The following is a 144,179-nucleotide window of genomic DNA, read 5'->3' on the forward strand; positions in this document are numbered from 1 at the left end:
CAACCCTTGGTAGCTTGACCTACGAGCATTCATCCTTATCTTAGGAGACAGGTATGTGTAAAGCATTTATTATTACCAAAATAGTAAATGTGTAAAAGAGATAATATAATAAAATTCCAACACCAATTTATAAACATAGAGAACATTTTTATCTTCAAAACAACACAAAACAACAAATATCAAAGGAAGGGAACTGGAGATTTGATTTTTTTAAAGATTATATAAAATATTATACATTGTAGTGTCAAAAAGCTTAAAATGCCCCTCGCGGCTATCTGGACGCACTAGACAGGGATAAAGTCAAACTTTTAGGCTAACCACAATGGAGCGCGGGTTGGAGAAGATGAGGGTAAGGTCCCAGTAAAACGTTTACCTCTGACTTAGGGCCTCATTACAATGTCAGTCGGAAAGCCTGCCGATCGACTCCTTGTCTGAATCGTTTCTGACTGACACAGGTTCAGAGAGTCCGACCGACAGATTACAATGATTCTAAAACACCGTTCTGTCGGACTCCCATTGACTTCAATGGAAGCTTGTGTTCCAAACAACAACACAGGCTCACATTTAAAAACGGGGTGGTTGCGTAACACTTGCACCCTGTGGCGGGCACGCCATTGTGCCTGCCACACTGTGCATGGTTGTAAAGAGGGGTCACATGGGTACCCCCATGGGCCCCAACCGGAGGCAACCGGGTGAAGGGGAGGCTTGCTACGGGCCCCCAAGTTCAGTTTCCGACAGCCAATTCGTGTTGGACAGACCTATTCGGAATGGATGTCGGAATCTGACATCGTAATCGGTTGGTTGGAAACGTGGTCTGTAGACCTGTACGATTCGGCTCAGATCACCTAGGAGTCTCCGAATGCCGGTCGGAACCGAGTAAGACAGACCGAATGGTTACCTACCATTGTAATCAGTTGGTCGGAAATGTTTCCGAGTCGGTCGGAAACATGACTTCCGACTCAGATTGGGAAAACCTGAATGCTGTTCAGAGCCTTTCCGACTGACATCGTAATGAGGCCCTTACGCTGTTTCATGGAGCCTTTCTCTCATCGACAGGCTCATTGGTGGGTCCTCGGACTACTCTGATCCAAAGTTTGATTTAAAGCTGCAGCGCGATGCCTCAGTAAGCATCTGGAAGTATTTGTCCTCAAGGGCGAGGAGCTCCAGAGCTTTCAGCAGGACAAGCCAGTGCGGTCATACCAATTTGTGAGTCAATGAAGGTGGCTTGACTCTTGATGTTGAGTTGGTCTCTTCCTGGAGTTTTCTGCAAAACTTTGCAGAAAGTTTTCAAACTTTTAAAGCTTGAGGTTTCTCGCTTCCTTTGGGAAAAATAAGTGTCCACTAGCTCAGTTGAAGGGTTCTGAGACTCTGGATTGCCTCGTGGGGGCTCAATTTCCCACAATGTACCTGCATGGTCCACGAAAAATCCAGATGCCTCTGATCAGCTAGGCTGATCCTCTCTTTGGCTGGGCATTTGACTTCTTCTTGCTTTTTGGTACCTGTTGCTGATCAGGGAGCCCACTCCTTTTCAGGCACAGTCCGGCACAGTCCTTTCTTTGTGGAGCCTTGTGAGTGCAGCAGATGCAGTCTTTTTTAGTGCAAACCTTCTGTGGTGTAGTCCAAGTGTCCGGCGGGTATTCCTTCTTCTTCTGATGTTTCAGCCAGTGTTCTGAGGAGGTCCTGCAGCTCTCCCATATTTATACTTCATTTTGGGCTGGCAGGGGTGGGAACACCCTACCAATAGGGGTGAAGTTACATTCTCCACTATAACCACTTCCTGTGGAGTACGGGATATTTTTGATCCAGAATGAACTCTTCTCACTAAAATCAAAATGGGGAAAATCTCTCCTTGGTGTATGTGTCTGTGTACCCCAACTCAAAGGTGCAATTTGAAAGTGGTGGGCATACAACCAATTAACCAATTTTTGCATGCAAGTGAGCTAAACATTTCGAGGATGAGCTTGGGGAGATCTCCACCTGAGAATATTTTCTAAAATGCTTCATTTATCACAACAATTGCACAAAAGCACAGATTATGCACATATTTTTAAAGGTAAAATTAAAATATTTAATAGAATTTGTGGTTTACCAAGCAAGGCTCATCTCCTCAGTGGTATGGATTTTTGAAGGATGAAACCAAAAAAGGCATGTTATGTACAGAATAGTTCAATTCACTTAACGTATCACCCTAACCATCTTTGTTGTTGTGATCTTTAGATGCTTAGGCGCTCATTTGTGGGATTTTGGCATAGGGCATCGCAGCAAAGCACCTTGCTGCGCTGCCCAACACCAAAGTAAAAGGGCAGGAAGGAACTGTACTTAAGCAATGCGATGTATTCCTGTCATTTCTCCATATGCTTGTGCCATCCATCAGCCTAGTGCTAACGATTCGTTACATGTAGGATTGTTTTTGCGCTGGAAGGGGCACCTTCCTGCACAAAAACAATCCTAAGAGGTGTTTTACTATGTGAGCCGAAAAAACAAGGAGAAATAAACTTGTTTCTCCTCGTTACACCTCACCTTGGGCCGGTGTACAGATTAGGAGCTTCCCCAGGTTTACATGATTTTGTAACTCTGGGGCAGCATCAAATTCCATGGGTGTTGCCTGGGAAAACCCACCGCAAGGCCCATGGAATGCCTCCTGGTCACAGAGTAAGGTGATGCAGAGATTTGTGCTGCGTTGCCTTACTCAATCAATCAACCAATCAATCATAAACTTATAAAGTGTGACTACTCACCAGTGAGGGTCTCAAGGTGCTGGGGGGGCTGAGTCTGAGGTTCAGCTGAAGAGTCAGGTCTTGAGGTTCTTCCTGAATTATAGCAGTGATGGTGATTGCCTGAGGTGCAGAGACAGGAGGGTTCCAGGTCTCCAGCCATGGTCTTGCAGATCTGTGGGACAGTGGCCGGGGCCTGTTGGATGGACCGATGATGTCTGGTGGGGGTGTGGAAGGAGAGGTCGTGGTTTGAGGTATCAATCAATAAATCAATCATAGCATTTGTAAAGCGCACTACTTACCCGTGAGGGTCTCAAGGTGCTGGGGGGTGGGGAATGCTGCTACTGCTCGATAAGCCAGGTCTTGAGGAGTCTTCTGAAGGTCAGCAGGTCTTGGGTGTGCCATAGGTGGATGGGGAGGGTGTTCCAGGTCTTGGCGGCGAGGTGGGAGAACGATCTGCCGCCGGCAGTTGCTCTTCGTATGCAGGGGACTGTGGCGAGGGCGAGGTCGGTGGAGCAGAGCTGGCAGGTCGGGGTATAGAGGCTGAGTTGTCTGTTGAGGTACGCTGGTCCGGTGTTGTGGAGTGCCTTGTGTGCGTGGTGAGGAGCTTGTTGATGGGGAGTCAGTGCAGGTCTCTCAGGTGGGGTGTGATGGGGCTGCGGTTAGGGATGTCGAAGATCAGGCATGCAGAGGCCTTCTGGATGCGTTGAAGCCATTTCAGGAGTTTGACCGAGGCTCCTGCGTAGAGGACGTTTCTGTAGTCCAACATGCTGCTGACGAGGGCCTGGGTGACCGTTCTTCTCATTTCGGTGGGGATCCACTTGTAGATCTTGCAGAGCATACGGAGGATGTTGAAGCAGGAGGAAGAGACGGCGTTGACCTGCTTAGTCATGGAGAGGGTGGAGTCGAAAATTACTCCTAGGTTGTGTGCGTGGTCGGTCGGTGTTGGAGCTGTTCCCAGTGCGGTCGGCCACCAGGAGTCGTCTCATGCCGAAGAGTGGATCCGAGGATGAGGACCTTCGTCTTGTCCGAGTTCAGCTTCAGTCAGCTGTTCCTCATCCATTCGGCGATGGCCTTCATTCCTTCGTGGAGGTTGGTTTTGGCGGTGTGGGGGTCTTTGGTGAGGGAGAGGATCAGCTGGGTGTCATCGGGGTAAGAGATGATGTTGAGGTCGTGCAATCGGGCGATGTGGGCGAGCGGTGACATGTAGATTTTAAACAGCGTTGGGCTGAGGGATGAGCCCTGGGGTACGCCGCAGATGATCTTGGTGGCTTCAGAGCAGAAGGGGGGGAGGCGGATGCTCTGTGTTCTGCCGGAGAGGAAGGAGGTGGTCCAGTCCAGGGCCTTCTCTTGGATCCCGGCATTGTGGAAGCGTGTACGTAGTGTGCGGTGGCAGACTGTGTCGAAGGTGGCTGACAGGTCCAGGAGGATGAGGGCCGTGGTTTCTCCGTTGTCTAGCAGGGTCCTGATGTCATCGGTGGCAGCGATGAAGGCAGTTTTGGTGCTGTGGTTGCTGCGGAACCCAGACTGGGATGGGTCTAGGATGCTGTTCTCCTTGAGGTAGCAGGTCAGTTGTTTGTTTATGGTCTTCTCAATGACCTTCGCCGGGAACGGGAGCAGGGAGATGGGCCGGAAGTTCTTGAGGTCCTTGGGGTCTGCCTTGGGTTTCTTGAGTAAGGTGTTGATCTCGGCGTGCTTCCAGCTCTCCGGCAGGTTGCTGTCTCAAATGGAATTGTTGATGGCTTTCCGGAGATGGGGTGCGATGGCGGTGCTGGCTTTGTTGAAGATGTGGTGTGGGCATGGGTCTGACAGAGATCTGGAGTGGATGGTGTAAATGATCTTGATGCTGTCGTCGTCGTTAATGTTGGTCCAGGAGAGCAGGCGGTTGGTGCGGATGGTGGTCGTGGGGGCGGAGGTCTCAGTGGTTGTCAGGGTGGTCGTGGCGTTGAAGCTGTCGTGGATGTCTGCGATCTTGCCATGGAAGAAGATGGCCAGCGAGTCGCACAGGTCTTGCGAAGGTGGGATGTCGTTGATGTTGGAGCTGGGGTTGGAGAGTTCCTTCACGATGTTGAAGAGCTCTTTGCTATTGTGTGCGTTGTTGTCTAGGCAGTCTTTGAAGGAGGCCCTTTTGGCGGATCTGTTGAGGTGATGGTGTCTGCAGGTGGAGTTCTTGTGGGCTGCGTAGCTGTCTGGTGTTCGTTCACCGAGCCAGTGCTTCTCTAGCTTTTGGCAGGTTTGCTCGGAGGCCTGGAGGTCTTCAGTGAACCAGCTGGCTTTCTTGCTGGTGTGGCTGTTGGAGGGTTCATTGAGTCGGGCGAGGATGTTGGCGCAGTCGTCGATCCACTGTTTGAGGTTGCGGGCGGCGGTGTCAGGGTCGGTGGGGTTGGCAGGTGGGCTCTGGGCAAGGGTGGTTGTTAGCTGGGCTTCGGTAACTTTGCTCCAGCAGCGGCGAGGCATCTATTGGGTGCGGTGGTGCGTTTCCGGAAGGTGAAGTGGATGCAGCGATGGTCAGTCCAGTGGAGTACAGTGGTGTGGTTGAAGGAGACGTGGGGGCTTGCGGAGAAGATGGGGTCAAGCGTGTGGCCGGCAGAGTGGGTGGATGTTGTGACGAGTTGTCTGAGTCCGAGTTTGGCTAGGTTGTCAATCAGGGTGGTGGAGTTGGTGTCGTTTTTGTTCTTGAGGTGGAGGTTCAGGTCCCCAAGGAGGATGTAGTCTGTGGAGGCCAGGGTGTGCGTGCTGACAACGTCTGTGATGGAGTCGATGAACTGTGCTTGGGGGGGTCTGTACACGAGGGCGTGCTGACAGCGTCTGTGATGGAGTCGATGAACTGTGCCCGGGGGGGTCTGTACACGAGGGTACCTCTGAGGGTGATGTTGGGGTCGGTGTGGATCTGGAAGTGCAGGTGTTCGGCGGTGCTGAGGGAGTCATCGGAGTTGGTTGAGACCTTGAGGGTGGACTTGTGGATGATAGCGATTCCCCCTCTGTTAGACCTGTCAGCCCTTTGGGTGGTCCCTCCTCATCATTATTTATTTTGTCCCACTTTTGCCTCAAACCCTGTTTGAATTTTTCCTTTTTGGGAACCACCAGACTTTTTAGTGTTGCTACAGATTCAGGGAGCCATTTTAGCTACCCCTGAAACTTCTGTCTGAGGGCCTGAAGCACAAAATGGTGGCCTCCTGTGACATCACCAGCATCCACTGGAACCTACCAGCACCTTCCAGAACCTTCCAGGAGATTCCAGAACTGTGTGACAGTTGGAAACCGTTTAGAATGTTGGGAGGATAAGAGAGGCAGTTGGCAGTTGGAGCTGGCAGTTGGCACCTGACTGGTGAAGAGAGAGCAGCACAACAGTGAAGGAGGAAGGAGTGAAGCAGCAGGGGTGGAAACTTGTGCCTGGAGTGGGGTCCATAAACCCACCCTTGATACTTGTCCCTACTGATGGATCCCAGCCTATAGCCCTGTGTGGGAAGAAGACAGAAAAACCCATCCTAAGGACCTGGACAGCAGGAACAGGCCTTAGAACCAAGAAAACAGCAAGATTCTGACCTGAGAACTGGTTTCCCTGGAGTCTGGCGTCGAGTAGCCGAAGACCTGGAGCCCGAGGTGGAGAAGCGGCGCTGACTGAGGTAGCAGACGTCGTACCCGGAGCCGCCTGAGGTCGTGAGAGGGCGCCGACGGAGGTCGTGAGGAATACCAGAGGTCGAGGAGGAAGTGAACCGAGGTCGAGCGAGCGGCGTCATCGGAGGAGTGAAGTCCGCCCTCCGGAGTCGTCGGAGACCGAGGTAGAGGAGCACCGGAGGTCGGGAGTGAGGATCGCACTCCGGAGTCGCCCGGAGCCTGTGAGGAGGAGCACCGGAGGTCGGGGGTGAGGATCGCACCCCGGAGTCGCCGGAAGTCGACAGCGAGGCCAGGCCGGCCGACGTCATCGGAGCCGAGAGCGCCATCGGACCGGAGCCGCCCGAAGTCGACATCGTGAAGAGACTGCCCGAGGCCACCGACATCGGACCGGAACCGCCTACCGGCGTCGACAAAGAACTGACACTGTGCCGAGGCCGCCGAGACCGAACCGGAACCGCCTCACGGCGTCGACACGACTCCAGCGGCGTCGGAACATCAGAAAAAGGGCAGTAAGTGGAGTAGAGGGCGCCTAAGGCCCTGTGGAGACCTGAGAGACTACTCTAAGGGGCTAGGGAGGTGCTGAAACCCACCTGACTGTGCCTGGGGTGAACTGGGACTAACCTAGAGAGGTTGTGTGGAGAGGAAAGCCAGGGCATTGGAATTCCCCCCTTTGATCTACCTCAGTTTAGGCCTCAGCCTTTGCCTCAGTCAGGGAGTAGAACCCCCCCCCAAGCCTTCCACAACCCTACAAGCTGTGCCTGGGCCAAATCAGCCCTTAAGAATTGAAGTGTCATCTGATTCACGAAGTGTACTGTATACTTCTAATTATTTATTGGGGATACTGTATTTATTAAGTTCTTATCTATTTATTGCTGCACTGAATTTATAGGTCCACAGGACTTGTTGGTGTACAGTATTTATTGGTACAGTATTTATTGGTACAGTATTTATTACCTCAAAGTATTTAATTGTCTGTATATATTGCACTTGTATTTATGCCCTGTTATTTATGATCACCCCTATTTATTTCATCAAACAGCAAATATTTATTTGACCTGCTCTATTTAAGAATTTGTATATTGTGATTGTTATTTATTTTCCCAATCAGCAACTAAGAGAAAAAGATAAAGAAGAATATTTTCATAATTTTTACGGTGTAGAGTCGTTTTTGGAACGGATGCACGCATGGTTATTGTATGGGTATATTGTATGCTTAGCACTGCGCCTGTTTCCTGACCACTCCAGCCAAGCTACCACAGTGTGTCGGGAAGGTCCACCACCACCCTGCGGAGTGGGAGTGGGCAGTTTCCAACATAAATTGGTGTTCAGTGGTGGGATAGAGCTGTGCCTACATATACTTAACAATAACTGTGGGTAGTCCATAGGCCTACACCGGGAGTTTTCTCACAGCGGCCTTCCTAATTGTGGGTTTTTGTTTTTTCCAAATTTACTCTGGTGGTGGGAGGAGGTATTACTAAAGGTACCCCCCTGCATTGTTACTGCACAAAACCTGTCCTCTAACCTGAGTGGGCAAGATGGAGTTTGTTCTTGAAAATCTAGACACGTACACTGTGGCCCAACTCAGGGAGTTTTGCCAGCGAGAGGGGGTGTACTGTCCCCCAGGAGCAAAGAAGGGTGCACTTCAAACCAGCTTAAGGGCTTGGGGGGAGGCACGCAGGGAAAGCAAGGCTGAGGAAGAGGACAGGGATGGAGAGCCTGACCCCGAGGGGGCTGAGATGTACCAACCTGAGGTGGGGAACCTGTCAGCAGGGCCCAGGACACTTTCTAGGAAGGGCAGCACTGTCTCTAGTGGGGGCTTATCCGAAGTGGAGTTAGCAGACCGGAGAGAGAAGAGACAGCTCACATGGGACTTAGCAAGGCTGGAAAAGGAGAAAGAGGAGCAGAGGATGGCCCATGAATTGCGACTGAAAGAAATAGATCTTCAGATTTTGAGAATCGGGGCACAACCTGTTCCTAATGGTGGCAGCCAAAACCAAGAGTCCACCAGGGAATCCAAACCTTACCTGCCAAAGGACATTGTAGCGAGCTATGGGGCGGGTGACGACATCGCCAAGTGGCTAGCAGCCTATGAGGTCTCATTGAGGGCCCATGGGGTTCCAGCGAAGTATTGGGGAGGGGGATTGTATAAGTACATGCCTCCAGCTGGTAGGGATGCTTTATTGGCCCTCGAAGAGGAAGAGCAAACCCACTACCCCACCATGAAACTGGCGCTCATCAGGAAGTTTGGACTAACTCCGGAAAAGTACAGACAGAAGTTCAGGGGTAGTCACAAACTGGGCACACAGAATTGGGTGGACTTCCTGGACTATGCAAAGAAGGCACTGGAAGGTTGGATTCAGGGCAGTGAAGTAAGGAACTACGAGGAGCTGTTTGACCTGGTACTGAAGGAACACCTACTCGAGAAATGTTTCCCTGAACTGCGGCAACACCTGGTGGATAGCAAGCTGACCAGTCCCCGGAAGCTTGCTGAGGAGGCGGACATTTGGGCTAGTACCCGGGTGTCCACAAGGGGGACTGGAGGGGATACTCAAAAGGCCGGACAGGGCGCCCCCCAGAAGAAAGAGGGAGGGGAAAAGAAAAAGGAGTTCTCCAAAGGCCCCCAAAATAACTTCCAAGGGAAGGGAACAGGATTCACCTCTAAGGCTAACCCACCCAGAAACCCTAATCCTGGCCAGAGTCAGCAGCCAAGGGTTGTCCATTGCTACGAGTGCGGTGGCGTTGGACACTATAAAGGAGATCCGAAGTGTCAGAAACGATCACCCCCTCCCACTGGAGGAAAGCCCCCCGGAGTAGCTAGTGTAGTGCTCGGGGAGGAGATGCCCTTAACTAAGGGAAGGGAGTGGGCGGGTGTCACTTTAGTGTCCCTGGGAGAACGGGAGATGGTTCCTAAGATCCAGGTGCCCGCAAATACTGCAAAGTATGGGCAGTGGATCACCATCAATGGCCAAAGAGGGGAGGCTCTGAGAGACACAGGAGCCAGTATGACTATGGTACGTAGCCAACTGGTGTCTCCAGAGCAAGTCATTCCCGATGTACTCCACCCAGCCGCGATGGCTGACGGCAGAACCGGCCACTATCCCGTGGCTGAGGTTCCCTTTGAATGGGGGGGGGTTGCAGGTTCACTTCGAGTTGCCGTAAGCCCTGCCGTGCCAGTTGATTGTCTGCTGGGCAATGACATGGAGCACAACGCTTGGAAGGAGGTGGAATACCGGACTCATACCGAGATGCTGGGTACACCTGACTGGGCCTGTGTTAGCACAAGGTCCGGGATTACCCGAAGAGGGAGTTCATTCCGGCTGGAGCCTGGAACAAAGGCCCAGCCAGCTGCCAGTCAAGGGAAGAACCGAGGACAGGAGGAGCCTGCCTCGGCGTCTCCACCCCGTAGGACGGATAGGCCACCGGAGGTGGTGGACCAGGAGTCTGCGGAGGGGGACGTTACCAACCTGGAGGACCTACCCATCCCGGCCGAGTGGCACGTGGAGGGAGGCCCGTCCAGGGAGGAATTCTGCCAGGGCCAGAGGGAGTGCCCTACCCTTGAGGGGCTGAGGCGACAGGCCGAAGCCCAGGCAGCAGGGAACGTTGAAGGGAACTACAGTGTTTACTGGGAGGATGGCCTCCTCTACAGTGAACCCAAGGCACCCCTACATGGATCGTCACGAGCCTTGGTAGTCCCTCAACGTTATCGAGCCTTCCTTTTAGAGTTGGCTCACGAGATACCATTGGCAGGACACCTGGGGCAAGACAAGACCTTCGCCCGTCTTGTCCCACACTTTTATTGGCCTCAGATGAAAGTGTCGTCCGATACCTACTGCCGGACATGTGTGTCTTGCCAAGCCAGTGGGAAAACAGGGGTGAAGCTGAAAGCTCCCCTGGAACCACTTCCTGTCGTTAGCACCCCCTTTGAAAGGGTGGGCATCGACATTGTGGGTCCGTTAGATCCACCAACTACAGCTGGTCACAGGTTTATCCTGGTTCTGGTGGATCATGCCACACGGTACCCAGAGGCAATACCTCTGAGGACCATAACAGCACCTGTTGTGGCTAGGGCCCTGATGGGAATCTTTACCCGAGTGGGTTTTCCCAAGGAAGTTGTGTCCGACAGGGGGACCAACTTCATGTCAGCGTATATGCGGGCAATGTGGAAGGAGTGTGGAGTGACCTACCGGTTCACCACTCCTTACCACCCCCAGACCAATGGTCTGGTGGAGAGGTTTAACAAAACCTTGAAAGGCATGATCAGAAGTCTGCCTGAAAGCCTGCGGAGGAAATGGGACGTCCTCCTACCCTGTTTACTTTTTTCCTACAGGGAAGTGCCACAGAAGGGAGTGGGCTTCAGCCCCTTCGAGCTTCTGTATGGGCACCCTGTACGTGGACCTCTTAACCTGGTGAGAGACGGATGGGAAAGAACTCCCAGAAAGCTCCCCCAGGATGTGGTGAGCTACATGCTGGCCTTCCGGAGCCAAATGGCTAAGTTGTGGAAGCAAGCTTCTGACAACTTGGAAGCCAGCCAAGCAGTGATGAAGGCGTGGTATGACCACAATGCTCACCCGGTGGAGTTGGAGCCTGGCCAGAAAGTGTGGGTGATCGAACCGGGAGAGCTTAGTGCCCTCCAGGATCGCTGGTCAGGACCCTTTGAGGTGTTGGAGAAGAAGGGTAAGGCTACCTACTTGGTGGACCTGAAGACCCCTCGTCAGCCCCTGCGGGTGCTGCATGCCAACCGCCTCAAACCCCACCACGAGAGGCCCGAAGTCATCTTGATGATGGTGACTGACGGAGGAGAGGACGTGGAAAGCGAGCCTCTCCCTGATCTGTTTGCGTCTCAAGAGAAGGATGGGTCGGTGGAGGGAGTGATTCTCTCCCCATCTCTAACTCCTGAACAGCAGGAGGACTGTCGCCAGGTCCTGGGGCAGTACTCTTCGTTGTTCTCCCTTGTCCCGGGTAGGACTCACCTGTGCGTCCATGACGTGGACACAGGAGACAGCCCACCTGTGAAGTCCAAGATCTACCGGATGTCAGACAAGGTGAAGGCCAGCATTCATAGTGAAGTCACTAAGATGCTGGAGCTAGGAGTGATTGAACCTTCTAGCAGCCCCTGGTCCAGTCCGGTGGTGTTAGTACCAAAAGCTGCACCACCGGGTGCCCAACCAGAACTGAGGTTCTGTGTGGACTACCGGGGACTGAATTCAGTGACAAAGACTGATGCTCATCCGATCCCTAGGGCGGATGAATTGATTGACCGGCTGGGAGCTGCCCAATATCTAAGTACCTTTGACCTTACTTCGGGGTACTGGCAGATCTCTTTGACTGATGGAGCAAGGGAAAGGTCAGCCTTCTCCACGCCCAATGGCCACTACCAGTTCTGTGTGATGCCCTTTGGGCTCAAGAACGCACCTGCCACGTTTCAGCGCCTGGTAAACCAGATCCTCACCGGAATGGAGAGTTTCTCTGCTGCTTATCTGGATGACATAGCCGTCTTCAGTAACAGCTGGGAGGATCACTTGCGTCACCTGCAAGCTGTTCTCCAGGCCCTGAGACAAGCTGGATTGACGATCAAGGCCAGCAAGTGCCAGATCGGGCAGGGGTCGGTAGTGTACCTTGGACACTTGGTGGGTAGGGGAGCGGTACAACCCCTCCAGGCGAAGATCGAGGCCATCATGGCCTGGGAACCCCCCAAGACACAGACTGAGGTCCGAGCATTTTTGGGCCTCACGGGATACTATCGCCGCTTCGTGAAGGGGTACGGTACCATCGTAACCCCCCTCACGGAGCTCACGTCCAAGAAACAACCTCGACGGGTAGTCTGGACGGAGGCTTGTCAGCAAGCCTTTGAGAGATTGAAGAAAGCCATGTGCGAGGCCCCGGTCTTAAGGGCCCCAGACTTTTCCAAGAAGTTCATTGTCCAGACAGATGCATCAGAACATGGCATTGGGGCAGTGTTATCGCAACTCAACGAAGAGGGTCTGGATCAACCCGTGGTCTTCCTATCCCGGAGACTACTTCCCAGGGAACAGAAGTGGAGTGCAATAGAGCGTGAAGCCTTTGCAGTGGTATGGGCTCTGAAGAAGTTGCGGCCATACCTGTTTGGCTCGCACTTCCTGGTTCAGACCGACCACAGACCCCTTCGTTGGCTGATGCAAATGAAGGGGGAGAATCCCAAGTTGTTGAGGTGGTCTATTTCCCTACAGGGGATGGACTTTCAGGTGGAACATCGGCCTGGAGTGGACCACGCCAATGCAGACGGTCTCTCAAGGTATTTCCGCCTTAGTGATGAGAACTCCCAAGGGGTTGGGTAGCTCTCCCCACTTTCAGCTGGGGGGGACGCGTGTTAGACCTGTCAGCCCTTTGGGTGGTCCCTCCTCATCATTATTTATTTTGTCCCACTTTTGCCTCAAACCCTGTTTGAATTTTTCCTTTTTGGGAACCACCAGACTTTTTAGTGTTGCTACAGATTCAGGGAGCCATTTTAGCTACCCCTGAAACTTCTGTCTGAGGGCCTGAAGCACAAAATGGTGGCCTCCTGTGACATCACCAGCATCCACTGGAACCTACCAGCACCTTCCAGAACCTTCCAGGAGATTCCAGAACTGTGTGACAGTTGGAAACCGTTTAGAATGTTGGGAGGATAAGAGAGGCAGTTGGCAGTTGGAGCTGGCAGTTGGCACCTGACTGGTGAAGAGAGAGCAGCACAACAGTGAAGGAGGAAGGAGTGAAGCAGCAGGGGTGGAAACTTGTGCCTGGAGTGGGGTCCATAAACCCACCCTTGATACTTGTCCCTACTGATGGATCCCAGCCTATAGCCCTGTGTGGGAAGAAGACAGAAAAACCCATCCTAAGGACCTGGACAGCAGGAACAGGCCTTAGAACCAAGAAAACAGCAAGATTCTGACCTGAGAACTGGTTTCCCTGGAGTCTGGCGTCGAGTAGCCGAAGACCTGGAGCCCGAGGTGGAGAAGCGGCGCTGACTGAGGTAGCAGACGTCGTACCCGGAGCCGCCTGAGGTCGTGAGAGGGCGCCGACGGAGGTCGTGAGGAATACCAGAGGTCGAGGAGGAAGTGAACCGAGGTCGAGCGAGCGGCGTCATCGGAGGAGTGAAGTCCGCCCTCCAGAGTCGTCGGAGACCGAGGTAGAGGAGCACCGGAGGTCGGGAGTGAGGATCGCACTCCGGAGTCGCCCGGAGCCTGTGAGGAGGAGCACCGGAGGTCGGGGGTGAGGATCGCACCCCGGAGTCGCCGGAAGTCGACAGCGAGGCCAGGCCGGCCGACGTCATCGGAGCCGAGAGCGCCATCGGACCGGAGCCGCCCGAAGTCGACATCGTGAAGAGACTGCCCGAGGCCACCGACATCGGACCGGAACCGCCTACCGGCGTCGACAAAGAACTGACACTGTGCCGAGGCCGCCGAGACCGAACCGGAACCGCCTCACGGCGTCGACACGACTCCAGCGGCGTCGGAACATCAGAAAAAGGGCAGTAAGTGGAGTAGAGGGCGCCTAAGGCCCTGTGGAGACCTGAGAGACTACTCTAAGGGGCTAGGGAGGTGCTGAAACCCACCTGACTGTGCCTGGGGTGAACTGGGACTAACCTAGAGAGGTTGTGTGGAGAGGAAAGCCAGGGCATTGGAATTCCCCCCTTTGATCTACCTCAGTTTAGGCCTCAGCCTTTGCCTCAGTCAGGGAGTAGAACCCCCCCCCAAGCCTTCCACAACCCTACAAGCTGTGCCTGGGCCAAATCAGCCCTTAAGAATTGAAGTGTCATCTGATTCACGAAGTGTACTGTATACTTCTAATTATTTATTGGGGATACTGTATTTATTAAGTTCTTATCTATTTATTGCTGCACTGAATTTATAGGTCCACAGGACTTGTTGGTGTACAGTATTTATTGGTACAGTATTTATTGGTACAGTATTTATTACCTCAAAGTATTTAATTGTCTGTATATATTGCACTTGTATTTATGCCCTGTTATTTATGATCACCCCTATTTATTTCATCAAACAGCAAATATTTATTTGACCTGCTCTATTTAAGAATTTGTATATTGTGATTGTTATTTATTTTCCCAATCAGCAACTAAGAGAAAAAGATAAAGAAGAATATTTTCATAATTTTTACGGTGTAGAGTCGTTTTTGGAACGGATGCACGCATGGTTATTGTATGGGTATATTGTATGCTTAGCACTGCGCCTGTTTCCTGACCACTCGAGCCAAGCTACCACAGTGTGTCGGGAAGGTCCACCACCACCCTGCGGAGTGGGAGTGGGCAGTTTCCAACACCCTCCTATTCCGTTGGTGCGGTCTCTGCGGGTGATCTTGTAGCCTTCTGGGATGGCTATGGCGATGTCGGGTGCCGAGGAGGGGTTCGACCAGGTCTCCGTCAGGAAGGCGATGTCTGGGGTGGTTGAGTCGAGTAGGTCCCAGAGTTCAACAGCGTGTTTGCGGGCGGAGCGGGTGTTGAGAAGAATGCATCTGAGGTAGTTGGCTTCTTTCCTGGTCGATGGGTTGGTGGGCCGGATGCTGGTGAAGCTGCAGTTCCGGCAGGAGAAGGGTCCTTGGGTACGCTTTCGGGCGGCCAGGCAGTAGGTGCGTGATCATCTGGCGTTGAGTGCGTGGAGGGTGTTGGAGTCATAGCGCAGATGGGCGTTGTGGCGTTTGCAGGGGCCAGGGGATCTGGCGCTGGGTGCGGTCCTGGCGCAGACGGGCGCAGATGGGCTTGCCTTCGGCGCGCCAGCAGCGCGGCCGCACAGAGGGTGCCATAAGAAAGAGAGGTGGGAGGGAGGAGCAGCTGGGAGGAGGGAGCGGATAATTGGGCGAGCGGGGGGCATGGCCGCAGGGGTCGCAGTGACGGGAAAACGGCGGCAGGAACGGTGGGGGAACAGAAGGCAAACAGGGGCACAGGGCACAGAATACAAAGTGAAAAGGAGGAAAAACGAATCAATTAAGCAGTGCAAAAACAGGAGCAATACAGTACAAAGCAGGGGGGGTGGGCCGCAAGGGACGCAGCGGCGGGAAAAATCAACAGAAGTAATACAGTGCAAGCAAAGCAAACCTACGGTCAACCACTGGCCACCAGGGATGAGGAGCAGGTGGAAGCCTGCGTGTGGAGGAGGGCCTCGAACTAGCGGCAGTGGCAGCAGCAGTGGACATCGAGCACGGGCACAACAGGTGGTGCTATTGTGGCGTGGGGAGCGACCTGCCTGAAGCAGGGTCAAGGGTCACTCAAAGCCATGCAGGGTGGCTTTGCATAGATTCATAAATTGAAATGAGTGCCCTGCGTCATTAAGGGCTCTCATAAGTAAGCTCCTGTGTGACTTAGTGGCCTTTGTCCCATAACGCACAGGTGTTTCATCGTACATGATGTCCTGTGCAAGAATTTTTCAATGAGCCTCGTGAACGTTTCTTGTGTTATAGTGAGTACTCCACAATCTTGGCCATCGCCTTCCCTTGACAGATGGAATTGTAAAAGAATCCTGCACTAAAGATTCTTCTATGGGCGCTCCTCTTGTCCTTCTTCCTCATCTATGATGCTCCCTCTCCTCACCAGAAGCTATTTGGATGTTAGTTGTTGAACAGCAACAACATTTACCACACATATTTGTGAGCCTTCGGGCACAACTGTACTCAGATCAGCACACCCAAATGAGTAAGCTAGGGTGGGGGCTTCCTGCAAAAGGAGGTAGAAACTCCGTTCAACCAATCTGACGTGTTCTTTGGGTGCATTTTCAAATTCATGGCTGATTGGCGGTACAACCGCAAAGGCTCCACCGATCCGGGAATAGTTGCAAAAGCATGGATAAAACCACTTTTTAGACATTATATTGCAGTTTGGCGTGCTTAATTCTAAACCTCTTGGCTCAATGCCCAGTAATAAAACCACACATATATATATGAACATAGTGTTGAAGACACCACCCTAGATTCGCAGATCCACCGCGGTGCCTGGAACACGGAGTTTAAGACCGCGGGGGCTGCATGGGTCAAGCATTTTGACAGTATGATGGAATCATTGATCAAAAACTGTAGCCAAAAAAACAAATATCATTTTCTAGTTCATAAATGAACTGTTAATGTTATTTTGAAAAGAAATCAAAAATCTAAATCATTTTTTGTGTGTTTGTATTTGAAAATAAAAAGAAAATATTAGCACTCATCTAGTGTATAGTTGATAATATATTACAATCAAATGGAAAAAATACTTAGAAATTTGCTGAAAAAACGTAGAGGTTGAAGGGACGTTATAGTTAGGTAACATATGTGAGTGAAAGTTTCATGTTTTACACATGAAAAACCACTGAAATGTGGCAGTTATAGTTCACTGATCCAATACTTGTGCCCCCACCATGCACTGCTTAGGACCTAATGTATTATAGCACTTATGACATGTTTAATGACATCACTAATGTCATCACTGATGACATCTCAAATGATAAATTGAACAAGTGAGATAATGAAATGAAAAGCTTATTGCTCAGTTTTGTGCAAGAAAACAAACATTTATAATCAGTCTTTCCCTGGCTATCAACAGCAGAGATACTCCCATGTTCCACAACTTCATTCAACAGTTTTTTTTGGAGAGTAATAGGAAGCCAATACCATTTTATACTTGTGCAGTTTTTGTCTGGAAACCAATGGAATAAAGTCTAAAAGTGACTGTTAGAAATGGGGATCTCTAGTTGGCAGTGACTTGCACACTGTCAAAGTAGGGACCCTTATTCTAGCCAGGGTAAAGGAGATTCACACCCAAGATTTCCCATGCTTACCCCGTTGGTAGCTTGGCATCAGCAATTAGGCCTATCTCAGAGGCAATGTTTAAAGCATTTGTACCCACACACACAGTACCACAGTGAAAACACTACAAAAGTACACCACACCAGTTTAGAAAAACAAGCAATATTTATCTGAATTAAACAAGCCAACATACACAAGTAAAGATATCACTTTCAAAAGGTTCAAAATAGTTCAGTCCATAGGAAACTAAGGATGCATCACTTTTATCACAAAGTACCTGTGATCCATGAAAATCAAAGATGAAAACAAGCACAGGGGAGGTGCAGTGCCGGAAAAGCAAAGCGATGCGTGGGTTCTTACTTCCATGAGAGGTGATGTGTCGGTTGCTTACTACAAGGGGATGTGATGAGTTGGGGGCATATGTATCAACCGATTTTTTAATCGCAAACGCTGCGATTCGCAAAAAACAGCGTTTGCGATTAAAAATACGCAAAACGGGATGTATGAGGCAAAATCTCATCGCAAAATTAAGGAATCGCTAATTTAGCAATTTCTTAATTTTGCGTAAGCATTTAAGAAATCGCAAATTGCGATTTCTTAAATGATATGTAACACGCACCACAGCGTTGCGAATTATCCTTAAGAAATTGCAAATTACCACCAACTTCTAGATTTTTTAAATACATCCCGTTTTGCAATTCTCAAATAGCGATTCTTTAAAAATCGCTACTTGAGAATCGCAAATGGTGATGTTGATACATATGCCCCTTGGTTCCTTACGGCCAGGGTAGGTGATGCTTCGGTTCCTTACTGCAGCGCAGGAAAAGTGATGCATCGGTTACTTTTTTTGAAAATGTAATTTAACAATTATTTTCATTGAATTTCAAATTAAATATAAAAACAGACTGCAGTATTGATAGAAACCTTATAGTGCTACATGAGCCAAACAAATGTAGAGAGTATTAGCTGCTGCAATTACAGACAAAACCAAAAATGGATGTTATGGATAATGGAAGTGGAAAATACCCGGAAGGAGAAATAGGAAAGCAAGTGGGAGAAAAGAGGAGGAAAAGTAACACAGAAATAGAGGAGCAAGTCGGTCAACGTAGTGGCAGTTCAAGGCAGCACCCCAATTGGAGGCTGCTGAGAGTCAACAACCACCCTCATTCAGCTAGCGGCACAGAAAGGCATGTGGATAGGGGAATGCGGCCACTCACAGTCAGCTAATCCCCATCATGGGAGGTGGGCTCCTCCTCTACAGCATTTCGGAATTGCAGGTGCGCCTCAAAAGGGGCCCAGATGTCTTTGGGGTGTGATCGGGTAGACATTAGTTCCTAATAGGTCATTAATTGGTCTTGGCAGTAAATAGCATCTTTAAGCCAGTTTTTTAGTTGAGGGACTGGGTGTCAGCCCCTGCCGATTGTCACTCTTCTCTTACCCAGCAGTAGCAGAAGAGCCATTAGATTTCATAGTTCCGATGGAACATCCTTAACTTAGCCTAATAAGGTGACTAAAGGGGTGAGCCCAACCCACAGGCCTGTGATCTCATCAATGGCATCAAATACAGACTGCTAATTACAGGGCAAGCCCAAACTAAATGAATGAAGTCAGCACAGGGCTCTGCGCATCTAGCACAGTGTCTTCTGACAGCCCCATTTTGAACATTAGCTTTGGGGTTCCATAGAGCATAAGTAGGAATTTAGGGCCAGATGTACGACCCGTTTTTGCATGCGCAAATGGGTTTGCGAACCCTTTTGCACATGCAAAAACATATTGGGCCATGTACATAGCCTATTTAGCGAGTCGCAATTTGTTTGCGACACGCTAAATAGGTTTTGCGACTTGCTATTTAAAAGGAGCGTTCCCTTCCAAATAGCGAATCTCAAAACAATGTACTAATGTTTTGCAACCGCAATTGCGGTTGCAAAACACTCCCAATTACCACCTACTACCAGGGACGACTGCCTGCCCTTAAAAAATTAAACAAAAACATTTCATTTTTTTTAAAAAAGCATCCCATTTTCCTTTAAGGAAAACGGGCTGCATTTTTTTTTTAAAAGCTGCTTTATTGAAAAGCTGTCCCAGACATGGTGGTCTGCTGAGCTCAGCAGGCCACCAGCCCTGGGAGCGCTGGGATTCACAATGGGCTTGCGAATTGCGAGAGGCTCATTAATGTTAATGAGCCTTGCAATTTGCGACCCCATTGGCAATGACAAAACAGTGTGAACCCACTGTTGTACATTTCATTTAGCGCCTCGCAATTTGCGAGTCGCAATGTGTCGCAAATTGCGAGGTGCTAAATGAAAGGGTCGTATATCTGGCCCTTAAAGTGCACTAGTTGAAATCCATAATTGGGCGAAAATACTCTCACCTGGGCACAGAAAAAGGTCCATTTGCCTCAGAGATTCTCCCATGTCTGACGTACTGCAGGAGTCCGGACAGGCGCAGTGTGCTGCATGCCTGCATATAATCTAGTAATACGTTTTCACGGGGAGGGGCTCCCAAGGATTTCTTCAAGTACATGAAGAGTAGGGGGCGCTGTGGGAAGTGAATCATGAATTGCACACATTGCTGCCATCAATTAGTAGTAGGCAAACCTGTCTTGTGTAGTAAAGTCTCGATCTGGCAGTGCTTGCAGCTGTGTGATAAAAGAGTACTCTGGGTTCACATTCCCCGTGGCGATAAGTTGCAGCCGACTTTTTTCTTTCTGACTAGAAGGCATATAATGGTGATTTTTAATAAAAGAGATAAGTTAGTGAAGGGGGGCTGATATAGTGCCCTGCAGAGTGGCCAAGGCAGCAACATGATCATGTTCAGGTGACGTATTTGCCATGAACTGTGTAGGGAATAGCCAATAGAACACAAATTGGGCCTCCACATTATTATAATAGAGTTCCATGTCTGGAGCACCCACGCCACCCAGCTCAAATGGGAGAGAGAGACCCTCCCAGGCAAGCCTTGGCTATTTCCCAGACCATGCAAGTGCGACCATATGCTATCGAAGTTATCGTAGAAAGCAGCCAGGCAATGGAAGAGGGAGAATAATAAGCAGATACAGGAATTTGGGTAACACAATCATCTTTGCAATTGCTAGTCTTCCAGCCATAATTAGAGGGAATCTCGACTATTGAGCCACTCTGCTGTCAAGCCAGTCCATCAGGCAACCATAGTTAGACCTCCAAAGTTCATCCATGTTGCGGCGGCTCAGCCAAATCCCAGGTATTTTATTGGGCCGCTCGTCCACTGCAACAGAAACTCTGAGGAGAATTCCCCAGTAACCTCCATGAGCTGGAAAATCACTGATTTTGCCCAGTTTATGGTGATCCCAGATTGCCCCCCCAAATCTAGTGAGTTCCCTAAATAGGGGCATCTAACTAGGATATTTACATATAAAGTAACATCATCAGCCAACATGAATATCAGTACAACCCGAGAGGTAAAAGACAGACCACGAGAATAGTGTTGCCTAAGCCAAGCTACCAAAGGTTCCATTGCTATAGCAAAGGGGATGGGCAAAAGGGGGCATCCCTGCCACTTTCCTCTGAAGACCGTAAACGTGGGGGAGACCGCTCCATTAATCCTGATACACGCCAATTATTTGGAATATAAAAGGCCAATTAATATGAGGAACTTGGGACTAATTCCCAGATGGGACAGCAAGGCAAAGAGGAACGACCACTCAAGGGAATCAAACACCTTGGTGGTATCAAGAAAGATTTCAGCTGCACCAATGGAGGGTTCTATGACCTGAAGTATGGCAAAGAAAGTGCGGATATTATGTGCAGTGGACCTGCCAGAGACAAAACCTCATTGGTCCCACGAACTATAATAGTGAGCAAAGGAAGCAGTTAAGATGCAATCAGCTTGCCTAGAATTTTATTATCCGCATTAATCATGGATAATTATCTATACGATTTTCAACGCTATGGGTCTTTATCCAGTTTTAAAATAGTGACTGTAAGTGACTCTCGAAGGGGTTGAAGCAGCTCGCCGTTCTCCAGGGATTCACTGTACATATTGATAAGGTGGGGGGCCAACAGGGGTGCAAATTCCATGTAGAAAGCAGTTGTGAGACCATTTAGGCCTGGAGCTTTATCTCCAGGGTAGGCACCAATGACCTGTATAACCTATATAACCTCTTCTACCGATAAAGGCTCATCCCTCTTCCAGGCAGAGTAGCTGTACAGATTCAAAGAAGGAATCAAGGTCCGCCGGCACATGCTGCTGAGTCATGGTATATAATGAGTAGAATCTAGTCATCTGTACCCAAACTTCTCTTGGGCCAACAACTAAGAGAGCCTCATCTGTGCGAAGGTCAGCAATATAGTCACAGGCCCAGGGTTTATGCAAAATACCGCCCGGTCTCCCTCCCCAAATCACTTAGCAAGCACCTCCCTGTCCAGACAGTGTGTCTCACGAGTTGCTGCTTTCATGAATTTGTCGATCTTTTTGCAAATGCTGGCAAGGGTACCTCGGTCAGTACAGTAGGAGAGTTCCAGTTCTCGGATCGCTTCTTTGAGTCGAGCTATGTCCCCACAATGCATCCTCAGGATATCAGCCTGTTTAGCAATGCATTCCCCTCTAATGACAGTTTTCAACACCCCCTACAGTATCGAGCAAGAGTTTACTGTACTCACATTGTTTACAAAATACTCCACTATGGCTGTATGGATGCTGATCTTTAAGTGCCATTTGAATGCCCGAGACCAGATCCCAGGTGAATAAAGCCTGAGGAACACAGGGGAGTGATCTGAGAGGGGTCGCAGTAAATGGCAGGCGCGCAACACCCATTGAACTCACAGGGCTTCAGCTCCCCCGTCGTGTGTGGCAGCCCGGGATGAGACAGCTTCCCGGCGCACACACAGCCGCACCCGAGCACTTCACAGGTCTTTAAAAGACAATTTGCATGTTAATGAGGCCTCGCTGTTGTTTCACCCCTTCTAAGAGCCCCTGCAGCTCCACTCTGCCTATGGCTTAAAAGATTCAGCCCCCCCCCGAAATTTTTTCTTAGCCCCCCCCCCCCGAAATTTGGCTCTAGTTGCGCCTCTGGTAAATGGTGTATCTCAGTGGTCCAACTATCAGCTTCGCGGGAAACCAGCCAATAGTCGAAGCACGACTGGGATGTACTTGCGGAGGCAAAACATGTGCCCTCCACGCTATCACCATGCATTCCCCTCTATAGATCGGTCAGGCCGTTATCAGCAATTACAGCATGTACGTGGGCAGCTGCTCACAGTTGAGGATGACGGGAGTCGCTGGATCTATCCAGCAGTGGATTTAAAATCATGTTAAAGTCTCCTCCCCAAATAATGGCATCTAGGCCAAGAGTATTTACCAGCCTCCAAGACTCAGCGGAGAAACCAGGGTCATCTGCATTGGGAAAGTAAATAGAGAGCAACCGAAGAGGAACACCCCGTACAGTACCAGCAAGCGTCCTATAACACCCTTGTTTGTCACATAGAACCTGACGCATGTGCCAGGGCAGGCCCTTCCTAACGAGTATAGCTACGCCACGTGCATAGACAGGCAACGTGTCTTTGCCCAATCCAGGCCGCACTCAGACACGGCAATGTATGATCTGTTAAATGCAACTTTTGTAAAAACAGATCTACACCATGTCGCTGTAGGTGTGGCATGACCAGTCTCGCCTTGCACCTATCATTTAAGCAGCATACATTCCAGGTGATACATTTTAATTGTGCCATACTAAAGATTCAGGGGTGTGCTGACGTATTGATCAGGAGCACTGTGTGGCCCTGGGACGCAGTAACATAGTGACGCAGTGCCGCAGTGTGTGAAAGAGGGGGAAAAGGAAGAGCAGAGGGAGAAAGAAGAGGAGGAATGAAGCAAAGACAATCAGCCATTACCAACAAATCCCAACCTACACTCCCTTCAGCCCCCCAAATGGACTGAATGCAACTTTCCCACCCCAACAGTGGCCACAAGGGGCCAACCATGTAGACCTGGAAGGGAATCATCCTGAAGGGAGATTGACAGTGGCCCAGCACTATTCCAGGGGAAAAGTTGGGAGGCCAGAGGAACGGTGAGGCCGGCGGTCAGCGTCAGCCAAATGGCAAGGGATCTAGGCGTATCATAATGTAGTGCTCATACACCTGGGACCCTGAGTTCAAAAGCCATATTCTAGAATCCCACAATCAAGACAGTTCCACTCAAGTGCTACTGGTGATCACACAATGATGACCTAATCTCGGGTGTCCTTATGATCAGTCATTACCACTGATGCGGCAAGAGTCTCAGGGCCCGGGGTCAAATCTTGAGCTGGTTGCCGCTAGCAAGAGGCCCCTAACAAATTTAGTGGCTGCTTTAGGATCAGTAAAGTATGTGGTTCTGCTGGTATGGAATATGCACAGCGTGGCCGGATAAAGAAGTTAATATTTAGCTTTGGTTTTCAGAAGGTATTGCTTTACTGGACAGAAGTCTCTTCTAGCCATTGTGATGTCTGGACAGAAGGATATATTGTTACCTTGTTAAGTAAGTGTCTGTCTCTGGCCAGCTGAATCACCATATCTCTATCTTTTGTTACAAGTTGCTTTTCTTGGCACGTGGAGAGCACCCCGAAGAAGTTCTCACCTCAGGTGTGAGCATTTGTAACCTTTAACAAGCATTGGCATAGCCAATAGGTCTCGCCTTTGGGACCTTATAAGTGTAATTGAGGAGACGTGCAATTATAGGGCGAGCTGCTGATCCAGGCAGAGGTCTCGGGCCTAGCGATCTATGTGTCTTCTCTACGATACATGTGTCAGCTCCTTACTGTCAGGGGAGGAGATGCGCCAATACTTACTGCTGGCTGGGCAACATCGATGAAGAACTTGGCACACAGGTGCGATGCTTTGAAAATCCGCAAGCGCTGGGTCGACGCGGTGGTGGCAAAACAGGGTCTGCATCGATTTTCCTGCCGCAAAGCAGATGATGCATTAATTTCTTCAGCTGCACAGCAGGACCTGCGTCAGAGTCGGAGCTGGTGGCCCAGACGTTGAAGACACAGTGCTCAGGACTTGGGCTGCGGCAATCTTCCATCCACATGGCAGGCGCTACATCGATTCTTCGGCCGCACCATGACAATGCTTTTTTTTTTCAACCGTGCGGGTGAGGCAGTGCTGTGTCAGGTAAAATTGGCACTGGAGGTCGATGTGTGGATTTTCTTGGTTCTTTGCAGCAAAAGTCACCTCCATGGGCTCAGAACTGGATTTTGCACCACAGATCAGAACTCCCAGCAGAGGAGTTAAGGGACTGCAGATGAATGTCCTCTTAGTCCAGAAGTGTTCTGAAGGTATGATGTCACAATACCAATACTTATACCAGTTTCTGCCTTTGAAGTAGGCAAACTTCAAAGGGAAGTCTTTGCATCCACAATACCCTGCCGTTCCCGGGCCTGGCTTTAGACACAATACAGGTGGGTTGAGACAGCTTTGTGTGAGGACAGGCACAGGCCTATTCAGGTGTCAGTGACAACTCCTCCTCCACACTAGCTAAGGAAGACCAATCAGCCTGGTGATGGGCCATCAGGATATGCAGGGCACACCTCAGTTCACGTTGTGTGACTGTCTAGAGTAAATGCACAAACAGCCCAACTGTCACCCTTCCTCAGATGTGGATTCCACAGGCAGGCAGAAGCACAGAATGGTAAAGCAAGAAAATGCCCACTTTCTAAAAGTGGCATTTTCAAACACACAATTTAAAAAATAACTTCACTAAAAGATTTGTTTTTAAATTGTGAGTTTAGGGACCCCCAAACTTCAAATCTCTATCTCTTCTCAATCGGAAGTTCCCACTTGTAAGAGGTTATAAGGCAGCTCCAATGATAATCTATGTGAGAGATAGACATTCCAATAGTGAAAAACGGAATTAGCAGTATTTCAGGACATGTCAAACACACCAGCCATGTCCTACTTTTAAATACACTGCACCCTGCCCATGGGGCTACCTTGAGCATATCTTAGGGGTGCCTTAAATGTAGTAAAAGGGAAGGTTTGGGTCCGGCATGTGGGTGCATTTGCCAGGCCGACATTGCAGTAAATAACTGCACTCACAGACACTACAGTGGCAGGCCTGAGACATGTTTGTAAGGATACACATGTGGGGGGCACAATCAGTGCTGCAGGCCCACTAGTAGCATTTGATGTACAGGCCCTGGGCACACACATTGCACTTTACTAGGGACTTACAAGTAAATCAAAAATGCCAATCGTGGATAACCAATCATAAGCACAATGTACATAGGGAGCACTTGCACTTCAGCACTGATCAGTAATGGTAGAGTGCCCAGAGTTTTAAAACTAGCAAAAACGAAATGCAGCACATAGTCAAAAACAGGAGGTCAAAAGCAAACAAGCATTGGCATAGCCAATAGGTCTTGCTTTTGGGACCTTATAAGTATTTAGTTATGCAGCACAGTATCCTTGGTGCAACAATAACTGTTGCATGGCAAAACACTTATAAGGTCCCAAAGGCGAGACCTCTTGGCTATGCCAATGCTTGTTAAAGGTTACGAATGCTCACACCTGAGGTGAGAACTTCTTCGGGGTGCTCTCCACGTGCCAACAAAAGCAACTTGTAACAAAAATACTAATGAGTCATATAATAAATGGAATATATGCAATTGAAAAAATAACAGCGAAAAAGTATACCAGTGCATGTAATATGGCAATGGGGGGCCCTACAGTCGCAGTGGACGCGGCTTTACCGGTGGATGCACCGCTGTAAAAGTATGAATGCCAACAGCTAAGCGCGTTTGGAAAGCACACATGATGTAATCGGTCGCAAACCAATGCCATCAGCTATGCACGTTTTGTACTGAAAAACAGCATTAATAAACAAGCCTCCTTTAGTGAACACTGATATTTCAATGACTGACCCTAGCTCACGCTGTCATCTCCCCTGAATGATATACACCATCTACTAAATACATATAGCTTGCAGGGACCACTCTGACAGCACAGTGACGTACTTTAGAATTTGGGACCGCGTAGGAGGCAGGGCCCTACCCCTGTCTATCTCGGTAATAGTGAACCGCGAATGGTTAATGCGGTATGTACAAGTGCTTTTTGTAACGTTTTAGCTATGAATGCACTGTGTATACGCTATTTTACATCACTGCGTGGGTTCCATTTTGTATCGGTGGCCATCTTATGGTTGCCCTCACATAGGCTATATAGTATGAAGCGAAAACGGGCCTTTCAGAGCACATGTGTCTTCCTTTGACTTTTCTGTGACCTGGGCAGCTTGGCTCCGCTGCCCCAGGTGAAACTGGTCTCACGAGTTCCCCGTCCTCTGGCCACCTGTGATTAACATCAGGGCTTGACACACCATAAAGTCTTTTCATCCTACACAAGCCTCCAGCTAATCTCTTTCACACCTGACTGTTCCTGCTTTATGGCTTGTTTCCCAAAACAGGAGATGCTCATGTTTATTGGGGCCTATCGATATCTGATGTGGGATCTGAGCCTTGCTGGGTAAATAATTACGGGCATGTTTAACTGGAATGTGGGATGGTCATCATGACTCTGCCTTTTCGTTTTGTAATGTATACTTCGAATGACCATACCATAAACTTAAGAATGTATGCCTGAAGCAGGAAATTTTGTATTTAAGGAGAAGCCCGTTTCTGTGATTTTCAGCAGTCTCCTGAGAACATACACGCTGTTGTACTTCTAGGATACCTGTAATTGGTCTGCAGCCAATAAACTGATCTTTGACTTCACCCAGAAGACTCTGTGTTTCTGTAGGTCTGAAACAGGAAGAACCCCGAAGTCATAGGGTGTGTTCCCCTGCACCGCTGGGCTTAAAATACCCAGTACTTCAGTTGGCGCCCAACTCGGCGCGATTTCAGCGGTACCAGTCCAAGCCAGAGGTTCGTGAGGAGCTTCGTGTGGAAATTCTGGAGGAAGGCCGCCACTTCATCGACCCCTGCATGTCGACGTGGTCCGAAAGTCTTTTCTGCGAGGTTCTCCGCATCCCGACGGCTACGAAGGACTGCTGCCCTGATTAATCGCCCTGTTTTGGACCCTTGACGATTTTGGTAGAGCGAAACAATCGAGAGAGTCTTCTGGTGACGCCATCGATCATCAATATTCAGTTAAGTATAAGTGGAGCGTCTCCCAGTTTGAATTTGGTATCCTTCGGGATCATTTCGATTTGGTGCTTGCAAGTCCCAAAGCCAGAGGACTCGTGTATTCACGAGACTATCGTATTCGATAATCCTTTGACGTTTGAAACTAGACTAGTGTGCGAAGAGGCCTGGTTCCTCCAATTGGAACTCCAACTTATGAGCTTTATGTTAAACATGGCGTGGGCCCCATTGCATATAATGAAATATGGATCCGATACACCAGAAAGGACGGTGTTTTAAAATGGCCCCAAAATGGTAGTTTCGATACAGATATCTTAGATAATTTGGAAGTTAAATTGTTTAAAAAGAAAGCCCGGCCGGCGATGTTTGATTCTTTCCGCCTATGGCGAAAGGAAGCCAAACAGAAGGAAATTAAGCTAGCGAAAAGAGATAAGAGAGAGAGAGGTATGTCAGTGATGCAAGCAGCTGTGCAATTTAAAGATAATGAGGAGGAACAAATGAAGGAACAGTTACATAGACAGCGCAAACTAGAGATTGATAAATGTTACCCTGTTTTGTCACCCCTTGTGCAAAATGAGACAAAAGAGAATGAGAAGGATTCCCTAATGTCCCATTTGTTAAGTTCGCCACCCCCATATGCGCAAAATGCCACCGCACCTCCACAGCTTGTAAATGCGCAACCTCCAGTAAATATGCCGCAAGCCTTCCCACAGGCGCCAGCTCCTCCTCAGCTGGCTCCTATCCCTGCAGTGCAGCCCTCTCAAGGACCGCCAGTTTTGCTACCTGTTGCCCCTGCGCTTCCTGCGACTTTGCCTAGCACGCCAGCGGCCTCCTCTGGCGCTCCTTCTTACACTACCCAGGTACCTGTATCTGAATCTGTTTTTCTTCCCTCTGTCTATCCCCCTGTTTTCGCCTCAACTTCTCCTTCAGCACGACAACGACTGGCTAATGTAGTTACTAGTTTAATGTCGCCTCTCTTTGGGTCATCTAGTGCGACTCCTGCCTTGCAGCGTAAGCAATTACGCAGCCAGCTACCTGGTCCCGAAGAGAAAGAGGTGTTAGATCATTTGGCGCGTAGGTGGATTGGTTTCCCTTCACTCTATGATGTGGAATCGGTTGTTAACGTTTTTCACCAATGGGATGCCCCAAAACAGAGGTATGTCTTTGATAAAATGTGTGAATTCCTCTGTGAGGAATTGGAGGATAAGGGTGCAAACCCAAACCCACAGGAATTGTGTCGAGTGCGAGTTGATTTCGAAACAGGTGTAATTGTGGGCCCCAAGGTTTCTACCAAGTCTGGGAAGGGTCAGAACAATCTGCCCTAATCCCTCTTCAATGTGGAGTCCCGCAGGGCTCATCGCTGAGCCCTACCCTATTTAATATATACATGACTCCACTTGAAAGAGTGGTCGCCCCTTCAGGGGTGAAGATCGTCAGTTACGCTGATGATACTCAGCTGGTGGTGGGCCTCACTCAGCTGGCGCCTGAGGTGTTACACGACTGCCTTGCCAATGTTTATCGTTGGATGTCTATCTCCGCCCTCAAGCTTAATGGAGGTAAAACCGAGGTGATGCTCCTGGGCAACTCCAGCCCCTCCATTATTGCGAGCTGCTGGCCCCGGTCTCTTGGTGACCCACCATCCCCCAAGAAGGAGATCAAGTCCTTGGGAGTATGGTTGGAAGAAGACCTGTCCTTCAGGACTCATGCCAGGAAGACCGCAGGGGTTTGCTTTGGTTTACTGAGATCAGCCCGAAAGGTGCTACCTCTGCTTCCTGATCCAGCAAGGAAGCTGTTGATACATGGCCTGATTCTATCGAGGCTCGATTATGGGAATGCGCTGTTTCTCGGTGCTCCTGAAGCGACCTTCAAATCCCTCCAACAGGTGCAAAACGCAGCTGCGAGAGTCCTTATGGATGTTCCCAGAAGGCAGTCTGCTGCTCCGGCCCTCAAAGCGCTTCACTGGCTCCCCGTGAAGGAGCGGGTGAAATTTAAAGCGCTATGTACAGCCCACAAAATTCTACATGGCAAAGGCCCCCCCATCCTTGCTAACATGGCCCGTCCTTACAAACCCCCACGTCTGCTGCGCTCGGACCAAAAACACCTTTTGCAGTCAGTGAGAGTAAGAAGAGCTCGTTCTGGGGGCAGGCGTTTCTCTGTGCAAGTGGCCTCTCTTTGGAACTCTCTGCCCCTCAAGATTCGCTCAGAGCCCAAGATCCTACCATTCAGGAAACTTCTTAAGACCCACCTCTTTCCATAGTAGTGATTAGCTGTTTCTTTCCTTCTGGTCTGTTGCGCCGGGATGCCCCCGGGTAAGCTGAGCGCATTATAAATTTCATATTATTATTATTATTATTATTAGGTAGATAAAGCAGTCGCGACTTTACTGTCCCTCAGAAATGGCGATTGTCAGCAATCGTTGTTTACACAAGATTTCCCTGTGGGGAGAAAGGGAAAAGCGCGACAATACCCTATGAGAGAAGTCCCTCCGGTATGGAAGGAAGCTGTTGCGGCTGATGCCGCTCATGGTATTGCTGCTATGCCAGCACATTTTCAGCATGTTTGGGTACATGTTCCATGGAAGCGATCTGAGGTGTTAGCACTTAAGCAGACAGTGCCTGATCCCCGTAAAAACCCTGCAGGATATTATAAGGAGTTATCCCAAACTGCAGAATCATGTGTAATGAATCTAGCAGACATAGATATGCTGTTTGGGAATGTGGTTCCACAGCCTTTATGGGGATCCATTCATAATATAGATCACGCTGTAGAATTGGGTGACACATGGGCTAATATCGTTGCTGCAGACGCTAGACAAGTTGGTGGTGCAAAACCTGAGCCTTTAGTGGCAGAACTCCCTGGTAGAATTATTACCTACATGAAAACTATAATGCCTGCGATGCGCGTAAATTGGGACAAACTATCCGCATGTAAGCAGAAGACAGATGAGACAGTGTCTGAACCAGGTTTGAAGAAACGTTTATCGACCACAGTGGCCAAGACATGAGCACTGAAGGTGGCCAACGGTTATTCGGTGATAAATTTGTGCAGAATCTACTTCCCGAGTTGTGTAAGAAATTAAAAGATTCAGAAAGTTCTTGGGCTGTTTCCTCTTCAGCGCAAATACTGGCTACTGCACAGTATTATGAAAATAGAGACAAAGATGAGAAGGATAGAACAGATAAGAAAACGAAAGAACTTAAAACAAAGGTCCTTTTGCAGCAGGCCTATCCACCACGTGGAGGACAGAATAATTATAGGCAAACACAAGGTATCTATCAGCAGCCCCAACAGTTTCAGAATAGTCAGCAAATGAATGGGTATTATCAACCACGAATCCCTGTAGGTCCCAACCAATGTTCATATTGCAAAGAGGAAGGTCATTTTAAATATAGTTGCCCTAAATTAATGCAGCGTAACAGTAATGCGTATGGCGCAAGAGGTAGAGGTGGTCAGCAAGCTCCTAGGGGTAGAGGGCGTGGAAATATTCCCCAGAACGCGCGTCCTCTTCCGCTCAAAATACCATAAATAGCTTCGATCAGCAAGCCAATGCGACTGGAAATACAGCTCAGTACTACAATAATGATTATTATGCAGAGGACGACAATGTAGAAGATGATGATTACTAGGACAGCCGTAGACAGAGAGAGGGAGTTGTTTCAGTGCCAGTGGATCAGAGCGGACCTTATGTTAAAGTAACTACAGCAAATGTAACGGAGCCCTTTCTGCTGGATACTGGTGCTGCAAAGAGTTCAATCATGCATTCAAAACTCCCTGGCGCGCCTTTGTCTGGCGAAATGAATGGCTTAGATTTGCTAAAAAGATTGCATGCAACGCTATATTGTTCTCCCTCAGGAGTACAACTTACATTAGGCAAGAAAGTGATTTCCCAATGTATTTGTCTAAAAATGCAATGCCACCTGAATTGTCATCCCTTCCGGATGTCCTTTGGGCTACTGGTCCCAATGATGTGGGTCTTTTGGAAATACCGCCATATGTGGTCACTTTAAAAGCCAATGTTAGATTACCACGCATTCCCCAGTATAAGATCTCTAATGAAGGTCAGAAAGCGTTGTTAGAAATTGTCAGTGATTTGATTAAAAAGGGTGTAATTGAAGAGACAAGAGGCAACGTTTGCAATAGTCCTGTTTTACCTGTCTTAAAACGAACGGACCCTTCACAGCCACCTGTTTACAGATTTGTGATTGATCTTAGAGAGGTTAATAAGATTGTTGTACCACAGTTTCCAGTTGTCCCTGATATAACTGCCTTGTTAACCATGATTCCAGCCTCCGCTGCATGGTTCTCAGTGATAGATTTAAAGAATGCTTTCTTTAGCATCCCAATTGCAGAGGAGAGCAGAGACATTTTTGGCTTTAGTTTAGGAGGTCGAAGCTTCCGCTTTAAACGCGCTCCTCAGGGCTACTGTGAAAGTCCATCAATATACAGCCAAGCTTTAAAAGCGCAGCTTGATGCACTTGTTTTACCCAGTGGCGCTATCCTCATTCAGTATGTTGACGATTTACTAATCGCCGCGGATACTGAAAAGATTTGCAAAGAAGCTACATTGTCATTGTTGCGTCATTTGTCTGCCTTTCATCACAAAGTGTCTCTCTCAAAATTGCAATATTGTCGACAAGAAGTGACCTACTTAGGTCATCTCTTATCGAAGGAGGGAAGGAAACTGACCCCAGAAAGAATTCAAGCCATTGCACAGTTGAGTGTGCCAAGAACACAGAGAGAAGTGCGTGCTTTCTTGGGCATTACTTCATACTGTAGGCATTGGATTCCTAATTTTTCCTTATTGGCAAAACCTTTGTTAGCATTGACATGCAAAGACACACCGAATCCTATTCCATGGTCTGAAGAGTGTCAGAAGAGTTTTTTGGAATTGCATAATGCATTGTGTTCAGCTCCTGTGTTGGGTACCCCTGACTACAGCAAGCCTTTTACATTGTATGTTCATGAGAAAGATGGTTGCGCATTATCAGTGTTAACACAGCCTTTTGGCAACAGACCGCGTCCATGTGTGTATTTTTCGTCAACCTTGGACCCTGTAGCGAGGGCATTGCCAAGTTGTCTGAGAGCCACAGCCGCCGCAGCTATGTCTATTCGACAGTCTGCTGGACTAGTAATGGATAACACATTGATTGTTATGGTCCCACATGCTGTGGACACATTGTTAAACAGGACCAAGACACAACACTTCACTAGTGCGCGATTATCTGGTTATGAGCTGACACTGTTAGCAAATCATATACACATAAAGAGATGCAACACATTGAATCCAGCTACACTATTACCAATTCCAGCAGACCTAGATGAGATTGAGCAACATGATTGTCTATTCAGAACAGAAGAAGAAATGAAAGGGAGAGTAGATCTTAAAGATACTCCCCTAATTGAGTGTGATGGTACTTTATGGGTGGATGGTTCGTGTTTCAAGCTTCCGAATGGTGATACGACTGCTGCATATGCTATTACGACTTTGCACACGATTGTTGCCACAGAATTCGGCTCAAGCAGCAGAATTGATTGCCCTTACGAGAGCATGCGTGTTGTCTGAAGGAATGAAAGTGAACATATATACAGACAGCCAGTACGCCTTTGGCGTGGCTCATAATTTTGGGCGATTGTGGAAAGAACGTGGGTTCCTGACTTCGCATGGAGCTAAGATTCAGAATGGCAAGTTGGTGAATGATCTCCTTGAGTCGCTGACCCTACCATTGCAAGTTGCGATTATGAAATGCAGTGCGCACAAGAAAATCACCGATGATGTTGGTCGTGGTAATGCGTTTGCTGATGAAGTCGCGAAAGAAACAGCAAAAGATGTGAAGACTCGAATGTATGTTGCAGGCCCTGCCAGATGGGTTGGTGATGTTGGAATGTGTGAAAACACAATAGAAAGTGTAAAGTCCCTTCAAGCTGAAGCCACTGAGAAAGAATTGAGCAAGTGGAGAGAAAGTATGGGTAAGTTGGATGAGAATGGTTGTTGGATTGATTTGTCAGAACATAGGCGATGGTTGTTGCCTGATGCATATGTGCTTCCAGTGGTTACTATGGCACATGGAATGGCACACATCAGTACGAAAGGAATCTGTAAGTTGTTGGCTCCAGTATGGCAGAATGCTGGAATTCCTAAGTGTGCAGAGAATGTGGTCAAGAATTGTATGGTATGCTTGAAGTACAACCCTGGTAGGGGAACCCCAACTCCAGCTGGTCATTTTGCGCCTCCATCATATCCATTTGAAGTTTTGCAGCTAGATTTTATTCACATGGAAAGGTGCAACAACCTAAAATATGTATTGGTGGTTGTTTGCGCTTTTTCAAAATGGATTGAGGCCTATCCCCTAAAGGATAACACTGCTCTATCCACAGCCAAAGCCCTTGTGAAAGAATTTTTCCCTAGGTTTGGAATGCCAAGAATGGTGTGGAGTGATAATGGGAGTAAGTTTGTGGGCCAAGTGATGAAGAATGTGTGTGAGGGACTAGGTATAAGGCAGAAGTTTCACGCTGCAAATCACCCCCAATCAGCTGGATTAGTAGAGCGCTACAACGGCGCTCTAAAACTTAAACTGGCCAAAATCCAAGCGAGCTCAGGTCTTAAATGGCCTGACGCTCTGCCTCTAGCACTCCTGTCCACCAGAATGACCGTGCACTCACGAGTGGGACTTAGTCCTTATGAGGTTGTTTTTGGCCGCCCGGCCAATGTATGGGGTGTGCCAAGGCCGACGAAATTCAGTGAAATCGAGCATCCAGTACTGTTTGATTACTTGCACGAATTGACAGCTAAACTGCGTGTTTTACACCAACAGGTGCATGAAACTCTCCCCCCGGCTTCTGAAGCTCCTGGACACCCTATCAAACCAGGCACGTGGATCCTTGTGAAAAACTTCCAGCGGAAAGCCAACGATGAGCCCCGCTGGATTGGCCCTCACCTCGTACTCCTGTCTACAAGATCAGCTGTTCGAGTGAAGGGGAAAAAAAACTGGATCCACGGCGCCCACATCAAAAGGATCCCTTTGCCTCTGCCGTAGGACCAGTGGGTCCAGGATGGTATCGCAGACTCTGAAACAGACACTGTACCTCGTTTTGTGCCGTTCAGTGATGCACGCATAAAAGGCACAGCTTCAGCGCAGGAAAGTGACGATATTTTGCAAGAAGCTGTGCCTCCGTCAATTCGATTGGACACTACCGAGCCTGAACTCTTGTTCCAAGATCAAACAGTACCTGGCCGTCTCCATTACAATCTGAGACCAAGGCATATGGACAAATAAATATTCATTTTCTTTTACCTTTTTATTTTTTGATAACCAGAGCTCTCCCATCTGAAGGACTTTCTTGATTTTTGTTTTTTGAACCACCATCCGGGTTCAGCCGCAGGGTCGCGTTCCCAAGACTTTGGGGTACAGGCTGAAGACGTTAGGTCGACGGTTCTGGTTGGTCTAGGGCGTTCCCTGGACTGACAGGCGTACTCCTTAGCAGAAGATACTCACCCGCCGTGAGCGGCACGATTAGAGGATGGAGTTTTGTAAGATGGAGAGACTCACTGAGGAAATGAACTTTAAAGCAAGAATATGTAAAACAATTAGGAGCAAACGCTTTGTATTTTTATGCCTGTTTGTATTATGTAGTATGGTAGTGTTTACTGTAGGATTTGTATTCTTCTCCTCTCAAGAGCCCATTGCCCCCACTGTACAGCCTATATCTCCTCCTACTATCTCCTCACACTCTTTTCACCCTCTGCCTGAACATGAACAAGTTAGACGGTCAGAGTTTGTGAATAACTCGTTTATTCAGCTCCTGCACCAGCACCAACTAGTCATGAATACAACAAATTGTTGGGTGTGCGGTTTAATGCCACATACCATTAATTAGGGTATTCCCTATCTGGTGCTGCCGTATAGTTACAATGGATCGTCATGGGCATTCCAGACCATGTTTCTCTATGCACTAGAAGTATACTCCCCGCGACAACCGCGTTCCATCAGACCTAGCACCAATAATAAAGCTTTAGTGAAAGGAGTTGCCGATATGAGTAGAGATATCGATGCATACTCATCCATTCCCAAAGAAGAGCTGAGAGATTATGTAGGGTGGAACGCGACGGGGTATAGTATTAGTCTAGGTGAAAGACAGCGTAAAATCTCATCCCCAATCTGGGTCATACCCCACATAGGTCGGTTTTGTTTACAAGGTAATGGTCAGAATCCTAGAGCTCAATTGGGGAGAAGTGACTGTACTGAAACATACACTTTCCCATCACAGTTTTCCCCTGCGTTTTTGGCTGCCAAGGGTACATATTTTATCTGCAATGACCGAGCATACACATGGTTGCCCCCTGATTTCTCGGGCACATGTTATATTGCAAATCTGTTACCGCCAACATTCACTGCCGCCTCCGACTATCACAAGACCAGAGTTGTGAGAGGCGTGATTAGTAAGGAGGATACTGCCGGTCAGGAAGCGGGAGATTTCTTTTTGGGTTTCCTGCCATTTTGGGGACCTATGGTTAATAGTAGGAACATGAGACAGCTGACTCGTGTGGTTGAATCCACTGTTAATGTTACGGCTGGTGCCCTTGGTAATTTGACAGCTGAGCTCCAAGCGGATCGCCTCATGACTTTGCAGAACCGCATGGTTCTAGACGTCATACTTGCAGACCGTGGTGGGGTATGTAAGGTTATCCAATCCAGTTGTTGCATTTTCATACCAGACAACGCTCCAACAGTTTATCAAGCCATCTCCAAACTGCATAAAATATCTGAGTCCATACACGTGGATAAAGAAGATTGGTCACTGGTGGGGTGGTTCTGGGAACTGATATCTGCATGGGGTTGGAAAGTTCTGATGGTCATTGGAATGATCTTAGCCATCCTTTTCCTGTTCTGTCTGTGCATACAGTGTGCTCCTGCGATATGTGGCCTCTGTGCTACATTATGTGTAAGGAAACCTGTATCGAGGGACGAGCTGAGTAATAGGATGATGCTACAGCAACATCTCCATGACTTTGTGAATATTGACCTAGACTCGGATTGAAATGAGTATAGTTATTGCCTATGTAAGGGCAAAAGGAGGGTCTGTCGTACTTTAGAATTTGGGACCGCGTAGGAGGCAGGGCCCTACCCCTGTCTATCTCGGTAATAGTGAACCGCGAATGGTTAATGCGGTATGTACAAGTGCTTTTTGTAACGTTTTAGCTATGAATGCACTGTGTATACGCTATTTTACATCACTGCGTGGGTTCCATTTTGTATCGGTGGCCATCTTATGGTTGCCCTCACATAGGCTATATAGTATGAAGCGAAAACGGGCCTTTCAGAGCACATGTGGCTTCCTTTGACTTTTCTGTGACCTGGGCAGCTTGGCTCCGCTGCCCCAGGTCAAACTGGTCTCACGAGTTCCCCGTCCTCTGGCCACCTGTGATTAACATCAGGCTTGACACACCATAAAGTCTTTTCATCCTACACAAGCCTCCAGCTAATCTCTTTCACACCTGACTGTTCCTGCTTTATGGCTTGTTTCACAAAACAGGAGATGCTCATGTTTATTGGGGCCTATCGATATCTGATGTGGGATCTGAGCCTTGCTGGGTAAATAATTACGGGCTTGTTTAACTGGAATGTGGGATGGTCATCATGACTCTGCCTTTTCGTTTTGTAATGTATACTTCGAATGACCATACCATAAACTTAAGAATGTATGCCTGAAGCAGGAAATTCTGTATTTAAGGAGAAGCCCGTTTCTGTGATTTTCAGCAGTCTCCTGAGAACATACACGCTGTTGTACTTCTAGGATACCTGTAATTGGTCTGCAGCCAATAAACTGATCTTTGACTTCACCCAGAAGACTCTGTGTTTCTGTAGGTCTGAAACAGGAAGAACCCCGAAGTCATAGGGTGTGTTCCCCTGCACCGCTGGGCTTAAAATACCCAGTACTTCAACAGAATCCTCAGCAAACGTTGCATAGCTTACTTTTGGCTAAAAGCAAGGCTTGCATGGTTTTGAAAATAAATGAGAAAGTCATTTTTTAATTCCAAATTCATTTTATATGCATGTAGGAATAGACACGTGCCCAGGTACAGGTGCGCCACGAGATGGTGTACTTCGGACTGCAGCACCCCTTCCAGGCTCTACACTGCTGATTACGTGAGCATTCCTGAACAGTGTGACACGTTAGAGTCTTGATTACATTGGCAGATTATAGGTGCGTCCTCCACTTATGGACAGTAAACATTTATCTATCTTGCAGAGACACTCGCAACCTGTTAACAAATCAAACATCTAGTCTTAGGGTCTGACAAGAGCCCCACGAAAGGCACGAAATATGAAGCAAGCCAACTCTGAAAAATGACCTATCATAAATGTGTGCAAAAAGCCGGGTACAGAAGAAAATGTTTACAGGATTCCAGGCATCCAAAAAAGAATTGTGTGCACTGGGAATTGTATAGACGGGGCGTCCAAAGTGGGCGCAGGTCAGCTGGATTCACGACATACTTTCAGGATAACCACCAAAGACGTAAATGATGGCCATTAAGATTCAATGCATGTGCAGTTAGGTTAATTTTAAGTTCCTAAAATCTGGCATGGACATGGCCTTCCTGGACCTCAGTTGTTCACCTCACTTTGTAAGAAATTATAACCAGGTCGACATAAGAATACATTGGAACATACTGATGCCAATTACATCGTATAACAAGCATTGAAAGCGTGCGTCATCGCGATCGCTCTGAAAGCGAAAGTGATCGCGATGATGCACGAGTTTTCAAAGTGCTGCTAAAGGCTAGCGCGCATGCACGGTCGCGTGAACGCAAGCGCTAGGCCAGCCAGCAGCACTTTGAAAGCTCACACACAAAATGTCTCTCCGAGCCAGCGCATGCACTGGGCTCAGCGAGACCTAAAAATGATGTCAAGTCAAGAAAGTGACCAGCTATTTGGGTAGACTCATGATTTAGTAATTCAGTTTAAAATGCACGTTATTTATTATATAAATCACCAAGGGGAACCCAATTTGATTTGTGTTGTTAAAGATGCGCGTTCTGCATAAAAAGTCATGACTTTTCGTCATTGATGAGTCTGGGTTCCTGTCAACCAAGAAGAAATTCAAATTTGCTGTTTTCAAGTGGACGCTGAGGTGAAGTCTTTCTAACTCTGTGCCAGGCTGTGGAAGGAGATTTTTAACCTTGATTGCCAAGTAAGCAATATTTGCCTCTCCACTCCTGTTCTGTTTGGCCTGTCCCTTCTATAGATTTTAAATGTTGCTGGGACAGTTTCGTCAATGTTGGGCACGCTATTCTCGGAGAGTCATGTATCATTAAAAATAAAAGATCAGGTCTATACTGAGTGATAGGGTCGGAAATATGGTGTCCATGCTTAGCCACGGAGCATCCATTACATAACATTTCTTTCATGTGCAGATCATTGGTCGGCTCTGAGTAGGCACTAGAGGAAATCCTTTGCAAAGGGACGGAGTGATATTGGTTTTGGAATCTGAGGATTTCAATAATAGCTGCTGATGTTGTTACAGTTAAATTGGACCTTTGGATTGCTGGTTAATGTCTTTGGATATAGAGGGTAGCAGGTTTAAGCCACAGGCGTTTCAGATGTTCTTACGCATTTTCCAAGGCTTTTAAGGACATCTTGTATAGTGTAACAGAGCTACACAGCTTGAAAAAGCTAGCCATTCTTGTAAAACAAAAAACGTGCTGCTTTGTTGTGGTGTATATATAACATGAAATTTGATAGCAATGTTGACTTTAGGAACCTACACCCTCGTTTGAAACGACAATATCCATGATTACATTTCCAGCTCGTACTCAAGGTATAAAATGTTCTGTGTTAGCAAACAGAATAGGCCCAGCAGCTCAAAGTATGGCCAATCTGAGCGACCTTTGTTCTGTGAGTTTGAAACATGTGTTGTGGCATTGTTGTTACTAGGTTACTTATGGTAAGGGTGCGCATCTCTGGTTTGACCTGCTGTGCATGCGTGCATCATCGCGTTCGCTCTGAAAGCGAAAGTGATCGCGATGACGCACGAGTTTTCAAAGTGCTGCTGAAGGCTAGAGAGCGTGCACGGTCGCATGAACGCAAGCGCTAGGCCAGCCAGCAGCACTTTGAAAGCTCACACACAAAGGTGCCGATCACGATCCGGCAAAAAATTTCCCCGTGCGACTCGTATCGGGTCTTTTTACCGTACGAATCGTACAAATGCCGTACGAACTGGCAATCACGATTCGCATGGTAAAAAGTCCATACGACCCGCACCGGGAATCATTCCCCACACGTCCTCGGGTCGGAAAATGTGTCCGACACGTCCTCGGACGATTTACCTTACAAACGTAAAAATCCAAGTCCGACCGAGGAATCACGATCCATCCCGTGCGTCCGAGCCTACAACCGTATGGAAAAAACACCGTCCGCACCGAACACCAATAGCAACCATGGAGACATGTGCCCGCATACGCGCCCAACACTCCCCCCAGCCCCCGTACGTCCGACACGTACCCCCCGTATATGTATACCCCCACCCGTCTATGTACACCCCAGTACGTTCCAGTCGTACCCCCACCCCAGTACGTGTCGTACCACCGTCCATGTACACCCCAGTACGTTCCAGTCGTACCCCCACCCCAGTACGTGTCGTACCACCGTCAATGTAAACCCCCCCACCCCTGTACGTGTCGTACCACCGTCTATGTACACCCCAGTACGTTCCAGTTGCACCCCCACCCCAGTACGTGTCGTACCCCCCGTGTACCTACACCCCAGTACGTTCGAGCCACACCCCCACCCCAGTACGTGTCACAGCCCCGTCTACCTACACCCCATTACGTTCCAGTCGTACCCCCACCCCAGTACGTGTCGTACCACCGTCAATGTACACCCCCCCACCCCTGTACGTGTCGTACCACCGTCCATGTACACCCCAGTACGTTCCAGTCGTACCCCCACCCCAGTACGTGTCGTACCACCGTCCATGTACACCCCAGTACGTTCCAGTCGTACCCCCACCCCAGTACGTGTCGTACCACCGTCAATGTACACCCCCCCACCCCTGTACGTGTCGTACCACCGTCCATGTACACCCCAGTACGTTCCAGTCGTACCCCCACCCCAGTACGTGTCGTACCACCGTCAATGTACACCCCCCCACCCCTGTACGTGTCGTACCACCGTCAATGTACACCCCCCCACCCCTGTACGTGTCGTACCACCGTCCATGTACACCCCAGTACGTTCCAGTCGTACCCCCACCCCAGTACGTTCCTGGCGCACCCCCAACACAACCTCCTAAGTACGGAGCGCACCCCATGCCCCAACATCACAACCGCATGTACGAGTCGTGCAAAGCCACACACAAGGACCAAATCGTACAACCAAATGGCCCATGTACACACCGTACACACGCTCAAAACGCACGTACACAACAAGGACAAAACAAAACAACTCAACAATACACCATTCGAAAGGCACACAGCCACTAAACATGGCCAACAACCACTAAAATAACACAATCACTGACCTGCAACTGTCAAAAACAAACAGAGGCCCAATACACCACCACTCCTTATAACACACCCACCCAAAATTCAAACACTGCCACACCCACCCATGGACCAATAAAAAGGGCCCACACACACAAACCATGAGCCTTTGCAACAGACCCACTGCTGCCAGACACCACAGAACCAGACTACAAGCGACACCACATCTTACACTTGCACACCTTCACACGACCACCCTCACAAACACCCTCTCATCACATTCACGCACACACACAACCATCCACACCCCCCCCCAACATCCACACACCCCCCACACCCACACCATCCCCACCCACACCCCTCACCATGCCCACTACCAAGAATCCAAAGTTCAGTCACCGAGAGTTGGAGGTCCTTGTTGATCAAATCCTCAGAGTCGAGCCACAGATCTTTGGAACATTGGTCAGAAGCACCAGCCAGGCAGCCAAAACAGCCATGTGGCAGACCATCGTCAATGCTGTGAATGCTGTTGCGGACACCAGGAGGACCAAGCAGGATTGCCAGAACAGGTGGTACGATCTGCGGAGGAGGGTCAGAGCCAAGAGACAGGAGGAACACGACCAGGCCAACGCCACCGGAGGAGGGCCCTCCCGCAGAGCCGTACAGTACCATCCCTGGGAGGAGAGGGTGATGGCCATACTGCCGGTGGAGGCAGTTGAAGGAGTAGAAGGACTCCGAGACCCGGGTGAGTACACAAACAACGCACGTCACATGGGGGGAACAGCAACCACAAACAAAATTACTAACAGGCACGCAACCACCACAAGCCATCGCATTACTCAACCACACTCCATGAGCAGGCACATGCCACTGCTGCCACCATGCCCCATGCACCCAGCTGGACAATGTCAAGTCACAGGCCACAGAAGACAACAACACATGACACGGTAACCCGGATGGCGGGAGTGTGGGCACCAAGAATCACATAGTGCGACTCCAAAGCAGACAACAATGCCCTCTGCCCATATGGCCTAGGTCACAGCCAGACAAACACTGTGTCCCAACACAGGAATGACTTGCCAGCAAATGGCGGATGCCTTGCATCAACACATGGGGGTGAAGGCACTGTTTTGCACATGCCAGCAGCTAATGAACAGCCAACAGTGTGAAAGAGTGGCAGCACACACCACCACAGCAGCAGCGCACAGACACACAGCAGACAAAATGGGTGCCTGGAGATCAGAAACAAACTCACATCAACAGGCCAAGGGCCACTCAAAGATCTGCTAACAGTGTGTGCCCAGGAAGCTGGGCCAAGGTGACAGAGGGTGACACACGGAGGGAGGGAGAGGGGGACACAGAGGGAGGGAGAGGGGGACTGAGAGGGAGGGAGACACAGGAAGATGGACAGAGGGAGGAGGCTGCCACACAGAGGGAGGGAGAGGGGGACACAGAGGGAGGGAGACACAGGAAGATGGACAGAGGGAGGAGGCTGACACACAGAGGGAGGGAGAGGGGGACACAGAGGGAGGGAGAGGGGGACACAGAGGGAGGGAGAGGGGGACACAGAGGGAGGGAGAGGGGGACAGAGAGGGAGGGAGAGGGGGACAGAGAAGGAGGGAGACACAGGGAGAGCAAATCTGTCCTTTGGTGTGTGGGAATGTCTGCTCGTCAGCAGGTGGACTGCGTGCATGTAGACAAGGGTGCCCAGTGCCAGAACCCCCCCTCTTCATCATGGCAAAACGCAGGGCCATGTTACAACCTGTACACGAGCACAAGGACAGCCACCTGCATCATATGAGTGTGTGGATCCACTCCATGTGCACATGTACAGTGCTACAAGGAAGGCGCAAACGCATAGCTCGGCACACATGCACACTCCACTGCTGACTGCAGTCACACTTGACGCAGCAAGTAAGACTGTGCCACACATAGTTAAAGGGGCCAAATTGGTGCCCAAGGGACACACACATGCACAAGTGCACTGTGAGTGGAATGCAAGACAGATCCTAATTCCAAGAGGAAATGTGCCAACTTTGTAACGGATGCAACATGGATGTTGCATGGATCAAAAGTAACATTGTCTCTCTCACACACAGGTCAACGTCGTGCTGCACCCCCCAACACTGGGGGGGAACACTCACAGGACCCGGATCTGCAGGAGACCGATCCCACCGGCAGCGACCACTCTCACCACTCTGCGGACGACCCCGACCGACCTGGCCCCTCTGGTGTCCAACCACCTGCAGCACCTGCGTCAGGTACAACCGTGCCAACCACCACCCCCACTCCTGCCACATCCCAGGAGACACCCAGGATCCCTGCCCCAACACCACAATGCAGCCAGGCTCGCCAGGAGGGACACGGTGTCCCGGGCACCCAGGAGGAGGCAGGCGACAACGCCAATGCCACCCCTCAGGGGTCCCGGAGACCCCATGTGCCCACAAGTGCAGGCCAGACGCAAGTGGGCAGGGGTGGTGGGAGTGGAGAGCGGCGGAGGCGCGAGCCTGACCAGTTGGCTGGGGATCCGGTATTTTCCCATGTCCGTAACATCCTGGACTCATACCGGCAGGACACCACGGGCATGGCCCAGGTTGTGTCCGTCCTCGAGGGGATCAAGGTCCAGCAGGCCCAGCAACATGCGGAGCTAATAGCCTGTCTACAGCTACACCAACGGAGGATGGAGGACAGACAGGCTGAGCAAGTGACGGCGTCCCAGGGGATTCACGCTGAACTCCGTCGGATGGCCGACACCATGGCCGACCCTCCCTGTGCCAGAAGGCGGAGAACATCACCACCCACAGGGAGGGATCATGAGGAGGAGGAGGAAACATCCGACGGAGCATCCCAGACGTCGTCACGGCCTGCTGCTGAGGTTCCCCGCAGGAAGCCGGGTCGTCCACGGAAAGGACCGTGAGGGTGGCTGCTACATCACCATCTCCCAGGACACCTGGCCTGGCACCTGGCCCACTGGAGCAACAGCATCACAGCATCAAGAGACATTCTCTGCCACATGGCCCTGCTGGTCACTGGCTGACCAATGTTGACAAAGACTGTGGCATGGACTCTGAGGATTTCCAATGGCAAGGACACCAACTCCCCTACTGAACTTTGGATTCCCTAATCCCGGAAAGGCCCTCACTTGGCCCCCCCCCCCCAATAATAAATCACACTATTAAGAGTAGATGCCTGCTGGTAGCATTATTACCTAACATGTGTCTTGTACAGTCTAAACATGCCTGAGTCATCTGTTCACTTCAACCATCCACACCCTGGGGCCTGAGTCTGGCACAGGACACATGGGTCACAGTTTTCTAGGCAAGACAGACATGGAGCACCATACACACCCGTGATGGTCAGAACCAGCTGAGGGGGTGGCCGAACAACCGTGCTGACAGACACATTGAGTACAGCAACAGTCATGCGCAGAGGTCAGGGATCCTGGCCCGTGTCCTGGGGGGCACCCAGGTACGTGTAGACAGGTGGCAGAACCATGTCCTGCAAGCTTGAGTCCGGTGGATGCAGAGAATGGGGTCATGGATAACGTTGGATGCATGGGGATGGCACATGTCACAATACCCACACAGTCATGGACATCATGCCCATTACACAGTCTCAGCACACACACACAGCTTGCATCTTGCCACTCGACACATTGACACATAGCCACAATCAGGGAATACCATGCCAGACATGCAGGATGCACCGTGCCAACACACCAGCATTGACTGAGAAGAGGCACCTTGGAGGCATAGGGACACCTTTAATAGTCATGTGTTTGGGATTGCAGAGGCAACTTGAAGTACACATGAACACATCATGTGGAGTAACATGTGGCTCCAACACTGGCACCCCCCTTCTGCAGCACAAATGCGTGATAGCCATGGAACTGGCACACAAGTGTCGGATAATAGCTAAATACCCACAGCTGCTCACGGAGAGCCTGCCATACACCATACATCCGCTGATGTGGAAGTCCCACGCCATGTCAAGACAATGTTAACCGGATGTGTCCGAGGGCAGTGTCACACACATTCATGCCTTCATCACAATCCACCATCCCATCACTGATGACTGACAACCAGGCAGCCCATCTATTCAGGTGTACCCAGCTGCATGTCGTGTCCCATGGGGATGCCACATGTCTGCAGAGGACCCAAACCCCGACCGGGGCAGTGTGCACACATCGTAAACAACTGCCACACCCAATACACCCCAGATGCATCCCTTACCCCATGGAGACTTCCAAACGTGTCCGTGCCTGTAACGCTGAGTCAGCCCACGATGCCATGTCCATGAGGAATAGCAGTGCCACAACAATGCAACCAGCAAACGGCATGCGCAGGTACCTGGGGAAGAGAGACACACAAGAAGTCAGCCACAAGAAGCACAGCCACTTGCATGTGCATGTACTCGACACATGTATGTATGACAACATGCTATGTCACAATTATGTCTGGGGAAATACTACCATCACTGCCACCATCACTCCAGTGACACACCCACACACACCTCTGACCCACGTGCCATACATGCAGGTGGAGACACACATCACAACGCATGCCACACGGGGACCAATGCGTGCACACTCAGACCCTGGTACTCACCACTAAGCAAAGAAGTCGCGTATGAGCCGAGTCCGGATGTCCTCTTGCGGCTCCACATCCTCCACATCACTAGCCCCATTGCCAAGCCCTTCGTCCTCCACGGGTGGATGGTCCTCGTCATCTTGATCCAGGATGAGGGGCACAGCTCTTTCAACTGCCATGTTGTGCAGCATGCAGCAGACCATGAAGATCTTGCAGACCTTCGCCGGGGCATATGGGAGTGCGCCGCCGGTCTTGTGGAGGCACCGGAATCGGCTCTTCAGCATGCCAAACGTCCTCTCTATCACTCGCCTTGTCCGGCCATGGGCGGTGTTGTAGCGGAGCTGGGCCGGCGTGATGGGGTTGCGGAGAGGTGTCAGCAGCCAAGGCATGTTGGGATAGCCAGCGTCCCCTAAATGGAAAGCACATGGATATCGTTAGAACAGGCGAAGCGGTAGTGCTGCTCGGCCAAACAGAATACAGGACAGACAGACTGTACCCACCAACAACACATGCACGTTCGTTGCGCAGCTGCATCATCATATCAGGCATCCCGCTACGCCTCATGATGTAGGCATCGTGTGCTGATCCTGGAAAACGAGCACAGACATGTGAAATCACCATGTTGGACAGACACACCACAAGGGCATTGATGGAGTGGTAGTGCTTCCGATTGCGGTACGCCACCTCCCGTGCGTGTGGTGGTACCAAACCTACATGTGTCCCATCTATGGACCCAATGACATGGGGCATCCCTCCCAGGGCATAGAATCCACGCTTGACCTCAGTCAACTGTTCAGGGGTTGGGAACTTGATGAAGTCATCCAGGTGAATCAACATGGCCTCCAAGAAATCATGCAGCACACCGCTGAACATGCTCTGGGACATGCCACCAACATGAGCTATGGTATTTTGGAAGGTACCCGTGGCAAGAAAATGTAGGGCAGCCATTACCTTTAGCTGGGGTGTCAGTGCCGTAGGATACCTGTGCTGCGGTTGCAGGTGTGGTGCCAGTCTCGCCGTCAGCTCCAGAATCAACGGTTGGGTGAAGCGGTAGAGCCGGATCCTGTCATTCTCCTGCATGGTAGCCAAGTCTGGAATTCTTCGGGCAACAGGAGGCGCTCTGCAGTAATTTGGAAGTGACAAGGAAGAGTGAGTGCACTACGAGAACAACTCATGTCTACTGAGCACATGTAAATCTGCCAATACACACATGCCACATAGGGAGTCAGGCATGTGCTACATGCCCAGGACACGTATGGATGCAAGGTGACACTCCTTCCAAGACCCAGCCACACACGGTGATTGAGAACCTCCCCATGCCACGCCATGGGAATAGCTGTGTCCCAGTGCAAGTGCACTGGCCGACGCAAGACAGGAGTGACATACACCCACACATCAGCAGAAGTGTGATGCTGATTGCAGAGACTGGTAGCGGAACACCGGAGCCACAGGTCACATGACATTACACTAGGCCTGCCCACACACCTTGCCATGAAGGTGCACATGTCATGACTCACCACACATTCCTTGTGAGGATGCTGACATGGCCTTGTCACGCTACTCCGTGTCCCATGCATACATGTGCACCTCACATCAGACACCACATGTGGCATGGTGTGCGGAACAGTGTGCAATGATAATCTACACACAGACACATGTTGGTTGCTGCAACGGCTGCAGCTTTTGAGGGTGCTACAACATCAACCTGATGTAAATCCCGGACACATAAATGACATAGTCACATTGTGCACTGTGGGTAGTGACAAGTCAGGTTTCATGACCCCTGTACCGGCCATCATGGGACACTTCCGTGTGTTGGTGTCCGTGCCATGCCAGTGACGCTCACCCCAAGTGCGCAGTACGACATGCACACATGTCAAAGGAGTCAAGGGCATGCCTGGCACACATTGCACCCTCACACAGTACACCTGTACACATCTCATCATACATCTGGTGCCTTCTCCACTCAGGAGGCATGTTCCACATCACAGCCTGTCACACCTGTGCCCCACACATGTAGTAATGCACAGACGATGCCTAGATGTCCATTCCTGGACAAGTATGTCCATCCATGGACAAGTATGTCCGCCCTATTCCTACCTGTGTGTCGACTATCACCACAGTGATGTGTACAAACCGGCGTACTGCTGCTAAGAGGGCCTGTGTATGTTCCCCAATCACTGTGGGAGTGCTGCCGTATGTGTACCCATCGTGATGGCGAGTGTACAGGCATTTGTACGGTCCGTACCACAACGAGTACGCATACGCGTGCAGAACCATAGTGATAGTGAGCGTACAGGCATTTGGACGGTCCGTACCACAACGAGTACGCATACGCGTGCAGACCCATAGTGAGAGGGCCGTACACTCGCATGTACGCTCACTATCACTATGGTTCTGCACGCGTATGCGTACACGTAGTGGTACGGACCGTACACTCGCATGTACGCTCACTATCACTACGGGTACACAGACCCATAGTGATAGTGAGCGTACATGCGAGTGTACGGCCCTCTCACTATGGGTCTGCACGCGTATGCGTACTCGTTGTGGTACGGACCGTACAAATGCCTGTACGCTCACTATCACTATGGTTCTGCACGCGTATGCGTACTCGTTGTGGTACGGACCGTACAAATGCCTGTACGCTCACTATCACTATGGGTCTGTGTACCCGTAGTGATAGTGAGCGTACATGCGAGTGTACGGTCCGTACCACTACGTGTACGCATACGCGTGCAGACCCATAGTGATAGTGAGCGTACATGCGTGTGTACGGTCCGTACCACTACGTGTACGCATACGCGTGCAGACCCATAGTGATTTTGAACGTAGGCATGCATGTACGGGCCGTTGCCATGCTTTTGGGGTGCCCTAGGGCCCGGAAACGCACCGTACCTGTGTGTGATTCTCCTAATTACATAGGGGACAAGTATTAAGGCCTACATGCATGCTGGTTGTCATGGCGACCAGGTTCAAATTTCGATTTTGTTCTGGAAGGTGCACAGCAGAAGTCAGTTGGAATTCTTCTACTTTGTTGCAATGTGTTTGTGGGGCTGACATCATGCAGGAGAATGAAACCGATAGAGAACCCACAGACTGCTAGGTTTGAAGGGATTGGTGGAAACATAGGATGCAAATGTGAGTGACCAATCACTCTGTACTCCTGTGCATGAGACTGGGCAGAAGGCCACATATAAGGCAGCCAGGTCCCATGAGGGATTACTTGCCTGCACATCTTTGCATTTGTCGACCAAGCTGCTGCTACTGATTCCCTGGAAACATGTCAAGGGCTGTGGAGAGGACACAGCCATTCACCCTGGAGGAGAACATGGCTCTGCTGGATGTGATCCTCCCACAGTACCCCATGCTGTATGGGCGACCAGGGTATCAGGTGAGTGCATAGGCCATTGCCACAGACTGTCCCTATGTTGTGACTGTGTCTTCAGGCATTGTGACCCGGTGTGACACACATGCCATGTACTGTCGGGGGGGAACCAGGGGGGGGGTGCCTGATGTCTCCCAGCAGTGCCCTGAGACAGGAGGGGTGGGTGTGGAGTCCACCCAGCAGTGCCCTGAGACAGGAGGGGTGTGTGCAGAGTCCACCCAGCAGTGCCCTGAGACAGGAGGGGTGTGTGCAGAGTCCTCCCAGCAGTGCCCTGAGACAGGAGGTGTGTGTGCAGAGTCCTCCCAGCAGTGCCCTGAGACAGGAGGTGTGTGTGCAGAGTCCACCCAGCAGTGCCCTGAGACAGGAGGGGTGGGGGCCTATACCTCACAGCAGTGCCCTGAGACAGGAGGGGTGGGTGTGGAGTCCTTCCAGCAGTGCCCTGAGACAGGAGGGGTGGGTGTGGAGTCCTCCCAGCAGTGCCCTGAGACAGGAGGGGTGGGTGTGATGCACAGTGTGAGCCTTGATCATTGATTGTGACATTGCCATCATTCCACCTGAGTACCCACTATGGCACGTACTGCCTTTTCCCTCACCAGAGGATGATGTCCCTATGACAGAGGTGCAATGCGTTGGCTGCATTACATGCCATGTAGTAACCAGCTATTATGTTCACATATGTCTCTCTGTGACATGTGGCTGGTGTATTGATGTGGTGTCACTTGTACTTCCTCACAGGTAGGCGCCTCTGCCAAGGAGCAGATCTGGCTGACCGCCGTCAGTGCCGTGAGGCGTGTGGATGGTCGGAGGCGGAGCCTGTCCCAGGTGAGGAAACGCTGGCAGGATATCCGGTGCTGGACGCGGAGGATTGCACGGCTCCTGCTGGGGGACTCACCTGAGAGCCACAAGAACCGCGGCCGCCGCCGTCTGACCCACCTCCACAGGCGTGTGCTGCCGGTGGTCTTTCCAGACCTGGAGAGGCGCTTACAGGCGATGCAGCAGGCGGAAGGGGGTAGGTACATGTGCGTTTGTTGTGTGTCACCGGCATTTGTAAGGGCACAGTGGCATTCATTCACTGGCAGGGTTTAAAGGTGCTGTGCCCATCCAGTTTGCCCAAGTGTAGCGCTGCGCCCCTGCCACCCTTCCCCTCCTTGCAATGTGTTCCCTGGTCTGTGTGTAGTCACTCCTTCACAAGGTAATGTAGGCTGGCGCTTTGTCCACGAGAACAATGACTGTAGCATCATGGGTGGTAGTGGTGGGTAACAGGTTGTGGGACCTTGCCTGTGAACTGTCAAGTTCACTGCATGTGGGTTCCATGTCAGTTGGCACTGATGCTGGCTCCAGACATGGGAGTTGGTCTCTCATGTGTCATGCCTTACAGCGCGCATGTCCTATGTAGTGGCCTGTGACATGATGTGCATGAGTGTGCGCTACGCATAGTGCAGGGATGGTGACGTGTGTAGCAGTCATTCCCATTCAGCCATTCAGTAGCATGTAGTTGCGTGCCCAATACTGTCCCCTGGGGCACCTTATCCTCAGTGTTGTTTGTGTCATCATCAACGTGGACACTCTCACTGTCTACAGCGTCGGTTGTGCTCTGTGCCATTGTCCCCTGTCACCATGTATATAGACGTGCTATTATGTACAGGTGTCCACTGTGCAGCCTGACCTGATTGTCCCTCTTCATACTCACAGTTGCCAGTGCCTGTGTGTCTTGTTATACTCATCTGAGGATGGGCACTGGTACCTCATTATTTGTACAGGCGCACCTTTGCTGATTTGCGTCCAATCTTGCCTTTTGCCTGCCACTGTGTTTATCACCCAGACTATGAGATGTTGGTGCCACCTGTGTCTCAGCAATTAGCATCGTGTGGGGGTTGCTTGGGGCGGGCAATGCCTATGTGTCAAATCCTGATTCCTAATTGCTGGGTCTGGACAGTGTGTGATGTTACTGGACACACACGCAAGGTGCAGTGACCGAGTTATGTTGGGCATGTTTGCAGCATTACCTATGCAGCATGTGTCTCAAGTTCATGGATATTGTCCCTGGTCATAGGTATTTTCACAAACGCTGTGTGGTGCAGAGGCAGTGCAGGATTGTCCCCAGGGCCTGGGTGCTATGTCAGACTCCGTTTCCTGTCATCAGCTATTGTCTCATGCTCTCCATGGTATTTCAGTGGCATGGTGGCTCAACCAACTGTGTTTCATGCCCTACATCGGTACCTTGTTTTGCAGATGTTAGGGATCTGCCTCTTCAGGCTATGCAATGTTGACTATGTAGATTGGACTCATGTGACAGATGTGTACAGGTGTCTGATTAATTTCTGTCTCTCCACCCTGCCCACAGCATCGTCGGGGGACACAGAGGGAGACATGGACACGGACCAGGCGGAGGGACCGAGCACCAGTGGCAGCCGTGACATCGGGGCTGGCACATCGAGTGGGACAGAGGCGGAGGATAGTGTGGCCGAGGACCTGTCGACTGGCACATCAGACTACGAAGCTGACAGGTCCGAGGAGGATGTCTCAGAGTTGGCGGAGGCTGCACCAGCAGCTGACAGTGGAACAACACCTGCCACCGCCCCCTCAGTTCCCACCAACCGCCTCCCACTTGCTCGTGTCCCTTCCCAGCGTGCCCGGTCACCGCATGTCTCCTTCCTGCCAGGCACCGCACCCCCTGCCCCTGTCTCCACTGCTGCCGCCAATGCTGAGTCTATGGACATCCAGCGGCAAATGCAGGTTGGTCAGGCTGCGATCCTGAATGTCCTCCATTCCCACGGGAAAACCCTCAGCAACATCGAGGCATTCTTGGAGGGCATTCATTCTTTGCAGGCTGACCAACGCAACTTGCTGAGGTCCCTAGACTCCACACTGACTGCAGCAGTGGGTCTCCTGCAGCGCGACCTCCCCCCACCTACCCCTGCCCCATCCACACTTCCCACTTCCATGCCTGTCCCACGTACACCCAGACGTCGGCATGCACCCACCACAACAGACACAGGCACCACACCAGCAGGGAAGGTCCACCGCACTCCTCCTGACACGCACACACAGGGTGAGATAGGCACACCCACTGGGTCGGGGGGCAAACGTGTGACACGCAGCCAGAGTGGGAGTCCGCATTCCACACAATCCACTCCCTCCAAATCCCCTCCCCTCAGCTCTCCTGGCCACATCTCCCCCAAGGACTCCTTCATGGCCGCTCTGTCCTTGAGCCCCACAGTTACGCCACCACGCAAGCGGTCAAGGAAGTCCTCGGTCAGGGTGGTTGAGTCTCCCCCCCTGTCTCCACCCTCCCCCGGTGGCGCTGCAACCCATCCCTCTGAACCCCCCCCCTCCTTGGGGCCTGAGGTCACTTCGGGTGCAGGGGACTCCCTGGAGGACCTTGCTAAGGTGTGTAGTGCCATCCTGGCCTCCGCCTTTGGCCATGACACACCCCCTGTGGTTGAGTCCTCCATCCCTGCACCCACAACGCCGCCCCTTTGCCCTGATGTCCCTGCGGTGCCTGTTGCTTCCCCCCCCCCTGATGCCCTCACCAGTATGGAAGACGATGGCATTTGACTGTGCAGGCAAGGTAGGGGACACACATCCCACTGTGTCCCCCATGCAGCTGGGAATAATTGACTGCCCTATGGCCTTTGTTGACTTTGAACTGCCGTTGATCCACAGACATTGTGCTCATGCTGATTAAAGCTTTATTTTTTTTTTCATTTTCACACTCCTGCTATGGTGGTATTGGTGTTGGTGGGGCTGCTACATTGTTTTGGGTGGTGTTTAAGGCTTTGGGTGTGTGGGATTTGTAGTAGTGTTCTGCTCTTTGGGGCCACCCTAGGATCTGTGTGCCATCACAAGGTGTTGGCTAACTTCCTTAGGTCATGTCAGCAGTTACTGCATGGTTCAATTGTCCCAGGGTGTATTCCTTCCTCTGTGTACCCAGTTTCTTCCCTGCAGGGTGTTCCCAATGTTTAGCGCAGAGCTGTGTCTACATGAGCTGTGTGTGTGACGGAGCCCTTCTACTTTGGCCATGCATGCATGGCCATGTCTCCACCTGCAACAATCGTGGCATCCTTGCTGATCACTGTACTTGTGTGTGGAGTCAGTTGACATGAGTTCATGGGGACATGTTCCCTTGTAGGCAGTATGGATGTGGGTAATTGTGGCATCACACACATGTGTTACACCCCTCCTGGGTGTGGACACTGCTGGGAGGACTCTGCACCCACCCCTCCTGGGTCTGGACACTGCTGGGAGGACTCTGCACCCACCCCTCCTGTGTCAGGGCACTGCTGGGAGGACTCTGCACCCACCCCTCCTGTCTCAGGGCACTGCTGGGAGGACTCCACACCCACCCCTCCTGTCTCAGGGCACTGCTGGGAGGACTCTGCACACACCCCTCCTGTCTCTGGGCACTGCTGGGAGTGATGGGCACCCACCCCTCCTGTCTCAGGGCACTGCTGGGTGGAGTCTGCACACACACCTCCGATTTCTGGATATGTGCGCTTGGCACATACACGGTGGGGTTACGCACACTGCATTAGAGGTGAGGGTACGAGTCTACTGACACTGGTGTGGTGGGGGTACGCTCCGTACGTCCGCGGGTGGGGGTACGGGTCGTACTTACACTGTTGGGCTGGGGGTACGCTCCGTACGTCCGCGGGTGGGGGTACGGGTCGTACTTACACTGTTGGGCTGGGGGTACGCTCCGTGCGTCCGCGGGTGGGGGTACGGGTCGTACTTACACTGTTGGGCTGGGGGTACGCTCCGTGCGTCCGCGGGTGGGGGTACGGGTCGTACTTACACTGTTGGGCTGGGGGTACGCTCCGTACGTCCGCGGGTGGGGGTACGGGTCGTACTTACACTGTTGGGCTGGGGGTACGCTCCGTGCGTCCGCGGGTGGGGGTACGGGTCGTACTTACACTGTTGGGCTGGGGGTACGCTCCGTGCGTCCGCGGGTGGGGGTACGGGTCGTACTTGCACTGTTGGGCTGGGGGGTACGCTCCTTGCATACGGGGTGGGGGTAGGGTCCGTACATATCCGTCCCCATGCTATGTGATGTTTGTGCGGCCCGTACCCAGGCCTTTGCCACGTGGGTGCGATCCGTCCCGCCATTGTTGGGGTGACGTGTGTGGGCGTGGTCCGACTCGTACCCACGCTCTTCAGGCGTGGGTACGGGACGTACCTGTCTGGTTGTGTTGCCGGTTCGCGTGGTGACGGACTTCCGTTGTGGCGGTCGCTGGCTTATCAGGACACGCCCCCACCCCCTCGTGGTGACCAGGGCATGGGAGTCAGGTATGTCCAGGCCATGTGTAGTGTGTCACTCATGTGGTTGTTTTGTGGCCTGCCCTGGTCGTGCCACCCCCACCCCACCCCACTTTCCCCCCTCCCTTAGTTATTCTGACCTTCTGCGGCGTCTGCGTCGTAACCTGTAGAGGAGGTGTACTGCTATGAGGGCAGGGATGACTCGTAGGTTCGGGTCCATGTCTGTCCGTCGCGTACTGGTACTCCTTGCTCGCGTCGTCCTGTCGCGTACGGGTCCTCCTTGATCGCGTCGTCCTGTCGCGTACGGGTCCTCCTTGGTGGCGTCGTCCTGTGTGTCCGTCACGTACTGGTCCTCCTTGTTCGCGTCGCCGTCTGTCCGTCGCGTACTGGTGGTCCTTGTTCGCGTCGTCCTGATTTCCCGGCAGTTTTTGGCTGCCGCAAAATATTCACCGTGCGGGGTGACGTCGGTGCGAATCGTGATTCCTGGGTCGTGAATGGCTGGCTGCGTGCGTCCCGACGTCAGGTCGGCGCTTTCCCGGATCGCATTGGTAGGTGTTTTTTGTTCGGTCGGTCTTTTTTACGATTCGTACGGTAATGGTGTACCCGTGCGAATCGTAATTCCATGTTTGTATATTTTGACGACCGGGTACGCGTCGGACGGAGAATATGCTCCGTCCGACGGTTCGTACCCGGTTTTTACCGGATTGTGATCGGCACCAGAATGTCTCTCCGAGCCAGCGCATGCACTGGGCTCAGCGAGACCTAAAAAGACAAGGAAAAAACACCAGATGCCAGGTCTAACAGTTACTGATTAACCACATCCAGACCAACATGCATGGTGGTTGGTAGCGACCCCTTATCCACCTACAGTAATATACTGTCATTCAGCACCTTGAAAAAAATAGAATAAAAAGAAGAAATGGACAGACTGCCCGCTGCACAATTGGACAAATGATGGAAATCTCAAAACTATCTGAATTATAAAAAAAGGACTTGTGAATTTTCAAAGACTTCAAGAATCTAAAGGAAAAATATTTTATTTAGAAAAAACTATGAATATGTTTTGAATTTGTTGCTATTAAACAGCTGATTTTATAAACCTATGAATTACATTAAGTGGTGTAACTTTCCACATTTAGCAGTTCTCATCCATAAATATTACAGAGATGAGGGAATAGTCACAGATAGCCAAGCCATTGCACACCATTAGCATTTCCAAGTGTTTCATTCCATTGACCCAGACCTGGTTATCAATCTGTCTTGTAGATGTGCATGCAAGAATCAAGATATGAACACGAGGAACAAAAGTAAGCACGGGCGACTTACACTTGTGATGCGTGCACAATTTGCTTTCTTTTCTGTGCTAACACGTTTGTGAACTAAACAGGCATTTGAATATCAGCTCTCTTCATTTTTAGTCACAATAATTATTGTGAAATGGATGATTATTTATGAAAAACACAAGTGTTATCAATAATAAGCAGAAGCACATATGCCCATCCGTGCAAACAGTTACAAGGTAAATAAAGATTTACTATAGACAAGAGTAAAAGTGGAAACTGCTCCACGCATGCACCTTTCAAAATCTTTTGTACTTGGTTAAAACTCCAGTCAAAGCCAGAAAAAACATGTGCTTTGACGTCAAGCAATCAAGTGTGAGCCGTGTTCCACCTGAATCATTACACTGTATGTTGTCAGTCTGAACCAGTTTTAGCGAAATTCCTTCTATGGAGTTCTCAATAACGCACAAATGCGCACCTAGGAATGTGCAATGGAAAAGGGGGTGGTGGGTGAAAAGGAGGGTGGGTTACAAACAAGGGAAAGTGGAAGGAGAACAAGGGTTTTAGAAACAACGGAAGGTGGGGGAGGGTTAAAGGGGAGAGGATGTAGCCTTATGGCTAGAGCGGTGGACCTCGAAGCTGAGGAACCAGGTTTCAGTCTCGGCAACGACGCTCAACATACCATGATTGTGGGCAAATCACTTCATCTCCTTGTGTCTAACAATAAGCAGGAAGTGGGATAAGGGAGGGGGTAGGGCACGTCGCGCCCTCTAAGGGGAGAGAGGCACGCAGGCTGGCAAATGGTGTGCACTTTCGCGGCCGCTTTGATGTTCTCAGTGGCCGCGCGGCTCACTGAGAACATCAAAGCGGCCGCAAAATGATCACGCAGGCTGCCAAATGGTGCACGCGCCCGGCACACATGCACTGTATTTGGAGGCCTGAAAAGCACTAGTTTGCACTTCCAAATCCCCTGTTTACTAAAGCTCTCGCCAGAGCAGCGCTAAAGCGCTGGCTCAGGAGAGGCCTAAAAAGGCATTTCTAGATCACCAGTGATGCATGAGTAGCAGGCACGTGCATCGTGAAGCACTGGCCGAACATTTGGCTAATGTTCCTAAACTTTAATCTACGAAGATGGCAGATACCAATTTTAGAATGAAATGTTGTTTTTAAAAAAGGGGTGCATACCTGAGAAAACAAAAACAAGAGAGAAGCCTGGTAGAAGTGTACAGGTGTTTAGCACTTACCGAAGCTATTGTTTAAAAAATAAGTTAAAAAAGCACAATGTACAAGAGGGGATCGAAAGGGGAACAAAATGCACAGGTGGAGGAAACCTCTAGTGAGAGAGTGAAGGGGTGAAAACATGAGGGGAAACAAGAGGATGGAAATAAATCTGCTTCTTTGTATGCTAAAACACATATGAAAAGTCGTTCTTGGATATGAGTGAAAAGATACAACTCATCCCTTCAGAAACATGGAGAAAAAAAATGTCCGGTGGGTGGGGGGCTAGGGTTACGAGGGGCTAGGGCTAGGGTGACAAACACGAGAATAGGGAGGGAAAAAAGGAGCAATGACTTGAGATAGATACGAAAGCCTTGCACTCACGAGCAAGGACAGACTAAAAGCCCGCTCTATTATTTTATATTGAGGTAGACTATAGGTACAACAATGTAGGCACGACCTAAAAAGGGGGGTGGGGCAAATAGCTCGTTTTAATTAATAACATCTATTTCGGCATTTACAGCCGTCAAGGAAGGCTGCAATATTAGAGAGGGGAGGGTTTTAAATAGGCACCATTTTAAATTAGGAGGTTTACATTGCATTTTACATTTCATGAATAGTAGTCAAGAATTTCAGGAGAAGGAATTGGGGGGTCTCAAATTAATACTTTCACTTTCGAGTTTGTTGTTTGATGGAGTGGATCTTACTCAGTATGCTTATTATTTTTTTCAGCAAAACTGAGTTTAATATTTTATAATTCACCGAAAGAAGTCTGGTGTACGAAGATATAAGATGCTGAAATCCCACACTGTTAATACAAGCCTCATGTGTTCCAAATGCCACCTTTTTTATTTATTATAAACGATAGTATACTCTGAACACACTCACAAGGGTTAATGCAGAAAAAGGTAATTTTAAAGTCAAGATGTAATAACTGCACGACTTGTTAATGGGAATTTTAAGGCTTTGATGAAGTGATGAGAAATGAGGAGCCTGTCACCTCAGAAATAAAGAAATGACTAACGACACAATGACCTTTCTACAGATTCTCTCCAAATAGTCCCTGTGCCTTTCTTCCCATTAAACATTAATCAAAGGAACTCTATGGTGTCGCCTGTCTTAATTAAAAAGAAAAATTCAGGGCTCAACGGGGACAGTATGGTAGTTATTTATCAATTCCGTCCGTGGAGTAGGAAAAACTGAAAGAAGAGATACATCTTATCTCAAGACAGGAAAAACAATAAAGGGTATATTTAGTAAATGGACCAAACTGTCTGTAAAATAAAACTCTTTTGTCACGAGCCGTGTTGTCATTATTTCGGTACTAAGCTTACTGAACCGAGATGAGCTCGTTGCTTCGAGATATGATTGGTTCCAGGGCAAAGACAGGAGGACGCAGAAAGCAAAAGCTCGGCGAGCAGTTTGGGTCATGTTACAGCACTTGTGATCTGGTGCATGTGCACGAGGAGAGCTCATTGTGTTTGTGTGAGTTTGGAAGGGACTAGAGAAGCAGTGAAAGGTGATACCGGGGCACAAGACTGGAGGAGGCTCTAGGGAGTGATGCTGGTGACTGGTCCTCTTCATGTGGCATAATATTATTATTATATAACACGTTTAGTAATTCAGTAGCAGTTTTCGAAGTACTTACAAGATAGAGTGCTGTACAATTCTTTTAAGGTTACAGTGATTGATAAATAAAAAAGTGGTTCAGCTCGTCATTCCTCATCCTTTGGGCTGATTAGATCAGAGTATATATATATAGAGAGAGTGCTCTATAATAGAGCCATGTGTAAAAGGTGTAAAGGATCTGGGTACATCAAATCGCAGTGCAAAACACGTGAAGGTCACAAGAAATAGAGGATAAAAGATAGTGATTCAGCAAGACATCCCTGTCCTTGACCTGACCAAATCCAAGTCTGTTTACAAAGGGGCTTATTACGAGACCACCGAACCTGTAGAGGCGGTCCGACCTTTGTAACATAGGCGTCCGGCCGGCTGGTTACCAGTCTGATAGTCAGACAGCCCTCAGCCCTCCACAACACCGCCAGCACCACCAGGACACTGGATCCCATGGTGCAGGCGGTGTGCAGGGTGGGGAGGAATGGAGGCGGTGCCGAGCCCGGCAGAGCGGTCCATATTACGACTTTCCCTTGTGCATGCCTTTTCTTTGCAGATTCACCACCATGAAAAAGCTGGCATAACGGCAAGGAGGGGGCCCCAAGTAGAGCCCCTGGGTGTCGTTGCCCATTTTAAGTGACTGGGGGAACATGTTGTGCCCCCCTACGCCGGCACTGTCGTGCATGTACTGTGTGTCATGCATTGCATTGTGTATCTCGGCAGTGCCCACACAACAGTGTAGGCGCTGCTGGACTGCTGCATTGGCTTCATGCTCACTCAGTGTGCTGAAGCCTGCAGACAGACAAGACGGTGCCAGCTCCCCACCGGCCCAGTGGTCCAGTCGTAATGCGGTGGCCTTAAGGCCGCCCGCATTGCGGTCTTGTGGTGGATGATGCTTCAGCGGTCCAGTGGTCGGACCACTTAAGTAGTAATAAGGCACATCGGGGCAGATTTATGTTGCACTTGCGCCACTTTTGCGCCGCCGTTGCGTCACTTTTGTGATGCAGCAGCAGCGCAAATCCTGCGCCATGGTGCAGGGTATTTACAACGTGACGCATCTGGGAGATGTGTCACGTTGTAAAGCCCTGCGCCACATGTAGGCGTTCCAGGGCAGGTGGGGGCGCGCCGGCGCAGGAACGCCTCCTAAAAGTGGCTGAGTGAAATCTACAAGATTTCACTCAGTCACTTTTAGGCCTATGCTGCGTCAAAACCCTGCGCCTGCTTGAAGCAGGCATAAGGATTGATGCAGCATTGTACAGATAGGGCCCCCCAGAGCATTGCTGGAGCTGCGTCGCGCTTGCGACGCAACTCCAGCAATGCGCCACTTTTACGGCACAGATGCGTCACGCATCTGTGCCGTTTTTGCCCCATGGTGCGCCGCATTATAAATGCGGCGCATTCATGGTGGCGCAGCTGTGGCGCATAATAACTGGCGCATCCCTGCTGATATGCAGGGATGAGCCAGTTAACATAAATCTGCCCCATAGTGTAAGAGGGAGCACGAATTTCACCATCCAGAGGGAGGTCAAAATAAGTGTATTTCAAGGCACAATAGTGTAGAGAGATTACCTCTGCAGACGTTTTTCAATCAGTAGGGACTTTACGTTAAGCTTAAAGATGACGAGAGTGGGGCTGGTGTGCTTCTCTGGCAATAATGAGTTCCATATCATGGGTCCACTTCCAGAGAAGAAACGTGACTTGGCGTTTTGTTTCTTGATTCTAAGAGGCTCCAATAGCAGGGAGTTGGCACTGTGCAGAAAGCGGCTCTCCCTAACCATAGAGAGTTTTTGGGCTAGTCATAGTTATTCCGGGGTCGGTGAGTAGACAAAATATCGGAAATGTAATATCGATATACAGAAATATCGAAGTCAAAATATCGATGGAACAATATATCTCTGTCAACAATATCGATGTAAAAAATGTCGAGATTGTGATGTGTAGTAAAATATCGAGGTATAGTATATCGAAAGACATAATATCGTGTAGTAAAAATATCGAAAAAGTATAGTATTAAGTCACTTTGTGATTTGTAAAAAATTATTGTTTAGAAGTGTCAGCAAATGTTTATTTAAGTGTATTAAAAATAACAATTTTCTTTCTATTAATATAATTTTTTAAATTTTGATATATAATTTTAGGAGCGGGATGTTGGGTTTATAGGGGATAAGGGTGGGGAGTGTTTTAAAAAAATATATTTGAAATAAAATATTTTAATAAATTTTTGTAGAATTTAAATTTAAATTTTGAACAAAATTCAATTATTTAAAATTTAATTGTGAAAAAAAAAATTTTTAGTGGGATGTTGTGTATATAGGGGTTAAGGGTGGGGAGTATTTTGGAAATAAATATTATATTTAATATTTTAGGATATAATTATTTAACTATTATTAATATAATTTTTTAAATTTGGATATATAATTTTAGGAGCGGGATGTTGGGTTTATAGGGGATAAGGGTGGGGAGTGTTTTAAAAATATATATTAGAAATAAAATATTTTAATAAATATTTGTATAATTTGAATTTAAATTTTGAACAAAATAGTAATATTTAAATTTTAATAATGAAAAAAAATATTGTTAGTGGGATGTTGTGTATATAGGGGTTAAGGGTGGGGAGTGTTTTGGAAATAAATATTAAATTTAATATTTTAGGATATAAATTTAGAAATATTATATTTAAAAAAAAATAAAAAAATTCAAATGTGTTTTTAAATTTTAAATGTGAAAATTGTAATAATAAAATAAATGTAATCAGTGGGATTTTGGGGTTATAGGGGATAAGGGTGGGGAGTGTATTAGATATATATTTAATATTTAATATTTAATTAAAAAAAAAATTTCAAATTTGGTATGAAAATTTAAAATTAAAAATTTTAGTAATAAAATTTAATAATTTATGATATAAATTTTGAAATATTATATTTAGAAATAAAAACATTTCAAATTAGTTTTAAAATTTTACATGTGAAAATTGTAATAAGAAAATAAATTTAATACGTGGGATTTTGGGGTTAAAGGGGATAAGGCTGGGGAGTGTTTTAGATATATATTTATTATTTAATATTGAATTCAAAAAAATTTACATTTAAAATTTTGTATTAAAATTTACAATTAAACATTTTACTAATAAAATACATTTAATAAGTGGGATTTTGGGGTTATAGGGGATAAGGGTGGGGAGTGTTTTTGAGAAATATTTAATATTTTATAAAAAAAAAATAGAAATTTAATTTTTGAGTTTAAAAATTAAAATTAAATAAATTACTAATACAATAAATTTCATAAGTGGGAATTGGGGGTTATAGGGGATAAGGGTGGGGAGTGCATTCAAAATATATGTAATATTTTATTTTTGAAAAATATAATGCAAAGTTCTAATTTCTTAATAAAAGTAAATTTTAATATTTTTAATAATAAAAAAAATTTCATAAGTGGTATTTTGGGGTTATAGGGGATAAGGGTGGGGAGTGTTTTATAAATATATCAAAATTTTATTATTCATAAAAAATTATTTCCATTTAGAAATGTTATTTTAATTAACATTTAACAATTTTAAGAAGATAATTCATTTAATAAGAGTGATGTAGGATTTATAGGGGATAAGGGTGGGTAGTGTTTACAAATTAGTAATTGTTTGAAAAAATCTAACATATATAGTAATCCTAATTCAATATAGATTGGAGTGGGAATAGTAAATTATTTATGGTCACTGTCCAGCACCTACTGTAATTTTTTATAGACTGGAGTGGGAATAGTAAATTATTTATGGTCACTGTCCAGCACCTACTCAAATGTATTATAGACTGGAGTGGGAATAGTAAATTATTTATGGTCAGTGTCCAGCACCTACTCTAATTTATTATAGACTGGAGTGGGAATAGTAAATTAGTTATGGTCAGTGTCCAGCACATACTCTAATTTATTGTAGACTGGAGTGGGAATAGTAAATTTTTTATGGTTAGTGTCCAGCACCTACTCTAATTTATTATAGACTGGAGTGGGAATAGTAAATTAATTATGGTCAGTGTCCAGCACATACTCTAATTTATTATAGACTGGAGTGGGAATAGTAAATTAGTTATGGTCAGTGTACAGCACCTACTCTAATTTATTATAGACTGGAGTGGGAATAGTAAATTAGTTATGGTTAGTGTCCAGCACCTACTCTAATTTATTATAGACTGGAGTGGGAATAGTAAATTATTTATGGTCACTGTCCAGCACCTACTGTAATTTTTTATAGACTGGAGTGGGAATAGTAAATTATTTATGGTCACTGTCCAGCACCTACTCTAATTTATTATAGACTGGAGTGGGAATAGTAAATTATTTATGGTCACTGTCCAGCACCTACTGTAATTTTTTATAGACTGGAGTGGGAATAGTAAATTATTTATGGTCACTGTCCAGCACCTACTCTAATTTATTATAGACTGGAGTGGGAATAGTAAATTATTTATGGTCACTGTCCAGCACCTACTGTAATTTTTTATAGACTGGAGTGGGAATAGTAAATTATTTATGGTCACTGTCCAGCACCTACTCTAATTTATTATAGACTGGAGTGGGAATAGTAAATTAGTTATGGTCAGTGTCCAGCACCTACTCTAATTTATTATAGACTGGAGTGGGAATAGTAAATTATTTATGGTCACTGTCCAGCACCTACTCTAATTTTTTATAGACTGGAGTGGGAATAGTAAATTATTTATGGTCAGTGTCCAGCACATACTCTAATTTATTATAGACTGGAGTGGGAATAGTAAATTTTTTATGGTTAGTGTCCAGCACCTACTCTATTTTATTATAGACTGGAGTGGGAATAGTAAATTATTGATGGTCACTGTCCAGCACCTACTCTAATTTTTTATAGACTGGAGTGGGAATAGTAAATTATTTATGGTCAGTGTCCAGCACCTACTCTAATTTATTATAGACTGGAGTGGGAATAGTAAATTATTTATGGTTAGTGTCCAGCACCTACTCTAATTTATTATAGACTGGAGTGGGAATAGTAAATTATTTATGGTCACTGTCCAGCACCTACTCTAATTTTTTATATACTGGAGTGGGAATAGTAAATTATTTATGGTTAGTGTCCAGCACCTACTCTAATTTATTATAGACTGGAGTGGGAATAGTAAATTATTTATGGTCAGTGTCAAGCATCTACTTTTATTTATTATAGAGTGGAGTGGGAATAGTAAATTGTTTATGGTCAGTGTCCAGCAACTACTCTAATCTGTCTGGTATTTAATTTAATTAAATTACATTGATATAGTAGTTATAAAAATATATTTAAGTGAATATTATTTGTATTGTATGTTTATATATTGGATTTGTAGTAATTAATTCTATATTTATAGTTTAGGATAATATATACATGTAACCTTTTAATTTGATATGTTTGGAATATTTAATATTATTATTAGGAAAAATATATGAATATTTTGTATTGGAATAATGGGTAATGGCATTCTGTAATTTTATAATATTGATTGATTTGTAATTTTTTATAAAATAATTATTCTATATGTTAAATATTCATAATAGAAGATTAATATTAATAATCAGAGAAACACAATTCATAAGACAAGAACATGGTTTTTATTGTAGTTTTTTAAATTTGTTATTGTTTATTCATTTGAGTAAGATCATTCAGAAATAGTATTATTTACATTGTAATTACATTCAAACATATTGAATATAGGTCAGAACAAATTTTATGTACATTAAGTATATTTTCAAACATTTTTAAGTAAATTATAAAGATTATTAATAATGTTGTACAATGTAGTGTTTTAAATTAAAATTAACATAGCAATAGGTTTTGTAAATCTTTATACAAAACTTTTAACAAATATTTTCATATATAAACATTTTAATATTTGTAGTACAAACATGTTATACCTTTTTTATTAATATTAATATGTAAAATATTAATATTAATTATTTTTACAATGTTTTCGAAACAAACATCTTTTTAACATAAATAAAATTTTAGCATTTATGCAAAAAAAAATTTAACAATTTTTCATACATTGTTCTGTAGTATTATCTTTTTAGAAATTATAATAATAAATATTTTAAATTTTAAAATATTTATTAATATAATTTTACAAATTAGGAACATTTGTTGACAATTTGTAGGTAAATTAAAAAAATAGGTATATTTTTACTAAATAATATAAAATATTTGTGTGTGAATTTACTGTTTTACCTGATTTATTTAGGGCTTTTTAGTATAGTTAAATGTTTTATTATGTTTTGGACACTCTATTTTGTAACCGGGTAATGTTGTTTTGGGTCATTTGGTTTGAAGGGAAGCTCGCGGTTGGGAGTTACTTCGCGTCGTGAAAGGTAAGGTTTGTTTTATGTGTTTTAGATGGTTTTAAATTTACTTTTGAGCCTAGTTAGATAATGTTTAGTGTAGCTGTACATATATTAGTTATATTTGGAAATGTTATGTGTTAGAGTTGCGTGTTGTGTTTTTACGTGTTTTTAACGATGTGTAGGCATGTTTCGAAAGTTAGGTTTAAGGTGTTTAATGTATATTTAGAAGTGTTTTAAATCTAGTATTATTGTTAGTACGTGTTTATGTGTTGTTTTATGTGGGTGGGAATGTCAGTTGCTTTGTTTTTACTATTTCTTTTCTAGGTTATTCGTTTCGGATGGACTCTTTTTTTTTTTTAAAGAAGTGTGTGTTCGTTTTATTGAACAATATGGTTTTTACACTACTTTAAATGTTTCGGTTTTCATGGATCGTTTTTTAATATTTTTAGCTATTTTCGGGTTTTTCATGGATTTTCGAAGGATATTTGGTGAATGGCTTATGGATTTAATCGCCAGTTGTATTTTTGCATTTTTTTTTGGGAACCATTTTTTTAATGTTTGGATTGTGTAAGCAGGAAATGGATTTTTCAGACTTTGGAATAAACGTGGTAAGTTAATTTATTATTATTTCTTGTGGGTGGGTATTGTTTAATATTATTGTTCATTTTTATTTTATTACAAATATTATTAATGTGTGTTAATATATTTTTGACAATATGTATAAATATGTTACACACAGTAATTATTTTTGTAATAAGATACATATATTTTATGTGTTTGATATTATTGAAAATGGGTAATTAGTCATTTATTTGTATTTGTACTTTAAAGAAGTGTTTTAGCTATGATGTTTAGGTATTCTAGGCCTTTGGTAGTAGGGTACAATTTTACTTGTTGCTCTAGATATTTATACATTTGTTTAGTTTGTTTTGAGGTTTTTGGAGTTAGCTGAGTTATGGATTGTTCCATTCGGAACTCTTGATAACTCTGTTCTTTTTGTAGGCATGATATAAATCTTTCTAGTGTTGGTTTTGTTCTGCCTGTTGATTGTAGGAAGGCGTTATGCCATCCTTCAACTGCGTTATTAGTTTTGGATTCTCCATTTAAGGTGCTTCTGTATACGTTCCACCAGGGAATTAAGAATTTAGGGTTTCTTCTGTGGCCAGATCTATGTAGTCTGCCGACCCATGTATCTTCGAAATAGTCCAATAGTGAACTTAGTTTTTCTTCATTTTGTTTGTAGAAGGCGCTGTCTATTAAAATGTTGTAATGTTCTGTTACGTCTGTGTCAGGTACATAAGCTAGTGCTATGAGTTTTTTTATTTGATATGCAAAAGATGAATTAGTTGCATATTCAATGCTTAGGGCTGATTTTTGCATGTGTCTCCATAGGCATTGATTAAAATGATAGTAACAGCCTTGTATGGAGGTATGGGGGTGTGTTTTTAATATAGAATTAATCATTGCATGTTCAAAATCTAGGATTATTTTTTGTGGGGAAAAGTCATTTGTTTTTTGTTTTATTATATTTAATAGTTCAGTGTATGTGGAGTTATGTTTGTTTGGTAATAATGTGTAAATTAATGGTATATTGCAATTGTGATATATGACATGTATTGTATATAGTTGGAAAAATGGTTTGGGACATATGGTAAAAGTCCCATCCATCATCCAGTTATGTGATTCTTGTAGTTTACAGAGATTTTTAGCTGTTCCAAATATTATTATTCTTTTGTCATTGTTTTTATTATCAAAAATGACAAATGGTTCTTTGTTGAAAGTTATACTTTGTTCTGGACTTAGAATAACTTCACTGTATGTGTGAGGAATTGGGGTTGAAGTAGTAGTGGTTTTTTTAGTACGTGCAATAGTTCTTTTGAGTGAAGTTACAGATGGCATTTGTGTAGTAGCAGTTTTAGGAATTTTGGGAAGCTGCTCTTTTAAAATTACACTGGTAGGTTTTTGAGAACTTGTGCTAGCTTCCTTTATAGTTTCTAAAGCAGATCTGACTTCGATTTCAGTAATGTTTGGTGGGTGGTTATGTTCTCTAGTGTATAGTACTGTTGTTTGTCGTGTTGTAGCACGCCCATAGCACTTATTAGAGTAGTATTTAGTGCATTTCCAGTTAACTTTTAAACCATACACTTTTTCCTGTGTGTAAGTGTACCCCATATAGCATAGTAACATTTTTCCCTTCTGGCTTGTTATGAATTCAGCTCCTTCAGTCATTTTGATGTAGCTTTATCTATGAAAAATATATATTATAGTTATTATATATGATGTTATATTAATTTTCAGTAGAAAAAAACAAGATTTAGTTACTATATACTTACAACGTTGGTTTTGATGTGTTTGAGTAGAATGCTCCTGATTCTTTATTTGTGGGATTTTCCTCTAGTATTTTCTTTGTCTGGAAAAGAAAAGGAAATGTGTTGTAATAATTGTTTCTATATTTTTATAGGGAATGGTTAGGGGATTTGCAATTGGGATTTAATTAGGGTGGTATTTTAATCTATTAGTTGATTTTTGGTTGTGAAATACTTACTTTTTAGTTGTATCTTTTTTGGTGCTGTTCTGTATTTTCTTAGTTTCTTTTGGAGTTTCCTGTAGTGAAAACATGAAATAGAAAGAAGACATTAATTTATTTATAGTGTATGTATATTGTAATTACAATTTATTCTATTTGAGTCTTCATGAGAATAATATAGTTAACTTACTTTTGATAGTTTTAAACATTTCCTGTATGTTGATTTTCTTATATCTGTAGTTGCAATCCAGTCGATTTTCCTCTTCATTCAATTTCGTTTTTTTGGTTTTGGACTGTGAATGAAGTTGAACTTCTTTTTATAGTGCTTTGGATGTTGTAATATGTGTTTTATTGGTCAGTTTGAATTCGGAGTGTTTTTATTGGTTAGTTCGAATTTTTTTTTTTTTTTTCTGGTAGTTAGTTTCCTAATAAGGAAAACGCTAATTAGTGGTTTTGTGGTGTATTATTCTATATGTATTTTTCTAAACATTATATTATGTATTGGATGCATGAATTGATAAAGTATAATTTAATAATATAGTTGTTTAATGTAGGAATGTTGTTAATAATGTTTTAGTAAAGAGTTAATTATTTAAATCCATTTTTAAATGTAGTAAATATATAATTGTTTAATAATAATTTTGTGTAGAGATAAAAGACATTATTTGGTGTTTATGTAGTTTGATTTTAGGTTTTCATTAAATGTTATATAGTCGATATTAGTAAAATGGAGATATTTTAGTGGTCGATATTTTAGTTTACGATATTTTGTTATGAAGTATATGTATATTATTGAGCATCGATATTTTAGGATTTCGATATTTGTGTTGCCGATATTTTGTGTACCTATATTTATGTAGTTCGAAATTGTGTGTTCGATATTTTTGTAATGTTTTAAATAAGTATATGATGTCGATAATAATGTGATCGATTATTTTGTATCGATATATTTGTAGGTCGATTTTTTGTCTTTCGATATTGTGTCAGTGATTCTCCGGGGTCCAATAGCGTAGAGCCTCGTTATTACAGGATATCTTGAGGATGCATACCTAAAACACTAAAAAGAAGGGGGGGTCTGGGAGATTTGGATTGGTCCGTCACATATGCACACTCACAAGACTCCAAAATTCAACAGGATGCCATGTTCCAGAGTATTAGCCTCTGCCTAACAGTTAGGCAAGCTAGAAGTATGAGATATCCAATATTCGCTATCCTAGTGTTTACCACATATATACATCAAGGGCATCCTAAAATTAGGATTTTAGAGCCCTCACTCACCTAGGTGACATGTTTCATCATTGGGTTCATTTCCAAGCCAGGCAGACGCTGCAATGACTAGCGGGCCCTACAACCCCAGAGCAGGGAGGACACTTTTAATGGGAGTTCTTTTCACTGCCCGATACCATGATCTGTTCATTCGTGATGTGGTGGGTGATTGTGAACAATGAGTGAAATAGTTGTGCAAATTAAAATCGACACAGATACACCCCACGCACGAGCTTTATTCCGTGGTGATTCATGCCCCGATTAAAAACAAACAGCAGGACTCATAGAACCTTCGTTGTTCGGTGTTCCCTCTTCTCTAGACTGCATGTTTCACGTCTAAAGGTGCCCCTTTGGGTCACATGGCATTTGTTCCTGACCTAATCTATATTCCCCCTACCCTGAAGGGATACACAATGCATACATTGCACTATTGTGTATGTGATCTCCACTAGTGAAGAGTTCAGTGGTGCCCGGCCCTCAGACGTTGATTCGGTGGGGCAGGCGAGGACCCATCGGAGCACAACAAGGGCGCACCTTCAGTCTTACCAGGTGCCACTCGATCACCACATGCAAAGAAGCTGCAGTAAAGGTAGTAGCTTCTATAATTGGGCTGAATATTAAATGCACTTGAAAAGTATTCAAATCCTATAAAAGGCAAGTGCGGCTTTATGTTTACACTGATATCATGACATATACTATGAGATGAGTCCATGCTATTGCTAAATAACATGTTTGGAGGTAACATGAGTACATTCATAGCTCGCATGATGCTGCCACACTTACCCTTTTAAGGGCAATCCTAGGGCCCCGTGGGAGTCCGGTGGAGAATGAGGAGCCCTATAAAACCTGAAGGGTAAGAAGAAGATATAATGAGTCCTTAATGCCAAAGTGAGAGGGGTCGAAAAATCCCCCCAAAGGCCCGTCAGTGGCGACCTACCCTACTCACTGCCCCCTCGATGCCGCCGATCCTGCGACCTGTTTTCGCTCTCCTGCCCCAGACTGTAGTTGGGGACGGGCCAGGGAGAGGCTTACAACCAGCAGAACACCAAAGCAGATCCCTATTGCACTAATATGCTCTTGTACGTCACGTGGGACGTGTCCCAGTCACTGCGCTCATAGTCATGCGGAGAATGAGGTGTGTCAAGAAGCACCGGAGTGGCTGCCAGTGAGTGTGGGAGCAGGGTCTGGACATGAGTAAAATTAAAAAATATTCCGCTGCAAATTTGTTGGCCTTTCGCCACTAAGTAGCTGCATATCAAATATAATTTACACACCTTAAACTGAAAAAATAAAAGTAAATTGAAGTAATCTCTGGAAATGCACTCATTTGATGCATGAAAGTTCTGATGGTTAACACGATGGCTGCCGATGTCGGTGTTAGCAACCAGACAGGCATGGAGTTGTTTCCTGGTTGACAGAGTAGGGCATAGTACTGAGTGAAATATGTATTGCACGATGCGGTCTTGGCCTGCGACTGAAAGCACTGTGTAGTGCAAACCATTATTTTAAAATTGTGTTACACACAGGATAAGGCTGCTCCAAAATGTGCTCATGGATTTCATATATAGGATACGACACGTGATTTCAATGTTTTAATAATATGGAATCAGATTGCACTAGTCTGCAAGTTTCTGTTAGAAGGAGGACACACTCCAGAACTCAGCTTGTAAAACCCTTACATCATATCTGAAATATAAAACATCTTTGCTACATGAGGGATGAAGTTATTTCATCCAGGCAGAGTTTAGATTTTCCAGATTACTCAATTGCTCACACAACCACCTCTATCAGGCAGGAGGCACCCTGGCAAAAGGCGTGATTCTTATGATACTGTCTGCTTCTCTCTTGGCATTACAGCAGCAGAGAACCAGTGCCTTCCCTTTCAGTCAGTGGTACCTCAAGATCGATAGTAACCATTCATGAGCTGCTGTTTCTTTACCCCCCCCCCCCCGCCCCCAAAAATGTTTTCTCACAATGAAAATAAATGGAGGCTGTCATTTTCAATAACTTCCACCCACTTGGAACACTGTTATCATATACACCTCTAACTCAAGGTATATGACTTCACTTCTGATAATGTCTCACTCGTTTAGCTACATATTAATTTTAAATTACAGATGATACGCATGCACATTTCGCTACATGTATGGAAAAAGGCCTTTGTGCCACTAAATATTTAATGATCACAACACATAAGATGGTTAAGGTGGCATGTTAAGAGAAACAAACTATTCTGCAAATATATGCAACATCCTGTTTTTTTCAATTACAGACTTGAAAAAGCTAATTTGGCATTGTCAATCCATGACCCACTAAACGCAACCACGTGTCATCTGTATGCATAAAATGACAATAGTGATAAAGGCCTTGGAAACAACAGATCCCAAGCTGTCGTGCCTGGTACCCACATCAATGTGGAGCTCAGCCATGCTTGGAGAACCAGAAATTCCTTGAAATACATTATACGTTTTACTTTAAAAATGCATGTATAATCTGTGCTTTTGGTCCCTTTATTACAGACATTATGGAGAAAAATTCATCATCTCTCCAAACCACCTTGGAAATGTCGATTTCACTCTCTATGCTTGCACACAAAAACTTGTTAATTGGGCTTATGCTCCACCACTTTCAAAGTCCACTGTTCTGTGGTACTGTAAATATTAAAGGTGGTGAATATCACTTCCATCATTAAGTCATACAGAATATTCTGCGTTATTAACACTTACAAAACGAGTCTGTATTCAGTAATCATTCATTCGCTCAGCAGTTGATTGCTTTGCACTCCACTGCGTCTTCTTGAAGACTTGCAGTGTCTCAAAAATACAGCTGTGATGGAATCCCACTGGGGGTGATGCTTTACAGGACCTTCTCCAGCCTATAGATTTCAGAAGCAGAAGGTCTCGGAAGGCAAACAAGCACCCCCCTTGTATTCAGGGTTCAATATCTCTGGAGACAATGTTCAGGAGGCTGACGCTGCAGCCCTGGAACAAGTCATTTTTGTCAGGGCAATTCGAGCGTTCAGATCCAAGGTACCCTGCAATATATCACCGCAAGCATACATGAATCTTTCACTAAGGGGTTGGCCTAGACATTCTAAAGAAACTTCCATCTATGCCAATTAATAATGAATCTTTAGCGAACGCTAAAATAGTTTTCACAAGAAATCACATTCACCTTTGCAGCACAATGATGCCAAGAATGTGCTGTGGGGTTTCTCTCACAATTACAAATACATGGGCAGAGACACCAAACCAAAGTTGCCACACTGCATTCCCCAAGGGGAAATAATCAGGGTAGAGCCAGGTGTGTGCATACTGACTAGCACAAGATTTGTACTGGTAGCATACAATTCCAGTACAAAATCCTATGCCTACCCAAATCCTTACACAGTTCACACAATGTATTTATGCTGTACAGTGTGGCACACATGCAATGGGTGAAACATTTAATTAGTTTGCAATAAAATACAATTTCCTTTATAATAAGTGTACTTGGCCACAGTCGACCTAAAGCCTGTACTTTTTTCTCATTTAAGTATCTTCTTAATAAAATTCAAATGGTGGAAGATAAAAATAATAATACAAAATTATTATCTTCTCTACATTCAAAATATTTTCAATGTTATTGTTAACACTAATATATTCCTAGATGGTATATCAATTTGATTTGATTTAATTTATTGATTTAGAAAGCGCCCGAATCACCCCATCAGGGGTATCTCCGCAGTAAGACTGCTGTAGCCAACCAGGGAGCAACAACTCAGAACAATAGGGTTTTCAGCAGCTTTCTAAATACAAGGAAGTTGGTTCCAATAGAGGGCAGCCAGATCGAAGAAGGCTTTGCCACCCATGCAAGCTTTTTTAAAGTGTGGGATGTGCAGAAGTGCTTTGGACCCTGACCGGAGGGACCTGAATGGCTGGGATCTGACGAATTTTCTGATAGATAGTTGGGACCCAGGTCATATAAAGATTTGTAGGCAATGCAGCAGATCTTGAATTTTATCCTTTTCTGAACCTGGAGCCAATGGAGCTTTTGAAGGAAGGAAGAGAAGTTGTTCTAGGAGGGGCACTGGCAACCAGGCGGGCCGCAGTGTTCTGGACAACCTGCAATGTATTCAAGTAAACCTCTTTTGCTGAAATCGGCAAAGCATTGCAGTAGTCCAGGCGGCTTAGCACTAATGCCTGGATCAAAGTTTTCTGCCTGGAGGATGGCAAGAAATGGAAAACTCTTCGTAGGAGACTAAGTGTGAGGAAGCAAGCCCCAACCGTAGTGGTGGCGTGCTCCTCTAGAGTTAGTTTTTGATCTATACGAACTCCTAGATTTTTCACCACTTGTTTTGGGGTTGGGGCAGAGCCTAGTTCCTCTAGCCACCATCAAGGGGACCACCTTGTCACAGCGTCTCCGAAAAACATTATCTCAGATTTTCCTGTGTTAAGCTGGAGGAAGTTATCCCTCATCCAGTCAGCGATGACCCTCTACCCTCCGTATAGGTGGTATGAGTGTTAGGGTTAGTTTTGTCGAAGGAGAGTAGAAGCTGAGTGTCATCAGCGTAGGAGATAGGACAGAATCCTAATTTCCTCAGTAAGCTTGCAAAGGGAGAGACATAAATGTTAAATAAAGTGGGGCTCAAACAGGAGCCCTGCTTTACTCCCTTGGTCACTTTTGTGGTCTGGGAACGAAAAGGGCCCAAGTTGATGGTCTAGGTCCTATCCGCCAGGAAATTGGACAACCATTTTTGAGCATTCCCTTGGATGCCACTGTCCCTAAGTCTCCTGAGAAGGGTCTGGTGAGAGATAGTATTGAAGGCTGCAGATAGGTCAAGCAGACCCAGAAGTACGGCTTGACCATTATCTAGGGACATTCTGATGTTATCAGTGACTGCCACCAGTGCAGACTCTGTACTATGTCTGGGTCGAAATCCCGACTGAGAGGGATCAAGGCAGTCTGAGGCTTCGAAAAATTCAGACAAGTGCTTATTGATGTGCTTTTCTAGGAGTTTTCTCTGTAAGGGGAGCAGAGAGATGGGGAGATAGTTGGATGCATCATCCAAGGGGGCTTTAGGATTTTTCCTGATGGGATAATCTGTGCCGCTTTCCACTCTGGAGGAAGACTGCCATCCTTCATGGAGCTATTAAGGATTGAGCAGATGGGGGCAGCTAGTTGCTTGGATAGCAGGGAAGTGGTTTTGGCAGGGATAAGGTCCAATGGGGATCCTGATTTAACTATTTTTAGAAGGGATTCTACCTTATACTGCGTAAGTTCCAGAAAATTCTCCAGAGTTACGGCATTTCGAATAGACAGAAGATAATCTATTTTGGGCCTTTCTGGGAGTCACTAGTCAAGGTGATTTTGTTGTATACTGTTTCAATTTTCTGGGTGAGATGAATTGCTATATTATTGCATAGGACTTGCGTTGGAGCCTATTTGGTGTCGCAAGCCTTAGGGTTGGTGAAAGTTTTTAAAATCTGGTAGAGTGTTCTAGGGGTGTTCCTTGCCTGTTCAAGTTGCAACGCAATATACATTTTAGGGGCGGATTTCAGATTTTTATGGTATTGGGTCAGTGCTAGTTTAAATCTTGCTTTGTCTTGTAGGTCATGTGAGAAGCACCAGAGGCGGTCTAGTTTTTTACAATGGCTTTTTTCAGTCCGGAGTTTGGCAGAGTACCACATACTCTGATGTCATTTGGCAGATATTGAGCGCTGTTTTATGGGAGCTAGACAGTTAACAGTGGTTTCCATTCTGGCATTGAAGGATGCTAAGCGCTCCTCCACACTATTGGAATCGGGATTCTGTGGTGGTATAAAAAGGTCTTGAAACTGGTTGGACGTGAGTTTATGCCACTGTCTGTACCACCCCTTAGGTTGCGGTTTGGGAACAGTAGGATCCTTAGCGCCCCTGATCAGTGAATGGTCTGACAAAGTCAAGGGGTGGGTTGCTCCACAAGAAATGTTGGCGGAGTTTGTTAAAATTAGATCTAGCATATGCCCTGCCGAGTGAGTGGGGCTGTCGTTGATCTTGATTATTTCAAGTGTGGACAGGTCTGTCAGTAGTGAGGATGCCTATTGGTTAACAGTGTTTTCACTATGCACATTAAAATCTCCTAAACATAGGAAGTTTCTAGTCGAGATAGCATGCAGGGAGATGAGTTCCATCAGTTGTGGGGCAAAGTTAGAGAGTGGTCCCGGGGGTCTATATACAAGAGCTGCTTTCCAGCTGAGTTGAGGGTGTAGGTCAATTCTAAAGACGAGAGTTTCCATTATGTCATTACATAATTGGTCTAGGATGGAGATTCTGATGGGGTCTTTATAGGTAATAGCTATTCCCCCTCCCGCCCTGTGTGGTTTATCTAATTTGTGAATGCAAGAGCCTTCTGGGAGAGCCACTGCAATTGCAGGGTTAGAGCAGGGTTTAGTCCAGGTCTCTGTCAAAAATCCTATGTGAGGGAGGTTGGTGGAGAGCAGATCCCAGATGTTAACCTCGTGTTTGGAGAGAGATCTAACATTAACAAAAGAGCACTTCCAGCCTTCTTTGTTGTATATGATCTGGGGAGAACCTTCCTTTTTATTGGTATAGTGGGGTTGGCATTTTCCTTGGTTAGGTGGAATTTTTTTAGCCTGGGGTGGTTCTGATTCCATGCACTGGAATCTACAGGACCTGCAAACGAAAGCTCCTTCTATCGTATAGTGCATGTATTAATATGGTGTCTAGAGAAGTACTGTGTTTAATCCTTAGTAACTCATGGCTAGTATAGGAGCGACACTCGCTACCACTCCTAGTTGGAACCGGGGAGAACCCGGCAGGGGTTCCTGCTCCTGGCGACGACCTTAGACTCACATATTAACAATTAACAAAATTGCAAGGCCACCCCAGGTCTTCCTTTTCTCACAGTAGAAGGTGTCCTAAAAATGTACGAGGACCATTCATCCTTGGAGGAATGAGGAACATAGGGTCTGATTTAGTGTTTGGCGGATGGGTGCTTTGTCACAAACGAGACCTACATCCCATCCACCTTAATACAGGTGCCAATGGAAATAAGGATGACGGGATATCCGTCACGTTTGTGATTAAGTAAACCATCTTAAAAATTCTAAAGCAGGCCCCAGGTCCCTTGTGTTATTATAAAGAAATCCATAAGTGTGTTGTTTTCCGCAACCTGGTTTATCCATCTAAAACATGTTCCATGACACGATTGAGAAAACCGAATTATCTCTGCAATGTCACACCTGATTCCTTTCATTAGGCACAATTACTTCCAGTTGTGACAAAGTGGTCAGTCATGGTTTGTGTAATTTGCAGCTTGTTGTCTGTTACTGTTTTTCCTAATATAACTTTAATGTTATTGTCCTTCAGGGTTGTAACAGTTTCTCTCTCCGGCCTTATGACTGTTTGTTTAGATTGGCCAGTAATCATACATATTTGCTCCTGTGACAATGCTTGAACAGATTTACAGCAACGCTGCAGCGCCTATCCATATTTCCTAAAATATTCAATATCAAGAGTACATGCCATTAACATGCTTCCATGTTACAATGGTTTCTCTAGTTCAGTTATCTTTTTTGTCATTACCAGAGGGCAGGAGTCTACTATGCGTACTCTGGGTTATTGACATGATACACAAAACAGATCCCTTTAATATCTTAATTTTCAATGCCTTCCAACTTTGAAATTGTTCCAAACATTTTGAGTAGTGCACTCCCGTTAAATGGTATGGTCGCTGCCGTAGTTCCCTTTCTTGCAGCGAGCCAGATACCCGATGCTTCCGTTTTTTCCAACTGGACATTAGATTTAGTTTTAATTTAAAGCCATCCGTTTCCTGTATATCCGGGATATTTTCCTTCCTGACACCGTCACCTTCCAGGGCGTCCTTTCCTGGAAAGCCACCAAATGAACCAAAGCGCCCATTAGGAGCGGCCATTTTAATATTCACAATAATCCTTTTGCTCTAATCAGCCGCTCCATCATCGGGATTATCATTTGTTTTATTAGGATCTACTAAAACAATGTTGCCGTTTTTATGTTGCTCCTTTATGGGTTTATGCTTTTTACTTACAGCCATCTCACCTTTTACCAGAAGCCGTGTTTGTTCCGACATTTTTTGAAAATTGTTGTTGTCAATCACATTTAGTTCATTTATTCTCCGTTATTGCCATCTACGGGGCATATTATCAAGCCAGGCGATAAAATTATCGCCGCTTTAGCGACAGAAAACTGCAGCTAAAACGCCGATAATGGGCTTGGTAATATGCTCTATGGAATTCCCATTGAAGCCCATGTTAAATGTGAAGGACATCTAACCTGAGCTTCAATTGGAATTCCATAGAGCATATTATCAAGCCCATTATCGCCGTTTTAGCTGCAGTTTTCTGCCGCTAAAGCGGCGATAATTTTATCACCTGCCTTGATAATATGCCCCTATGTTGCCTGACTTTGGGGTATATCAACAAGCAGGCGATAAAAAATTATCGGCGCTTTTGCGGCCGTTTTCGGCCGAAAAGCGGCGATAATTTTATCGCCTAATCAGCAAGGTCACGCTAACGCGTGAAACCTTGCTTTAACGTCAGGATTCCTAACGCCCAGCTTTGCATCTCTAATGAGGACTGACTTAGCCATGATATCCTATGGAAGGTGGATATCATGGCTAAGTATGTGAGTCCCTATCAAGTAGCTAACGTGAGATTATCGCTGGGTTTCCAGCGATAATCTCAAATTAGCCAGTTAGCACTAGGATTTTTATCGCTGATGAGATAAGCATTGCTAATAGCACGCTATCTCAGCGATAAAAATCTGCGCTAGCCAGCGATAATTATCCGAGCGCAAAGTGCGCTCAGCGATAATTATCGCTGGTTGTTGTTGATATGCCCCTTTGAGTTTTGGTGTTTGGGGGTTTAGTACATGCACTACATGTTGAACATGCTAATTAAACTTTGCGTCTTTTATTTGCTTCTAAGTCTAACCATTTCACTTTATACTTAAATTATAGAGGCTTCTTGAATTTCTTTTAAAATGGATATTTCAAATGCCTGTACAGTCTAGTCACTAGGTAAGGGTTGCGTGAATCAAAATCTGTGTGCTTAGATTGCTCATTTTCACCTTTTGCTTCTGGTGCTCCATTTCACTAATTTCCTGCAAGGCGGGGAGGGGCAATTTCGAAATTGACACCAGAGTGAACAGACATTACATTATTCAGCACTGCTGTGCCTTCCTCTAATTTCCGAAATTAGAGAGAGGGGTCCTTCTCACCAAAGGGACAGGACACCAAAGATAGACACTTCTGTCAAAGACAAGATCCCTTTGGGTTTCCTATAAGCATACAATTACAGACCACTATCATACATCCACGACCAATCACCTACACCAAAATAGAAACCAAAAAAGTAATATAAAATATATACTGTATCTTTATTAATAGGATCCTAATAAATTCAAACTATTTAAAAAAGATTAAAAAAACATATGCATCATCAGTACACAATATTCATGTAAAATAAAAACCGGGGAGAGTACGACAGATAATCGCGACATCAGAATCTGATAAATCAAGTGAGCACACCAAGTACAACAGCTGAATTCATAACCCTGGTTCAATACTTTATAGCGTTCATTTTTCCAATAGAACCAAGTAAAGTATGAGATAATAATAATAAGCCTCCTGGCGTGCTCCTTCCTTCACCAACTTGCTCGATAGAAACAAGTTGGTGAAGGAAGGAGCACCCCAGGAGGCTTTTTAGTCCCGGTAATTTCACCAAGGACGCCACATGTGCAATAGAGTGGTGTTCAAGCTCTTGAGTGGTCGAGAATAATCAGACATTTGCTGCATGGGGTGCAATATCTCCAGTGGCCATACCCTGATTGATTTTTTACAAAGGGCAATAGAGAAGTGTTGTCCATATCGAATTATATTATTCTCTCATCCTTTTGAAGTTAACATAGGAAGACTAAATAAAGGGAAGACGTATAGACCGCTAATTTTAGCCTCACTCTGTGGCTAATGTGAGAAGGAAGTTGCCATTGGGAAGGAGACAGAGCCCCCCATCCATATATTTTTTTTTATCATCTGCTCTGAAGAATGTGTTGGGAGACAACAATTTATATTTGTAAGCCTGAAGAAGGTGCTGGAACAAACAATACCACCGAAACGTATCTCATTTTGAAAATGCACCCAAACCTACACCTCCCACCTGGCCAGTGTGGATACCCATGCGGGACAGTGCGGCCCAGCTACGGCCACTCGATACCATCAAACTGTCCCATACCTGGTTACCGCCTGCACCCTCCTTCATCTGTTACCACGCCGGCGGCTGCTAAGCAGCCCTGGAGCAACTCCTGCACCTGCTTACTTTATACAGCACCAGGCTGCATTGGGGGTTGTCGAGCCCTTGGGGTCAACCCATGACACCCCGAATTGCCTACTTAGCCCCCCCTCTAGCCATCTCTTACCAGACTCTTCTTGCTAGTCTACCGCTGTCCTAGGTGGGATTCTACATAATTTAACCATTCCCTTAATGCATACAGTGCACTGTCTTAGAACTCCTTGGATTTACAAGACCCTTTATGCGTCGCTCCCTACTAATCCACCAATCGTTTGGCCCTCACTTACCCATTGGGAATGCCACACTACCCAGATACTCTCAATTAACATACGCTGATCGACTCTTTCATAGTTACCCCTACTTCAGCAATCCTTTGTGTTTGCTGCCACCTGCCCGCCATGGGCCATGGAGACCCTGAGCAGCGGAGACTCACTTTGAGCCCCCCAAGATCACGGACCGATCCGGGTAATCCTCCGACATGGAGGAAAACTGCAATGCCACACCACCCTCTGACCCACTGGATGGCACTGCGGCAATCATGGCAGACCTGCGGGCTGGCTAAGGCGCAAAGAATGCCCAACTGGATGCCCTGGTTTCCCGTCTGGATCTCATGGGAGAGCGTCTGGAGCAGGATGGTCATCACCTGTATACGGTGGAGGAGCGCGTGTTTGGAGTTGAAGATTGTTAGACCTGGCACCTTGCCGTGGGTCTCCCTTCCATTTTTGCTGTTGCCTCATGTGTTTTTACTGGTGTTAGATGCTCAGGGCACTGTGCCACTGCTGTCCAGTGCCACAGTGCAAGTGCTCCCTATTGTAAATTGATGTATGAATTTGTGATTCCATGAATGGTTGGTTTGGTTTACCTGTCAGACCCGAGTACAGTGCACCAGGAGTGCCCAGGGCTTGTAAATTCAAATGCTGCTGGTGGGCTTGCAGCACTGGTTGTGCCACCCATAGAAGCAGCCTGTAAAAGTGTGTCTAAGGTCTGCCATTGCAGAGCCTGCGTGCAGTCTGGTACTGTCATGCTGACTGGGCAAGTGCACCCACTTGCCAGTCCCTAAACCTTCCCTTTTCTTCATTTCAGACACCCCTATGGTAGGCCCGAGGGCAGGATGCATTGTAAGGATAAGGTAGGACATGCCCTGGTGTGTGTGGCATGTTCTAAATAGTGAATTACAGCCATTTTCGTTTTTCACTATTGCAAGGCTACCTGTTCTCCATAGGCCAGAATGGGCAGTTTAGATTATTACATCTTATAATCTTAACTGACTCAGGGAACATGGTAGAAATTCGAATTTAGTATGCCTGAATTCAGAATGATAAAATACATCTTTTAGTGAAATTGGTTTTAACATTCTGTGTTTGAAAATACCACTTTTAGAAAGTAGGTATCTTCTTGCTTAACTGTCCAAGCCTGCCTCTGCTAGGTTGTGTATTGCTTGTCTGGAGTTTGAGTGACAGGGCTGAGGTAGCCCAGTGGTGAATAGAGAGATCTGCATCTAGATGGGAGGGAGGAGTTGTACCTGGGACCTGAATAGGGCTGTGCCTTCCCTCCACAATGCTGGCTCCACCTCCTGTGGCGCGTCTGATGTCTCTGCCCTGCACTCTGAAAGGAAAGAAGGAGTCATGTAAACAAAGTGCTCCAGGACTGACCAGAACTGGTTTGCCCTCGGAGGACAAAGGATTTTGGGGGTATAAATAGTGGGACCCTGATCCCAAGAATTTAGATCACTTTTGGAACAAGACAAAACCTTTACTGAGGAGCGGAACCTGAAGAAACTGAGGAGAGACTATCCCTAAGCTGAAGTGCTGCTTGGGGGATTGGCCTGTAGTGGTTTGCCTGACTGCCAAAGGAAGGAGAAGAGACTTTGGTGCCGATCACGATCCGGCAAAAACCGGGTACGAACCGTCGGACGGAGCATATTCTCCGTCCGACGCGTACCCGGTCGTCAAAATATACAAACATGGAATTACGATTCGCACGGGTACACCATTACCGTACGAATCGTAAAAAAGACCGACCGAACAAAAAACACCTACCAATGCGATCCGGGAAAGCGCCGACCTGACGTCGGGACGCACGCAGCCAGCCATTCACGACCCAGGAATCACGATTCGCACCGACGTCACCCCGCACGGTGAATATTTTGCGGCACCCAAAAACTGCCGGGAAATCAGGACGACGCGAACAAGGACCACCAGTACGCGACGGACAGACGGCGACGCGAACAAGGAGGACCAGTACGTGACGGACACACAGGACGACGCCACCAAGGAGGACCCGTACGCGACAGGACGACGCGATCAAGGAGGACCCGTACGCGACAGGACGACGCGAGCAAGGAGTACCAGTACGCGACGGACAGACATGGACCCGAACCTACGAGTCATCCCTGCCCTCATAGCAGTACACCTCCTCTACAGGTTACGACGCAGACGCCGCAGAAGGTCAGAATAACTAAGGGAGGGGGGAAAGTGGGGTGGGGTGGGGGTGGCACGACCAGGGCAGGCCACAAAACAACCACATGAGTGACACACTACACATGGCCTGGACATACCTGACTCCCATGCCCTGGTCACCACGAGGGGGTGGGGGCGTGTCCTGAATAGCCAGCGACCGCCACAACGGAAGTCCGTCACCACGCGAACCGGCAACACAACCAGACAGGTACGTCCCGTACCCACGCCTGAAGAGCGTGGGTACGAGTCGGACCACGCCCACACACGTCACCCCAACAATGGCGGGACGGATCGCACCCACGTGGCAAAGGCCTGGGTACGGGCCGCACAAACATCACATAGCGTGGGGACGGATATGTTCGGACCCTACCCCCACCCCGTATGCAAGGAGCGTACCCCCCACCCCAACAGTGCAAGTACGACCCGTACCCCCACCCGCGTATGCAAGGAGCGTACCCCCCATGCCAACAGTGTAAGAACGACCCGTACCCCCACCCGCGGACGTACGGAGCGTACCCCCCATGCCAACAGTGTAAGTACGACTCGAACCCCCACCCACGAATGCAAGGAGCGTACCCCCCAGCCCAACAGTGTAAGTACGACCCGTACCCCCACCCGCGTATGCATGGAGCGTACCCCCCATGCCAACAGTGTAAGTACGACTCGAACCCCCACCCACGAATGCAAGGAGCGTACCCCCCAGCCCAACAGTGTAAGTACGACCCGTACCCCCACCCGCGAATGCAAGGAGCGTACCCCCCATGCCAACAGTGTAAGAATGACCCGTACCCCCACCCGCGGACGTACGGAGCATACCCCCCATGCCAACAGTGTAAGTACGACTCGAACCCCCACCCACGAATGCAAGGAGCGTACCCCCCTGCCCAACAGTGTAAGTACGACCCGTACCCACACCCGCGGACGTACGGAGCGTACCCCCAGCCCAACAGTGTAAGTACGACCCGTACCCCCACCCGCGGACGTACGGAGCGTACCCCCAGCCCAACAGTGTAAGTACGACCCGTACCCCCACCCGCGGACGTACGGAGCGTACCCCCAGCCCAACAGTGTAAGTACGACCCGTACCCCCACCCGCGGACGTACGGAGCGTACCCCCAGCCCAACAGTGTAAGTACGACCCGTACCCCCACCCGCGGACGCACGGAGCGTACCCCCAGCCCAACAGTGTAAGTACGACCCGTACCCCCACCCGCGGACGTACGGAGCGTACCCCCAGCCCAACAGTGTAAGTACGACCCGTACCCCCACCCGCGGACGCACGGAGCGTACCCCCAGCCCAACAGTGTAAGTACGACCCGTACCCCCACCCGCGGACGTACGGAGCGTACCCCCAGCCCAACAGTGTAAGTACGACCCGTACCCCCACCCGCGGACGCACGGAGCGTACCCCCAGCCCAACAGTGTAAGTACGACCCGTACCCCCACCCGCGGACGTACGGAGCGTACCCCCAGCCCAACAGTGTAAGTACGACCCGTACCCCCACCCGCGGACGTACGGAGCGTACCCCCACCACACCAGTGTCAGTAGACTCGTACCCTCACCTCTAATGCAGTGTGCGTAACCCCACCGTGTATGTGCCAAGCGCACATATCCAGAAATCGGAGGTGTGTGTGCAGACTCCACCCAGCAGTGCCCTGAGACAGGAGGGGTGGGTGCCCATCACTCCCAGCAGTGCCCAGAGACAGGAGGGGTGTGTGCAGAGTCCTCCCAGCAGTGCCCTGAGACAGGAGGGGTGGGTGTGGAGTCCTCCCAGCAGTGCCCTGACACAGGAGGGGTGGGTGCAGAGTCCTCCCAGCAGTGCCCTGACACAGGAGGGGTGGGTGCAGAGTCCTCCCAGCAGTGCCCTGACACAGGAGGGGTGGGTGCAGAGTCCTCCCAGCAGTGTCCAGACCCAGGAGGGGTGGGTGCAGAGTCCTCCCAGCAGTGCCCTGAGACAGGAGGGGTGGGTGCAGAGTCCTCCCAGCAGTGCCCTGACACAGGAGGGGTGGGTGCAGAGTCCTCCCAGCAGTGCCCAGAGACAGGAGGGGTGTGTGCAGAGTCCTCCCAGCAGTGTCCACACCCAGGAGGGGTGTAACACATGTGTGTGATGCCACAATTACCCACATCCATACTGCCTACAAGGGAACATGTCCCCATGAACTCATGTCAACTGACTCCACACACAAGTACAGTGATCAGCAAGGATGCCACGATTGTTGCAGGTGGAGACATGGCCATGCATGCATGGCCAAAGTAGAAGGGCTCCGTCACACACACAGCTCATGTAGACACAGCTCTGCGCTAAACATTGGGAACACCCTGCAGGGAAGAAACTGGGTACACAGAGGAAGGAATACACCCTGGGACAATTGAACCATGCAGTAACTGCTGACATGACCTAAGGAAGTTAGCCAACACCTTGTGATGGCACACAGATCCTAGGGTGGCCCCAAAGAGCAGAACACTACTACAAATCCCACACACCCAAAGCCCTAAACACCACCCAAAACAATGTAGCAGCCCCACCAACACCAATACCACCATAGCAGGAGTGTGATAATGAAAAAAAAAATAAAGCTTTAATCAGCATTAGCACAATGTCCGTGGATCAACGGCAGTTCAAAGTCAACAAAGGCCATAGGGCAGTCAATTATTCCCAGCTGCATGGGGGACACAGTGGGATGTGTGTCCCCTACCTTGCCTGCACAGTCAAATGCCATCGTCTTCCATACTGGTGAGGGCATCAGGGGGGGGGGAAGCAACAGGCACCGCAGGGACATCAGGGCAAAGGGGCGGCGTTGTGGGTGCAGGGATGGAGGACTCAACCACAGGGGGTGTGTCATGGCCAAAGGCGGAGGCCAGGATGGCACTACACACCTTAGCAAGGTCCTCCAGGGAGTCCCCTGCACCCGAAGTGACCTCAGGCCCCAAGGAGGGGGGGGGTTCAGAGGGATGGGTTGCAGCGCCACCGGGGGAGGGTGGAGACAGGGGGGGAGACTCAACCACCCTGACCGAGGACTTCCTTGACCGCTTGCGTGGTGGCGTAACTGTGGGGCTCAAGGACAGAGCGGCCATGAAGGAGTCCTTGGGGGAGATGTGGCCAGGAGAGCTGAGGGGAGGGGATTTGGAGGGAGTGGATTGTGTGGAATGCGGACTCCCACTCTGGCTGCGTGTCACACGTTTGCCCCCCGACCCAGTGGGTGTGCCTATCTCACCCTGTGTGTGCGTGTCAGGAGGAGTGCGGTGGACCTTCCCTGCTGGTGTGGTGCCTGTGTCTGTTGTGGTGGGTGCATGCCGACGTCTGGGTGTACGTGGGACAGGCATGGAAGTGGGAAGTGTGGATGGGGCAGGGGTAGGTGGGGGGAGGTCGCGCTGCAGGAGACCCACTGCTGCAGTCAGTGTGGAGTCTAGGGACCTCAGCAAGTTGCGTTGGTCAGCCTGCAAAGAATGAATGCCCTCCAAGAATGCCTCGATGTTGCTGAGGGTTTTCCCGTGGGAATGGAGGACATTCAGGATCGCAGCCTGACCAACCTGCATTTGCCGCTGGATGTCCATAGACTCAGCATTGGCGGCAGCAGTGGAGACAGGGGCAGGGGGTGCGGTGCCTGGCAGGAAGGAGACATGCGGTGACCGGGCACGCTGGGAAGGGACACGAGCAAGTGGGAGGCGGTTGGTGGGAACTGAGGGGGCGGTGGCAGGTGTTGTTCCACTGTCAGCTGCTGGTGCAGCCTCCGCCAACTCTGAGACATCCTCCTCGGACCTGTCAGCTTCGTAGTCTGATGTGCCAGTCGACAGGTCCTCGGCCACACTCTCCTCCGCCTCTGTCCCACTCGATGTGCCAGCCCCGATGTCACGGCTGCCACTGGTGCTCGGTCCCTCCGCATGGTCCGTGTCCATGTCTCCCTCTGTGTCCCCCGACGATGCTGTGGGCAGGGTGGAGAGACAGAAATTAATCAGACACCTGTACACATCTGTCACATGAGTCCAATTTACATAGTCAACATTGCATAGCCTGAAGAGGCAGATCCCTAACATCTGCTAAACAAGGTACCGATGTAGGGCATGAAACACAGTTGGTTGAGCCACCATGCCACTGAAATACCATGGAGAGCATGAGACAATAGCTGATGACAGGAAACGGAGTCTGACATAGCACCCAGGCCCTGGGGACAATCCTGCACTGCCTCTGCACCACACAGCGTTCGTGAAAATACCTATGACCAGGGACAATATCCATGAACTTGAGACACATGCTGCATAGGTAATGCTGCAAACATGCCCAACATAACTCGGTCACTGCACCTTGCGTGTGTGTCCAGTAACATCACACACTGTCCAGACCCAGCAATTAGGAATCAGGATTTGACACATAGGCATTGCCCGCCCCAAGCAACCCCCACACGATGCTAATTGCTGAGACACAGGTGGCACCAACATCTCATAGTCTGGGTGATAAACACAGTGGCAGGCAAAAGGCAAGATTGGACGCAAATCAGCAAAGGTGCGCCTGTACAAATAATGAGGTACCAGTGCCCATCCTCAGATGAGTATAACAAGACACACAGGCACTGGCAACTGTGAGTATGAAGAGGGACAATCAGGTCAGGCTGCACAGTGGACACCTGCACATAATAGCACGTCTATATACATGGTGACAGGGGACAATGGCACAGAGCACAACCTACGCTGTAGACAGTGAGAGTGTCCACGTTGATGATGACACAAACAACACTGAGGATAAGGTGCCCCAGGGGACAGTATTGGGCACGCAACTACATGCTACTGAATGGCTGAATGGGAATGACTGCTACACACGTCACCATCCCTGCACTATGCGTAGCGCACACTCATGCACATCATGTCACAGGCCACTACATAGGACATGCGCGCTGTAAGGCATGACACATGAGAGACCAACTCCCATGTCTGGAGCCAGCATCAGTGCCAACTGACATGGAACCCACATGCAGTGAACTTGACAGTTCACAGGCAAGGTCCCACAACCTGTTACCCACCACTACCACCCATGATGCTACAGTCATTGTTCTCGTGGACAAAGCGCCAGCCTACATTACCTTGTGAAGGAGTGACTACACACAGACCAGGGAACACATTGCAAGGAGGGGAAGGGTGGCAGGGGCGCAGCGCTACACTTGGGCAAACTGGATGGGCACAGCACCTTTAAACCCTGCCAGTGAATGAATGCCACTGTGCCCTTACAAATGCCGGTGACACACAACAAACGCACATGTACCTACCCCCTTCCGCCTGCTGCATCGCCTGTAAGCGCCTCTCCAGGTCTGGAAAGACCACCGGCAGCACACGCCTGTGGAGGTGGGTCAGACGGCGGCGGCCGCGGTTCTTGTGGCTCTCAGGTGAGTCCCCCAGCAGGAGCCGTGCAATCCTCCGCGTCCAGCACCGGATATCCTGCCAGCGTTTCCTCACCTGGGACAGGCTCCGCCTCCGACCATCCACACGCCTCACGGCACTGACGGCGGTCAGCCAGATCTGCTCCTTGGCAGAGGCGCCTACCTGTGAGGAAGTACAAGTGACACCACATCAATACACCAGCCACATGTCACAGAGAGACATATGTGAACATAATAGCTGGTTACTACATGGCATGTAATGCAGCCAACGCATTGCACCTCTGTCATAGGGACATCATCCTCTGGTGAGGGAAAAGGCAGTACGTGCCATAGTGGGTACTCAGGTGGAATGATGGCAATGTCACAATCAATGATCAAGGCTCACACTGTGCATCACACCCACCCCTCCTGTCTCAGGGCACTGCTGGGAGGACTCCACACCCACCCCTCCTGTCTCAGGGCACTGCTGGAAGGACTCCACACCCACCCCTCCTGTCTCAGGGCACTGCTGTGAGGTATAGGCCCCCACCCCTCCTGTCTCAGGGCACTGCTGGAAGGACTCCACACCCACCCCTCCTGTCTCAGGGCACTGCTGGGAGGACTCTGCACACACACCTCCTGTCTCAGGGCACTGCTGGGAGACATCAGGCACCCCCCCCCTGGTACCCCCCCGACAGTACATGGCATGTGTGTCACACCGGGTCACAATGCCTGAAGACACAGTCACAACATAGGGACAGTCTGTGGCAGTGGCCTATGCACTCACCTGATACCCTGGTCGCCCATACAGCATGGGGTACTGTGGGAGGATCACATCCAGCAGAGCCATGTTCTCCTCCAGGGTGAATGGCTGTGTCCTCTCCACAGCCCTTGACATGTTTCCAGGGAATCAGTAGCAGCAGCTTGGTCGACAAATGCAAAGATGTGCAGGCAAGTAATCCCTCATGGGACCTGGCTGCCTTATATGTGGCCTTCTGCCCAGTCTCATGCACAGGAGTACAGAGTGATTGGTCACTCACATTTGCATCCTATGTTTCCACCAATCCCTTCAAACCTAGCAGTCTGTGGGTTCTCTATCGGTTTCATTCTCCTGCATGATGTCAGCCCCACAAACACATTGCAACAAAGTAGAAGAATTCCAACTGACTTCTGCTGTGCACCTTCCAGAACAAAATCGAAATTTGAACCTGGTCGCCATGACAACCAGCATGCATGTAGGCCTTAATACTTGTCCCCTATGTAATTAGGAGAATCACACACAGGTACGGTGCGTTTCCGGGCCCTAGGGCACCCCAAAAGCATGGCAACGGCCCGTACATGCATGCCTACGTTCAAAATCACTATGGGTCTGCACGCGTATGCGTACACGTAGTGGTACGGACCGTACACACGCATGTACGCTCACTATCACTATGGGTCTGCACGCGTATGCGTACACGTAGTGGTACGGACCGTACACACGCATGTACGCTCACTATCACTATGGGTCTGCACGCGTATGCGTACACGTAGTGGTACGGACCGTACACACGCATGTACGCTCACAATCACTATGGGTCTGCACGCGTATGCGTACACGTAGTGGTACGGACCGTACACACGCATGTACGCTCACTATCACTATGGTTCTGCACGCGTATGCGTACACGTAGTGGTACGGACCGTACACACGCATGTACGCTCACTATCACTACGGGTACACAGACCCGTAGTGATAGTGAGCGTACATGCGAGTGTACGGTCCGTACCACTACGTGTACGCATACGCGTGCAGACCCATAGTGATAGTGAGCGTAGATGCGAGTGTACGGTCCGTACCACTACGTGTACGCATACGCGTGCAGACCCATAGTGATAGTGAGCGTAGATGCGAGTGTACGGTCCGTACCACTACGTGTACGCATACGCGTGCAGAACCATAGTGATAGTGAGCGTACAGGCATTTGTACGGTCCGTACCACAACGAGTACGCATACGCGTGCAGAACCATAGTGATAGTGAGCGTACAGGCATTTGTACGGTCCGTACCACAACGAGTACGCATACGCGTGCAGAACCATAGTGATAGTGAGCGTACATGCGAGTGTACGGCCCTCTCACTATGGGTCTGCACGCGTATGCGTACTCGTTGTGGTACGGACCGTACAAATGCCTGTACACTCGCCATCACGATGGGTACACATACGGCAGCACTGCCACAGTGATTGGGGAACATACACAGGCCCTCTTAGCAGCAGTACGCCGGTTTGTACACATCACTGTGGTGATAGTCGACACACAGGTAGGAATAGGGCGGACATACTTGTCCATGGATGGACATACTTGTCCAGGAATGGAGATCTAGGCATCGTCTGTGCATTACTACATGTGTGGGGCACAGGTGTGACAGGCTGTGATGTGGAACATGCCTCCTGAGTGGAGAAGGCACCAGATGTATGATGAGATGTGTACAGGTGTACTGTGTGAGGGTGCAATGTGTGCCAGGCATGCCCTTGACTCCTTTGACATGTGTGCATGTCGTACTGCGCACTTGGGGTGAGCGTCACTGGCATGGCACGGACACCAACACACGGAAGTGTCCCATGATGGCCGGTACAGGGGTCATGAAACCTGACTTGTCACTACCCACAGTGCACAATGTGACTATGTCATTTATGTGTCCGGGATTTACATCAGGTTGATGTTGTAGCACCCTCAAAAGCTGCAGCCGTTGCAGCAACCAACATGTGTCTGTGTGTAGATTATCATTGCACACTGTTCCGCACACCATGCCACATGTGGTGTCTGATGTGAGGTGCACATGTATGCATGGGACACGGAGTAGCGTGACAAGGCCATGTCAGCATCCTCACAAGGAATGTGTGGTGAGTCATGACATGTGCACCTTCATGGCAAGGTGTGTGTGCAGGCCTAGTGTAATGTCATGTGACCTGTGGCTCAAGTGTTCCGCTGCCAGTCTCTGCAATCAGCATCACACTTCTGCTGATGTGTGGGTGTATGTCACTTCTGTCTTGCGTCGGGCTGTTCACTTGCACTGGGACACAGCTATTCCCATGGCGTGGCATGGGGAGGTTCTCAATCACCGTGTGTGGCTGGGTCTTGGAAGGAGTGTCACCTTGCATCCATACGTGTCCTGGGCATGTAGCACATGCCTGACTCCCTATGTGGCATGTGTGTATTGGCTGATTTACATGTGCTCAGTAGACATGAGTTGTTCTCGTAGTGCACTCACTCTTCCTTGTCACTTCCAAATTACTGCAGAGCGCCTCCTGTTGCCCGAAGAATTCCAGACTTGGCCACCATGCAGGAGAATGACAGGATCCGGCTCTACCGCTTCACCCAACCGTTGATTCTGGAGCTGACGGCGAGACTGGCACCACACCTGCAACCGCAGCACAGGTATCCTACGGCACTGACACCCCAGCTGAAGGTAATGGCTGCCCTACATTTCCTTGCCACGGGTACCTTCCAAAATACCATAGCTCATGTTGGTGGCATGTCCCAGAGCATGTTCAGCGGTGTGCTGCATGATTTCTTGGAGGCCATGTTGATTCACCTGGATGACTTCATCAAGTTCCCAACCCCTGAACAGATGACTGAGGTCAAGCGTGGATTCTATGCCCTGGGAGGGATGCCCCATGTCATTGGGTCCATAGATGGGACACATGTAGGTTTGGTACCACCACACGCACGGGAGGTGGCGTACCGCAATCGGAAGCACTACCACTCCATCAATGCCCTTGTGGTGTGTCTGTCCAACATGGTGATTTCACATGTCTGTGCTCGTTTTCCAGGATCAGCACACGATGCCTACATCATGAGGCGTAGCGGGATGCCTGATATGATGATGCAGCTGCGCAACGAACGTGCATGTGTTGTTGGTGGGTACAGTCTGTCTGTCCTGTATTCTGTTTGGCCGAGCAGCACTACCGCTTCGCCTGTTCTAGCGATATCCATGTGCTTTCCATTTAGGGGACGCTGGCTATCCCAACATGCCTTGGCTGCTGACACCTCTCCGCAACCCCATCACGCCGGCCCAGCTCCGCTACAACACCGCCCATGGCCGGACAAGGCGAGTGATAGAGAGGACGTTTGGCATGCTGAAGAGCCGATTCCGGTGCCTCCACAAGACCGGCGGCGCACTCCCATATGCCCCGGCGAAGGTCTGCAAGATCTTCATGGTCTGCTGCATGCTGCACAACATGGCAGTTGAAAGAGCTGTGCCCCTCATCCTGGATCAAGATGACGAGGACCATCCACCCGTGGAGGACGAAGGGCTTGGCAATGGGGCTAGTGATGTGGAGGATGTGGAGCCGCAAGAGGACATCCGGACTCGGCTCATACGCGACTTCTTTGCTTAGTGGTGAGTACCAGGGTCTGAGTGTGCACGCATTGGTCCCCGTGTGGCATGCGTTGTGATGTGTGTCTCCACCTGCATGTATGGCACGTGGGTCAGAGGTGTGTGTGGGTGTGTCACTGGAGTGATGGTGGCAGTGATGGTAGTATTTCCCCAGACATAATTGTGACATAGCATGTTGTCATACATACATGTGTCGAGTACATGCACATGCAAGTGGCTGTGCTTCTTGTGGCTGACTTCTTGTGTGTCTCTCTTCCCCAGGTACCTGCGCATGCCGTTTGCTGGTTGCATTGTTGTGGCACTGCTATTCCTCATGGACATGGCATCGTGGGCTGACTCAGCGTTACAGGCACGGACACGTTTGGAAGTCTCCATGGGGTAAGGGATGCATCTGGGGTGTATTGGGTGTGGCAGTTGTTCACGATGTGTGCACACTGCCCCGGTCGGGGTTTGGGTCCTCTGCAGACATGTGGCATCCCCATGGGACACGACATGCAGCTGGGTACACCTGAATAGATGGGCTGCCTGGTTGTCAGTCATCAGTGATGGGATGGTGGATTGTGATGAAGGCATCAATGTGTGTGACACTGCCCTCGGACACATCCGGTTAACATTGTCTTGACATGGCGTGGGACTTCCACATCAGCGGATGTATGGTGTATGGCAGGCTCTCCGTGAGCAGCTGTGGGTATTTAGCTATTATCCGACACTTGTGTGCCAGTTCCATGGCTATCACGCATTTGTGCTGCAGAAGGGGGGTGCCAGTGTTGGAGCCACATGTTACTCCACATGATGTGTTCATGTGTACTTCAAGTTGCCTCTGCAATCCCAAACACATGACTATTAAAGGTGTCCCTATGCCTCCAAGGTGCCTCTTCTCAGTCAATGCTGGTGTGTTGGCACGGTGCATCCTGCATGTCTGGCATGGTATTCCCTGATTGTGGCTATGTGTCAATGTGTCGAGTGGCAAGATGCAAGCTGTGTGTGTGTGCTGAGACTGTGTAATGGGCATGATGTCCATGACTGTGTGGGTATTGTGACATGTGCCATCCCCATGCATCCAACGTTATCCATGACCCCATTCTCTGCATCCACCGGACTCAAGCTTGCAGGACATGGTTCTGCCACCTGTCTACACGTACCTGGGTGCCCCCCAGGACACGGGCCAGGATCCCTGACCTCTGCGCATGACTGTTGCTGTACTCAATGTGTCTGTCAGCACGGTTGTTCGGCCACCCCCTCAGCTGGTTCTGACCATCACGGGTGTGTATGGTGCTCCATGTCTGTCTTGCCTAGAAAACTGTGACCCATGTGTCCTGTGCCAGACTCAGGCCCCAGGGTGTTGATGGTTGAAGTGAACAGATGACTCAGGCATGTTTAGACTGTACAAGACACATGTTAGGTAATAATGCTACCAGCAGGCATCTACTCTTAATAGTGTGATTTATTATTGGGGGGGGGGGGGCCAAGTGAGGGCCTTTCCGGGATTAGGGAATCCAAAGTTCAGTAGGGGAGTTGGTGTCCTTGCCATTGGAAATCCTCAGAGTCCATGCCACAGTCTTTGTCAACATTGGTCAGCCAGTGACCAGCAGGGCCATGTGGCAGAGAATGTCTCTTGATGCTGTGATGCTGTTGCTCCAGTGGGCCAGGTGCCAGGCCAGGTGTCCTGGGAGATGGTGATGTAGCAGCCACCCTCACGGTCCTTTCCGTGGACGACCCGGCTTCCTGCGAGGAACCTCAGCAGCAGGCCGTGACGACGTCTGGGATGCTCCGTCGGATGTTTCCTCCTCCTCCTCATGATCCCTCCCTGTGGGTGGTGATGTTCTCCGCCTTCTGGCACAGGGAGGGTCGGCCATGGTGTCGGCCATCCGACGGAGTTCAGCGTGAATCCCCTGGGACGCCGTCACTTGCTCAGCCTGTCTGTCCTCCATCCTCCGTTGGTGTAGCTGTAGACAGGCTATTAGCTCCGCATGTTGCTGGGCCTGCTGGACCTTGATCCCCTCGAGGACGGACACAACCTGGGCCATGCCCGTGGTGTCCTGCCGGTATGAGTCCAGGATGTTACGGACATGGGAAAATACCGGATCCCCAGCCAACTGGTCAGGCTCGCGCCTCCGCCGCTCTCCACTCCCACCACCCCTGCCCACTTGCGTCTGGCCTGCACTTGTGGGCACATGGGGTCTCCGGGACCCCTGAGGGGTGGCATTGGCGTTGTCGCCTGCCTCCTCCTGGGTGCCCGGGACACCGTGTCCCTCCTGGCGAGCCTGGCTGCATTGTGGTGTTGGGGCAGGGATCCTGGGTGTCTCCTGGGATGTGGCAGGAGTGGGGGTGGTGGTTGGCACGGTTGTACCTGACGCAGGTGCTGCAGGTGGTTGGACACCAGAGGGGCCAGGTCGGTCGGGGTCGTCCGCAGAGTGCTGAGAGTGGTCGCTGCCGGTGGGATCGGTCTCCTGCAGATCCGGGTCCTGTGAGTGTTCCCCCCCAGTGTTGGGGGGTGCAGCACGACGTCGACCTGTGTGTGAGAGAGACAATGTTACTTTTGATCCATGCAACATCCATGTTGCATCCGTTACAAAGTTGGCACATTTCCTCTTGGAATTAGGATCTGTCTTGCATTCCACTCACAGTGCACTTGTGCATGTGTGTGTCCCTTGGGCACCAATTTGTCCCCTTTAACTATGTGTGGCACAGTCTTACTTGCTGCGTCAAGTGTGACTGCAGTCAGCAGTGGAGTGTGCATGTGTGCCGAGCTATGCGTTTGCGCCTTCCTTGTAGCACTGTACATGTGCACATGGAGTGGATCCACACACTTATATGATGCAGGTAGCTGTCCTTGTGCTCGTGTACAGGTTGTAACATGGCCCTGCGTTTTGCCATGATGAAGAGGGGGGGTTCTGGCACTGGCCACCCTTGTCTACATGCACGCAGTCCACCTGCTGACGAGCAGACATTCCCACACACCAAAGGACTGATTTGTTCTCCCTGTGTCTCCCTCCTTCTCTGATCCCCTCTCCCTCCCTCTCTGTCCCCCTCTCCCTCCCTCCGTGTGTCAGCCTCCTCCCTCTGTCCGTCTCCCTCCCTCTCAGTCCCCCTCTCCCTCCCTCTCTGTCCCCCTCTCCCTCCCTCTCTGTCCCCCTCTCCCTCCCTCTGTGTCCCCCTCTCCCTCCCTCTCTGTCCCCCTCTCCCTCCCTCTCTGTCCCCCTCTCCCTCCCTCTGTGTCCCCCTCTCCCTCCCTCTGTGTCCCCCTCTCCCTCCCTCTGTGTCCCCCTCTCCCTCCCTCTGTGTGTCAGCCTCCTCCCTCTGTCCATCTTCCTGTGTCTCCCTCCCTCTGTGTCCCCCTCTCCCTCCCTCTGTGTGTCAGCCTCCTCCCTCTGTCCATCTTCCTGTGTCTCCCTCCCTCTGTGTCCCCCTCTCCCTCCCTCTGTGTGTCAGCCTCCTCCCTCTGTCCATCTTCCTGTGTCTCCCTCCCTCTCAGTCCCCCTCTCCCTCCCTCTGTGTCCCCCTCTCCCTCCCTCCGTGTGTCACCCTCTGTCACCTTGGCCCAGCTTCCTGGGCACACACTGTTAGCAGATCTTTGAGTGGCCCTTGGCCTGTTGATGTGAGTTTGTTTCTGATCTCCAGGCACCCATTTTGTCTGCTGTGTGTCTGTGCGCTGCTGCTGTGGTGGTGTGTGCTGCCACTCTTTCACACTGTTGGCTGTTCATTAGCTGCTGGCATGTGCAAAACAGTGCCTTCACCCCCATGTGTTGATGCAAGGCATCCGCCATTTGCTGGCAAGTCATTCCTGTGTTGGGACACAGTGTTTGTCTGGCTGTGACCTAGGCCATATGGGCAGAGGGCATTGTTGTCTGCTTTGGAGTCGCACTATGTGATTCTTGGTGCCCAGCCTCCCGCCATCCGGGTTACCGTGTCATGTGTTGTTGTCTTCTGTGGCCTGTGACTTGACATTGTCCAGCTGGGTGCATGGGGCATGGTGGCAGCAGTGGCATGTGCCTGCTCATGGAGTGTGGTTGAGTAATGCGATGGCTTGTGGTGGTTGCGTGCCTGTTAGTAATTTTGTTTGTGGTTGCAGTTCCCCCCATGTGACGTGCGTTGTTTGTGTACTCACCCGGGTCTCGGAGTCCTTCTACTCCTTCAACTGCCTCCACCGGCAGTATGGCCATCACCCTCTCCTCCCAGGGATGGTACTGTACGGGTCTGCGGGAGGGCCCTCCTCCGGTGGCGTTGGCCTGGTCGTGTTCCTCCTGTCTCTTGGCTCTGACCCTCCTCCGCAGATCGTACCACCTGTTCTGGCAATCCTGCTTGGTCCTCCTGGTGTCCGCAACAGCATTCACAGCATCGACGATGGTCTGCCACATGGCTGTTTTGGCTGCCTGGCTGGTGCTTCTGACCAATGTTCCAAAGATCTGTGGCTCGACTCTGAGGATTTGATCAACAAGGACCTCCAACTCTCGGTGACTGAACTTTGGATTCTTGGTAGTGGGCATGGTGAGGGGTGTGGGTGGGGATGGTGTGGGTGTGGGGGGTGTGTGGATGTTGGGGGGGGGTGTGGATGGTTGTGTGTGTGTGTGAATGTGATGAGAGGGTGTTTGTGAGGGTGGTCGTGTGAAGGTGTGCAAGTGTAAGATGTGGTGTGGCTTGTAGTCTGGTTCTGTGGTGTCTGGCAGCAGTGGGTCTGTTGCAAAGGCTCATGGTTTGTGTGTGTGGGCCCTTTTTATTGGTCCATGGGTGGGTGTGGCAGTGTTTGAATTTTGGGTGGGTGTGTTATAAGGAGTGGTGGTGTATTGGGCCTCTGTTTGTTTTTGACAGTTGCAGGTCAGTGATTGTGTTATTTTAGTGGTTGTTGGCCATGTTTAGTGGCTGTGTGCCTTTCGAATGGTGTATTGTTGAGTTGTTTTGTTTTGTCCTTGTTGTGTACGTGCGTTTTGAGCGTGTGTACGGTGTGTACATGGGCCATTTGGTTGTACGATTTGGTCCTTGTGTGTGGCTTTGCACGACTCGTACATGCGGTTGTGATGTTGGGGCATGGGGTGCGCTCCGTACTTAGGAGGTTGTGTTGGGGGTGCGCCAGGAACGTACTGGGGTGGGGGTACGACTGGAACGTACTGGGGTGTACATGGACGGTGGTACGACACGTACAGGGGTGGGGGGGTGTACATTGACGGTGGTACGACACGTACAGGGGTGGGGGGGGGTACATTGACGGTGGTACGACACGTACTGGGGTGGGGGTACGACTGGAACGTACTGGGGTGTACATGGACGGTGGTACGACACGTACTGGGGTGGGGGTGCAACTGGAACGTACTGGGGTGTACATAGACGGTGGTACGACACGTACAGGGGTGGGGGGGTTTACATTGACGGTGGTACGACACGTACTGGGGTGGGTGTACGACTGGAACGTACTGGGGTGTACATAGACGGTGGTACGACACGTACAGGGGTGGGGGGGTTTACATTGACGGTGGTACGACACGTACTGGGGTGGGGGTACGACTGGAACGTACTGGGGTGTACATGGACGGTGGTACGACACGTACAGGGGTGGGGGGGTTTACATTGACGGTGGTACGACACGTACAGGGGTGGGGGGGTGTACATTGACGGTGGTACGACACGTACTGGGGTGGGTGTACGACTGGAACGTACTGGGGTGTACATAGACGGTGGTACGACACGTACAGGGGTGGGGGGGTTTACATTGACGGTGGTACGACACGTACTGGGGTGGGGGTACGACTGGAACGTACTGGGGTGTACATGGACGGTGGTACGACACGTACAGGGGTGGGGGGGTTTACATTGACGGTGGTACGACACGTACAGGGGTGGGGGGGTTTACATTGACGGTGGTACGACACGTACTGGGGTGGGTGTACGACTGGAACGTACTGGGGTGTACATAGACGGTGGTACGACACGTACAGGGGTGGGGGGGGGTACATTGACGGTGGTACGACACGTACTGGGGTGGGGGTACGACTGGAACGTACTGGGGTGTACATGGACGGTGGTACGACACGTACTGGGGTGGGGGTGCAACTGGAACGTACTGGGGTGTACATAGACGGTGGTACGACACGTACAGGGGTGGGGGGGTGTACATTGACGGTGGTACGACACGTACAGGGGTGGGGGGGTGTACATTGACGGTGGTACGACACGTACTGAGGTGGGGGTACGACTGGAACGTACTGGGGTGTACATGGACGGTGGTACGACACGTACAGGGGTGGGGGGGTTTACATTGACGGTGGTACGACACGTACAGGGGTGGGGGGGTGTACATTGACGGTGGTACGACACGTACTGGGGTGGGGGTGTGGCTCGAACGTACTGGGGTGTAGGTACACGGGGGGTACGACACGTACTGGGGTGGGGGTGCAACTGGAACGTAATGGGGTGTACATAGACGGTGGTACGACACGTACAGGGGTGGGGGGGTGTACATTGACGGTGGTACGACACGTACAGGGGTGGGGGGGTGTACATTGACGGTGGTACGACACGTACTGAGGTGGGGGTACGACTGGAACGTACTGGGGTGTACATGGACGGTGGTACGACACGTACAGGGGTGGGGGGGTTTACATTGACGGTGGTACGACACGTACAGGGGTGGGGGGGGGTACATAGACGGGTGGGGGTATACATATACGGGGGGTACGTGTCGGACGTACGGGGGCTGGGGGGAGTGTTGGGCGCGTATGCGGGCACATGTCTCCATGGTTGCTATTGGTGTTCGGTGCGGACGGTGTTTTTTCCATACGGTTGTAGGCTCGGACGCACGGGATGGATCGTGATTCCTCGGTCGGACTTGGATTTTTACGTTTGTACGGTAAATCGTCCGAGGACGTGTCGGACACATTTTCCGACCCGAGGACGTGTGGGGAATGATTCCCGGTGCGGGTCGTATGGACTTTTTACCATGCGAATCGTGATTGCCAGTTCGTACGGCATTTGTACGATTCGTACGGTAAAAAGACCCGATACGAGTCGCACGGGGAAATTTTTTGCCGGATCGTGATCGGCACCTTTGTGTGCTTATTTTAACTTGTAAGGCTCTCCAAGGGATTGAGAGAAGAGCTTGCCTCCTGCTGAAGTCTCAGGGACAACAGACTTCAACCACCAGCTCCCCAAGTGTTCTTTGGAAGTGCCCGCTGCTGTTTTGGGCCTTCTGAGGGACTGCGTGTCACAAGGAGCTGGAAGCGCGACTCAAGAGAAAGAAGCGTGTTGCCGTCGCTGCAGCTGCCGTCGCATCTTGGATGTCGTCGCTGTAGCTGTCGTATTGCACTGCATCGAGAGAAGCGTCTCGCAACGCCGAAGAAGCGTGTCGCCTTCGCAGTCGCTGGGGCTGTCACATCGCACCGCATCATGAGAAGTGTCTTGCATCGAGGAAGAAGCGTGTTGCCGTCGCTGCTGCTGCTGTCGCATCTGGGATGTCGCCGCTGTAGCTGTCGTATTGCACCGCATCAAAAAAATCGCCTCAAGTCCACGGAGAAGCGCACCGCCGTCGGAGCTGCTGTCGTCGCATCACAGAACAAGGGTGTCGCCACTGCAGTTGTCGCATCGAGCGGAAGCATCTCGCAATGTCGGAGAATAGGGTCGCCACCAAAGCCGCTGTCGTTGCATCACTAGATAAGGGTGTCGCCGCTGTAGCTGACGCGTCGAGCCGAGATCTCTCGTAACATCGGAGAAGCGTGCCGCATCAGGAAGATCTTCACGTCTTTATTTCTTTGCACCAAACTTTCATCGTATCAACATCGTTGCAACACTTTTGTTGGCCTGCGTGTCGCATCTAAAGGTACATTGACTTAAAGTGTCGCATTTAAGAACTAAAGAGAACTAAGCTAAATACTACCATTTTAAAGTAACAGTATTGTGGATTTTTGTCGTTTATGGTCTTGTGGTAAATCTATATAAAGAATAATAATTTTTTATATAAAACCTGTGTGGTGTCCATCTGTAGTGTTGTCACTTGATCAATGTATGTGTTCACAAATGCTTTACACACTGCCTCTGAGATAAGCCTGTCTGCTCGTGCCAAGCTACCATGGGGGTGAGCAGGGGTTATTTTAAGAGTGTACCCCTTTACCCTGACTAGAGGAGAGGGTCCCTATTTGTCACAAGTACCTACCTGTGCCAACTAGAGACCCCCAATTCCAATAAAGATAAAACAACCAACATGATATGCCACCTAGAGAAAATGGAGCACCACCTAAAAGCAGTAGCCATTAAGAACGAGGACCTTGAAGCCTGATCACATTGAAACACTATTTGAATAACAGGCATTGTGGAAACAAGGACTATGGGTCTACCAGAACTCTTTACTTAATGAACTTTTCGGTCCGGAGCTCACAGATACCTGGGCCCGTTATAGAGCCCCCCCTCACCCTATAGTAGTACGGATCCTAAATTGCAGGGACCGGGACACCGCGCTCTGCCTGGCCCATGAATGATGCCTCTGCAATATCAAAATACAACGGTTTCCTTCTATCCTGACTATACATTAGCTGTCCAGGAGGCCAGACAAAAGCTCAAGTCACTGCTCTGCAAACATGGACTCAAATACGGTATGTTTTTCCCCGTTAGGCTCTGGGTCATGGTGAATAACAAAACACGTGGCCGAAGTAGTGTCCTTTTGTAAACAGCTGGGACCTGGTGGGACTTTTCAGACCTGCACTACTCAGGAACATTCCTTCCCTGAGTCGAACATGCCCTACAGTGCTGACCTGTTAAACCCTGGTTGAACTATGTTATTCCATGTTGACCACACCAGGATACCTCCATCTCTCACCCCTGGTTCTGTGTCCCCCAAGACACATTCTTGCTGTGTAGTCTCACCATATTTGACTATGCTTATAACACTTGTTTAGATTGGGCATAGGCCCCTATTGCATTCCTCCCCCTCCCCAGGTGTACTCTGTTGGGTTCTATGTTTGTATCACTGTTCTATTTGGAATTTGCTGATGCTATTTGGCTCAGTGTGGGTGAGGGGTGGAGGGCAATGGGTTTATATGAACTGTATTTTCTGTCCTTTTTCGTTTCTTTCTTTTTGCTGTTCTCATTAGGCCAGACATCACATTCTGGAGTACTACACACCGACTCTAACACGCGCATTGATACTCAGCTATTTAAATGACAGGAGGTAAAAAGCAGTGAGTTGACCTCATGCTCCTCACCTGGAATATTAGAGATCTCAATAACCCCCATAAGGATAAGCAGGTGTTATCGTATTTAAACTGCCACAACATAACAGTGGCTTTCCTGCAGGAAATACACATTCCCCCTCAATCCTCGCCCACTTTCGCAGCCTCCTGGGGGACCCATAGATACTTTTTGAACTACGGCTCCTACTCCTGAAGTGTCTGCATACTGATCAACAAAAATCTTCCTTTCCATCATCCCACTACTATCACTGACACGCACGGTTGCTATATCTTAGTTACAGACACTCTACTGGGAAGGCGTGTCCTGCTCCTAAACTTACACACTCCAAATGTCGATGACCCCTCCTTCTTTCCTGACCTATCAGCCCTTTCTGGGCTGCTTTGACACTGACGTTATAATATTGGGAGGAGATCTAAACCTAGCCCTTGACCCCCAGCTCGATACCACCAGCAATTGCCCTAGTGGCAAGCCCCGTGCATTGGGAGCAGTTCGTGATATGACGGAAGACTATTCTCTTATAGACGCCTGGCACGCTCACTGTCTGAACACCCCTGGTTACATTTTTTATTCGGCCCCCAATGCAATATGGACTCAGTTAGAATATTGGCTCCTCCCCGAACACACTGGCCCCTGGACTTCCACACATGCTGTCGGACCATGCCCCAGTCCGACTTACTCTCACATTGCCCTACAGGGGAGGCTGGTAACTTAGATGGTCCTTTCCGTCTACCACTCTACTTGACACGGAGGTGATCCTTGACTACTTTAGGCTAAACCCTGGCACTATAGACAGCTAGGCCATACTTTGGGATGCTTTTAAAGCTTATATCCAAGGGGTCAATATATGAAAACATCTAGAATTCTTCGGACCCTATGCAGGGACTTGACCTGGCTGGAGACTGACTTTGCGGCCCTTGATCATTTAAACTAAACAAACCCTCCTATTAACAGAGTTTCAAATTTTAATGGAAAGAGAGGCTGAGTACCTTAGTGAGGATGCAATAGCCCGCGGTTATGATGAGGGCAAGCGTCCGGGTTGGACACTAGCCCGCTTCCTACGCCTCCCTTGGGAGTGGCGATGCATTACCAAACCACACCTCTAAGATAGCTCTCAGGTTGCGGAGAATGAGGATATCCTGCGCAAGCTTAGTTCTTATTATAAATCGTTATACACCACACACCTTGACCCTGATGACACAGCACAACCAGCCTACTTTTGAAGAAATAGCAAGGGTCTGGCTCACCACAGGGCAGTCCCAATTTTTGACCGAACCCTTCAATTAGGAAAGACTTGCCTCAGCCATGGACTCACTAGATGTGGTCCAAATCCCCCACTCTGGACGGCATCACGGGTGTTGAAGGATCTCCTTATACCCCACCTCCTGGAGGTATACACAAAGCCCTGGATAAAGGATTCCACCCCCCCTCCATGGGGGATGCGGCAATCTCTCTTCTTTTGAAACCCAACAAAGGCCCAGCTCTATGCACCTCTGATAGGCTCTTGTCCCAATTAAATATTGATAACAAAATCCTAGCCAAGGTAATGGCTAATTGCCTCTCACTGTTTTTGGAACAAATCATATCACCCATCCAAACAGGGTTCATACCCCATAGATCTACATCACTAAATCTGCATATGGTCTTGGCAGTTCTGAACAGAATCTCTCTGGAGATAGCAGCTGCGGTTGCCCTTCTCGATGCAGAGAAGGCTTGTGATTCCTTAGAAGGCCCTTTCTCTATGTCACATTGCGAAGGCTTGGTGTCCCACCAAAATTTACAGCCTTGCTCTCTCTCCTATACTTCGTGCCAGCTGCCCATATACCCGAGTCAGTGGCTCCCTATCCGTACTATTACGAGAGGCTCCAGACAGGGTTGTCCTCATTCGCAGTTGTTGTTTATCAGCACAATGGAACCTTTGGTCAGCCATATTCACTTCAAACCGAGCCCGCCACTCTTCTCTATGTATGCAGACAACTTCTTGCTGTTTGTAAAAAAAAACTCAGACAATTTGGCTCCTCTCATCCGAGAGATAACCCATTTTGGTGCCCTCTCGGACCTACATAACAATTGGAAGAAATCAAAGCTATTCCCCCTTACTGACGCTACTGATCCTCCTCACTGTGAATATTCACTAGGTTGGTGTTTCCACACAGAAACAGGGAACAGATCCTCTATCTCAATTACAGGACTATCATTAACAAATTAACTGAGTAGATTGAGCACTGGACCTGCCTCCCTTTGTCCATGGCAGGCTGGATCATCATCATAAAAATGGGTGTCCTTCCCCGTTTTCTATATTTGTTTCAAAACATCCCTATATCCCTCTCCATCTCTTTCTTTACAACTCTGTGCAGGTTGCTGATTTGTCTGGTCTGTGCAGGTTGCATGCCCTAAGTGGCCTGGGATACTCTTGTACTCCCATAAGAACATGGGAGATATGTGGTGCCCTATTTCTATACTTTATTCCTAGTTTCACAATCGCAGTTTGCCCAACATTGGTATCACCATATGCGAAGTCCAAGCACGATCTGGCAGACCCTATCCCGCTGACAGCCCTTCTACGGCAGGGCCTCAAACATGACCCTAAAGACATACAGACTCTCTCAACCACAAGCTGGGCCCTCCGGCGACTCAGTGTGATACTGAGGGGGAACCTCTTATACTCACCGGCATTACTGCTATTTCCTAATCCTTAGCTGCCACTAACTTCAGAAAACTTGGTACAGCGCACTCTTACCGCACATGCTCTCCATACATTTGGTCACTTATTTCCGAACAGTCACATCATCTCCCCGACAACAGATTCTAACATCTCCCACAACACACACATGGATCAATTCATTTTCCACAGACGGATCAGCACAATCCGCTCGCACTTCCCCCTTATCTACTGGCATCTGAAGGCTGTGTACCTCTTACACTATTAATCACGGACCCAGATGTTAAACACCTAGTCTCTGGACTCTACCATGCTAGCATGATTCTTAAGCGCACATATGATATGGACCTGCCCTTTTATTACTACATACTGGATGGCAGTCTTCGAGACCCTATGGCATATGACCTTGCTGACACTCATTCCCATCCGTTTAAGGCCCTCCTGGCAGTAGCGGTCCGTGGAGGGAGTTCTGTGGGGTGGTGAGGCGGGGCGGGGGAGGGGCAGGGTGGGGGAATGTAAACACCGGAATATGGATGAACAGAGGTAAGTACACATTTAAATAAATAAAACAAATTTAGTTGCGCACGCTGCATCGCATTTTGCGATGCAGCGCGCGCAAAGGAATTTGTTTTATTTATTTAAATGTGTACTTACCTCTGTTCATCCATATTGCGGTGTTTACATTCCCCCACCCTGCCCCTCCCCCGCCCCACCTCACCGCCCCACGGAACTCCCTCCACAGACCGCTACTGCCTCCTGGGCAATGTCTCTTCCATCCCCAAAAGTCTCTGCCGCTTTTCTGCCAATGCTAAAAGAAAGATCGCCCTCCGAAGAGGCAGTGCACCTCGCCCCACTACTGCATCATGACTCAAGAGTGTGACTTTTGCAACTTGAGCAGGAAAGTCTACGCCACACTGAAACTCCCCTTCTCCAGACCGAAAGACATTTGGCAACCCCTCTGTACTTACATACTGACTTTAGTTTCTGACTCTCCCAGCGCATCTCCTCAGACTCCATATCCCTCTGCACCACCAGTTAAGACACTATTGACTAAGGTTTCCCACCCCCTCCCTTTCCCTTCTCTTCCTCTTTTTTTTCTTTCTGATTTCCTGCCCTGATTGCTACTGTTTACCAATTATTATCATGCCATTCTTGTTGCACTGAAGGCGAGGCCCACACGTGGCTCCTTATCTCACCTTCTCCCCTTTTTCACGCTTAAATCTGATACCAACTGTTATTAGTAGAATGCTGAGTCCTGAAAGAATTCCAGAATAACACAGTACAGGCATATTTAACAACTAGCCTACCTTGTTCTCTTTGAACCTTGTTAAAACAATTAATTAAAGTTAAAAAATAAATTATAAGCTGCCATCATCCTAGAGGTTGCAACTCAGTTCAACTAAGCTCAGCACATGTATCTCAAAGGTCCAGATTTGTCTAAGCCAAACTATGTCGACTTCTCCACTACTTGACTCAGCTCGGTTCCGCCTTCCACTATAACTCAGCACTGACTTACAATGCATTACCCCAAATTTCCACAGCACCATCCTCCCTCAGTCAAAACCAACGTATAGAGGTATGAATACAAATAAAGAAATACCCTCTACTCAAATCACATAAATTCTTTGGCTGCTCTTCTGCACTTATGGCTGCCCCACACTGTACTGCCTGCTCTAAGCCACTTAAGACAAAGACTGCCTCAGATTAGCAACCCTTCCTTTACTGTGAGTCAATGGAACACCCTCCCACTGCACCTCAGAGCCTCACCATCACTCTAGAAGTTCAGGAAGGACCACAAGAACTGGATGTTCAATCAATAGGAACAGGTGGCACGATCCTGCAGCATGATCTCACAGCACCTTGAGACCCTCATGGGTGAGGCAGCCATGCTCCACAAATCTTGATTGGTTGATCACACTTCTGGATAAGGAAGGAGCATAAGAAAGTAAAAGATGAGTGGTGAGGTAAAAAATCTGTGAAAAATCAGTAATACAGGAAATAATATGTGTTTGATAAATATCATATGTGAACAGTGAGGGAACAACATAAGTAAAACGTCCCCTTGCTCAATACAGGTTACTAAGAAAGGCTTGAATGGCTCACTCATTGGGCTTCTCCTCAATGGTTTAGTGGTTCACCCACCATGTACAGGGGTAAGGCAGCCTGGCACAGGATAAAATGGAGTTATATATCTTGCAAAGCATGCAAACCCAATTTTTCACAGGTACAGATACAGGACCTCAACGTCAAAAGCTAAGTCTGAATGCGGTGCGAGAGGGCGAAAGCAAACACAGGAGTGAACACTTAAGAAGAACATAAGCATGTCGCCCGCTTGCCCTGGGTAGGTCTGCACCAGTTACTGTATTAGTAACAAATGATCAGAGCAGCCTTTCATCTACCTTCCAGTTAAGAGAACATTTAGCTCGCACCCCTACCCCCCATGATAGGGAAAGCATGTGAAACAACTAGGAGCTCTAGCAAGAAACAGCCAACTTCTCAGCTGTGTAAAGATAATGGTGTGGATGTATCCTTTAAGAATTTTAAAGTAACTTTGGCATTTAACATTTAAAGATGTTTGACTATCACCAATCAGTCTCATTATGATTATATATGTGTGTTTGTGTTACTTAATATTCTGGTATTGGAGTATAATCAGTGATGCCTATTTTATTAGAAATGTCCAATGTTGGAAACAAAGATACAGGGACTGCCCATGGAAAGATTTCCTAACTGGTGGGAGGATGGTTAGCATGATAAGTATGATTTCAACTTAAATGCCTGTTCTGGATTAACTTCTTTCTTGGCAGAAATGGTCACAAACGAATGGCCATTCTGACCTGTATGGAGCATCAATTTGGGATGGTAAGAGCATGGCAAACCCGTCAGTTTTTTGGATGACTCAGTTCTGTTCTCCCTCAGGTTAGTGAAAGAGAAATGATGGAAACTTAGATGTTCCCTGTTTACATAGTCCAGGTGGACACACACCACTGTTAAGATTATAAAGTCAAGATGAAGAAATCCTAGGTATGGATTATCCTCTATCAGCAGATATAGTGGATCCATATGTATCTGTAATGTTGCACAGTTTCTATTGTGTGCTAGTTTGCATGTTAGTCTTTGTGTGTGTTTGTATATGTGTGTATGTGTGTGCTTGCAGGTGCATGTTTGTGTGAACGAACATAGTCTTGAAATTGATATGTCTTTTGAGATGGGTAGTGAATAATCTCCATTTCGCCCAGTTTTAATCCAGTTTGGATGGTTTGGTAAATGTCCCAAGTAACAATATCAATAGAGATGTAAAAAGATTGGTATGGGCCCTAATAAAAATAGATTCTTGTCCACCCACACCATCAACAGAAACTGTGCAGTTACCCTATTATCTCACCAGGACCACTTCTCACATCCACCGTTCCTTTTCATTATAATGGTTTGGAGTTAATGAAAATCCTGCATACTGAGCAATACAGCCAAATGTAATAATTTCCTTAACTACTCCACTTTTATACACTAAGGTACAGGATAATCACATATAGCCAGTGGCAGCATATAAATGTCAAACTGCTGATGTAAGTAATTGTGAACAAACAATAGACAGGTGCTAAAACATGAGGATGTTAGGCACTGGAGGTGGAAGTCCATCAACTATAACCAGCACCAACAGGACCACCAAATCACATACTCCAGACTTATTTGGACAGGGAGAGGACTGTGATGTTTTACATGCACAGGTTAGTATGTAAAGAAGAGCATAAAAGGTTACTTGATTATCTAATGATTATTGGGGCTGAAGCTAGAAAAGAATGCACATCAACCCCATTCATTGAATCCAAATAGAAAAAGACACATGATTATTCAACGGCCACTTGCTTTACAAAAAAACAACATGCAAATGTAAGGAGGTAATGTGGAAAAAGATGAGATTTAATATTTTAGAAATTGGGTCAAGAGCACGTGAAGAAAAAGCAGGATATTCCAAAGAACTAGAACCCATACTAAGCAAAAATCAGTATTGTGATAGGAAGATAAAATACTAGCAAAGAACAAAGAAAGCATCAACCAAAAATATTATGACATGATAAAAAAATGATGTCAGGATACAAAATTACAGCTGTAATAAATGAACAACAAATAGGACCAGTGAAACAGAGATAGTAACAAAAGGTCCTAACGGACCATTTCAATTCAGAGCAGTCTACCTGTACCAGAGTAAACCGTGATAAATACAATGAAAGTAGTTATGAACAGTAAAATCACAAATGATGTCAAGTAAAAGAACAAGACAACTAAGTCTGTTTATACCAAATAGATCATTTATCCAAATGTCAGAGACCCAAGGAAACTGGCAAAATAACTCCAACTTTGCTGGTGGTCCACAATGGCAAAGATGGACCACTGTCAATCAAACACTGCATCCCACAAGACAATCCAAAACACTCCCAATTTCCATCACTGAGCTTCTCAGAGGCACTTTTTACAGTGGGGGTGTTACACAGCAAATCCATCTTATGATTGGTATAATATACCACCCGGATTTAGGGGTGCCTCTATACTGAAGTCTTTTCTCATCCTAGGTTGGCAAGGAACAATCCATTGGAAAACTGGTTATCGTATAAGGCTTCCTCCTATGTTTGTTGTTGGATGCTCTCTTTTTTTTTATTAATCTTGTTACTAATTTCAACAATAGAATCACATACATGCTCCATAAGACAATGCAAATAATTACTTAATACATCATCACAGTTGCGCAGGAGAGAATAATCACAATCACAATATTCCAGTATCTCGTTCCCCACCTTGCTGCATTGCCAGTTCCACCGATGGGGAAACACATAGATTACCACGATAAATATTCCATTTACCCCATTTCCTATCCCATTTTTTCGGGCATCCTCGTGACTTGAATACTTCCGTCTCTGCAATCATGCATTTATCAAACTATTTTCCCCACATTCGGGGAGAAGGTGTTTCCGTTGCTCCCCAACCTCTCGCAATTTCCCGCTTAACCAGGGTATAGCCTAGTGTGGCCAGTTGTTGTTCCACCTCTGTAAGGTCAGTCGGTGCCCAGATGTTAAGAAGACCTAGTTGCTGTGTAACGATTATTTCTTTCCCCATGGCACTCTGGAAGTGAGTTGTGGCCCTCTCCCATATTTTCCTCAACTCTGGCATTCCCAAATCGTGTGATAGAAGGCAGCAGATTGTTGGCAGCCCCTAAGGCAAAGTACGCCTAATCTAGGGCCTATCTTTGCCAAGGTAACCCCTGTCATGTGTGATCTATGCAAAATTCTAAGTGGTATCAGTCTGAAGCGGAGGGTAATAGCTGCTTCTCTTGGGGACATTAATGCCATCTCCCAGTCCTCATCGTCAATGGGTCCCAAGTCTCTCTGCCACTGCTCTCTATGTTTGTGGAATGTGTCAGGTAGGTTATTACATAGCTTTTTATAAGTTAGTGATATGGCTTTTGAGTTCAGCTGCCTATCGAGCAGTCGATCTTCTATCGGTGACGACTCCGGTATGTCTGTGAGATCAGGTAGGGCAGTGGTGAGGGCATGCCTCACTTGCAGATATCTGAATATTTCCCCTTGGGCCATGTCATATTTTTCCCTGAGCTCCTCGAACCTAAGGATTGAACCTTTTTGAATTAAATCCCCGACAGTGGAAATCCCTATAGTATCCCACTTATCAAAGCCAGGTTGATGACACAAGTGCCCCAATCTCTGTGTATACCACAGGGGAGTGGCTTTTGTAATTATATTCGACCATCCCACATGGGAATTTGCCTGATGCCAAATCATTATAGTGTGGGAGGTGGGCCCAAAATATCGCCTTTTGCTAACTTTTGAGTAAAGTGTCCCCAAGTATCCCGTTCGTCCAGTTTGATACCTATCCAGTAAATAAGCAGGGTCAATAGGGGAGCGATATATATCCAGTGATTTACTACCACTAGTTGCGACGCCCAGTAATAGAGCCTAAGGTCTGGGAGGGCCATTCCCCCATCATACCACCCCTTCGTCAGCTTTTTCATTGCAATACGTGGAGCTCCCCCGTCCCATAGTAGCGTCCAGACTTAACTTTCTACTCCCGAGAAGTAGGCATCCAGAACTCGATGTGGGCAATTTTGCAGGATGTAAAGAAAGCGTGGGAGGGCCAACATCTTAAAAAGGGCAGCTCGGCCCACCAACGAAAGAGGTAGAGATCTCCAATGTTTCACATCTGCTCACAGCCTGGCCAGCGGTGGTGCCAGGTTACGGTCATAAAAAAGGGTGGGATTTGAAGTTACATATATCCCCAGATACCGGAAGCCCTCTGTGGCTACTTCTACTTTGCACCCTTCAGGAAGTCGCGGGACCGGACCCCGGAGCACAAGTAACACCGACTTGCTCCAATTTATGGTGTATCCGGAGTATTTCCCAAAATTTGTGAAGATGTTTAACACTCCACGAAAAGATCTATACGGGGAGGCAAGGTATAGTAGGATGTCATCCACATAGAGAGAAATACGGTCGTCATGATTCTCCGGCCATTTCAAGCCCCGTACCATTACATCTCTCTGTACCCAAGCAGCCAACTGTTCTAACATAAGGGAAAAGATCAATGGGGACAGAGGACAACTTTGTCGCGTGCCCCTTTTTAATGTGAATGTACGAGACGTGCAGTTGTTGACTCGCACTTGACCCTTTATATCCTTATATAGCAAGTGAACCCATCCCAGAAACTTCGGGCCAAAGCCCATCTTCTTCAGGACTTCGAATAGGTATAGCCACTCGATAGAGCCAAACGCCATGGAGGCATCTAGGGACAGCACCACTGCGTCTTCCTCCATGTATTCTCGCCGCGCGAGCACGTTGTGGAGGCGCCGAATTGTTGGATGCTCTCTTGAGTGAATGTGATGGGAAACAACGTCAAACAAATATTCACTATATTTGTTCACTGTGTTTATGCCATTTTTAAATATGTTTCCCTTCAAGAAGAGTACATAATGTTTAATGCCAAACTGTGCTGAATGTCCTGTTTTATTGACTTAATTATATTCAAAAATTGTGAAATAGGAAAGAATAGACAAAATCAGGCTACTCTCTGACATACATATGTTTTCAACCCAACATTAGTGAGGCATGCCTGTGGGACATGAGCTTTTAATTTTCTATTATGTGCGCAGATTTTGGGACTTTGTAAAGTATGTTCTTTCTAGATGTCTGCACTAAAATTGGACAAATCTAGTTAGGTGTTCCCTAAATTGATTCAGATTATTTTTAAAGATATTATTATTCCTTTGGTTGCCATTTGTTCAATTATTTGCCTATTTTGACACCTTTCTTTAAATTATTTGACTAGTTTTTAACATCCTCAGCTTTCAAAGCATTATCTCTCCCAGATCTGACTGACATACTTATGAAGAAGATGTCTTAGCATCATCCTTCATCAAAGCAATATCTGGAGATGGTTTTTACCCCTACTTGCCATTGCCAATGCCTGCCTCACTTAAGGCATTTTCTCAGAAGCTCTCTAGAATCGGCAAATCCTCCCACTCCTAAAGAAACCTACACTAAGCCTGATGACCTTGCCAACTACCAGCCCATCACTCACCTACCCATCATCTGCAAGATAATTGAAAAGGCAGTCTGTGTTCAACTTCAAGACCACATCAATGTTAATCATCTCCTGCATGACAGGCAGTCTTGCATCAGATCACACTGTAGCACAGACACCACCACCTTACACATAATTGAAAATGACCTGTTGACCATGGCTGATGAAGACCCCTACCTCCTGATATAGCTAGATTTCTCAGCTGCCCTTGACACAGTTGACTATCCCACCCTCATATGCACCTTGCAATTGGGAATGGGGTTCACTGACAATGTCCTTTACTGGCTCTCCTTCTACCTTTCCAACTGACAATAGGTTGTACACATGGCCACAGCCAGGTCACAAAAGATCTCTATCACATGCAGAGTTCTCCGGGGTACCCATATTGTCTTTTGTCATCTTCAACCTCTACATAGGAGCCGCTGCTCACAGATAGCCTCAAGATTCGCCAATAAGCAGGTGATACACAACTCTACTTGAAAGTCTCCTCTGCTTCAGACATCCAAAGACTGAAACAGTGCTTCCACATCATCCAGACCTTGATGTCCAGAGCCTACCTGAAGCTCAACCCAATGTAGACATCATTTCTATTATTTGCCAAGAGCAACAAACAACATTCAGTACAAATGATACAGAAGAACACATTAAGACATAGTCCACAATGTTCAATAGAGAGTAGTCACAGAAGTGGTTCAATTCTAGTAATTTATTTGTTAGTTATTCATAGATTGAAACAGGTATGCTTGTGAACTCTTAAACAATGTCAGGCAGCCGACATGTATTTTGGCTAATCACAACTCTTTCAAGGCTGCAATAGTTACAAATAAATGTGAATCTCAATACAAATATTTGTGCGCACTGGGAAAGTAATTTATGTTTATACAAAAAGAGACGCGTATTTATACATGTTGTGAAAAGCCCCATGGTAAAATAGATATTTAAAAAAGCATCACCATAAATATAAATTGTGTATGTTGAAGCGGAAAAGTGCAAAAACACTCATGCACCCCTAGGATCACCATGAAGCAAATGAGCACACCCAGTAGTAAATGAGGATGCTGAGTTTTGCCCTCACAAGTAGTGATGAAGGAATAAATTATTAACAAAACAGACAATTGGTGGACATATTAATCCAAGAGACAAAGGTGATACAGTGACCTCTGAGAAAGATGTGTAAAGTAACACATAAGTGAATCCTAAGATGAGGTGAAAAGAGAAATTACCAAAAAGACCTCAGTACAAAGCATTTTGGCGTATTCCCAGGTCCACCAATAATGGTAAATCTGGGAATGTGTCAAAATTGGTGGGTGTTGCATGGGAACACCCACACAACGCCAATGGAACGCCTCCCTGGGGCAAAGTAACACAATGCAGCAATTTGAGCTGTGTTCCGTTACTCCAGATTGATCAAGCCACCCAGGGCCACGCAAAGTGACCTTGTGTGGCTTGATAAATCACAGTTTAGGGTCGCGCCACACATGCACCCCATTGTGTGGTGCAAAAGTGACTCAACCCATACAAGATTATACCCCCCAATCTTTTCATCTCACAGTTAATAAGCAGTGAAGTGCAATGTTTAAACTGTGGGGGACAGGTGTGAAATCACAGCAGGGATGAAGCTGCTGTAAACAGATCCTTCCTCATTTACACATAAACAGTAGGGGTATCGAGCAACAATCCCATGAAAAGAAAGAATCAAATGGCAATTCAAATACTGAGACGGCAGATATGACAAAAAGATGCCTCCTGAGGCTCTTGAACATACATTAGAATATTGGTTTTATTTTATTGATCTGTAAGAGCAATAATATAGTGAAGCACTATTTAAAAAATAACTGATAAAAGAAAGATTGCATTCGTACATCTGGTAGAAAAGTAGACTATGAATCATTCTTTTTCATACACGTGATACTCAGGTTTTGGTGGACATCTATGTGAAACTGCAGCAGTTTTGAATTCCAGTAAGCTTATCTCATCCATTTTATCTGTCTCAGAGGATAAAAGGATATCACTCAATTGATGTCAGTACACTTACCATTTAAAGTCCTAAACAACAGATTAATCAAGCGTTTCCATGTCTAAAAATTATATATTTGTTAAATGAAAAAAGAAAGGTTTTATTAAAGGTAAGGCTCCAATGGCCATTTACTAAAACACCTTAAAAAGTCTCTAAAATACCAAAACGCATCAGTTAAGGTACTTTCAGTTAAGCAAATACATTCATAGCACTAGAAAAGAATACTGCACAATTGAGTTCCGGAGTAATAGCAGGAAGTCAGAATTCATTAATGAAGTAGCAGTGCACAACTGTATTCGTCATAATGCTGAACGAATTGACTCGATATGTACTTTTTCAATAAAAATGTTTTTTTTAAAAGTTGAGTAAATAAAATGCATTTCAAAATAAAAGGCAGGAGAGGAAAAATAAAATAAAAAAATGAAGTAGCAGTGTTGTTTTCTTTTTCTCTACATTACTTCACTGGTGTATTTCAGTATGCTTGCAATATATATTTAAGGTGTTGAATTCTATACCCATTGCTTCTTTTGATGCTTCTTGAAAAACGTGTTTGCTGAATGACAGTGACCAAGTGCAATTATGAAGCCCACAGTAAAGTTTTCTCCTGTCTGAATATGAATCCTTTCAATGTTTGTCTAGTAAAGTGCGTGTGCATGTAATATTGGGGCTGATTCACAAAGGTAGTAGTAAATTCAATTCACAGACTTGGACATAGAGGTAAATCTATGTCCAAGTGTAGAGATATTACTTTCTGAATTACACAAATTCCAGATGGATCCACACAGAAAGGTGCACCTGGAGCAGGTTTGCATCGGGAGTCCTTGGGAAATAATTGTATTTCCAAATTTAGATCATGTTTTCTCTGTACAGAGATGTGCATGGCGAAGAACTCCACACCAGGGGAATGGAATTCCCTGTGCAAATACATTTGTTCTTTCGCCATGGGAAATCCATTGTATCCGTGGACAAACCCATTGCTTTACACCCCACCACCAAATTTGGGGGCGATACATTTCCCTTCCCATCCTGAAAAAGAAGTTACGTCAGCCTTTGGCTGGGATAAAAGTATGACCCTTCCAGGCTGTAGATGAAAATGTGAGAAGTTTGTGAATGCTTACAAACAAGTCTAACCATGCCATGAAATCCCCCAAAACGCCCTAAAGCCCACCCTTGAATGGGATTACGGGTGCTGTGATCTCCACGCTTGTGGAGAAGCTCTCTTGAAAGAGCTGACGACCGCCCGGAATCTCTTTATGAAACCGGAGCAGGCATAAGTAAGGTGAATTGGGTTGTAAACTTACACTTTGCAACCACATGTTATTTTTTCATAGAATCAGTTGTGTTTTTCTAAATAAATATTCTTCTTTGGTGGGCCATGTGTTTTGTACATGTTTACTTGCCTTCTTTAAATGTGTTTATGTGTGGATACTCTGTGAACGTACATTTCTTTAATCTAATTGAGGGGACTTGCAGTGGTAATGACTTTTTGCAGTACTGTGCAATTCATATTTTTTGAATAATGACCAAACATGATGAGTTTCTTCTATTGAAACACACTCACTGCGTGGGTAAGTCTTCAATACGTGTAACATGTTTTCTGAAATGCATGAGGCAATCTCACCATTTAATATGGGCTATGTAGATTAGATTACAAATCCTTTTGCATGGAGGAGGAGTGGTGGCAGGAAGAGGAGTTTTCTGGATGCCGCAGCAGTGCTGGATGGGCTGCTCATAGCAGTGATCTTCCTTGCAGTTACTCAGACCTTTTCACCTGCAGAATTCCAGTGTTGTTTTGGACATTTCTTCTCTTTGTCCACACAAGGAAAGAATGGGCCTAGCTTTTGCTTCCTCTAGCCCAGGGTCCCCAAAATGATTGGAGGTTACCCGTAGCTTGCAGAGTGTCTTGGAGTCGTTTGCTAGCCAATGGAGTTTAGGAGTATGCGCCTGCTCTCCCTCTAATGATGTACCTTAAAAACTTGTACCAAGTTATGTAAGCCTTCCAAACAATGCAGTGCAGGAGCAGCATGCAGCACACCTTGTTAAATTAACAATGTATAGCTGATCCCTGGTAAGAAGCCTGACAACAAATACATGCTTCCCAGCACACTCTTTGATATATTTTCTATTTTTGTCTTTACCTGTCCGCCGAAGTATAAATCGCATTATATGTTATGCTATGTTAATTCTAATTTATAAGGAGAAACAGCTACCCAAAAAGGGTTTCCGGCGCCAGCCTGAAAGGAGCAGAAAGGAAGGGAGAGATTATTGGTTAAACAGCCACATTTTTAAGCATTTACAGAAGTTCTCATAAACAGTTTCATTGTGGAGTGAAGTGGGGAGAGAGTTCCATAAGGAGGGGCCTAAGCAGGCAAAATATCGACCACCCATGCGTGACCGAGAATTTTGCCTGGGTGACAGAATGGAGTGGACGTGAAGGCAAGTAAGGGTGAACCAGAGCCTGCAGGTAATGGGGGGCCGCTCCAGCTTTGATTTTAAACATGTAGCTCAGGGTTTTGAACTTAATTTGGTTCTCTACCCTGAGTAAGTGAAGGGCACGCAGAGATCCAGAGATAGAGGCAGCTCTAGGAACCTGACAAATCAGTTTGGCGGCGGAGTTCTGAACCACCTGCAGCTTGCGTGTCACATCCTTATTAGCCACCAGATAAAGAATATTGCCGTAGTCCAGTCTAGAGGTGACAAGAGCTTGTATCCTGTATTATTAGACCAAGTACGGAATTCCACAATCTACACCAAACTGGACCTGCTAGGGGCTTTTCACCTTATCCGGGTTAAGGAGAGCGACAAGTGGAAAACTGCTTTCAGGACAAAGTTTGTGTTATTTAACTACCCCATCATGCCCTTCAGCCTGTGTAACACCCTTGCAGCATTTCAGTTCTTCATTAATGAAGTCCTACGCAACCTACTTTACTCCTGTGTCATCGTATATATAGATGGGGGCGTGGTTTCGCGCCGCGTGAAGATGGAGGCTTGACTGTTCGCTCCGCTCGTACGCCGAGGTCTTCTTCTTCTTGCAGCCTCTAATTTGGCCCCGGAGGACCCCTTGAGGATGGGTCTCGCTCGCTGAAGGGTCGGAGCGGCGGTTGTGCTCGTTCCGACCGTTCTATTTTACCATTTCGGACCTGGTAGCTGCGGCGGTGTATTTCCTTCAGTAAATGCGAGCGGCGGCCGCCATTTTGTGTGGTCCGCTCGCTGAATGCTGTGAATGCTGCGTGTGGTGAGGTAAACCGGCGTTTCAGGCTATGAACGCGCGGCAACATTTCCTTTTATTTTTCCTTTGCACTTCATAACCTTTGCTGCTTTACAACTATGGAATAACTGTTGCCTGCTACCATGCCTTTTTGCTGAGGATGATTATGCCCTTTCCTCCATCTCTTCGTGGTCAAGTTGCTTCATGCTATTTTCACTAGACCCTACAAAGGTGTTACCAGTTGCACGCTGTTCTCCTTTTTTCTTCTTTTGTATTTTTTTTTTTGCTTCATATTTAGTATGTGCATACCTTAAGCTTTTTGCTTTATTTTTTTTTTGTCACATTTCCTAGCCTCTCGGTATTATTTTTACTTGAGTCGTTCTTTGGTTCATGAAAGTATATTATCACCAGAGTGCCGACGGAGGGTGACGTTTTTCACTGCACATACTTCCTTCTATTTTGGCCTTTTTTTTTTTCTGTCTTATTTTTCCTTGGTCTTCGAAGACTTGTTGTGGAGTGTGGTGCCTCCTTCTGTCGGATGGGCAGACGGAAGTCCTTATTGAAAATCACCTCTCGCTCGTCGTATCATTCCAAGATGGCTTGTGAAGCTTCACACGTGGCTAGAGCTGTTTCTTCTGGTACCAAACCCAAAAGAGCCAAGAATGATCCTCCCTCACCCATTCTATCCTCTCAGAATCCTGTTCTTGACACTATTCTGGATGAAGTTCGGGGCCTTAAATCTTTCATGGCCACTACTAATGAGAAGCTCCAACTAATTGAGGATAGATGGATCACTATGGAAGCTAAGGTGTTTGATATGGAGCAACGTATTAGTGATGTTCAGGACATTTCTACTAAAATTCCACTTTTGGAGCAGGAAATCCAACGTCTTAAGCTTCACACCGAGGACTTTGGAAATCGTAATCGGCGCAACAATCTGCGTCTTTATGGTCTACCAGAAAATATTGAGGGTCCAGATCTGCTTCTCTTCCTGAAGAAATTTTTGACTGAGCTTCTAGGTATTTCCCCTGACCCTGCACTAAATATTCAACGTGCCCATAGACTTGGTCGCTTTCAACCTAATGCTTCTAAGCCTAGGGGTATTATCATGCTGTTTTGGGAATTTACTGATTTGATGCGGGTCATTTCTGCTACCAAAATAAAACGCCAACTGACTTGGTCAGGTCACAACATCTTCATCTCACAAGACTTATCGAATGCTACCAACGCAAGGAGGAAGGAATTTCTGGCGCTTCGTCCACAAATGAGACAGTTGAATATTCGTTATGGCATCCTCCATCCTTGTTTGTGTAAAATTACGCATGAAGGCTCCACTCGTTCCTTTGATGACCCTCTCAAACTGAAATCGTTCCTTCAAAGCCTTTCCTCACTCCCTGCAACTGGCTCACCTCCTATTCCTTAATGTCCTCGATTCTTTTACTACTCCTTCTTAGTATGGCTGTTCCTCATTTTTCTATTTTCATTGTTCTCTCTGCTGTTTCATCTCTCGTCGGTGCTGTTACGCCCCATGCGTCTGTCTTTGTCATTGTCTCTTAGATCTGGATATCTTTCCTTGATCTATCTTCTCTCTTTTCTTTTTCTATTCTCTCTTCCTTCCTTCGTTCTGTTATCCTCCCCTTTTTCTTGTTCTTCTACTCATTTGATAATGTGCTGTTTGTTGCATATATCCTTTGGAATTGTGTATTGTTTTAATGTATATTTTTCCTATTTTGATCAATTTTGGTGTTTCTTTTTTTCTAGTTGTATCCCCGAAGTGTATCAGCTCCTTACGTATTGTACCCCTCCGCTCCTCCATTATGTGTAAGTTTGTCTCATGGAATGTTCGTGGCCTTGGCAACCCCGTCAAAAGACAGAAGGTACTTTCTCACTTATCCAAATTAAATTCTCAAATATCTTTCATTCAAGAAACTCATTGTACTGAAGAGGAATCACTTAAGTTGAAAAGACAGTGGGTAGGTCAAGTTGTTTATTCCCCTGCCTCTAGTAAGAAGGGGGCTGTTGCTATATTGTTTCATAAATCTTTGTGCAAATTGTATCTACGCAAAATGATGCTGACGGACGATGGGTAATGGCCAAGGTTGTTGTGCAGGGCAAGGATTTGGTCTTACTGAATATTTATGGTCCGGTTAAACCTGACCCCAAATTTTGGCATAATGTTAAGGTCCTACTTTCATCCCTTGACTGTCCTAATATTATTGTTGCTGGTGATTTTAACCAATGGATTGATCCTTTTTCCGATAGACAATCTAAGTCCAAGTTCCAACCAGACAAATCCCACAAGGCTTTTCAATCGGCCATTACCTCTCGTCCTTTATTTGATGTCTGGAAAACATGTAATCCGGATTCTCTTGAGTTCACATATTTTTCCAATGTTCACCATACACGTTCCAGGATTGACTATATTCTAGTCAGTAAATCCCTACTCCCATCTATTCAAGCCTCGGAGATTGGGTCAATTTTTATCTCTGACCATGCACCAGTTCATACTGTTCTGGATCTCTCGTTAAGCTCCCAAAAATTTAGTCGTTAGAAGCTTAATAATGTTTTATTATCTGACTCCACTTTCATCACAGAAGCTACTTCATTTGTCAAAGAGTTTTTTATGTTTAATAAGCCCTTAGCAACCTCTGTTTCTAATAATTGGGATGCTTTTAAGGCCTCCTTCCGGGCATTTGCTATTTCCTTTGTTTCTAGGAAGAAGAAAATTGCTCGGAATAAATATTTAGGTTTACTTCAACACCTCAAATTATTGGAGCATAATTACTTCTCTTCTAAATCACCCTCGGCTCTTCATGAGCTCATTAAGGCCAACTCTGAATTGAACAAACTTGCGACAGTGGAAGCCTGTAATATCCTACTCAAAATTAAATCCAAATACCATGGTGGGCAAAACAAAGCCGGTAAGATGTTAGCCAACTATTTAAAGATCAAATCTGAACGTAAAAATATTGGTCCCATTTTAAATGAATCCACTAAATGGTTGGTGTCCGCAGATGAAGACATTGCTAATATCTTTCATGATCACTATGAAGCCCTTTACTCTGATGACACACATCCCTCTAATGAAAATGTAGATATTTTTTTTTATGGCCTTCCCTCTCCTCCTTCCTTACCCACTAAATTTGATTCACTGGAGAAGGCGGTTACTGCCCAAGAAATAACTAACGCTATTAAATCTTTAAAAACATCAAAGGCTCCTGGACCGGATGGATTGTCGGTTGAATTTTATTCTAACTTTGCATCGACTTTTGTTCCTAAACTACTGACATTGTATAACTCTTTCATTACTGATGCAAAGGCCTCTGGCTCTTTTATGGATGCCTTAATAATTATTAGTCCCAAACCCGACAAAGATCATTCCATGTGTAAAAATTATCGCCCGATTTCATTAATCAACTATGACTGTAAAATATTTGCAAAGATTCTTGCCATTCGTCTTGAGAGTCTCCTCCCATTATTGGTTAAGACGGATCAAGTCGGGTTCATTAAGGGGAGATTAGCAGCTGATAACGCTCGAATGTTTGCAAATGTTATCTCTCATGCAAAAAAACTTAAATCTCCTCTTGCAGCGTTGTCCCTTGATGCCGAAAAGGCTTTTGGCCGTATCAATTGGCAATTTATGTTCAGAACCCTCCAATGGTTTGGTTTCGGTCCAACTTTCATTTCCTATATTAAATTACTTTACTCTTGTCCACGGGCCAGTATTCTTGTAAATAATCATTTCTCAAAATCGTTTTCATTGTCTCGTGGTACGCGTCAGGGCTGCCCTCTCTCCCCTTTGTTGTTTGTTCTTTGCCTCAAACCCTTCCTCGAGCGTATTCAAGCCAATGACCATATAGCTGGCTTTGCTTATAACTCTTTAGAAATTAAATTATCAGCTTATGCTGACGATATATTAGTATATATGGCGGATCCTCTTACCTCCCTTCCCCCCTTCTTGGATAAGGTTTGCTTATACTCCAGCATCTCGGGTTATAAGTTAAATCTCTCTAAGACAGAAGTTCTTCCCCTGAACTCGTCTTGCTATCAATTTATGTTTAACAATACTAGTTTTGCATGGTGCCCCATGAAAATTAAATATCTAGGTATTTGGTTTTCCGCTTCCATACCTGCCACAATTAAATATACATTTGCAGCATTAGTTACTAAAATTCAATCTTTGCTTCTCACATGGACCCCTCTCTACCTTTCCTGGTGGGTCAGGTTAGATACTATAAAAATGATGATTGTACCTCATGTCCTTTATATATTATCTATGTTGCCAATTCGCATTCCCATTTCATATTTGTCACAAATTAATTCCATTTGTGTAAAATTTTTGTGGAATAAGAAACACCCCCGCATTTCCCTTATGAGACTTAAAGGCCCTAAGTCTGAGGATGGAGTACGCTTTCCCGATTTTAAGGCTTATCACTCAGCCTTTATAATCAAACAGTCCTTTGCTTTATCCTTTGATTTTGCTGAAATGCCTATACCAAGATGGATTGTTTTTGAGCGTTCCTTTTTAAGAGATTTTTCTTTTCAGAATGTGCTGTATATGTCTAATTGTACTTTCTTATCCACTGACCCTATTATAAAATATTCTCAAAATGTATTGTATAATGTATTTACTAAGGGTTTAACTCCTTTTCAATGCTTTTTTTCCTCTACTATCTGGTATAATAAGTATCTTAGATACAAGGGTAAATCATTCTACTACAAACACTGGAAGGAGAAGGGTATTATTTTTTTTATCAATTAATATTCCAACACTCTGTTATTTCCTTCCCTGATTTGCAAACAAGATTTCAACTACCTGATACTTCGCTTACCGAGTATCTTCTAATTTCAGCTGCTTTACAATTACAACTAGCCTCTTTTGATTCTCCTGCAACCCCACCATCCCTTACTCCCCAAACACCTTTATATAGTCTGTTTCCGGTGCATAAACCTAAGGCCGCTCTTCTTTATAAAATGTTGTTGTTGCATTTAACCGAGAGATCTAAATCGTCTACTGAACTTGCTTGGGAAGTAGACTTATCCCTTTCATATCCTGTTGATGTCTGGGATAAATTATGGTCTAAGTTATTTAAAATCTCTGCTGCGGCTCGTATAACTCAATCCTTATATTTTATCTACAATAGAGCTGTTATTACTCCTGTTTGCATATCCAAGTTCTCCCCTTCCTCGTCCCCACTATGCTGGTCTTGTTCTGAGCATACAGGCTCTTTGAGACATCTACTTTATGATTGTTCCAATGTTTTGATTTTTTGGAAATCGGTTTGGTCAACTTGCATGAACATTTTCCATTGTAATCTAAATTTGTCATTTCAGAATGTTTTTTTAGGTTCCTCATCACCTTATTTGGATGACTCTATTTCTGTTTCCTTATTGCTTGACCTTTTTATTGCATTGGCATTCAAAGTCATTTTATCTTCCTGGAAAGATAATTCGAAAATATCTTCATTAATGTGGTGGAATCTCATTTGCGATGAACATCAGATTGCTAGTGTCTCTTCTTCTGCCCTTTCTCAAAAAATTAAATTTGATCTCATTTGGCTACCTTTTACATCTTATCTTTCTTCTCATGCTCCTATCCCCTAATTTGGTTTCCTTCTTTGTTATCTTAACTGGTCCTAGGACATTGGCTAGTCTATGATTTATATTCTATGATCTCTTTGTTTTTCATTTTTCTTTCTTTCCTCTTTCTTTTTCTTGTTTCTGGTTCCTTATTTCTCTGTCCTTTACCCTCCTTTTACCTTTCTTTTCTCTTTTTCTTTAGCTCCCTTTCTTTTCTTCTTTTCTGCTCTTGTTTGATCATTTTATGGGATTTTTTTTTTCCTATTGTATTTTATTAACTGAATTTATATAATTTGTAAGTACGTTCCTGATTGCTTAATTGATTGTACTCCTTATGTATTTCGTATCTTGTTTCTTTTGCAAATTTAATAAAAATGACTTAAACAAAAAAAAAAATCGTATATATAGATGCCATACTCATCTATTCTCAAATTGTAACCGAGCACATTGGTCATGTGAGAGCAGTGTTACAACAACTCTGAGATCACAAACTCTTCTCCAAACTGGAGAAGTGTACCTTCAACACTCAATCATTGGAATTCCTGGGGTATATTCTGTCTCCAAAGGGAGACACCATGGGCAAGAAGAAAGTTCAGGCTATCCTGGATTGGCCAGTAACCACACCCATAAAAGAGGTGCAGAGCTTCTTGGGGTTCGCAAATCTTTATAGAAGATTACATACTGCTCATATATTGTGAGCCCCATCACCAAATTACTAAGGAAAACAGTCTCCTTTTCTTGGTCCCAGGATGCCAATGACGCCTTTTGCCTAATAAAAGACAATTTCACCTGAGCCCCAGTGCTATGACACCCTGATCACACACAGCCTTATTTTGCGGAGTCCAATGCCTTGCAAGTGTCAGTGGGAGGTATTCTTTCACAACATGATCACACCACAGGGCACATGCACCCCATCGCTAATTTCTTTTTAAAAGGGGCTACTCACAGAGCAAAATTATATTGTTGTTGATTGGGAATTGCTCGCCATAAAATTATGTTTTCAGGAATGGCAACATTATTTACTCGGGCTATGCACACCATTATAATACACACAGGCCATAAAAGCCTTCAATGTGTTAAGTCGCTGAAGGCCTTGGCCCCAGATCAAATAAGTTGGCTATTGTTTTTAGTGAATTTAACTTCATAATTACCTATCGTCCCAGAACTGAACTGACCAAGGCTTAAATCCTCTCCCGGTGGGATCAGGATAGTCAAGATGTAGCACAGGCACCACCACAAAATATCATAGCTCCAGACCAGGTGATAGGAGTGAGCGGCCAAAAATTGCTTCTGAAGAAAGTAAGACAAAACACCAGTCAGGTGAACTTGAATGAATGGTTAACTGATAAGGAAAACCAGATGCATGATAGGCCCACATACCATGGTAATACCCCATACATACCAGTTGATGACCTCAGGCAGGAAGACATGAATTGGTGTCATGATTCTCCTCTTGCAGGGCATCCCGGAATCCAGAAAACTTTAACCAGTTGTAAACGATGGTTCTCGTGGCCTACTCTAACTAAGGATGTGCATGACTATGTCCAAGCCTGTCCCGTTTGCGTTCAAAACAAAGCATTGCATTAAGCACCAGCAGGTTTGCTACATCTCTTACCAGTACCACCTTATCGATGGCACACCATTAGCATGGACTTTGTTACAGATTTACTCAAGTCAAATGGATAGACAACAATATGGGTAACCGAGGACTTGTTGTCTGAGATGACATACTTGGTTCCTTTGAAACAAATTCCAAAAGCTAAGACTGTCCTCCCTTTTTATTCAACACATCCTACCATTACACTGCCTCCCGTCCATCATTATCTCTGACAGACGCCCACAATTGCTTTCCAGGTTTTGGCACAGTCTGTGCACCTCTTTGAATATCAATGCCCATCTCAAGTCTGCCATTCACCCACAAACTGATGGGCAGACTGAGCAGTTGAAATAATCAATGGAACAAATATTATGTTGTTTATTGATGTTACCATTAGTCAAATTTGCTTAGAATAATGTGGAGCACTCCGCTACTGGAGTATCCCCCTTTTATTGTATAATTTGCAGGGATCCACGTATGTTACCTGAAAACATTCTGGGTATCGAAAAGTCCATCCCTTCTTTACAGGCCTTCCTGTAACAATCATCACAGCTCCAACAGGATGTACAAGCACAACTTCGCCAATCTAAAAGAAACGTGGAAAAATACACCAACAAACATTGCACACCATAGACTGACTACAAAATCGGTGATCAGGTATGGCTGTCTACTACACATTTAGGACTGCAGGGTCCACGTAAAATGCAACCAAGATATTTAGGACTATTTCCTGTAACACAAGTGATCAGCCCAGTGTCTGTCAAATTGCAACTGCCTGATCATCTGCCCATTCATCCCATTTTTCTTGTCTCCTATTACAGCCCTACTGTGCCCACACTCGGCCCATTCAACCTCCTCCTCCAATTAAAGTTAATGATCACTAGTAATTAAAAGTACGATGTATTGTGGATGCCAAAAGAGTTAAAGGCCACTTGTTTTACTTAAATTATTGGAAAGTGTATGGTCCGGACGATCAATCCTGGGATCCTGCTGCCAATGTGCATGCCCCTCATCCGGTCCACCTCTTTCATGCCCGCAATTCAAACAAACCCCATCCTGAGAGCCAATCCTTGCCGGTGGGAACTGTCATGACCCTAGGTGCTTCCTCCTGTGCCATGTTTACATTGGGACACTCTTGCTGCTATATTTCCTATCCCCAGAGGCCCCTATTAAAGCAAAACCTGATTTGTTCATGATGACCTTCTTGGATTTCCTTGGAGCCTGTGTGCCAATTGATGTATCATGGAACTAAGCTCTGCTAATCATGTTCCCTAGGGCCGGCTACTAATGTGCTTGGTATCCCCCGGGGCCCGTTATGGGGCGTATGCACATATGTTGGGGTCCACACGTCTTACCCCAGGGCCCTGGTGTTTTGAATGACTATTCCTGCCTCATGCTCCTGAAATCTCATGAGAATTTCCGGAGGCACATGCCAAAGCCATCTTGGTTTTCTGGCGGTATAAAAGCAACACCCAAGCCACGAGGCAGCCCTTGGCTTTAGCCCCATCGAGTGATAACAATGTCTCTCTCTCTTCTGCCCACCTGGAGGCCTACGCGAGCAAGAAACCCACCCATCGGATTCCAGACAACCACCCACTGAATTCCCTGCTTACCTACTGGCATCTCTACAGTGTCTACTGGCAATCACCTTCTCTTGAGCCTCCAGACTCGCCAAACCAACACCTGTAAAAAAGAACGGGAGGTAGAGGTAACAAACTATGTTTGCAAGGTTTGCACACTAACTATTAAAGATTAAAGACAGTGATTTATGGTTACACTGTGCACACCAACCAACAATTCCTTTGGACAAACAAGACCCACATGTCCTTAGACTGCCTGGAGAGCACACATACAAAGACAGTTCTGAAGGTTTGCACAATCATAGCCTGTAAAAGAGTTTGCATATTTTTGAATTTTGTGTCAATCATTTCCTACTTCTGTAGACATTCTCTGTGTGTTCATAGAAGAATGTTAGAGACATTGTGGTGCATTTCCTATAAGAGTGTTGGCAACTCTAGGAGCAAGATAAATCCTAGCAGATTGACTCTAGAAAACTCATCACCCAGTATTCTATGATTTAATGGAGTATTCATTGCCTGAGTGGGCATCAATATGTTGTGACATGTATGTATAGAATGTATAATGATGTTAATACCTATTTATTGATACATGTTGTTTGTCGCTCATCTAGTGCCAATATTCACACCTCCGCAGACAGAAAGACCTAAGCACTAACGGAGAGATAGTGAGGCAGAATAGACAAAATCATTTCAGAAGACCCAGTAGCACATCGTAACTATGCAAGTCTCTATTTTTGTTATGTTATCCCAACCCCCTACCCTTCTGGGGCAATGCCTGATTCGGGGTTCGAATTCCTTTGATCAGACTCTGCACCAGGAGTGAGCTGAAGTCCAGCATCACCTCCGCGAACAATTAGTGCAGGTGAGTGTCATGACAGTTAGTCTGGATCCAGGGTAGGGGAGGCAGGAAACCTGTACACTTCAAAGGGAAACCTCTAGAAGCTTTCCCACTTCGAAGGAGTCCTATGGTTTAAATGTAGGACATTAGACAACCAACTATTGAGCGGCCCTAATCTAGTCCCTGTATTTGACCCGCACTCCATCGCGGTCAGCCTGAACTTGTGACTTTCCCCCTGTGGAGACTCTGCCAGGAAGAAAGACTGTTGTCCTGTGGAAAGGGCTGCCACCCTGCTGGACTGCTGCCCTGCAGGACTACTGCCTTACTGGACTGCTACCTTGCTAGATTGCTGCTCGCTGCCCTGCTGCTCTCCTGCCTGAGTCAGAGGGATTAAACCCAGTGGTGAACAAAGGCCCCCACATCCCCCACAGCGTGGGCCCCGAGCTCCAGGGGGGCCCCCTCAGCACAGTACCCTGGCCTGAGAGCTCCTCAGTGAGCCCAGAGAGGGGCACCACCATGTACTTTGCAAGAGAGGCCATCATGTTTAGTTACACCACTGATTGGACCTGCACCTCAACCCAGAACTCTGAGAGTGACTCCAAGAGCTAGCCTGCCGGCTTCCTATTCAGAACCACAGGGACATAACAGGTGGTCCTGGACACTTGCCGTGGCCTCAGTGGTGCTAAATGGAAGAATTTTTGGGCTCTGAATGACCATAAATTGACCATTTGGTGCCAAATTCTTCTCGCTCACACTGCCGGCCAACCTGAAGTTCCCCGAGCCTGACTCTTCAAAGTACTGCACCGAACGCTCGCAGGGAGCACCAACGTGAAATTTCAGCCTGACCGCCCGTGACAACAACAGGATATTCATGCTACAGTGATGAGGGTCCCAAACACCCGGCTTGCTGTTCATGCTGCAGCAATGACTGTCTGTGATGCTTCCCTGCTTCTCACGACCCCCTCTACCATAAATGGTACTCTTTGCCCTCGACTGAGTGAGTAACTATTCTGTGGGACTAACCTAGTCCATGTATCTGACCCACGCTCCATTGCAGTCAGCCTTAACTTGTGACTATCTCCTGGTATCTTATTTATTAAAATCTACTCTATTTTTTTAATTTATGAGGGATTCTTCTTGTGTTGCATTTTTACTTTATTATTGTTTGAAGTGCTGCATAAATACTTTACACATTGCCTCTAAGTTAAACCTGACTGCTCTGTGCCAAGCTACCTGATGGTTGAACACAGGTTATTTTGGGGTTTGTTTGTGGCCCACCCTGAAAAAACTGAGGTTGCTGCTTGAGTAGATTTTCACCCCCTTCAACCAGTAACCTAATTTTTCCCATGTTGTATATCATTTTTTTCAATATATTTATAGTTCTTTTGATATGTACTAGTTATTTTATTTTTATGTAGTATTAGTAGTATGATAATGTATTTTTATTTTTTAATATAGATTTTAAATATCTAATAATTAATGAGGGGGGAAGGAGTAGCTGTGATCCATTCGGCTTCCAATTATTAGTACAAAAAATCAATAAAGAATGGACCACTTGTCCTGTGTAGCCAGGGTCTTTTTTGTGTTGGTTCCGTCATAAAAAACCCTCATAACTGTACACAGGTGGAAATGGCGGTATATTTTGATTCACCGCTTCAGTGTACTATTACAGCATCATCATAGGGTCTTTTGTTTGTATGTATGCTGACCTCCACCAGGACGCTACTGTAAAACCAGTTGGTCTTCTTCCTGGTGGAGGTCAGCATACATACAAACAAAAGACCCTATGATGATGCTGTAATAGTACACTGAAGCGGTGAATCAAAATATACCGCCATTTCCACCTGTGTGCAGTTATGAGGGTTTTTTATGACGGAACCAACACAAAAAAGACCCTGGCTACACAGGACAAGTGGTCCATTCTTTATTGATTTTTTGTAATATAGATTTTAAACCTTAATATTTTTTTAATTTCGTTTTTAAACCTTAATGAGAAATTAATTTTTAAAAGTCATTTAGTAATTTTTTACTTAAAAACAGGTTGTTTGTAGGGGATTAGGGTGGGAACTTACTTAAAATATAAATGATAGCTTTTTTTTATTCTTCTTAATGTGATGCCTACCCGTGCCCCAGATTGCAGTGAGCAGAGTCCAGGAAGTGGTAAGGAGGCAGACTAGTGCTGTCTCTTTCCTAAAAAAGTTAAAAAACGATTTTCCATACCTGTGATTGCATCATCTCATCTTTTTTTTAAATTTCTTTCACTATCTTTGCTTGTGGTTGTTACAGTTTAAAATTGTAGTTTTAACCTGCCCGTGATTGCATAATTTATCACCTGTTTTTGTGTTTTAACTTGTGGTTTTTCCTGCCCGTGACTGCTTCAATTTAACCTGTTGAATTGTGGGATTTGCAGTCCAAACTCTGTAGTTTTTCCCTCTCATTCCCTGTGACTATCTGTTTTTCCCTCCAAATTTCTCATTTGCTCTGTGCTAAGACCTGTATGTTAAACAGTGCACCCCCAGCCACAATTTTGTGTTAACAAGTCAGTGAAAACAGCCCCCCCTTTTCTCCCCCAGCAACAGGGATATTCTACATCAGAGGGTGCTCTGAGACAGCAGTAATCTGCTGTGAGCTGTTTAAACTGTGTTTAATAGGGACTGTGCACTTCATTTTTTGGCCAGGAGAGGGAGTAAAGTTCTATACAAACAGTATTGTTAGAGGACACGTTTTGTTAGGCCCTTACCTGCAGAAGTCCAAAGTGTGGATTGAGCCTGTCTGTCTCCTAGGAGATTTCTGAATAGAGGAGCAGCTTCCAACTCCCTGGCCAGCAAATCTTGTCTGAGGTAGCTGGGTCCTTATATAGTCTGGTATCGTTTGGTACATGTGTACACTAATTGGTGGTTGTATCTGGTGTTTCTATTGGATTAGGGTTAGTGTCCTCATTGGTTGGGTATTTGAGGGTTCTGATTGGTTTCTGGGTCTGTGACTCAATCAATGTAGGGTTGGGACTAGGGCTAGGGTTAGGATTTCTATTGGCAGTAGGGACTAGGGCTTCCTGTGTTGTTGGTTGTTGGCACTAGGGTGGGACAAGGCCTAGGGTTAGGCCTTTATTATGAAGTAGCGATTAGGGCTTCTGGTGTGATTGGTCACTAGACTAGGTGTGGTACTAAGAGTGGGGTTAGGCTTTCTATTGTAAGTAGGGACTAGGGCTTCCTGTACCATTGGATGCTTGGACTTGGGTTGGGACTACTGGTAGGGCTAGGGCCTCTATTGGGCATAGAGATCAGGGTTTTTGAAACTGATTGGGTGCTTGGACTAGGGCTAAGATTGGCTGTAAGGTCCTGGTCTCCTATTGGTTCTAGATTTTAGGGCTAGTGTTGTGATTGGATAGTGTTAGGGCTAGGGTTCCCCTTGTCTGAAGGGGTCACCTGATTACTAGGGCTATAAAAGGCCAAGGCTTAGGGCGTCAGAGCCGGGCGTTGAGACTATGGGCGGAGAGGACAAGGGCAGTTTCCTGTTTGAGCCTGTTAAGGGCGGAGAGGGCAAGGGCAGTTGCCTGTTTGAGCCCGTTCGAGACTGGTCAGGACCAGGGCTAGAAATGCTGCCCATGTTCCCATTCAGTAATACCACCCCACACCATCCACATCCACAAACATAGTAACACACTCACACCAAATGTACACCACACACAACCCTATACACAAACCAATGCACCAGCATACACTACAAAACCAACCAAACCACATCTATACACCCTTCTATCCCAACTATCACACATACCCACCGTCAACTACAAACAGTACACAACTCTTTCCTATACCACTAACCAATCCACTCATCACTAACACAACGCCATTCATCATCATACATAACTACATTCCATCCAGACACACACTACTTGCTCTAATTACTCCTAACAGACCACCTTTTATCACTAACAAACATATAGTCAGCCTTCCATCATTTGTCCAACCAGCACCCTCCTCTTCCCTCTACCATAATGACACTAACGCACAACACATACAGTGCACAACACATACACTACACACCACCACACTTTTTAACTCTTGCAACAAACCAGTCTAAGACAAACACTGTTACCTTTACTTCATTCCCTCCTACACGCAACATACACTCTACTCATGAACACATCACCACCCCTCTACCTTATAACCTCCTCTCACAAACAATACTATACAACCAAATCCATTGCATGAAACAAATACACCAGCACCCCTTTTCACTACTCCTCAAAAACAAAACACATCACACACACCAGCAAAACAAGATCTTCAAAGCGCAACACCTCATAATACTTCATCACAAAAGACAAACACACACCCACCTTTCAAACCACACAAAGGAACAAACTCCAAAGCCAAGCTTTCTCTCTTCCACCACACCTAACACAGATACAGCTACACAACAACTCTCTTCTAACCGCCTCTCATCCATTGGACAATTTAGAACCTTACTACATGACCCACATGCTGCACCACCACCCCTGACTCATACACCTTCTGCCCTAAACACACGCAAACAATATAAGCAAAGTGCCACACCTCACAACTTCGCTTCCCAATGTCTACTGCACAACAATGTTATACCACGACACCACACGGCACACCAACTCACTCTCAAACACCATCTCCACCACATACACACACAGACCCATCAAAATGCCTTCTTAGCATGCTGGATGAGGAACATGATACAGAACAGCTACACGATTGCTTTCCTAATACAGCTAATTCCAGCACTAAATACACACCTGCTACAAACCCACACAACACTGATCACTATTCTATAAAACAAAGTCTCATTATCACTAAAGGCCGTTCTCTAAACTGTCTACTAATAAATGCTCAATCCCTCTCTAAAAACAAACATCAAATCTACGACCTTCTAACAGATGCACAACCAGACATACTATTCATAACTGAATCATGGTTGGGAGATGATATGGCTCCAGTCTTGCATGATGCAGTTCCTCTAGGCTATCAAACGATCACCCAAAATCGTATAGACAAAATAGGAGGTGGTCTAGCTGTTGTGTTCACGCAAACATTACATATCATTAAAGTTGATGACATCTCCATAAAGAATTGTGGAGCTCTTCTAACAAGATGCAATCCTACACCATCTTCCTCCTTTAACTTCCTACTCCTTTACAGACCTCCACCTAGCAAGGCTACATTCCCAGAGGCACTTCTAGACACAGTTTCAAACCTGATACCATCACACTCCAACCTATGCGTTCTGGGTGACCTCGATATTTGGTTTGAAAAATCCAATATGACCCATCCAAAAACAACAATCATTGGTCTAGACGCACTGAACCTGCATCAGATTGTCCACAAACCCACACACGTCGCTGGACATATCCTAGATGTCATTTTTGCTAATGCTGAACTAGTTGCCTTTCAAACTATAACTCCAGTCACATAGTCGGACCACCACTTGCTTGCTTTCCAACATAAAACAACACTAAGCAACTCACCTAAAAATTACCTTACATCCAACCACCTATTGGCTGTGGAACAAACTCAATTTGGAACACAACTAACATCCAGTACAAATCTGTAAACAATAAATTCTGTTCAAAATCTATATGAGTGGCTACAGGAAGCTTCTGACATCCTGATTGCACTCAAAACCACGCAACAGAACAAAAGAAATAAAGCGCCTTGGAGAAACATAGAAATAAAAGACATAAAACAACAAATTAGAAAGCGGCAATGTACCTGGCTCAAAACAAACGCCAAACAAGACAAACTTCACCTACAGAAAATTAACAGATTATACAAGTCAGCTATCAAAAAACCTAAGAAAAGGTACTATTCAGATAGAATTCAAAATGCTAAATGTGCAAATAAAGAATTCTATAAAATACTCAATGAATTTCACAAACCAAATTGCCTAGAAGGAACTCATCCTGTTACTCAAGATTTCACAGACAAACTAGCAAATCATTACATGAACAAAGCAGACACATTGGACTCGTACTTAAAACAGAAACAAAGCACCAGCACTAACCCTTGTACAAAATAACAATCCAAGAATACTCTAACCCAGCCTCACCATTCCTTCCAACACATCTCACACAATTAATTTTTGGACCTGGTCAAAGCAAGCAGGCCTGCCGGCAGCCCTTCTGACCCCTGTCCACTATAAACTTTCAAGACAATTCTTTTAACAACCTCTGCTGCCACTCCAGTAAGAAGAATCATCAACACTTCCTTAACTTCTGGAATATTTCCAGAGGAACTCAAAAAGTCACACATACGCCCTTTACTAAAGAAAACAAACTTGGACCCTCTGAACCCTGACAACTACAGACCTATTACAAATGGACCTTTCCTGGGTAAACATATAGAAAGAGCAGAGTTCGCTCAAATATCACAATTCATTGAAGAGAATGACATACTTTCAGACTTCCAAACAGGATTCCGTCCTGGAAGAGGCACTGAATCTGCCCTCCTCGCCATCTGGGATGACCTGAGGAATACAGTAGACCACAACGGGGTTGCTGCGCTACTCCTCTTGAACCTCTTGGCTGCCTTTGACACGGTTGACCATGACACTCTGAAACAAATACTCTATGAAGCCGGCATGGAAGGAACTGCTCTAGACGGGATCCTATATTCGAAACAGAACTAATGTCATCCATACCCCACCTTTCTCATCCAAACCATACTCCACAAAAGCAGGGGTCCCTCAAGGCTCTACCATCTCGCCCATGCTTTTCAAAATCTACATGAAGTCATTACCAGAACTGATCCATCAATTTCACCTCACATGCTATAACTCTGCAGATGACACGCAAATACTCCTTCAACTGGAATGCCCCAAAGGCATTGGAAAATCCCCAATTTTCAATTGTCTCAGAGCCGGGGATCAGTGGATGACTTTGAACCATCTCAAATTGAATGCTTCCAAAACAGAAATACTCACGTGTGGAGATTGGAAACATTATGACCCGCTTGCCACCTGGCCTGATAAACTGGGATCACCGCCTAAAGTATCGAAGGAAGTAAGAAACATTAGAATGACCATGGACTCCAAGCTGTCAATGAATGCCAAGTGGACAAACTAGCAAGATTAAGCTTTGTCACTATAAAAACGCTGCGACAAATTTTCCCTCATTTGGGATTTTCACACAAAGTCCAAGCTACCATCTCCCTTGTTCTGTCCAAACTCAATTATGCCAATAGCCTCTACCACGGATCACCTTTAACGACCATGAAAAGACTACAATGGATTCAGAACTCGGCTGCCAGACTACTCTTGCGTATCAAACCGCGAGACCACATCTCACCTGCCTTGAAAGCCCTGCATTGGTTACCGGTTGCTAGAAGATTTACGTTCAAGCTACTTTGTATCACCCACAAAGTAATACATGGAATGGGACCGATCTTCATCAGGAATAAAATCACCAAACCCATTCAACAAAGGAACCTCCGCTCTAAAGGGGCATCTCGCCTCAAAATCCCAAGATACAAGAAAAAAACCATGGGTGGCACATCCTTCTCTGTTCAAGCAACCAAACTATGGAACTCTTTACCCCCCAACATAAGATCCTCCGAGAACCACCTTATCTTCAGAAAATTACTCAAGAATTGGCTCTTCCCACATAAGCACCATACGCAAACAGAAATTTACAGCATATCTCTCTGTATATAAGCATTTATTTTCACTATAGATATGTACCTCTCTTTGTGTATTGCTTTGTATAAACATGTAGAATAATTCTGTTGTTACAACAACAAAAAATCATCTTTGGTCTACATGTACTTGCTTCCATTGTGCATCTATGTACCTCCAAGTACTTGGATCTGTGTGTGTGTTACTTTTCTCCTGCAAAAGCATATCCAATGCACTACCCTATTTCTCATCCTGTACCTCTATCAATATCTTTAATCTACATATCCTTACCTCCTTTATGCATCTATATACTTTCAATGTACTTATGAATCTATATATTTATCACTTTCTTCTAATTTAGCATTTCCAATGCACTACCCTATTTCTCAGCCTATACTTCACTCAATATATCTTCTAGCCCAACTTTCTGACTCATCTCAAACTTCTTTCTACTACTCTTTCCAATGCACTACCCTATCTCTCACCCTTTACATCTCTAAATATATCCTCTACATCCACTCTCTCATTTATCTCAAACTCCATACCACTACTATGATCCCCAAAAGATCTCTTTCTAGACTTTCTCCTACTCTACCCCGCCTTGCATCATCTGACACCTCTTTTACTATACCGATCCCCCAAAACAAACCTTTCTAAACTCTTCCCTCTGACTCTTCCCCTCCAAAATCCCTTTTTACTCATCCAAAAGCCTCCTCCTACTGCTATAACCTAAAATAAAAAATTTAAAAATCCTTCACTCTTCTATCCCTCCACTATCCTTTTCAATCAAAATAACAGACGAACAGGTTCACTTCTCAAATTCCATTTTCCACTATACTAATTTACCACTAATCCTTATGGGTTCCAGAGTAGGTAAACAATCTTTACAACGAAACTTTTACAACGCACTACCATTACAACGAAACTTTTACAACGAACACGATGTAACCACGCGATGCCATTACAACGCAAGTCTTTACATCGACTTGCGCTAGATGGCGTGCTAACATTACAAATAGTGTAGTTTACTATCCCAACACCTTCCCTACTGTTAAGTGGACTGGAGTTGGAATAGTAAATTACGCTTTTCTAATGTTAGCATGCCATCTAGCGCAAGTCGATGTAAAGACTTGCGTTGTAATGGCATCGCGTGGTTACATCGCGTTCGTTGTAAAAACCGCGATATAACTGCACGCGTTGTAAAGACTCGCGTTGTTATGTCATACATCCTCCAGAGTAGCGTGCTACTCGCCAATAAAGCATTTCTACACCCCATCAGGGTTACAGGTGCTATATAAATGCAAACCTTTTTCCCTTTTCTACCCCTCCCCAGCCCATCTCAATCCAAATAACTGACTAACATATCCACCACTCAAATTAATTTCATGTTTCACCATACTAATTCAACACTAATCCTTATGGGTTCCAGATTAGTGCTTCAAAATCCCATCAGGGGTAGCCAGTGCTATATAAATACAAACCTCTTTCCCTCTTCTTTCCCACCACCTACTGTTCTCTATCCAAATAACTGAATAACATATCCACCACTCAAATACTTCATATTTCACTGTACTAATTTTCAACACTAATCCTTTAGGGGTTCCGGAGAGCGTGCTACTTGCCAGCAAAGAGCTTCAGCACCCATCAGGGGTAACAGGTGCTATATGAATGCAAACCTTTCTTCTCCTTCTATCCCTCCACTATCCTTCTCACTCCAAAAAACTGACTAATATCCACCACTCAAATTACTTTCATATTTCACCATAATAATTCACCACTAATCCTTTATGGATTTCCGGAGTAGCGTGCTTCAACACCCCATCAGGGGTAACAAGCTCTATATAAATACAAAACTTTTTTCCTCTTCTATCCTTCTGCTATCCAAATAACTGACTAACCTTTTCACCACTTAAAATGTACTTGCATGTTTCACTATAGTAATTCAACACTAATCCTCTATGGGTCCCAGAGTAGCATGCTACTCACCATAAAAGCACTTCAACGCATCGTCAGGGGTAGTAAGCACTATACAAATGCAATTTCAATATAATTACAATAAATATTGTATGTCAAGTGTTTCATTGTTATTTTAAATATTTGTAAGTTTTTTTAATTGTTAATTGGTTGATCAGTTATATTTAAAATGTGTTTTATATTTAGTTTGTTGTAGTTTTAATTATTTTATTGAATAATTAATTAAAGATTAATATTTTTTATTTTTAAATGTTTTTACATTTTTGTTTTCTTTTGTTTTTTTCAGTAGTAGGGAGGGAGGTGTATTTGATTTAAATATTTTTTATTTTTATATATTGTGTATTTATTTTGTAATATAAAATTATTTTCCTTAAATTGATATATTTTTTAAATGTTAATACTTTTATTTTGCATTAAATTTAAATGCTTTTTAAAAAAAGTTTAGAATTTGGCATAATAAGTCTAAACCCTCCCAAGCGCAAGACTCCCCTGATGGTTGCACAGATTGGAGTGTGAATAGTGAATCTAACCCCTCCAAAATGCAATATCTTATCTAGCTTTGCTTACATTGGAGTGGGAATAGTAAATGTGACCCCCTTCAACATGCATTACTTTGCCGACTGTTACTCAGATTGAAGTGGGAATAGTATTTTTAAGCCCCACAAAGTCCAACACTTTCTCTACTGTTGTTCAGGCTAGAGTGGGAATAGTAAATCTAACCCCTCTAAAGTCCAACACTTTCACTGCTTTTGCTTTTGTTGTACTGGGAATAGTAAATTTGACCACTCCAAAATCCTGCACTTAACACTACCATTCCTCGGATTGAAGTGGGGATATAATAGCTAACGCCTGCAAAGTTTAACACTTTCCTAACTCTTTTATGTTGTAGAGGGAATTGTAAATGTGACTCCTCCAAAGCCCAACACTTTACCTACTTTGATTGGATAGGAGTGGGAATAACACAAGTAACCCTGCAAAGATTATCACTTTCCACACGTTTTTTATGTTGGAGTGGGAATAGTAAATGTGACCCTTCCAAAGTAAAAAACTTTCCCTATTGTAGGTTTTAAAGAGGGGCACTCAACACTTGATCATTGTTTTGCATTGTGGGCCGTGGCTAGGAAGACAGTAGAACAGCAGGGTAGATTATACTGCTGCTTTGTCGACTTTTGGGCGGCATTTGATCTAGTTGATAGAGAATGCTTATGGGAGACGCTAAATAGATATAATATCCCGAGGACCTACTAGAAGTTATTCAAGGACTGCACAGCGAAAATTGGGCACAAGGTTTTAAAGATACAGCAGGAGGTTTAACCCGAGAAATAAAAATCAATAATGGTTTAAGACAGGGATGTGTCTTGGCTCCTCTTCTATTTTCTATTTTTCTTGCTGACTTACCGAAACTATTAATAACTGAAAGAGGAGCAAGCCCAAAGGTAAATGGAAAGCATCTGTCTTGCCTACTATATGCAGATGACCTAGTTATCTTAGACCAAACGGAATTAGGGTTGCAAAGAAAGCTAAATGTTTTTGAGACATATTGTCTATCCAAACATCTAATAGTAAACATGGAAAAAACAAAAATATTGTGTTTTGGAAAGAAAAACCATGAATATAGCTGGTGCCTGGGTCAGACAAAATTGGAGGTCGTGAATGAATATAAATATTTGGGAGTATGGTTTGACAGAGCTTTAAACTGGGGTATGCACCAACAGGCCCAGCAAATAAAAGGTCTAGCAGGAATTTGTGGGTTGAAAAACTTTAACAGTAATTATGGAGGCATGTCACATAGACCAGTGTTGAAAGCATTTAAGGCTATGATCCCCCCACAGATGCAGTATGGGGCAGAAATATTGTTTTTGGGGGGGAAATGTTCATGGGATAAGGAGGAAGGTAAATGTTTAAAAACTCTTCTTTCCTTGCCTAGCTCCTCAATGGTACAGGCCATTAGGCAAGAACTTAATTGGCCAGCATGGAACATACAAGTCCAGGTAAATCTGTGTAGATTTTGGAAACGGTTGGGATCAGGAGAGTAGGAGAAAGTGCCATGTTGGTGTAGGAAGGAGATACAACAGAGTGAATTAAAGTGGGCAAAAGCTACCAGAAATAAATTGCTCTCCATTTGTGAATCACTAAAAGTAAAAATTGACCCAGAATCATTATGTATTGAAGAACGGAAGAGTGTTCTAAAAATTTTGGGAAATGAAAAATCCAGACAGCTCAACATGGATTACTTGAATCAAAAAAAGTCTGTGCATTTTATGTTAAATACCTGGAGCAATGATAATTGGTATCCATATCTAGATACTGTACCAAATCACGGGTTGAGATTGGAACTATTAAAAGTGAGAATAGGTATTAATCCCGCCCGTTCAAATGAGAAAATAAAAAACATATTAATGGATGATCGTGGTAAATGTACATGCGGGCTAGATTCTAAATGTACCTGTGTTCATTTTATAATGGATTGTCAAAAATAGCTATCTGTATGGCGGATGATTCTAAGGCCACTCTTTTTAAAATATGGAATAAGCTCAAGGATACAAGCAATTAAGCTCCTTATTGACATGCAGTTTTTTGATATAGAAATTGCTTTGGCAAAGTTTGTACAAGTAGCTAAAAGTTTTCTCATGGAATAAGGAAATGAAAAGGGTGGTCCAAGGGGGATAAACAGGCCAATTGAATGTCTGTAATTATATTATGTATTGAATTTTTTAGATATACGGCCTTGGCTTATAGTATGACAATACAAAAATAAGCTTTTACGAGAAAATAATGAAATTTGATTTTAGGTTCTTTTAAAAATTTTAACAATTGTATTTATTATCTGTGCCATGTTGGTATATGTAGTTTAAAGACCAAATGGTCACAATAAACTTATTTTTGATTGATTGATTGATTGATTTACCCTTCCAAAGTACAAAACTTTCCCTATTGTTGCTTACTTTGAGGTTAGAATATTAAGTCTGACTCCCCCAAAGTTTGTTTTGTTTGCATTATTAATATTTATTTTATTGTATTTTAAAAAAAATGTTGTATTTTATATGATCATTTTTTTGCACATTAAGGGTATATAGAAATAAATAGTGAGGGTTGTGTACAAATTATTTTTTGATTACACGCACAAAAAGATATATAAAAAAATAATAATGAATACAAAAAAAAAACAATAATAAAATAAGATTTGCTAATTTTTGATGGAATGGTATACTATACCATTTCATTCATCAACTCACTGTTTAGACAATAGCTGGAAGAAGCAAAATCAGACAATGCTTAGAAATTCGAATCCGCTATAATAAGTTGATTAACGAGGTTAAATTTGTCAAGCATTTATGCAGAAATAAAGTTGTGTGAAAGAAGGAAGCATATTGGTGCACAACAGTAGGGATAGGGGCAATTTAATTTTGCAAAGTTTGCACATCTTGCCATATTTTGCACAGTAGTTTGTTTACATATTTATTGATTATGTTTACAAGTAGCAAAGCCCTATGATGTAATTTGAAGTGGTTTTATAAAAATTATTTATACAAATATTTTATACCTATCTTTTAAAGTATTTATATATTTATATAACCTGCTAAGATATGCTTCATAACAATGCATTTATGCAGTTTAGAAATGTTAACAAGCAACCACAACAAATCAATTGATTCACTAAATGAATGTGACATCTTCCTCGTAACAATGAATGCTGTGTTTAGCGAAGTATTTCTACTATGTCTGTTGGTGATGGTCATGTGATTCACGATGTAACATTTAAAAATAATGGCGGACGTAACGCTCTTTGTGTGATCAAGGGCACTCAGTGCTCGAAACGCGTCGCAGAGGGGGAGTTCATTGAATGAAATATCTTCCTGCCTGAGCCGTGAGGGTCCATTTCTCCTTTTTCCCGCCGGAAAGCAAAAGCAAGGTGGAAGAGAGTGCACTATTGATATATATATATATATATATATATATATATATATATATTATCTACTGGCGGTTGCCAGTAGATAGTTATAGTTACAACCTAGTTTCCATAGGAAATCTCAAAATACTATTTTGAATAACTTTGGCGCCGGTTGACGAATCCTCGCGAAATTTTCAAAACTAATGAGGCGCTCCGTTCAGCTCCTACCCTGAAAGTCTCGGGGTGACTCGTCAAGTGGGGGCCGAGAAAAAAGGGGGGTCCCAAAACGCGTTTTCCCCATGTATTTTTCCATAGGACCTTTAGACACAGATACAGCCAGAACGGCTGAACAGAATTACTTGAAATTTGGCAAAGAGGTAGTCCTCAGGTCAGGCATGTGCCTTTTGCATATATGGTGTAAATCCGTTCAGTAGTTCCTTAGAAAATCAAAAGTAAAATCATATACATATCTGGGCGGAGCCTAACCACACATCTCATTGTGAGATCTGATTGGCTGTCAGCACTTCATCCAAGAAGTGTTGGCAGCCATCTTGGGACCAATATACATGATAGCACCTCATTAAAAAGCATTGCATTTAATAGAAGGTTTTAAGACTTTAGTTACATTATAAATCATTTGTTGATGGTACCATACTCATTTTAGGAACTGTAGTATGTTCTAAGGTGATTTTACCATGTGAAAAAGCCTTCTGCTGGGATATCATGAATCATGTTTGAGAGAAAACTATTTTCACATGCTTTTCCCACAGAGGTTTGGAAGGTGATCTATAAGCTAAACTGAGAGCATATTTTCTGTAAATTCACATTATCTTTCTCAGTCATGTGAGAATGAAGTCTGACATTCTCAGTAAAACATGTACATCCAACAAGGGCAGAGACTGTCAGTTGATTCCTTTGTGTTCTACTGCAGCTTCCCAGAGTGTTCCAAAGAACAAGTAGAGCGCTAACAGTCTTACTTATGACAAAGGTATGGCACACCTGAAGCCATCTTGATTGGAATAAAGTGGTAACATTTAAAACATTTAATTTAAAAAGGAACAAAATGAGAGGGTTCATTTTGCCATAGAATGTATGATTAGTGCTGCAGAAAGAAAAATTAGGGCACATTTTGAATGACTTCTCAAATCCTCTTCTATTTCATTAAAGAATTCTGACATGCAGACTGAAACATGCACTTTCAATACCAGCAGCAGACTTCCCTGGTGAGCAGTAGCTTTACTACAGTGATCTAATGAACAACTAGAGTGCTAACATTCTGAATTTATGGCAAATGTGTGACACATCTGAATGCCTTCTTCATTGAATCAAAGTAAAAAAACTGACAGTATGCCTACTGAGGAGACTGCAGTAAATAAGGAAATTAGGAAACTTCATAACAAGTCTCCCAAGATGGCCACCAGAGACAAAAGAGCCCAAATGTAGCACAAATATCAACGAGATGTAGCCCAAGTATAGCCCAATGACAGAAATCCCAGAGTGTTTTAAAGAACAACTAGAATTAGAATTAGAATTAGAAATAGATTTATTAAGCGCGGTTGCTGCCCAAGGGCGTCCAAGCGCTGAGGTGAGAATTGGAGAGACATGCTGAGTGACAGATTAGAGCTCGGAGGCTTTGGCGAATAATAAAGTCTTCAGCTTTTTTCGAAAAGAGAGCAGGTCCGGGTTGGAACGGAGTGAGAGGGGGAGGGTGTTCCAGAGTTTAGCTGTGTTCAATGAGAACAACCTGCCCCCGGATCTGGCTCTCTTCACTCTAGGAACCAGTGCCAGGAAAGCCTCAGTGGAGCGGAGGTTCCTATTTGGGTGATAGGGGATGACAAGGTTGCTGTTAATTGCGGGTCCTGTTTTCCAAAAGGCCCGGTGCGCAATGCACAGTGCCTTGAATGTCACTCTGTGCTTGACTGGTAGCCAGTGAAGACTTTTTAATGCAGGTCTGGCTGACTGGGCTCGTGGAATCTGTAACAGGGTGCGTGCTGCGCAATTTTGCACCACCTGGAGTTTCCGGAGAGTCATCTCGGGAGCCCCTACATATAGGGCATTGTTTGAGTCCAGGCGGGACTGGATGAGGCCTTGTACTGCCACTTTCTTGGCTTCTAGAGGGAGAAGTGGAAGGACTTTCCTCAGAGTCTTGAGGATGCCAAAGCAGGTGGCGGATAGCTTAGTAGCCTGGGTGGAAAAGGAGAGCTTCCTGTCCAGCCACACTCCTAGGCTCTTGACGCTTTCCTTGGGAGTAGGGGAAGTGCCCAGAGCTTGGGGCCACAGGGAGGTGAAAGGTATTGGCGAGGCTGGGCCTAGAAGCAAGAGCTCTGTTTTGTCTCCGTTTAATTTAAGGGAGGAGCTGGTCATCCACTCCTTAACATCTTCTAGGCAGCTCAGCAGGCCTCCATGGAGTTGGCTGATGTTCTCTTGAGCCAATGATACCACTAACTGAGTGTCGTCGGCGTACGACACAATTTTGATGCCGTAAGGTTCGACGATCCCAGCCAGTGGTTTCATGTAGACATTGAATAGCACAGGGATCAAAGAGGAGCCCTGTGGTACTCCACAGCTGAGAGGCCTGCTGGTTGATATTATGTCACCGTCGAAGATCTGAAAAGATCTGTCGGACAGGAAGGAGTCGAACCACCTTAGAGCGTCGCCAGAGACTCCGATGTCCCGGAGACGGTTCAGCAAGGTGGCATAGCTGACCGTATCGAAGGCGGCGCTTAGATCAAGGAGGATCACTGCCACTGATCCTCCCTGATCCAGAACCATTCGGGATTCCTCGGCGACCGCTAGTAAGGCGTTTTCGGTGCCATGTTTTGGCCTGAAACCTGTCTGGGATACATCCAATAGGGAGTGATTTTCAATGAACTGGACCAGCTGGGCATTTATGTATTTTTCCAACACCTTGCCAGCCCAAGGGAGGAGTGAAATGGGACGATAGTTGGAGTGATCATCGGGGTCCAGGTTCGGTTTTTTCAGCAACGCCCGTACCATGGCTTGTTTCCATGCTGTAGGAACGGCACATGAGGCTATAGATGTATTTAGGAGTTCCAAGATAACAGGCAGGGTGGCTTCGTGTGCTTGTATCAGAACTTCTGGTGGGGCTGGGTCACGCGGGGAGCCAGATTTAACTTGGCGTGCCATTTTGCCGAGGGTGTCGAGGTCCAGGGGAGGGAAGTGCTCGAGGGTTGGCTGGTCTGGGGGAGGGAGGATTCTAGGAGAGGGTGGGTCGGCTATCTCCGAAGCTGTGGCTCCCGTTTGAAAGGTGGAATATATTTTCAGGACTTTGTTGTAAAAAAAGTCCGCAATCTCGTTGCATTGGTCTTGAGTTTTGCTCGGAGGGGGGGCGGTAATGACACTTGAGCAATGCTTTATTATCTGAAAAATTTCCCTAGGCTTAGATTTAGCCTCTAGGATTTTATCAGAATAGAAGGTCGCTTTCGCCGTCCTAATCCCATCTCTATAAGCTTTTATCGCCTCTTTGTAGGCTACCTTTTTTTCCGGGAGAAAGTCCAAACGCCAGACTCTCTCTCGTTGCCTGCAGCAGTGTTTTAGTTCTCTTAAGGAGTCGGAGAACCAGGGTGCAGAGTTATGCATTCTCTTAGATGAGGATCTCCGGAGAGGAAGGATCGTATCTAATCAGTTAATGATCCAGCTAACATAATTTTCGTTTGCTACACTGGGGTTTAAGCAAGGGGGCGGGCGGGTAGAGTCCAGGCTGTGCCTCCAGGATTCCAGCTGGAGTTTTGACCAGTTCCTCCTGATTGTTGTCCGGGGGGGTAACTGGGGGACCTTGTGGATGGCCCAAGCAAACGGAATCAGAAAATGATCTGACCATGGGAGGGGGATAGGATTGTCAACAGTCAGATCGCTGCAGCTGCTGAAAATTGGGTCGAGCAGATTGCCCTGCTCATGGGTTGGGGCTGTGACCCGCTGGCGCAGCTGAAGAGCTCCAAGGTCGTCTATTAGCTCCTTGGCAATGTTATCTGCGGGGGAGTTGAAATGAAGATTCAGGTCTCCTAGGACTGTGTAGTTAGCCGCGAATAGAGTTCTTTTCGCTATTATCTCCGGGAGCGACCTATGGAACAGTTTTGTTGGATCAGGGGGACGGTAGATCAACGTGCCCGAGAAGGAAGTGTTGGCGTTGAACTCTATGCCGAATTCCATGCTTTCGCACTCGGGGATACTTTCTGCTGTGGTGCGGCAACGGTACTGGTTTTTAAGAATGATAGCCAGACCGCCGCCTCTTCCTACTGATCTGTCCAATCTAACAATGTGGTATCCACTGGGTAGAGCTGCGACTATGTCTGGGTCAGATTGAGTGGAGAGCCAAGTCTCTGTTAAAAAGATAACATCTGGCTTGCGCTCCTCTAGCAGCATGGACATTTGAGTGCTATGCTTTGGCAATGATCTACAATTTAATGCCAACATGCAATATTTCTGTGCCGAGGGGCCTGCCAGGGTATTTCGGAAAGAATGTTTGCATTCGGAGCAGCAGGGAGGGAGGGATGTGGCTGCAAAGGTGCGGGTACATAAGGCAGTAACTCTGCTTCCTATGAGGCGTAAAGCAGTGGGGCTGTAAGTCCTGACCAAAGAAACGGGAGAGGCAGGGGGGGTGGCCCCTGGTCCCGTCTGGTCGCAGACGGGCGCAGACGGGCTTGCCTTAGGCGCGCAAGTGGTGCGCAAACGGCGCTCCCGCTGCGCTCGTCCGCTGCGCTTGCGTGGAATACACATTTATGGAGGTAGGGGGTGGGCGTGGCCTATCGTGTGGGCGTGGCCTCGCGTTTCCCAGCGATGGCGTCCGTGTGCCGATTCCCTTTCCCAACAGCGCTATGTTCCGCTGAATGTGGGTGCCTGCTTGGCCGGGAAGTGTTTGCAGTGGCTGGGGGTAAGTGCACCAGTTTTAAAATACAATAATCACAGTTTTCAAGTTTTAAAAATACAAGCGTGATGACACCTCCGGCTTCCGCCTCAGAGGTCAAGCAATTCTAATGGCCGGCGCTCTTGATCAGCGCTTACATAGGGTAGGGGGTGGGCGTGGCCTATCGTGTGGGCGTGGCCTCGCGTTTCCCAGCGATGGCGTCCGTGTGCCGATTCCCTTTCCCAACAGCGCTATGTTCCGCTGAATGTGGGTGCCTGCTTGGCCGGGAAGTGGTTGCAGTGGCTGGGGGTAAGTGCACAAGTTTTAAAATACAATAATCACAGTTTTCAAGTTTTAAAAATACAAGCGTGATGACACCTCCGGCTTCCGCCTCAGAGGTCAAGCAATTCTAATGGCCGGCGCTCTTGATCAGCGCTTACATAGGGTAGGGGGTGGGCGTGGCCTATCGTGTGGGCGTGGCCTCGCGTTTCCCAGCGATGGCGTCCGTGTGCCGATTCCCTTTCCCAACAGCGCTATGTTCCGCTGATTGTGGGTGCCTGCTTGGCCGGGAAGTGGTTGCAGTGGCTGGGGGTAAGTGCACAAGTTTTAAAATACAATAATCACAGTTTTCAAGTTTTAAAAATACAAGCGTGATGACACCTCCGGCTTCCGCCTCAGAGGTCAAGCAATTCTAACTAGAGCGCTAACAGTCTTACTTATGACAAAGGTATGGCACACCTGCAGCCATCTTGATTGGAATAAAGTGGTAACATTTAAAACATTTAATTTGCAAAGGAACTAAATGAGGGGGTTCATTTTGCCATAGAAATTATGACTAGTGCTGCAGAAAGAAAACTTAGGGCACATTTTGACTTCTCAAATCCTCTTCTATTTCATTAAAAAGTTCTGACATGCAGACTGAAACATGCACTTTGAATACCAGCAGC

This window comes from Triturus cristatus, chromosome 2_1 (assembly GCF_964204655.1).
Source record: "Triturus cristatus chromosome 2_1, aTriCri1.1, whole genome shotgun sequence".
Taxonomy (NCBI): Eukaryota; Metazoa; Chordata; class Amphibia; order Caudata; family Salamandridae; genus Triturus; species Triturus cristatus.